Here is a 144,179-nt window from a genome sequence, read left to right on the forward strand (position 1 = left end):
CATTGTCCATTGAAGAAACTTTTGCGGTTATCAAATCTACCAGCCAAATGATTGTAATTTCTATTGTCATCCATTCTTGAACCAAATTGAGAAGATTTTACCTGTGGCTGGTTGTAGCTTTTGTTCACCCTTAAGACGGATTGCCCCTGATAGTCTTTGTTTGCAATTCGTCCCTGCTTTACCTGATGGTCTCCATTGTGCTTTTGCTCATTTCTTCTCGCTGCATCAAGATAACTTTTTGAGGTGGATCCTTGAGAAGTTTCTCCATTATAGCCCATACCTGTCTTGTTTAGTGGAGACCGCTGCACATTGATAATCTCATCCAAAGTTTCAGACCCTTAGACAAACTTAAGATTAATAGCTTTTGTTTTCTCAATCTCTTTTCTAAGACCAACAATTTCACCTTCTAATTTTTCAAGATGTTTTTCCTTTTCATCAATTTGAAATTGTAGAGTATCAATGATCATATTCTTTTCTTCTATACATCTCTTGAGTCTAGTAATTTCTTCATAAAGGTTATCCACATCTATAGCATCCATATAATCATCATCTTCAAATGCCATTAACAATTTATATTCATTACCTCGTTCACCTTCATCACTGTTTGATAGACCATCACTATCTTCATGAGTGTAGTAGCTTTTCTTATTTGCACTCTGTTTCTTGTTCCATCTAGCAGGTTCCTTTCCTTTATCCTTATAAGGACATTTTGCAGCATAGTGACCTACTCTTCCACAAGCAAAGCATTTAAAAGGTAACTTACCTCTGAACCTTCCAGAACCGCTTTGAAGATTTCTGACAAAATTTGATTCTTCTTCTTCTTCTTCTGGTACGTGACTTGCTTCATAATAATCTCCTTTGCCTGACGCCTTGAAAGCAGCTTCTCTTCTATCTGATGGACCTCCCTTTCTCATTTCATAAGCAGTTAGAATTCCATGTAGCTGAGACATAGTAAGAATTCGTAGATTTTCATTTTCTTCTATTGCAGATACTTTAGATTCAAACTTGGGGGACAGTGATCTTAGAACCTTTTCAACCACAATCGCCTCTTTTATTTCTTCACCCAAATTTTTCATGCAATTAACAATCTCATCTACCCGAATAAAATAGTTAGCCACACTTTCATCATTATACATCCTGAGATTCTCATACTGAATCCTGAGAGTTTGAAGTTTAGCACGCTTTACCTGTTCATCTCCTTCGTAGCTCAAGACAATCTTGTCCCATATTTCTTTTGCGGATTTATATTGCATAACCTTTACAAATTCTGTTTGAGATAAGCATCCCAGCAAAGTATTGACTGCTTTAGCATTTGTTTCATATTTCTTCTTTTCGGCCGCATCTGTAGGAGTAGTTGAAGGAAAAGTGTAGCCTATATCTATGATATCCCAAACTTCTGTACCAAGAGATTGAAGATAGGCAGTAACTCTTACCTTCCAATAATTGAAATTTGTCCCATCAAAAATTGGTGGCCTGATTGATTCTTCCCTCTCGTAGTTGCTCATGATGAATGATCTTCCTTCAAGCGATCAAGCTTCTCCGAAGGACCTGCTCTGATACCAATTGTTGGAAATAATACTGAGAGGGGGGGTGAATCAGTATTATCAAATTCTTTTAATAAATCTTCCTTATTTGTTCTTTGAATTAGTTTTGCATGTCAGTACCATAAAATAATGAGCATGAACAAAGAAAACAGATAGTCACACCAAAGAACACAAGATGTAAGGTGGAAACCCAATGTGGGTGAAAACCACCTGCTGCAATATGTCTCTATCTTCTTTCAAATTAGAAACTCCTTTTACAATGGTTTTGTACTGGTGCAGTCCTTTACCAGTACACAGGCTGCAACCTACAGAGAGCTACAACTCTCTCTCGTTTTCTAGTCTCTCCTGGAAGGGAGCTACAACCCCCTATTTCTTTTCTTACAAGGACCACTTTTCATAAATTTTCAAACTGGATCCATAAACATCAAATGATCATCAAGTATGAGAAAATCACCCAGTCAACTGTAGTAACCAGATCAACAATAATAGAACTAAACCCAGAACACCTTATCAACAGAAAAATACAGCCAAACAAAATGTCTTAAGACAGATACGCAGTTTTTCTTTCTCTGGTCTGCGTGCGTATGCACTTCACCTTCTGCTTCCCTGCGTATACCCGCAGAGACCCTTCTGCCGCACTGCATGTCCACGCACTGTTTCTTCAACCGCACTGCGTACTGTTACTGCAGGTACGCACCCAGAGACACTATCGCGCCGCGTACTGTTACTGCAGGTACGCACCCAGAGATACTATCGCGCCGCGTACTTTTACTGTGCGTACGCACCTGAACCTTTGTCGCTCTGCGTACCCACGCAGTTCTCCTTCTTCTGCTCTGCGTACCCACGCAGCTCGCCTGTTTCTGCTTTGCGTACCCACGCAGATCTCCTGTTTCTGCTCTGTGTACCCACGCAGCTCTCCTGTTTAAACACCTGCGTACTTCTGATTAGGGCCGAATTGGCAGTCCACCAGAGTGGCACAGTTCCTCAGATCTGATCATGCGCTCAAGAGATCACCCTTCACAGGTTTGCTATCAACTTCTCTTACATATAGATCAAGCTTTTAAGACCATAACCCAATATTTCAGATCTTAAGATATTCAATTGCAAAAGATACTTAGCCAAGTGATCTCCTTTGCTTTATATAGGAAAGCTCCTCCTAAAATCATGGATCAATACCACGAGCCAAAACCATAATAAACAAATGCCGTCGGCTAAATAAGGGTTAAACATAAGAAAGCCCACGTGTGCTTTTCTCTGCCTTGAAATGAGTGCACTGGGGGTACGCACCTCCTGAACGGCTGACCTGCGTGACTGGCCGCGGTCCCTTCACGGTGTACCTGCGGGTACGCACCTTCTGAACTGATCTCCTGCGTACTTCTTAATTTTCAACATATTGAGAGCCTTGCCACGGGTGTTGCCATCAAGTACAACATCTGTAACATATAGCCATACCAGAAACATAATGCCAACATTCTCAAGCTACAAGGTATCTTTGCTCGTGCACACAATTTCTCATACAATTCTCATTATGATGAAGGTACATTTCCATCAAGTTTATTATGGCATGCTAGATTTGGAAACTTGAACTATGACAACCTTCGCTTGTTGAATAAAAATGGTGTTATTGGTTTGCCTACAATTCCTAGGAAACTTAAGCAATGTGATGCTTGCATTCTAGGAAAGCATAACAATCAGTCTTTTCATGATTCACATTCCAGAGCACATAGAAAACTTAAACTCATTCATTCAGATTTATGTGGTCCAATGTTTGTTCCTTCTGCAAATGGAAATAAATATATGATGACAGTTATTAATGATTACACCAGAATGTGCTTTTCATACATATAATAATTTTCATATATGGATTGAAAATGATGCACAATCTCATATTGGCTCTATTCGCACATATAATGGAAAATAATACACTTCAAATGAATTTAAAACTATCTTCACGAACATGGGATCAAACATCAAACAATTGTGCCTTATAATCCCCAACAGAACGGAGTAGATGAAAGAATGAATAGGACAATCTTAAATATGGTCTGCTCCATGATGTTTTTCAAGAATGTAAAATTGATGTTTTGGGCTAATGCAGTTCTATGTGATGTATATGTAAAGAATAGGTGTCCACCTAATGCTATTAGAAGAAAGACTCCTTATGAAATGTGGTATGGCCACATACCTTCGGTAAATCATCTCAGGGTCTTTGGTTCCACTTGTTATGCCTTGATACCAAAAGTACATAGAAACAAACTTGGTGCAAGGAGTCGTAAGTGTAACTTCTTGGGGTATTCAAATGCCTCCAACACATACCTTCTCTATGATGAAGTTAATAAAAAGTTCTTTGTATCTAGAGATGTAATATTTCTTGAATCTTCCAAAGCCGACAATGTTGTTGAGAAGCAACTTGATTGCTTGGATAGATTCTCAAATGGAAAATCATTTCAAGAATTTGATAATCAAATTCCACATCTTGAAGGGGGGATTCCTATACTAGATCAACCTGTGGAATCTTCTTCTAAAGCACTCTCTCCCTCGCATAAAACTCCAACCATTGATGATACTTCGAGTGATGTGATTGATAGAATTGGGAGACTCAATCTTGATTCAGTCCCAACTCAATCAATTGAGAAACCTGGACCATCTCAGAAAGGTCCCCCAAAGTGGCTGACAAAGAAACTTGAAATTTTTCATTCTGATGAGGTTGGAAAGACATGAACAAGAAATTCAACCAGGCAAGATGGAGGTGATGTAGATGACTCGGATTCACCTATTGATATGGATGTTTCTTATGATTGTGAATAGAATTTGTCTACACATTTTGAACTAACTTCCTTCAAATAAGTTGCTTCCCCTAATGAATGGAAAGAAGCGATGCAAAAGGAGTAGGATGCCTTGATAATAATGGCACTTGGAAGCTAGTCGATCCTCCATTTGGAGCCAAACCAATTGGATGCAAGTGGATCTACAAGAATAAGTATAAAGTTGATGGCTCACTTAACAAGCACAAAGCTAGGATTGTAGCAAAAGGTTTTTCACAAAAGGAAGGGGTCGATTATGAGGATACTTTTTCCCCCACAGCAAAATGGGCTATCATCCGGACACTCTTTGTCCTAACAGCTCAAAACAGTTGGAAATTCCATCAAATGGATGTAAAAAATGATTTCTTGAATGGAGATCTAAAAGAGAATGTTTTTATGTCTCAGCCTGAAGGATTTTTTGTGGAAGGACATGAACACAAAGTATGCAAACTTTTGAAATCCTTGTATGGCCTCAAGCAAGTACTACGAGCCTGGTATGAAAAGTTAACTAAGCATCTTCTGAAACTCGATTTCAAACATTATGATCTTGATGATGCAACTTTGTTTGTCAAGAAAGTTGGCAAAACAGTTGTATATCTTATGGTATATTTAGATGATCTTTTGATGAGAGGGAACAATACGATCTACATTGCATCCATAAAGAAGGAATTGAGGAAAGGTTTTGAAATGACTGATTTGGGCTATGTTCATTACTATCTGGGTATTGAAGTAACTCAACATCCGAAATCTATATTCATTTCTCAAAAGAAGTACATTGGAGATCTGTTGAATAGGTTTAGCATGGCTGAGTGAAATCCTCTAACCACTCCAATGGAACAAAATTTAAAGTTCACATCCATTGAAGGAAAATAATTTGAGGATGCAACAAAGTATAGACAGCTTCTAGGAAGTCTCAACTACATGACTACTACTAGACCAAACATTTCATTTGATGTTGGAATCCTCTCTGAATTTATGCAAAAGCCTTGTGAGGGACATTGGTTTGCTGCAAAAAGAGTTCTAAGGTACTTGAAGGGAACTCAAGACTTTGGACTCAAGTATACACAGGTGGGAAACTCCAACTTGATTGAATACTCTGATTTAGACTTCAATGGAGACAAAAAAACTAGGGTATCTACTTCTGGTTATGCTATGAGTCTTGGATTAGGAGTTGTCTCCTGGAGATCACACAAACAATCAGTTCCAGTAGATTCCACAACAAAGGCAGAATATGTGGTAGCAGCCGAGGCAACAAAAGAAATAGTGTGGCTCAAGAAAATTTTGGAATATTTGTAGGTAAAACAAGTACATTTGACTCCACTCGTGATTGACAACACATCTGCAATAAAGGTTTCCAAGAACCAAAAGTTCCATGATCGAACGAAGCACATCAATACAAAATACTATCTGATTTGACATCATGTTGAGGCTAAGACAATCCATCTATGCCATTGTTCCACTAATGAGCAGATTGCAGACATCTTCACCAAAGCGCTTGGAAGAGAAAAGCTTGAAAGATTCAGAACGATGCTTAGACTGATCAACATCCCTTTAGATTAAGGGGGGAATTTTGACACCTAATCATGTGGATAGGGTGAAAAATTGTAAATAATGTAAATAATAAATAATGGAAAAGTAAGAGTCATCGGGAGATGAAACTCAATATTCACTCCCTCATGTATATAACTATGAACAATCTAAATGAATAAACACAATTTCATTTTAGGAGTTACCTCCTAGCCTAACAAACATGTAGTTAGTAGCATCTTAAGAGATTTTTATACATATTCCTTTTTTACAGTATCATTGAAAAATCAAATATACAGAAGGAATATGTTGTATGTCTTCAAATATATCAGTGATTGTTGTTTTGATAACTTGTTTTTACACTTAAAATACCATGACCGTATTTGTACTTGAAAAGCTACTGCCAGTGTGTTGAAATTGACCTATAATTTCTTGTATGTCTTCAATTATATCAATATATGTTTTGGATAAAATGTTTTATGCGTTATAGGAGGAATTTCAACTAAACAAAGTGATATTTTTGGTTAAGATGTTGATCTGGTTTAGTTCTTTTTTATAAATTGTTACTTGACTTAAATTGTTTAGCCTCATGTTTATCAATATTATTTAGTTTCATGACAATCAATAGAAGCTCTATAGGAAATGGTTATGAGTTTTTCAACATTGTTGTTATTCATATAGATAACACTCTTCATACATGAAGGAAGATCTAGGAGGAATTTCAACTAAAAAAAGTGACACGCGGTTCCTTTTCTGGTTAAGATGTTGATCTAGTAGTTACTGTTGTTTGAATTAATTTATTTAGCCTCATGTTTGTCATTATTGTTATTCATAATCATCACAATATCCAGGCATGGAGGAATTTGTAGGCTTGCCTTGCTAAAGGAAATTAGCAACTCAATAGAAGCTCTAGACTTGCCTTAGTAATGGTTAGTGATTCTCCTATTGTGGGAATGGTTCTAAGTTTGTCAAATTTATTGTGGGAATGGTTACGAGTTTGTCAACTTTATTGTCAGAATGGTTCTGAGTTTGTCAATACTGGTATTCCTATAGATAAGATGTTGATTTGGTCTAGTTACTATTGTTTTTCATTAAATTGTTTAGCCTCATGTTTGTCAATATTGTTATTGTTAATCATCACAACCTCCAGGCATGGAGGAAGTTGTAGACACCCTCCCTTCCACGTTGGCAATCGACATGGACTCCACATATTCAACCGTATGACACCTGTCCTTTGTACGCTGCCACTTATCACGGTTGGTGTGAGTTATAAATTTTTTTATTAAATGAGGGTTTAGGGTTTCTTCCTGTCCATTTTGAATGATTTCTTTACCACACTATGTTATCTTGTTCGGGCCCGGTGTGTGGGCATTTCGCTATTGTGGGAATGGTTATGAGTTTGTCAAATTTATTGTGGGAATGGTTCTAAGTTTGTCAATACTCTTATTCCTCTAGATAACACTCTTCATGCATGAAGGAAGCTCTAGGAGGAATTTCAACTAAAAATGTGACACTTGGTTCCTTTTTTGGTTAAGATGTTGATCTGGTCTAGTTAATGTTGTTTGAATTAAATTAAATCCTTAAATATTGAAAACTGTAAAGTTTCCATTTAAAGTCTGACAAGGTTGGAGACACTAACATACATCCTAGGTTTGGATTGGGAAGACATGGTAATTTTGCAAGTTGTTTGGATACTGGGGGTAGCCTTGGCTGTGTTCTTGGACCTAGTTATAAAGTGCATTTCCTTACTGTTGTTTTAATTAAATTAAATCCTTAAATCTTGAAAGTTGTAAAGTCTCCATTTAAATTCTAACAAGGTTGGAGACATTCACAGACATCCTAGGTTTGGATTGGGAAGACATGGTAATTTTGCAAGTTTTTTGGCTGTTGAGGGTAGCCTTCGTTGTGTTCTTGGACCTGGTTATAAAGTGCACTACCTTGCATTTGTTTGAATTAAATTAAATCCTTAAATATTGAAAATTGTAAAGTCTCCTTTTAAAGTCTAACAAGGTTGGAGACACTCACAGACATCCTAGGTTTGGATTGGGAAGACATGGTAATTTTGCAAGTTGTTTGGTTACTGAGGGTAGCCTTAGTTGTGTTCTTGGACCTAGTTATAAAGTGAACTTCCTTACTATTGTTTGAATTAAATTAAATCCTTAAATCTTGAAAACTGTAAAGTCTCATTTTAAACTCTGACAAGGTTGGAGACACTCACAGACATCCTAGGTTTGGGTTGGGAAGACATGGTAATTTTTCAAGTTTTTTGGCTGCTTAGGGTAGCCTTAGTTGTGTTCTTGGACCTAGTTATAAAGTGCACTGCCTAGAAAAAGAAGTTTTTGTTGTAATCTAGTTAATTTTGTTATACAATGGCCCTTTATATGGATTTGGAGCACTAAGTCATAGGCCTGCAATAGAATTAAGATATGATTTGTTACAAGGTTCAAATATATCACATTTAAATCCTATGGCATTTAATACTATGATAAAGGCCTACTTTTAAGCCATAGGTCTATGATGTTATGCATATGTTCAAACTTACAGAGAATTGAGTTGGTCCTTCATATCATTTCCTAGATGATTTAGTGAAACCCAACTACACTTATATCTATAAAAAAACCCTTGCATACATATATGGATGTGAGAAAAATACTTACAAAAAATTTTACTTCCAATAATATTATACATGCTCTATGAATAGATGGTAGCCAAAAAGAATTAGTAAGGAAAATTTGCCAAAATTTTTCACTCCCATTAGACTTGATCTCTCATCAATGGGTTGTAAAAAAAGACATAATGGTTAGTTCAATATTTTGATGTTAATTTGCTTGTTGATGTTTTTGAAGAGCATCACAGTGACAAACTTATTGTACTTTATTTCCATTTGAAGATGTCACAATTGATGAAGGGAAGGATAATGTGGGTTTAAGAAAATCTAAAAGACAGATGAAGTATCTTGAGCATTTGAATGCTAAGTAGGTAAGTAGGTTATAAAGAAACATAGTGATTATGAAAATGTTACAAGGGAAAACAATTGATAGAGATTTCCTCTTCAAATGTGACTGAGAGAAATGACAAAGATCACTATAAACGACAATGATATTCATCTTATTCACTAGAAATTTAATCTAAATTTCATCTAGATTGGTTTCATGTCTCAACAAATATGACAAGTATTGGAAGAAAGGGAAGCATAAAGGAGTTTCTATGTCTATTTTTTCCATTCCAAGTTTGTCACTGATAGCTAGTTGAGCAAGGAATTGTTGTCATTTATCACTAAATTCTTTGCCACTATTTATTTCCACATGTCATCAATTTATGCTAAAGCCTAGACAACCTTTTGAAAAAAAATTGTGGAGTCTCTTTGTTAATTCAAGTGGTCATCTAGTTGTTCTTAAATTGTAGCTAGGAGGCTCATTTTCCAATTAATTATGATTGAGGAACTAGTTTTTATGACATTGTTTTGGCTTTTGGATGAATTTGTAGAATTTTAGATGAAGTCCTTCTTGCTTTGAATTTGTACTATAGAAAAGGATTGATGTTAAACTATAAACGAGTTCTATTATTTTTCATCTGTAGCTAGCCATATTGGCCAATACTCTGCATTATGGTTGTATCATAATTTTCAATCAACTTGAAAATGATCCAGAATATAGAAAAGTAGAAAAAATAATATTTTTCATGAAAATTAAACTGAAATAAAAATTGTGAGAAATAAAAATAAAATTGTAAGAAAATTGTGATGTGATTGAAATAAGTAACCTGAATATACTGTGAAATGTTCTATGATGGTTTATCTCCAAGGTCGGTGAATAGTTTGAATGTTAAACATGCAACTTCAACTGTGGTTGAACCTATTTTCTAGTTTTTGCACTTGAATTTAATTGGTGGCAAGGATAGACATGGATTGCAATGGCTTCATTTTGAATATGTGATCTGGATTGATTTGGATGTGATCCAATGGCTGGGAATTTGTTTTTGTTGATCCATGTGCTTTGATATATTTTAATGGGAAATAGAATGGGTTGGGTGTCATTTATTGAAGTAATTGGGTTGAGTGTCATTTATTGAACACAGTGGGTTCAAATGTTGAATAACACAGCAGTTATGGTTGACATACATTAACTTTTATTATGTGTAGATATGGATATGCATTTGGGATACATAGCCTTAGTTATAATCAGTGGGGGTTGAAGTGACTACTACTTTGTACTTCTGGAATAGACCATTTTGGAAGGATTTATGGTTTTATTTGTTTTCTAGTTGGGACAATATGATTTGTACTCTTAATACTTAAGAGACTATTTATGGATAGTTGTGGGCCAGTCAATATTTTGGGAAATTTGGGACATAAATTAAAAGATATTTGCACTTAATGGTATTTGTTTTTGTTTAAATATTGGTTGCACATCTCTCAATTTATGGTGGCTTGGTGGGACCAGTACTATAACAATTACTAGTCCCTGCACAACATTAGACATCTCTCCCCTAATTCAAACAATGATAATATTTAAATTGAAACCATCATTAAAGTGTATGTCTATGGCATGACAAGTTTTTTATTATTTATTGAAACATAATACAAACTCTTTTACTCATTCATATATATATATATATATATATATAATATATATATATATATATATATATATATATATATATATATATATATATATATATATATATATATATATATATATAAAGGTTTAGTTTAACTTATAAACGAAATAGCTTGTTTCACAGAAATCCAACAATACAATTTCAAACAAGAATGTGAATTTTTGTTGCCTAAAATACATTTTTGAATGAATAAATAGATTCATCACCTTGAAAAACCCCAGAGTCACTCAAATTCTATAAATTAAACAACTTAAACTCAAGTTTTTAAAAATCTCTCCTGGATTTTAGTTAAAATTAACCAAAATAATGTCATGAAAAAAGTTGTTTCATCTATAAATTAGATTACACCTATTTTAAATTGATTGGAACATATTTTACTAATTTCAACATTTATCAAAAAAATTATATTATCATATATAATAATATTTTTAAGTTTTATATTAATATTATTAATAGTTTTAATTTCATATTCTTTAATTTTCTTTAATTCATAATTAATTGATTTCAATCATTGATTATGTTAAATAATTATAGTGTGCATGCATGTGATCCATTCTTTCATTTTCCAATCTATTTAATGTCATAGTTTACTAATCAACACCTTTGATATTATTAGAGTCCAAGAAGACCCAGAAATTGAATCAATGATTTCTTTATGCATTTATATGTACACATTGTACATCATTATTTGAGACAATCATTAATATACAATTGATTTTGATTTCCAATTTTGTTGTCTAATAGTAGTATCAGAGTAAGTAGTTCATATGCCCTATTGATTTAAGTGAGCCACTAGTTTTGTGACCAGACAGAAGGAATTTGGATAGATGGCAAGGAGATGAGACGTTGTCACAATTTTTTTGCCTTAAGAAAGTCTATGCGTTGAAGGAAGGGGATCGACAGTGGCATGAAGCAGATGTTATTGGTAAGGTGTATTGGAAAAATAGTATGACTCCAAGATTGAGTGAGTTTGACTGTGGATTCTAACTAGTATGAGCAGACTGTCCATTTGTTAGTTTTGATTTTAGACGATGATGGCAGTTGACAGGTAATGTCAATGATGTAGGATCATTGACTACGTTTTGGTATAATGATTGTAATTCACAATTGGGTAACATTCAGGCATCTGGAAATTTTATGTGCTAAACTACTACTGTTTGTTTTCTTTTCTTTTATTTAACTGAAAAATTGAGCAATCTCTTAGGCATATACACTAGGGTTATTCAAAGTCAAATGAAAAAATAAAATAAAAAAAATGAGCTACTATTTCTTTTAATTGAAGTATTCCTATATTAAAGAACTACTACGTTGTTGACCTTTTCAAGGAACACTTGTTGTTCTTGATAAAAATTGTTTTGAAGCCTCTTCTCAATCGTAAATCCAACGCTAAGTACGTCATCCAAGAAAATATAGTTTCATTATAGTGTAGTGCCATATCAAAATATTATAACAAAAGAATGACTTTATAAAATTCAGATTGGTTATGAGCCTATCTATGGGGTTTTCAAATTTTTTTATTACATTTGTACTATGTGGGACAAGTGGACGTTTAGACAACCCCCACAATATCCTGATTAAACTGAAAGCCTGGAGGTTTGGTGTAGACCATGAAAAATTGCATATGTTGTCTCAAGTCCCAAAACCTAGGCACAAGGAATGACCAAGCTTTCTTTTCAGATTATTGAATATTAAAATAAGTGAGGAGCAACTATCACATGCAAAGATAAGGACAAACATTAGTGTTGGCATTATGATACAGATATGATTCAGGTGTTGTCCTTGATGGCAACTCACTCAGATGACAGATCATAGTACAACTAGTAAATAGCAAAGAATTAATGATTAGAGAGGTATACGTTGGTGTGCTATGACAAAGAAACATATACACGTGGGTGCACCATATACCAAGTCGTGTATACGTACACACGCATGTTTACCGAAGGAAAGGTGCGTACATGTTGGGAATCTAAGTTTTGGTCCGTGGTATTTGGGTATTGGTCCATGGTATTTGATCCGAAGTATTGACCCCAGGTATTGGGTCCCAAGTATTGGTTCTAAGTGGTTTTGGACCATGGTATTGAGTAAGGCCTAAGACTATATAAGGAGAAGATCATTAGGCCAAGAGGAGGAAGAGTGCAAGTGATGAATATCTGATGAAGTGTGAGATCTAGTATGTTGATTATGGGTTTGTGATGCTTTGCTCGATCTTAACCAAGGAGGCACCTATGCGGTTGATAAAAGTTGATGGATCGGGATCATGAAGACTAAAATGCATTATCATTATATGGTATGATCATGAATAGATCTAAATACTGACGCATGTCTTATCCTTTATATCTTATGTTCTAGGTATATCTAAAGTTGAAAATTGCAGCTAAGGTATAAGTAATTATTTTCAGATCTGTACGCAGGGTCTCTCTGGTGAAAGGGTGTATACACATTGGTTCGACACAGTCAAGTAGCGTATACATTATGAGATTTGATATTTCAGGTTGTTGTTGGTTCTAGTGGTTGTTGCAAAGTTCTAGGCTCTGGTCTTTGTTCTGGTGACTGTGTTTTTCAGTGATTTAGTTGTTGGGTGATTGAATGTTAATGATTGTATTGCAATGGTGATTGTTTTATATTTATGGATCCAGTCTGAAAATTTATGAAAAATGGCCCCAAGAAGAAAAGAGAAGGTTGTAGCCTTCTGTAGGTTAGCACCTACGTACTAGTACATCAACTAGTACAAGAGCTAAGGGGGTTGTAACTCCCTTCCAGGAGAAGCTGGAGAACGAGAGAAGGTTGTAGCCTTTTGCAGGTAGAAGCCTGCGTACTGGTATAAGACTGCACCAGTACAAAAATATTGTAAAAAGAAGTTTCTTATTAAAGGAAGATAAAGACAAATTGCAGCAGGTGGTTTTCACCCACATTGGGTTTCCACCTTATGTCATGGTGTTCATGTGTGATTCTTATGTGTGATGATCTGTTCTGTTTTACTGCACCTGTTTACTGTTCATATGGTTAATAATGTTCTGATGCACTCATTGAAGATCAACTAAGTGAATCATAAGTTTATTGGATATACACTAGTTTCATTAAACATAGTTGCGTATACACGCAGGTATCCTTAATTGAAGTAGCGTATATGAATCTGATAATGGAAATAAAAATATTATTGATTTGCTAATACTGATTCACCCCCCCTCTCAGTATTATTTCCAACAATTGGTATCAGAGCCAAGTTCTTTAGAAGAAGCTTGATCGCTTGAAGGAAGATCCATCAGGATGAGTAATCAAGAAAGAGAGGGATCCATCAGACCACCAATCTTTGATGGGAGCAATTTTATCTACTAGAAGATAAGAACCACAACATATCTACAATCGCTTGGAACAAATGTTTGGGGAATCGTGGAAGGAGGATATACATATCCATCAACAACTCCTACAGATACGACAAGTAGAAAGCAATATGAACTCAATGCCAAAGCTGTTACTATCTTATTGGGAAGTTTGTCACAATCAGAATTTGTCAAGTTCATGCAGTTCAAATCAGCCAAAGAAATATGGGATAAAATCATTCTAAGCTATGAAGGAGATGATCAGGTAAAACGTGCTAAGCTTCAAACTCTCAGAATATGGTATGAAACTCTTAAGATGCATAGTAATGAAAGCATAGCTAATTACCTCCTGTGTATAGTTGATATTGTCAATTGTATGAGGAATCTGGGTGAAGAAATTAAGGAAGTTGTCTTAGTTGGGAAAGTTTTGAGATCCTTGTCTACTGAATTTGAATATAAAGTGTCTGCCATAGAAGAAAAGGAGGATCTGCAGAAAATCACTATGACGCAGCTTCACGGAATCTTAACTTCTTTTGAGATGAGAAAAGAAGGACCATCAGATATGAGAGAAGCTGCATTTAAAGTATCAGCAAATGGAAAAGAAAAACTCAGTGAATTAGGATACATTTCAGAAGAAGAATGTGAGGTAAATTTTGTCCAGAATCTTGAATGGGGATCTAGAAGGTTCAAAGGTAAGCTACCTTTCAAATGCTTTTCTTGTGGTAGAGTTGGTCACTATGCTACTAGATGCCCTCATAACAAAGGAAAGATGTATGAAGAAGGTAATAGAAGTTATTATACTCATGATAAAAGTAATGACTCATCCAATGGTGATGAAGACATTAGACTTCTCATGGCATATGAAAATAAGGACGTAGAAACAAAAGAAGTTACTAGCTTAAAAGAACAGTTGGAGACAGTAACCAGAGTAAGGGAGCAGCTGCAGGATGTAGTAAAAGATCAGAGCATAACAATTCAGAGACTTGAATCTAAGATCCTCTCTCTAAAATAAGATCTTAAAGAATCAGAGAAGCAGAATAAAGAAGCTCTTGAAGTACAAGAACATGAAGTTCTCGAATTAAGGCAACAAGTGGAAGAAGGAAGAAAAGCTAAAGAAAACATAAGGAAGCAATATCTGGAAAAGGGAGAACAACATCAGGTTGAGGTAAATATCTTAAAATATAAATTAGAAGAAAAGGATAAACTGTTACAATTTCAAGACAGTACTAAGATTTTGGATGATATTCTTAGTAGTCAAAGATCCCCTGCTATCAAAACTGGTCTTGGTTTTTATGAAAATGTCGAAGGTGAATCTAGCTCACAGGGTGAGGAAAGGAATTCTAATGAAAAATCTGAAATGATCAACGAAGAGATAATTGGTCAACCCCAACAACAACCAAGGAAAGAAATTCTTCAAAGAAGATCTTTTCCTCCTAACTATGGAAGTGATAGTTGGTTATTTCCTCAAATGAATAATGTTGAATGTTATGTATGTCATAACTTTGGACATATTGCAGCTAGATGCAGAAGAAAAATGGGTCAAGACCATCACACAGAAAGATCATCACGCTCCAGGTACTTCAAGGGATATTGTTTTGCTTGCAATATGTTTGGTCACAAAGCCATTGACTGCTATAGGAGGAATATGAAACATGTAAGATGTTATGCATGTAACAAGTTTGGACATAAAGTAAGGGAATGCAAGAGCAAAATTTGAACTCCAAAGAAAGAGGATCATACATCATCACAATTCCAGGTATTGAAGAAGATAGAATTAGAGACAGAAAGATGTGGCATAACTTAGTTAGCTGACATAACAGACACAGGGGAAACTGAAAGTGTAGACCTTCAGTATTCCAATTTGCATATGCATATATTATGAAGATAAGTCATGTATATACGTGAGTTAGAGGCTGCAGAGTCATGTATATGGAGCTCTAAAGAAAAAGCAACAGAACAGACTCAGGAAATGGTTCGGTCATGGTATATGATGGTTGGCACAGGCTCAGGGGGAGCATATGCTTCGAATAATGCATTGTTGGCATTATGGTTAGAAGTCTTTGGTGATGATGCTTATTGACACATCTTGCTACTGATTGTTGATTGGCCAAGAGAATGGATTGCAGGTTACAGGTTTGGATGCTAGTGACAGATGCTTATAGTGCAGATCATATGGTGTATGATAGTTATTGATGACTATCATGGTCTTGTTTAGACTCGGCATGTGCTTAGGGGGAGCATGGACGGATTGGTACATATTGGCATGTACAAAGGGGAGCTCAATCAGAGATTTCAGCATGCACTCAGGGGGAGTATGGACAACAGAATGCATATCAAGGGAGAGAATATCTTGGGTCGCCCTTTGCCCTTAATGTCAAAGGGGGAGAGTGACTTGGAGTTGTGGTTGCCATCAAGTCCAAAGGGGGAGATTGTTGGCATTATGATACAGATATGATACAGGTGTTGTCCTTGATGGCAACTCACTTAGATGACAGATCATAGTACAACTAGTAAATAGCAAAGAATTAATTATCAGAGAGGTATACACAGGTGTGATATGACAAAGAAGCATATACACATGGGTGCACCATATACCAAGTCGCGTATATGTACACACGCATGTTTACAGAAGGAAAGGCGCATACATGTTGGGAATCTAAGTTTTGGTCCGTGGTATTTGGGTATTGGTCCATGGTATTTGATCCGAAGTATTGACCCCAAGTATTGGGTCCCAGGTATTGGTTCTAAGTTGTTTTGGACCATGGTATTGAGTAAGGCCTAAGACTATATAAGGAGAATATCATTAGGCCAAGAGGAGGAAGAATGCAAGTGATGAATATATGATGAAGTGTGAGATCTAGTATGTTGATTATGGGTTTGTGATGCTTTGCTCGATCTGAACCAAGGAGGCACCTATGCGGTTGATGGACCAGGATCATGAAGACTAAAATGCATTATCATTATATGGTATGATCATGAATAGATTTTAATACTGATGCATGTCTTATCCTTTATATCTTATGTTCTGGGTATATCTGAAGTTGAAAATTGCAGCGAAGGTATAAGTAATTATTTTCAGATCTGTATGCAGGTTCTCTCTAGTGAAAGGGAGTATACATGTTGTTTCGACACAGTCAAGTAGCGTATACATTATGAGATTTGATATTTCAGGTTGCTATTGGTTCTAGTGGTTGTTGCAGAGTTCTGGGCTCTGGTCTTTGTTCTGGTGATTGTTTTTTTCAGTGATTCAGTTGTTGGGTGATTTAGAGTTAATGATTGTATTGCAGTGGTGATTGTTTTGTATCTATGGATCTAGTGTAAAAATTTATGAAACATGGTCCCTAGAAGAAAAGAGAAGGTTGTAGCCTTCTATAGGTCAGCACCTACGTACTAGTACATTAGCTAGTACAAGAGCTAAGGGGGTTGTAGTTCCCTTCCAGGAGAAGCTAGAGAATGAGAGAAGGTTGTAGCCTTCTGCAGGTAGAAGCTTGTGTACTGGTATAAAACTACACCAGTACAGAAATATTGTAAAAATAAGTTTCTTATTAAAGGAAGATAGAGACGAATTGCGGTAGGTAGTTTTCAACCACATTGGGTTTCCACCTTATATCATGGTGTTCATGTGTGCTTCTTATGTGTGATGATGTGTTCTGTTTTACTGCACCTGTTTACTATTCATATGGTTAATAATGTTCTGATGCCATCATTGAAGATCAACTAACTGAATCATAAGTTTACTGGATATATGCTAGTTGCATTAAACATAGTTGTGTACACACGCGGGTATCCTTAACTGAAGTAGCGTATATGAATCTGATAATGGAAATAAAAATATTATAGATTTGCTAATATTAATTCAACCCCCCCCCCCCCCCCCCCACTCTCTTAGTATTATTTCCAAAAATTAGTTATGCCCTCATGTAATCCATCATCACAGATGACATTCCAGTCAATTGTTGGCTCAGAAAACTTAAAGTTACAAAGCATCATGTTAGACATTTAAATTGGAAATCTCTAAATGTGTAACCCTGTGAGTTTAGTCTTAACATGTGACTGACATGTGAAGAAATTACTGTGACAACAAAAGAGGATTCAAGGAAAGTGAAGGTGTCCTTAGCGATAAAGATCGTGGTGCTTTATTAGATCATAGGCACATCATCAATGGAAGTAGCATTCGAAATAGGAATAAGTAAAGTCAATCGTTGAGTTACTTAAATTCTGTTTAAATTCTTCTTTGAATATCTTATAAAGATGTGAAATTATTGTTTGTGAGATAAGAGCATTCTCCACATGGTGGCTTGTGTGTGGCAAAGCCATATGTGGATGGCGTAGTGTTTGAATTTTTTATTTTGTTTGAGAACGTGATGCTAAACCAAATCAACTGTCATTGGATTGTTAAAGGCCATGTGAACTAATAATGTACTCAGAAGATGGTATTTTGACTATTTTGGAATATGTATTTTAAGGCCTTTGGAAAGCTCGCATTAGACATATCTATGACTGTGTAAGAGAGGATGGCTACTGAGATAGAATGATCAAGTCTAGATTTGGTTTATGTTGAAGGATTTTGAAGCAGCATTTTACTGGATAACATATCGGTAACTTGATTCTTCCACGTCATTTCCTACAAATGGTGAGAAATGTTATAATGTGATGTACTTCTACTTCTTTCTTTTTGATCGTATGTGATGATTTGATTGGCATATTTGTCATAAATCTCTATTTTAAGTCAATCATGTTTATATTAACTATGATTTTGGTGGTAATGTTGGTCGAGTAATGTACTGCCTTCATTCAAACCAAGCTATGTAAAAAAAAAAAAAAATTGTTGATTTTAACCATGATTTGAAGTTCATTTGAAGTTGAGGTTCGTTCTAAATGAAACACAATCAAGGAGGAATACATTGTTTGGTCAAGGAAGAATATATTTTTTACTGGTGAGATTACTTTGATTTGAATAAAAGGAGAAAGAAGGAATTGTGGTTAGAAAAGATAACTTGGTATATTAAATATTAAAAGGTGACAAGTTCAAATTCTTATAAGATCATTTTGGCCAAATTTTTAAAGTTGTCTATATTTTTACCAATCAAATTAGTTTGTAAAACAGGTGCATTTTCCGTTGAACTCGACACCCAAGATTGACTAAAATGGATCAAATTAAGAATGTATTAGAAATCTTAAACAATTTCATTAATTCCAATGCTGATGAAACTATAAATATCAGCAAAGTAAGTCTTGTTGATATTAGAGTCCATTTACATGATGCATTGGAGATAGCTGAATTTCTCCAAATTGAGTCTCAATTACAGTGAGACGATCCTAATTCCAAATGACATTCAAAAAGCAATGAAGCCATTTCAGGAAAAAAATTGGATGCAGTTAAAAGTTGTGATGTGAAACCTGTTATAAGACCTTGGGAAAAAATTACACATAACAAAAACAAAACTAGTGTTGGATATGATAAAGATGTTTCTTTTTATGTGTCTAATTTTTCTAAACCTATACAATTTCGTAGGGTTGGATTTTTGGATGGTGTTGTTTCAAAACAAATTGAATGGTGCCAACATTGTGACAAAGTTGGACATGTGAAAGATCGATGTTTTGATCTTCACCCGTGTGAGCATTGTGGAAATCACAATCACCATTCAAATAGATGTTCCAGAAAGAAGGCTACTACAAGAGAGAAACTAAATTTTGGATGGATTGCTTCTTGGGATTGTTGTAAAGTAGCCAAGAATATTTACAGGTCATACCGAAGGACATGTTTATGAGTATTGACCAGCCTTGCAGTTATGAAGAATACTTCATCTTCTCACCCTATATCTGACAAAGGGGGAATTGATAGAGTTGTGATGGTCTGCTACATGTTCAAAGATTTGTCAAGCGAGTCTGAGTTAGAGATCCACAAGTGAGCTTGAACCACAGTCTATACCAGTTAGATCTAGAGTTGTAGTCAGAGATATAGCCAGAGAGACTTCATTTTTTGCCCAATGAGTTGTTTGTGAACGAGCACTTCGAGATTTAGAATTGTTCAAGGAACTACATTGATGGCTCCAGAGTAGAATATTTTTATTGATTTGAGAACTGTTATGAAGGTTCCAAATGTGGGTATCATTTGTGGTTTTCTCTTAAAAACCACCATCCTTGGTTTGTGGTCATCCTTAAAAACTATTTCTGAGAGACATTAAGCTCTTGGCTGAGATGAATTTTTGCATTTTGAGCTCTCATTCTTGAACTTTAATACATCCCTTCATATTAGGGGGGGAATGTTAGACAGCTAATCCTCGGGATTAGTTCTGTGTTAGGGTGAGTGGTTATTAGAGTTCAAGTAGACCTGGAAACTAAATCAATGGTTTCTTTATGTATTGATATGTACACATTATACATCATTCTTTGAGACAATCATTAATATACAATTGAGTTTGGTTTCCAATTTTGTTGTCTAACATATATTAATGATGATGATAAAAATTAGTAACCATTGAATTAGTAATTGATTTATAGCATTAAAAAAAGGGGTAAGAGACTACTCACATTCCTTTAAAATCCTACTTTTGTATTAAAAAATAATTAAGAGAATAGTTCCAAAATTATCATATTTTTTATTACATAAGAGGTTAGAATGTCAGTATTGTAACAAATATTTTGAAATTGAGTTCTAATATGAATGTATGTGGGGCACTCTAGAGAAAAATTTTCCATGCAAAGACCACCATCATAGCCATGATGTTGTGGGTTTTTCCACTTGTTGTTTAGGTTCCTGATGGCTATGGGTTGGAACAAACACTATTGAAGCTCTAGAACAACTTGGGTTGATTTACTAGCTCCCGGAGCCATTGGTTGGGATAAACGCTCTGGAGCCATTGGTTGGGAAAAATGCTCTATAGCCCTTGGTGGGTTGAGTTAATGGTCCCTAGAGTCGTAGTTGGAACTAACGCTCTGGAACCCTAGAATGTTGTGGGTTGAGTTACTAGTTCGTGGAGCCTTTGCCAGCTTGGGTAGAGACCGATCTAATTAATGTTAGTGATTTCCAGACTGTGGAGGTAGAATCACTTTGGTTGAGGGTTGAGGTGGTTTGGCCTCCGGAATCCCTAGTTGGTTTTGTTTTGATTTATTCCATGAGATCCCACATTCATGCTTGGAATATGGCGCGAGGTTGATTGGTTGAAAGAGAGATTTGGTTCAACCCATTCTATGGTCGGGTGGTATGTGGAAGTCCCAAACTTGGCTGGTTTTTTCATATGTTAATAAGAGATATTTTCCTACTATGATTTATGAATATTTGTAGTGATTATGTTTGTGACATTATGACTAATTTTCCATGGTTTATATGCTCATTATTTTTTGGTTATATGATGTATGTTATCTATGGCTCTTGTCATGATTTGTTTAGTTATCAAATGGTTGATGAATATATGGACTAACAAGTGTTGTTGCAACTAGCTAGAGAGGGTATAGGGCCTTCTCAATGATTCTCAGATGAAGAATATTAATTTATGATCAGATATGCATTCATGACCTGTAACTTACATGTTTACCATATGCTTGAAAAAATGTCTATTATGGATTAGGTAGTCTAGGTCAATATCTTGCTTTGATTTTGAATGTTTGGCATTGTGATTACGTAAATTATGATTCTGGAAAGTTTCAGGAAATTATGGGTAGTGGTTTGGAGGTTCCTGAAAAGGTGGCACAAATATCAGGAACGCATGGTCATAATAAAAGGATTTAGGCCATAACTACATGGAATCAGGCATATGCACGTGTTTGGAGGCTTATAACTGCACCATTGACTTGTTATGCGACGTGTGGCTAGGGTGTGAGGCTAGAGAAAAAGGGTTCCAACTCAGGGATTAATCACTTGGGGTGGTTGTTCAGCTCTTGAGTGATCTATAGTACATGTAGGATGTCAGTATGTGTTCAGTTTGTAGGCCCCACTTCCTTAACTATAACTTGGAGGTTAGGTCATGTCATAGTGACTCTTGTCTCATGTTTACCCTAGCGAGCTGGTGATATTGGGTAAATGTGGGAGGGGCAATTACGAGGCGTGTAGAATTTTCCCACATTCTCCTTAGAACACTTGCTCCAATGTGAGAAAGTTGCTAATGTAACTTTGCCTAAATATAACTTAGAAATAGAACATATTAATAGTTGGCTTATTGAGCTAAAATAAACTTAGGAAAAGTAAATTGATTTACCTTAGTGAGTAAGTTTTAATCTTAGTTGTTGATCTCAAGCAAGGTCAAATCTAGCCTCGACCATCAATCACTTTGGGATTAGGGTTAGGGTTAGGGATTTAATTCGATGTAAAATTATAAAATCAATGTTAGGGAGAGCGAGAAGACACACCATACAATGACACTAGACATAGGAGGGGAGGAGGAGTGTGATACTCCAGTGTGCTGGGTCTAAGGAAGGTGTAAGGAGTAGCTAAGAAGATAGAACTATATCAGCCAAGGAAGATCAAAGGATAGATGTAGGGCTTGATCAAGTTGATAACACTAGGTTAATTGTTTATATGCAATTCCTCAGTTGGTCCATTATTCCAGGGTGGGAGCCCAAGTAGATTCAGATTAATTTATTAATGAAAAAGATTGATTGGGAAGAAATATATGTGTCACATGTGATTGAGATTGGTTATGTAATTATGTTTCTACTGAATATTTAGTTAAGAACATAGTTGTTCTTTTATTCAGTAATCTTCTAGGAATTAAACTAACAGTTATCAATGGCCTACCATGTTGTTTCATGAGTTGTAGGGTCATTTTTCAACTTCTAAATATCATGGAGATTCAGTAAAGCAATAAATGGAAGGTTACGTGTAAGCATGGCCATAACTATGTAACATGTAATGAACTTCCTAGAAAAATGGCACCAAGGATGGAAGAGCCTAGCAAAGCTAGATCAAGTGGTGATCTTTCAGGGGAAGTTCAAGTAGGTGAAACTACAGGACTTAGCACTCCTACCAAAGGTGGGAGACCTTGAAGGTTTTTAGAGTGACAGGGTGTTAAATGATCCCTTATGTTACTTAAGGATATGTATGAATAATGAAGGGGATATTAAGTATGCAAAAATATGTATCAATATATAAAGAAGGGCAAAAAAAAATGTTTTAATTACCTTTAGTGTTGTATTAACATTTGAAACAATCCAATTTTTTTAGGGTTTTGCACATGAAATCCTAAAATATGTAACATCCTTCCACTCAAAAGTCACAAGACCTTTTGTAAGCTTTATGAAATTTGGGTCGTAAGCTATCAAAAGAAAACTAGTGAAGGCATGAAAGGAGGGTATAATGAGGTGTGTTGGGCCATGTCTTGAAGAAACTAGCAACATTTCCAGTAGTCATTCAAAATTGCCTCCAGGTGTAAGTGCTCCCACAATGACCACCTTTGTTAAGATGCCCTAATTTTTGGCCACTAAGCTACTTCCATCTAGTGCGGGTGAGAGAATATCAACTTCTAGGTATCAACTACATATCTGGAGCCCCTATTAAGAGTCGGGAGACTCAAGGAGGCTTGCAATAATCTTTGGTCTAAGCCTTACCCCTTCACAAATTTCTTCTCACCACTAGCATTGTGACACTAGATTATGTTTCAAATGAGAATGAACAAGGGGGCTTATTTAGATGCCTACCACCAAGGTCCTAAATTAGAATATCATTTCTTTTGTGAGCCCATAATTGGGGAAATTAATGTATTTAACTTAGGTTTCTTTTAAGAGGCTATGAGTTTGGGATGATGACCCAAAACTCATGTGACTTAGAGTGTGAAAAATGGTGAAGTTCAAATAGTCCACATTTGATGTTTTGATTCCCCCAAATCACTTTGGGCATAAGGGGAAGAGCATACTAATCAAGTACGAACTAAGTAAAATTCTTGTGTGTGGCGTGTAGTGGGTGTGAAGTGTCAAGTGAAAATCACAATTTTTTATCATATTGTAGAGATATGGATATCATGGGATCCATTACGTTCCAATCTGATAATACTATGTGTTTTGTACCTTTCAAGAAAGAAAATGCATGCACATAGTGGGATGCTTTCTTTCCTCCTATTACACTATGTGGTTTAACCTCTAATACTAAAGGGAGATGAAAATGGACTTCAAAATTTTCCTAATTTGGGAAGATCATACTCAACAAGAAAGTGAGCCACTTCTTGTATCTATTCTACAATTGTATGAGTAAGAAAGTAAAGGCAATCCATGTGGAAAAAGAAACTAAAATTTTCTACTGTAGTGGTTAATTAAATTAAAAATAACCTAATTTATTAAAATTTGCAAGAGTGGGGGGGAATTATTAGTCATTATCACCCAACTCAAAAAGAAGGATAAAATTATAATGGTTTGAAGCTATCTAAATCCACATAGAAATTTTGCTGACAATCATGGGGAAATCACTGGAACCTTTTTTTTATATCCATGTGAACCGGCCTATAAAACAAATAGAGTTGATTTTCAACACACATATGCTAAGAGGAGGCTTAAAATGAAGGTAACAAATTATTACAGAGATGTAAAATAAAATTGAAATAAGGAGAGAACCTTCAAACAACAAGAATGAGTAAGAAAAGAAAGTGGAGTCGCCAATTTTTTATGTGGATTTTGGAGAAAGGATGTCCCAAAAGCCACTCTATTGCAAGGTTGTTTTTACTTGCATAGAATCGAAAATAAAATGGTTAGAAAGAAAAACACACAAACAAATAAACAAACAAACTATATATACACAAGATCATGAGTTACAATGTTAGAACAAAGAAAATAAAAATGGAGGCAGGGAATCAAGAAATATTTTTTATTGCTTGATGAAAAGACATACAATATTATCCTAGAGAAACTAAAGAGAATTAATAGGGAAATTGACCCTATAATATTCCTAAAGGAAGGTCCCTTTTCTCCCTCACTTTGTAAGAATTATCTTCCTCCATAAGTTCTTTGAGAGCTCTAATGGTGAACTCTATGAGCACAAAGTTATCCCAATTGTAAGACAAGTATAACATTGCTTTGAAATTCCTTCTCCTAATGGTCCCAAATGTAGTGATATTTATAGGCCCAATCTCATACATTAACTCCCCTTGACCCATTAATGATATTTCATCTTAGAATTTTATTTGCTCTCTTTTATTTAAGCATTGAGGAGATTTTACAATACAACATATTGGATATAATATCCTTATCATGATCTCAAGCTCACTATGATTAGCCTCATGTTTACAAGAAAAGCAATCTAAGATTATCAAATGCAATGGAAGTCTGTTAAATTATGGTATGTTCTATGCTTAGAGAAATTTACTTCAATTCTTCTTATTACCCCAATGTAAATTCTCAGTATATCAATCACATTAACATATAAGTAAAACGCTGATAGAATATAAATAAAATCGACAGAAGACAAGCCAATACAAGAGACACAAGATGTGGTGGCTAGCCAGGGACAAACCCTAATGCAGGGAAACCCTTTGATCAATTCTTTTATATTCTTCAATAATTCGGTAAAGAGAGTACAATATCACAAATTTGTGATTTACAACAACATCAATATAATTCGAATCAGAAAGGTCAAATCTGGTCAAACAACTCACCAATGACCTTAAGATATCCTAGGAGAACTCGGCTTCCAACAAAAAGTATGTGCAGCCCAAAACAGTCCAAGTAAGAGGGAAAAATCAACAAAGGATGCTACAACAACCTGCAGCCTACCCTAACCAGTCAACGTTGTCCCAAATTAACTCTCCAAAAGTCAACTCATGTTGTCCAGCACTTTGTCTAGCCTAGGAGACGTTGCCCATGCAAAGTTGTAGTCAAAGAAGGTAAGACGCTGGTCAAACTAGCCCTAAATCACCCAAAACAAGATGGTTGTACCCTCCTACGTCCTCGCTTCCCTAATCTGCATCCTCACAATGATGCCCTAGAGATTTGCATCCTTCTTCAAAGCTTCCCAAGAGATCTTCGTCCTCCTTCCTTTTGTATACCCAAGAGACAAGGAAGAGATGATAAGATGAGAGTGAGTGAAATGAGACACAATGTCTCCTTATTTTATATGAAACGTTGAGGTTACCTGGGGGTGTGCAACACAACTTAACTTGTAGGCTAACCTTGACAAATTTTCAAGAAATACAAATAAATTCATATCTCCATGAATACATGTCGGAATCGGATGATCGTTAGATCAATCCTACACCTCTCGATGAGAGGAATCCAAGAAAAATATCATATGACATAAATAAGATGACACACATGGAGTTTGGCCCTAGTTTCCAATTTTAACACTCCCTCTCAACTAGGGAGAACTCCATCTGCTAATCCTTATGTTTGTCAGTATTATCTCTGCCATCAAATGCACTTCGCTGCACTAATCGGCTCTACTCTGCTGAACTATGAAGAAGAAGAAATGATTGATAAAATATCATACCATCCTCTACTGACCTGAAGTCAGTCCCAATGAAGAGAGTGTGTCATACCACTCTTACTGATCCCAGATGAGTTCCTAAAGAGAGTGAGTTATATCACTCTTATTGACTCGAAGTTAGTTCCAATTGATCCCAGATCAATTTCATCCTATCATATGGAGTATGGTAAATACACGATGTGTCCATCCATACTACTATGGTCCCTATCCTCATTTCCCTACTCATTGGCCAGATGAGAGGCACTTCCCATGAGTCCCAAAATGCATGGGTAGGATGTCTCTATAGGAGAAGGATGAACCACTCATCCTGCCTACATGTCGCCACGAGGTATCACAGGGGAAGGTTGAATCATTCACCGTGTACATATCACACCACTAGGGGAGGGTGAGTCACCCTATGGTCGCTTGTCACTCTAAGAAGTACCCCAAGCCCCCCGGAGCTCCCAAAGCTCAATGTATGCATCATACAAGACCCTCATAAGAGGGTCTCTCAATTACTCCTAATCGTTCTCGGAAAGTCAAGAATTTGACCTTTCCTAGGGGCTTCATCAGAATTTCAATGACCTTCTCGTCTGTCCCAATATGATGGAACCTTATTGCTCCTCATTGTACCATATCCCTGATAAAGTGGTACCTAATATTGATGTGCTTGGAGCGATCATGAAATACAAGGTTCTCTAATAAATGAATCCCACTTTGGTTGTCGCAGAGGATCACGGTAGTATCCAGCATGTGTCGAAACAACTCACTGAAGAGATTCCTCAACCAGATAGCCTCACAGGAGGCCGTACTCGTAACAATATACTCTGCCTCAATGGTGCTCAAAGCCACCGGCTTCTACTTCCTGCTCATATAGGAGATCGAGGCAAAACCTAAAGAGAAACAACACCTGGAAGTGATCTTTCGGTCCACCACACTGCCTACCCAATCAGAATCGGAATATCCATGTAGCCTCACATCTCCGACAATGTAACTCAACCCATGAGTGATTGTTCCCCAAAGATATCTTAGAAGATTCTTGGAACCACTCCAATGTGAGTGATGAGGCTCAACCATATATTGGCTCAACGTGTTGAATGAAAAACATATATCCAGACGAGAGTTCACCAAGAACATCAATGCTCCTATGAGTTGATGATACTCAGAAGCATTTCCCAAATAGGTCCAACATCACTACTGCATAACTTCTTGAAGTTAAGCTCCATCGTGGTAGTCACAGGCTTGCAGTCCACCGTACCAAATCTCTCCGAAATCTTCACCACGTATTTTCTTATATATAGGAAAATTTCTCCTGGATTTTACCAAACTTCCAGCCCTAGGAAATAGTGCATCAGTCCTAGGTCCTTCATCTCAAACTTGGAAGCTAACTCCCTCTTACATTTGTGAATGAGAGGGTCTACACCTATTAGAAAGAGGTCATCAACATACAACACTAGTATTAGAGGCTTATCATCTTCAACCTTAAAGTAAAGGTTTGGATCAGCTTCACTCCTAGTGAATCCCAGCTTCATGAAGTAGCTATCGATCCTCTCATACCAAGCTTGGGGTGCTTGCTACAACCCATAGAGAGCTTTCTTCAACCTGCATACATGAGATTCCCGATTGTGAATCTCAAACCCCTCAGGTTGTTCCACATAGACTTCCTCTTTAATTGAACCATGCAAGAACGTGATCTTGACATCCATCTGATGTAGGTTCCATCCTTATGAAGCAGCAAGGGCTATGATCGAGTAGATGGTGGTGTATCGGGCAATAGGTGCACATATCTCATCATAATCTACACCTTCCTTTTGAGAGAAGCCTCAAGCAACAAAGCAAGCCTTGTATTTTTCAGCACTCCCATCAACTCCATGCTTGATTTTGTAAAGCCATTTTGAGGTGACAACTATTTTGTCCTAGGGTCTAGGGACCACATCCTAGACATCATTCTTCATGATGGAATCGTATTCCTCATTCATAAAATCCCTCCATACTTGATGCTTCACGACTTCTTCGAACGATGAAGGCTTGTTTTGAATGATGGTGCACATAATAGTCAAGTATCCCTGATACATGGTCAAATTATTACTTTAATGGAAAGTCCCCATTAGTGCAATATGTCTCTCAGAATCTTCAAGAGTCCCCTAAGCCATGAGGGACTCTTACTAGAAGAGGAAGGCTCTTGCGGAGGGGGATCAATAGGATCCATAGGTTCTTCCACATCGGACATCATCTCATCTTCCTTCTCATCCAGCTTCCTGGTATCAGCTTCTTTATCTTTCCTTAGAATAGGAAGATTGTCAACCTTGCTAAGAGCCATATCTTTGTCAAAGGTGACATCATGACTTATCTTGACTTCCTTTTAACGAGCCACATATATTCTATAGACCTTAGAATTTTCTCTACAACCCACGAAGATTCCCTTCTTTCCAGATGCACCCAATTTGCTTCTTTTCTCTTTTGGCACATGAAAATATACGAGGCTTCCAAAAATTACAAAATGAGACACATCAAGTTTCTCACTAGTGAACATCTCTTCAAGAGTCTTGGAATCCAATGCTTGATGAGGACATTGGTTTTGAACATATACACGGGTATTCACAGCTTCGTCTCGTAGAAACTTCGAAATCCTTTGATCATGGAGTATGGCACGAACAACGTCCATAATAATACGATTCTTCCTTTCTGCCACACCATTCTGCTCAGGAGTGTATGGTGTTGGGGTCTCCCTCTTAATTCGGCCTCTTTGCAAAAGTAATGGAACTCATTGGATTCATACTCAATCCCATTATCAGCCCTCAAGATCTTGATCCTCTTCTCGATTTGATTCTTGATTAAGGCTTTGAAGTGATGGAACCGGGAGAAAACTTCATCCTTATTTTTCAAGAAGTATATCCAATTCTTGCGAGAATAGTCATCTGTAAAAGTGAGATAATATAAATATCCTCCCAAAGAGTTCACAGGCATCATACCAGATATGTCGGAGTGAACCAATTGCAAAATGTCGGAGGTACTACTATGGCTTGAGTGGAATGGTCCCCTTTTGAGCTTTCCTTCGGCACATCCCAGACATACACCTTCATGCTCTATTTTGAACTCAAGCATCCCTATCACCATTTGTCTCACATTGGGTAGAGCCTTATAATGAAGGTGGGAAAACCTCTGATGCCATTGTTCAGACTGAAGAGATGTGTCACAAGACATGACTCCCAACGAACTTCCTCCAACTTGATATAAAGAGTCAACTCGAAACCCAAGAGTGAAAGCATATTTAAAATTCTTTTTCCACACACATACCTTGCCATAGATGAAGGCCAACTTGTAGCCTTTGTTTTCCATTGTTGAAATGGACACCAGGTTCTTCTTGAGATTAGGTACATATAGGACTTCTTGCAAATGAATTGTGTTACCCTGGTTTAATTGAATATTAACATTCCCTACACCCTTTACGAAATAGGTGGAATTGTCTCCAAGAATAATCTCCAAGTTTGTCTCCTTCTCTATCATATTAGAGAGAGCTTCCTTGTAACCAGTGAAGTGCCTCGAGGCACCACTATCAGTAATCCAATTGCCCAATGAGTCCAGAGGATAGGTAGTGGAGAGGGCCAATATCAAATAATACTCATCTTTCTTATTGTTAACAACATTTGATTCATACCTGGAGTTCCTTTCTTTCTTGGAGGGTTGACCATTTCCTTGATTTCCTGAATTTCTCTTTCCTTTGCGATTGAACCTCCCATTCCTTTTATTGTGATTGGAGTTGCCCCAGGAGTGATTTTGATCATCGTCAGGTGATGAGTCCTTTCTATTTGGACACTCCCTCGCATAGTGGCCAAATTTATTGAAAACGAAGAATCTTCCCTTCCTTCCACCTTTTGATCTGGTCTTTCCTTTTAAGTGACCTTTAGACCCAGAATTATTTCTCCTTTTGGCATGAGAGGAGAATGCAGTGGGATTTACTTTGCTTGAAGGCATTTCTTGCTCCACCATCCTTGTCTCTTCTTGAATGCATCTTGCCATCAATTCCTCAAATACTAAAATTCGATCGTTGTTGAGAAGAGTGGTTCTAAATACATACCATTCAGATGGGAGCCCTCCAAGAGTAGTGATAATTAGTTCCCTATCAACAATGACTTCTTCAATCGATAGGAGATCATTCTTGATCTTAGTGATTCTTAAGAAGTAGGATTGAATATCCTCGTCCTTACCCTTCTTAATAACCTTCAACTTCTTTTTGAGGAACAAAACTTGATTTGCATCACTAACTTTAAACAAGCTTACCAGTCTATCGTAGATCTCCTTGGAGGTGTTCAGCTCAGAAACATAGGCCACCAGAAGCTTGTCAATAGAGTCCTGAATGATCTTCTTTTCTTTGAATTCACCTTTAGTGTACTTGTTCCTTGTAGTAGCTAGTGCATTTGATGGAGGCTCTGTAATTCTGCCTCTCACATAGTCCAACACTTCCTGCTCTTACAATGTCAGATCAAGAGACATCTTCCATCCATGATAGTCAGACTTCTCACAGAGCTTGTCTTCGATGGGGAAGTGTGATGAGGAACCCATGAAGCCTTTTGACTTTTTCCAATTGTCTTCGATGATTTCTCTTGCTCTTGCTTGGGCTTTGTCTTCACCTTAACTCTAACACCATGTTAAATTATGGTATGTTCTATGCTTAGAGAAATTTATTTCAATTCTTCTTATTAGCCCAATGTCAATTCTCAGCATAGAAATCACATTAACATATAAGTAAAATGATGATAGAACATAAATAAAATCGATAGAAGACAAGCCAAGACAAGAGACACAAGATGTGGCCGCTAGCCAGGGACAAACCCCAATGCAGGGAAACACTTTGATCAATTCTTCTATATTCTTCAACAATTCAGCAGAGAGAGAGATAGTACAATATCACAAATCTATGATTTACAATAGTAGTAGTATAATTCAAATCAGCAAGGTCAAAGATGGTCAAACATCTCACCAATGACCTTAAGATATATTAGGAGAACTCGGCCTCCAATAGCAAGTATGTGAAGCCCAAAACAATCCAAGTAAGAGGGACAAATAAGAAATGAATGCTACAGAAACCTACATCTTGCCCTAACCAGTCAACGTTGTCCTAAATCAACTCTCCTAAAGTCAACATAGGATGTCTAGCACTTCGTCTAGACTAGGAGAGGCTGCCCATGAAAAGCCGCAGTTAAAGAAGGTAATATGTTGGTAAAAGAAGCCCTAAATCACCCCAAACAAGATGGTTGTACCCTTATGCGTCCTCTCTACCCTAATTTGCATCCTCACAATGATGCCCTAGAGATTTGTGTCCTTCTTCAAAGTTTCCCAAGAGATTTGCGTCCTCCTTCCTTTTCTATACCCAAGAGACAAGGAAGAGATGAGAGGATGAGAGTGAGTGAAATGCGACAAAATGGCTCCTTATTTTATATGCAATGTTGAGGTTAGCTGGGGATGTGCAACACAACTTAACTTGTTTGCCAACCTTGACAAATTGTCAAGAAATACAAATAAATTCATATATCCATGAATACATGTCAAAATCGAATGATCGTTAGATCAATCCTACACCTCTCATTGAGAGGAATCCAAGAAAAATATCCGCTACCATAAATAAGATGACCCACATGGAGTTTGGCCCTAGTTTCCAATTTTAACAAAGTCATTACATCTCAATATTATTACTAAAACTATTTTTATCACATCTGAGGAGAAAAATGGTGGAGGAATATATTGAGAGGTGGAAGAATATTCTCATACATATGTAGATATGAGTTGTTAGAATTTACCACATAAAATATTTCCTTTAGGCACATATAAATGATGAGGAGTTCTAATTGTAACACTTGGTAAGGGAGTATTTCTCTAGTTAACACTATTTATTTCTTTCCACATCATAACCCTGCTCATGCTCCTAATAGGCCATCCGCATGACCTTTTATTGATTATTTTAATTTTTTGAATCACATATCATGATTGATGGACCTCCAAATTAGACATGAATTAAGGCCCATCGAACATTTCTTAGGTACATAAAGCGTATATTAAATCTCTCCTTCTACACTTAGTAATTTTTTTTAGCTTTATTATGTTCTTAGGAAGGTTTAGAGATAATTGCATATTATGTGCCTAATATTATTTAGTTTTGCAGAATATTGAGTAAATTTTGAATGAGATAATATAGGGACTTGCTCCATACTATAAGATGGACCAAGATTGGATAATAAATTAATAAGATATGAAATTCTTGAACAAATTATGTAGCTCCGCTCATTGAGAAAATCTACGAAGGCATTCCCTGTCATTAAATGAATATTCCTAGTGTTCAAAACCAAATCCAATTTTTTAGGGATTTTGGAGTAGTAATTTTCTACTATTTTTTTGCACATGTTAAAAATGGAGTCTCAAGACATCCTAACTAATAAACAAATTCACCCCGTCTCATTTACATTCGATTTTCTTGGTCATTCAGTGAGATAAATTGCAGGATAAACTAGCTAGCAAATTGGGTATTTAGTCTTTTCAAGTATAAAAACCATAATATTTTTGTGGTGTACAGGTGCTATTGTTGATTTTCAAGGTTATCATTATCATTTAAATTTTAAACTCCTTATTATACCACCAATTCCTTCTTTATAGCTCAACAACTCCTCTAAGACATTGTTCATTGAGAGTACATTTCTGGTTTGTTCAAGGCCACCATGGGCATTATTTTTGTGCAATATGGGCTCCTGAAGGGTATCGATCTTGGAAAAGGAAACACACAACCTTCGCCTACCTTCCCCTACCCTATCCCACCTCTAGCACACCTTTTCTGCCCTCGGGATGCTCTTGGATTCATTCTTGTAGCAAAACAGGGCAATCTTGTAGTAATCCTAAGTATCCTATGGCGATGTCTAAACTCGACTAGATTTGCCTTGAAACCTTGATTTTTTCATTTTTGGATTGAATAATGACCTCCAACATTTGAATCCATGATTTAGGAAGACCAAAGACCACTTAGGACTTCCCTTTTTACCACTGCAACACATTCCAACAATTAAGGGTTAGTAGATAGGTTCATGAATTGAATGACATAGTGATGATTTTCATGATTACTTTATGAAGCACCTAATGAACTCTATTACAAGGTCTAATCTCTTTTGAATGAAATGATTGATATTTGGTTCATGCTCTTTACTTTATGCAATTAGAATAGGTTTGCTTTCCTTGTCTTTTGTTTCCTGCAATAGGTTAAGGTTTCCATTTCAAGCATTTCCATTTCTGCAATTAGTTTAGGTTAGATTTCATGATATTCACTTCATTGCATCAGATCAACAAAAGAAGGACACATTGCATGCTACACATATAGTGCTGACACCTCTTTAAGTTTGTATGAACCTCGATTTGATAATTGAAGTTGGTAGCCTTGGGAGTTGCAACATTCTTGTTGCAATACTGAGGCTCATCACTTTTTGGCGTCATTGCCAGGGAGGTGTCAAAGTATGAATTGTACTCTTCCCTAGTTGATTCATTTCTTTTATTTTTTGCAAAAACAAAAAAATTTCATTAGACATATTTCATTTCAAAAAAGAAAATTTGCATTAGCATTCTTATTCAAAAAAAATTTAAAAAACAAAAACAAAAAACTTCTCCAACACCAACTCCCCACTTAATCACATGGTGCAGTAAGAACCACATCACCATCCACTTTTGAAGTTAGAAGAAGAAGAGGTGGCAGAGAAGGTAGAATAAATGGAAGGAGATGATGACAGTGAGGAAGATCCACTTGAATTTCCCATTCAAGACACTAATTTCAATGTTCATATGAAGAACATCCCTCCATTTTTCCTTCCCAACTCCTATGGTATGAGGTCAGAGGTTCTAGAAACCTTTCTCTTTGAATTTGAAATCCTTGTAGATCTTATGGTTACTTATTAAACCAATAAAAATTGAGATTGTTTCTGGCAACATTGAAGGATAAAGCTCTTAAATGGTTCACGAGTTTAGGGATTTGTTCAATAAGATCATGGAATGATATGAAAAAGATATTTCTAGAAAAATATAAAGGTCATGATCTTAAAGAAGAAATATTTAGAATGACTCGAACAGAAGATGAGAGCCTTGAGAATCTAATAGAGAGATTCATGTATAATATTAAGAGGCCAAAATTACATCATTTAGGATTTTACATGCTAAAAATTGTCTTACTTAGAATAGTTAGGGATGAGTGGATTGATCTCCTTCATCTCATGATTTTAAGTGATGTATACCAATTATCATTTGAATAAATTTGTGAAATATGAAAGTGCATATCAAGAGGAAGGGAAAGAGTAAGTAAATCAACATCAAGATCGGTAAGTCAAGCTAAACTTGGCAATTTGATTGATAACTTTAAAACATAATTTTTTAGCAATCTAAGTGAACATGTAGAAACGTTAAGAATGCAAGATGAGAAAAAAAGAAGATTTTCATATTCATGTTGTCCATTCAAAATCACATGCTATTAAATATTTCCCATCATTACCGAGGTTCAAGGAAGTTTACTAAGAGGACAATGGAGTGAGTCAATCACCAAAGACGATATGTTATGTAGCTTCAAGAAGACCATGGAAACCTAGTCAACCTGGTGTGATGGAAGAAACTAATTCACAATTTCAAGGTTATGCACATCCATCTCAAAATGTAATGCCCTCGTCCCACATCTATCCAAGTAACTGCCAATTAAGGTAAACATGTGACGAGAAATTACTATGGTATTATTCGACCTCCTAAGTCACCTTAAGGAAGTGGAATTGATGGAAACACACCATACATACCTTCCACATCAGCAACAAGAATCCTAGGAACCATCCACACCTCTTAAGTAATTAGCCCCTGGGTCCCAGTAAGTTTTTAAACCATTGAATGCCCAGGTGCTCCCTTGATATGGGCATGCATGCATCCAGAGAGATCTAGACGCTCCCACAACATGATATGTCAGAGTCTAGGGACTTTTCTACCCAGTACTATGCCTGAATCCGTGGGATTTAAGACACTTTTTCAGGCCCATATCCCAGGTCGCTTCCCATAACTCAATGACATCTTCATAATCCATAATTTACATAATAACAAGACTTACAAATCAAAAACTAACTCTAGGACTAGGCCTAACCATCCCCAACGAGACTGACATTTTGTCAAACACTTGGCATCAATGAAATCTACAGGAAATGAATACAAGAAAGAGCATGAAGGATTGATAACTCATGTTGAACTTGACAAGAAGGATCATCACCCTTTTCCCTTAACTGTTTTGACATCAATTAGGTCTTGCATCCATTATCCTTTCAGTTACAAGTAAATGCATGGAATAACCATGACAATAACTAGTCATTTAACCATGCTTATAAACAACATTAAACCATGAAAATAATAATGAGATAACAACCATTAAAGCCACATATTAACAAATATAAAGCAATAAAACTTACTTTTTATTAAACATAGGCAAAGCCAACCAGCTTTGGGACTTCCATGTACCACCCAACTGTAGACATGGCTAAACCAAATCTTTCTTTTAGCCAATCACCCCCATGCCATATTCCAAGCATGAATGTGGGATCTCATGGATAAACCAATCCAAAAACAACCAAGGGAATCCAAAGGTTAAACCACCTCCACCCTCACCAAACCGTGATCTCACCAAAACCAACACCAAGATCACAAAACCAAATTGAGCTTGGAATGCCTTTGGACTCCATCACTATCCTTGAGTAATTTTTCGTCTCCTTGTCTCTCAGGCTTTACCGCAATCCACACTGAATCACTAGGCCCTAAACCAAGACACCAGTCTCTCAGGATTTACCGCAATCCACACCGGATCACTAGGCCCTAAACTGAGACTCCACCCTCAGGCTTTACCGTGTATCCCACCAAAACCGGTCAAGGGATTCCTAGGCCTTTGGGATTTTCCTGAGACCACCTCCGCCCCAGATTCCGAAACCATCTAGCAATTCCAAATCTCAAAACCGAGAAAACAATCCCATCACACCATGGCTATCCAAAAAAAGGTAAGGATAGGCTAAAAACCACTGTCATAACCCAACAAAACCATGCCACTGACAACATGAGAACCATACACCAACATGCAAAGCCATGCATGTCAAAACCAACTAGGAAATCACAAATGCAATATGTTACTTCCAAGTATTCCTACTAAAGCTTCTTGATCCTGCTCCTCCTTGCTTGATCTTTGCTTTGCTTTCCTTTTCTTGTCCTTCCTTTGCTTGTTTTCCCTTCCTTGCTCTAAAGCTGAGAAAAATCTTAACACTAACAAAATCTTGACAACTGATCCTCAGAAGCCTTTTTATCAATAAGGCCTCTTTTTTCTTCAATTTCCATTATTTTCCTACAATTTCCTCCTCACATGCAACTTTTGACCTTTCACTTTCCTTTGCTCCTATTTTCCTTTATTTTCATAAATAAATGCGCCAAAATACATTCAACTTGGAATAAGTGTCCCTTAACCGTGGTCTTATTTTTCCTTTATTAACGTTTATTACATGAAATTTTAACCAGGGGTTGTTACACAAAGTAATTGGAACACACCATTTCCTTGGCAATCTTGGCCATACCAACCCCAAAACCAACTGTGGAAACAAGGTTGACAAAGACCTTATTGGATGAATCCACAATATTCTCAATATTTTCCTCAATATCCTCCATAACTATGTCCATGTTATCCCTACCATCAACCTCCACCACAACCAAAGCCTCAACCACATCCATCTCAAAGATCCACTCCCACTCAACTACCTGTACCACCATTTCAAAACCCAAACAAGGAAGTAGCTCAACCCACTTACAATGATGAACTACAATACTTCCAAACAACTTCTCTTGATTTGAATGGTATTCATTTTATCTCATGAAGAATATTGCAAAAAAGAGATTCTCTTGATGTCATTGAAGGACAACGTCCAAATGAGGAGACCAAAGAATCACGGGCTGCACTTGATGGAGAGCATACCTTAGAATTAGAGATTGACAAATTTCTATCATGTTTACCATCAGATCCTCTATGTGTTTAAGAAAATAATCAACAAAAAAAGAAGATATGAATGTCATGGTACAAGAGGACATAAATGTGCAAATGAACCAAGGGAATCACAAAAATATTGAAATTTGGTTCCAGACAATCATTAAGATGCAACAACACACTCTTCTTCAACAATTTATGATCTCATCTCAGTCAAAATAATTGGTTTCTCATATTCAGGTACATGTCAAATCATATCTTTCGATCCTGCACACAATTTTATTTGTCATCTTCATGTGCACATGGCTCCATTGGAAGTATTCCTATACTTGAAAGAGATTTTGTTTTTTTAAGGAATGTAGGATAGAAGCAAAAAAAAGGAAGAAGATGAAATAAAAATAAGAGAAAAAAATAAAATCTTAGGTGAAAACCTCTTTTGAGACACCTAAGATTGGCCCACTGATGGGAAACCTCCATAAGGCGATTAGTGAGTTAGAAAAAAAAAAGAAAAAAAGAAAAATTAATAATATATTAGGTGAAAACCTCTTCTGAGGCTCCTAGGTAGACCTACTAGTTAAAAACCTCATTGAGGCAACTAGTAGGCCTAGAAAAAAAAATGAAAAAAAATATTATTTTCCCTAGGTATCTCTCTTTGGTGAATGCAAGTGCTCTCCAACCTCTATAAGCAACAAGAACAAGCTAACACCAAATGAAAATGTTGATTAAAAATATAGTCAAGGAAAGTCAAATTAATCTTTCACTTCCTTTGCCCAAAAATGCTCCAATAGGACCAAGGACGTGTCAATCCATAAATCTAATCCATTTCCAACATCCACCCATCATTCTCAAGCCTTTCCCATTCATTTTCCTAGCTATCCTGAAGTGTTACAAGATAGTTTTTGTTTTGCTATAGGATTTCCAAAATACACAAAGAAGAAATTATTTTTACCATTTCTCGAAAACCATGCATCCATTGGCCAAGTTGTTTCATGGGGAGATGCATAGGGATGATGGTAAAATGCCCAAGAAAATTTAGCTAATTCCAGTGCATGTATTTTGAGAAATCGATCGCTGTCACCTACAACCATTTTTTTTTTTAGATTTGTGCATCCTTTGGCCAATATTTTTTACGGGGATATGAATAATGATGATGGAAACATGCTCAAAAAAATTCAAGTTAATCTAATCTACCATTTGAGAGATATGGTTTAAACGAGTCTACTACAGGATTGTCCTATAGTGCTACATGATTGACCAAAATTGCTATAGTATTGTGATCAGTATGGAGAAAAGGTTCAGATATTATGTTTTCCTCGGGAGGATGAAAAAATAATTCCACAACACTTTCATCATCCATACTGCACACCATTTAGCCACTTCTCCATCCAAAAATCCATCTATGTCCATGAAAAAAATCCATTTTCACCCCTTCTTCCACAATTTTCACCACAACCAAAGTTTCCAGTCCCTATCCATGAGCTCACTATGAATTATTTGAGCTTCTGAATGCAATTCATGAAGTTTATTTTTATTTTGGATGGGCCTATGTGACTACTACAAGAATGAACCTAATCATGTAGCAATTTGCAAAAATCCTACAAGACCACAATTGAAAGCACTAGAATGAAGAACCAATAATCATGAAGACATTGAAGAGTCATTTCCTTAATTTTGGATAGCTACGAGATCACTTCTCATCTCCAAAAACAACATCTGATCCATGGTGGCACCTATATTTTGATCACATGAATCATGGAACTTCAATCAATAATGAAAATATTCCAGCCAATGAAAAAGATTAATGAAAATGACATTTTGTACCTCAGAGATAATTCCAACAGCTTCATCAATGTTCCAACAACCTCATGCAAGAATCAACAAGTCAATCATCAACTAAAACACTCACATCATGAGCATCTCAATTGCAATATTTTAGCCAGGGATGTGAAGCAACAACAACAACAACAAAACCTAGAAGTCCTCCAGAAACAAGGCTATCAGCAATAAGACCTCCAACAAATTATCACATGCAACTTCAGGATCATCAAAGGTGGCCTCCACAACTACATCAACATCCCACACAAGAAAAACACACATGGTAAGGCACATGCATGCATGTCTTTAACTTCACCCTTCAAACCTATTCTAGCTTGAGAAACCATTAAAAGTGTGAGAAGGAAATGTTTTTTTATAACCAAACATAGTAGCAGAGTAGCCTCGGCCTTATCTGGCAGATAACTTCACTTTTCCAAAGGACACCTACACGTGTGGGTTATAAATAAGATAAAAGTGAAAAAAACTTAAGAAGGTCGGATGATATCACGGAGTACAAAAAGTAGGTGGGGGTTAGCTCAATTAACTCAAAGCACCCGAAGTTTGTTTTCCATGCAACAAAAAAAAGAGGAAAAAATTGAAAAAGAAAGTAAAAAATTAAAAGGTGGACCCACCAACTCTTGGCATGCAAATATTAGTTGCAATAGGATTCGGGTTGTGTGCTACAGGATCATAGCACGTTGCTACAAGATCAGAGTAGATTGCTACAGGATTGAGACAATTTTCTACAAGAAGCTAACAAAGTGCTACAATAAGGCAAATTTCTCCCAAAACAACCACTAGAGCCTTTTGAAGAAAGGTAATATCCAAAGGAAATGGAAAGGGTGCAAACAAAGATGCTATAGAAGAAAATAAAGCTGCTACAGGAAGGAACATAGCTATTACAAGAAAGAATAGAGTTGCTACATGATGAAGAAAAAGTGCTACAAGAAAGTCATAGGTTGCTACAAGAAGCTTGATAGTGGACAAAATTTCCCTCAAACCTTAAGAAGGAGGAAATAATCATAAGAGAAAGGGTAAGTACATATTTTCCTTCACTACATATGGACAAGAACACTGCAAAACTCTTTAATTCTTCAATAATACATCTTGTAGCAAATTTTTGGTAAAAGTTGGGAATACAAAATGAAGTATGGGTGTTTCTTTGAGCATGATGAGAAGGGGAATTTAAATTTTTTTTGAGTTGTTCATTCTATCTCCGTCTTAAAAAAACTAAGTGCACAACAAACTACAAAATTTATTGCAGCAAAGGCAAAATTCATTGTTTCATAGTGATAAAAGTTTATTGAAGCCATGGAAGGAGGACTTAGCAAAAGAAGAAGTTGAGATTGGGAGGGAAGAAATCAAAGAAAGGATCGGAAAAAATGACAGAAAAAAAGAGCAGAAATAAAAATTAAGCCAAAGCAAAAGGAAGAAATTAAAGAGCATGCAGGGTTCCATTTAATAGAGGAAGCTACATCCACATCAATGTGGGACATTAGAAAAGTCATTTGAAGCATAAAAGAAAAACAATAGTGCAAGAGGATGGGTAGGTTGCTAAGAGGATGAGCAACAATTTCAATAAGGGGGCATGACGGACCTCCAAATTAGACACAAATTAAGGCCCATATAACCTTTCTTAGGAACATAAAGGCTATATTAAATCTCTCATTCTACGCTTAATAATAATTTTTTAGATTTAATATGTTCTTAGGAAGGTTTAGAGATAACTGCACATTATGTGCCTAATATTATTTATTTTGCAGAATATTGAGAGAATATTGAGTAAACTCCGAATGAGATAATACAGGGACTTGCTCCGTGCTACAAGATGGACCAAAATTAGATAAGAAATGAATAAGATATTATGAAATTATTGAATAAATTCTCAAGCTCCAATGATTGAGAAATCTAGAAATGTGTTCCCTATCATTAAATGAAGATTCATAGTGTTTGGAACCAAATCCATTTTTTGAGGGATTTTGGAGGGGAAAGTTTCTTCCTTTAAAGGATGATGCTTCTTTATTTGTATAAGTACCAATTCGAATTTTCCTCTAGGAGCATGTATTTCTTAGTCTTCTTGTGGAAAAAACTTGTTATTTAGCAACTCCACTTTCATTTCTAGAAGGGATGTAGTTGGATTGATTCAAAGATTGAAGTTTGATGTCATTTTTAGCTTCTAAAGTTTGGTTCTTTTCATAGGAATTTGAGTATCCTTGGGCTTGGTCATCCCAAGAGCCTCATAGCCCTCTTGTATAATTTATTTATTTCCTTTGAATGTCTTTTTCACTTGCATCTCTTATTTCTACATTTATTATTCATGCTTCTTTTGTTGTAGGTCATATTGGTTAAATAATTGAAGTGAGTTTCTTTGCAGGTTATTTACAGAGTCAAAAACATGATTCATCTTTAGAACATCTTTGAAAATTCATATTCATCATTGAGCTACTTGGATTGGTTTACTAGTTCACAAATCTAGAATTTCTAGAAGTCTCTTGTAGCAAAATAGTAGTAATTTTCTGCTAACTTTTAGAATGTGTTAGTGAGCTCCTTTTGAGTTGAATCCAATTGGATTAATTCATAAAAACATTCAAGTTAATAACAAAATTTATCCCATAGCATTTGTGCTTGATTAGGTTAGGCATTTGGTAAGTTAACCAGCTCACTAATTCTTGAATTCTAGTAATTTGGAGTAGTAATTTTCTACTATTTTTTTGCACATGTTAAAAGGGCATTTTTGAGTGATTCCACTTGGATTGGAGTCTTAGGAAATCCTAATTAATAATAAAATTTACGCCATATCATTTGATTTGATTTGCTTGGCCATTCAATGAGATAAATAGGAGGAAAAATTAGCTACCAAATTGGGTATTTAGTCTTTTCAAGTATAAAAATCATAATCTTTTTGTGGTGTGTAGGTGCTACTGTTGATTTTCAGGGTTAGCATTACCATTTACACTCCTTATTCTACCACCATATCCTTCTTTCTACCTCAACAAATCCTCCAAAACACTGTTCACTGAGAGTACATTTCTGGTTTGTTGAAGACTATTATGTGTATTGTTCCTTGTGTAAGATGGGCTCCTGAAGGGTACTAAGCTTGGCAAGGGAAACACACAACCTTCTCTTACATTCCACTACCTTATCCCATCTATAACAAATCTTTTTTTCCCTCGGGATTCCCTCAGATTCAATCTTGTAGCAAAGCAAGGAAATCCTGTAGCATCCCATAGTAGTCTTGTAACAGTCCTAAGTATCCTGTAGCACTGTCTAAACTTAACCATATTTTCCTTAAAACCTTGTTTTTTGCATTTTGGGATTGAATAATGACCTCCAGACTTTGAATCCATGATTGAGGAAGACCAAAGACCACTTAGGACTTCCCCTTTTCCATTGCTACACATTCCAACAATTAAGGGTTAGTAAACATGTTCATGAATTTAATGACATAATGATGATTTTCATGATTATTTTACGAAGCACCTAATGAACTCTATTACACGGTCTAATCTCTTTTGAATGCAATGATTGAGATTTGGTTCATGCTCTTTACTTTATGCAATTAGAATAGGTTTGCTTTCCTTGTCTTTTGTTTCCTACAATAGGTTAAGGTTTCCATTTCAAACATTTCCATTTCTACAATTAGTTCATGTTAGATTTCATGATATTCACTTCGTTGCATCAAATCAACAAAAGAAGGACACATTGCATGCTGCACATCTGATGTCGACACCTCTTAAGTTTGTACAAACCCCGGGTTGATAATTTAAGTTGGTAGCCTTAGGAGTTGTAGCATTCTTGTTGCAATACTAAGGCTCATCAATGACTTGAGTATTCACATTAACTTATTTAATCATTTTTAAGTGTTTAAATCACACATCATCATCACATTACCATGTCATATTTAGAAAACATGAAATAAGTCTAAATTCCTAACATTATTTATTAAAGCCTTAAGCTTATTACAACACTAAGATATATATATATAATGCAATCCAAAACATGTTGCATGAAAATTCTATATCAAACACATAACCGAAACATTAACTATTATATTAATTTCACACTTACTAAATTTGCATTGACCCTTTAAAATTTAAATGAACTTTAAAAACACAAACCTTTTGCCACATAAACACCTAACTCTTTAATCAAGAGATTGATTACCATCCATGTCCATCTACCACTGCCCAAAGGGAGGTAATATAAATTCTCTATTTATTACCCATAGAACATACACGAAAATCTAAAAAACTAGATCTCCATATGGAAACTTTCTAACGGTTTTAGAGCTCACTATGTCCATCTACCAACATCCAAAGGGAGGGTTTTAGGACTCACTATGTCCATCTACCAACATCCAAAGGAAGGAAATAGATGTTGGCTATTTATTATATTATAGATGGGATATAAAGGGCAATTTGAAAAACTAAATCAATTTATGGAAACCTTCTAAAAGGTCTTTAGCATTCGCTAGGTAAAGACCATTCACTAGGTAAAGGGAGGTGAGGGGAAACATGAATTACAATGATATTGTCCTCCTTTATGATACTGAAAGGAAGATATTTTGGAGATTTATATTATTTCAATGTCATTATTTGATATTACTTGATTTGGGACCATAATAGTTATAAAATTATTTAACTGGTCAAATATAGGAAACACTCTATATTAAGTAAAGAAATAATTATATATTATTATTACAATCTCTAATATAATTAAATATCAAACAATTATATATTTTTTAAACATACAAAAATATAAAATAAATTAAAAAATATAATTTTTTTATTATTATTTATTATATATTAAATTAAATTTAAATAGCTTTGTTTTTTGTTTTTGTTTTATTTGTTTTGTTTTTTGTTTTTTTTTCATTTGAATTTCAAATTTAATAAAATCTAATACAAACCAATCCATTTACATTTTATAAATAGAAATATAAATACTTTAAGTAGAAATATAAATACTTTGAAGTGCCAGTCGGCCAGATATAAATTTTAATATGGATTCTTAACCCAACCAACATTAAGGACATCTCGATGAGACCAGGAGAATTTGCAGACTTGTCATTGAGACCTGAATCAAGTTAATAGGACTGTCCCTAAGACTACCAGTAGAGTCATCAAGTCAATGAGACTGTTACTGTTATTATACCCTGAGCTTAACACAACTACTCACGACATTGTTAAACCAGTAAGCCGAATTTCGACCCTAAACGAACCTTATATTGGTGGGCAAACGGCTATGATGTAAGACGTCCACTGTTCAGCCTAACCCGATGGGCTATGGCTGTCATAGTTGAAACATGGATTTGTACTTTAAATATGGGCGGGATTATTCATTGCAATTGCCACTCCCTGTTGGGATTGATTCCCTAACAATCACGTGGATTTGCTAGACTGGTTGGGATGATGTTAGTATGCTTATCTCTGTTCAGTGAATGTCGATTCGGATGTGTTGGGTAGGGTTGGATTTGAATAGGTTTGAATTCCAGGAACCCCATACATAGCTTTGAAGTGGAACTCATGAGTGGCTTCTGTAAGCAGGCGCGATGGAAGGACGCATCCATCATTCTGCATTCGATAGACCATGGAAACACTCAGGAAAACTGCAAGGTGTTCTCCCGTCTCTTACAGGATTGTGTCAATACCAAAGATGTTGAACAAGGAAAGCGAGTCCATGCACATGTAACAAAAGCAGGGCTCGGCACATTTTCCTTTCTTAATACCCATCTTGTAAACATGTACGCAAAATGCGGCAAACCGGAATCTGCACGCCAAGTGTTTGATAAAATGCATGACCGAAGTGTCGTATCATGGACTTCTGTTATAGCAGGATACGTGCAAAATGGGTGTTGTCAGGAAGCTCTCGATATTTTTCCTAAAATGCAGAGGGATTCCGTAAGACCAGATGAGTTCACCTTTCCTTGTGTTTTCAAGGCTTGTGCTGGACTTGAAGCTCTGTGGACTGGGAAACAGGTACATTCCCACATTCTTAAAATTGGATTTGATTCAGATGTGTTTGTGAATAGCTCCCTCTTAGATATGTATGCAAAATGTGGGAGCAGTGAGGATGCATGGAAACTGTTTGACAAAATGCCTGAACGGAATATTGTTTCGTGGAGTGCAATGATTGCAGGATGTGTTGTGAATGGTCGTGCTGAGGAAGGTCTTCGGATATTTGAGGAGATGAGGCGGACGAATGTGGAGGGAAATTATGTTCTTTTCTCCAGCGTACTCAATGCGTGTGTGAACATCCCAGCACTAGAGCAGGGTAAGCAGGTACATGCCCATGTTATTAAAAGTGGACTTGATATATATATGTCTGTGGGGAATGCTCTTGTGGACTTGTATGGGAAATGTGGTTGTGTTGAGGACTCACGCATTGCTTTTGATAAGATAGATGCGCGAAATGTGGTTTCCTGGGGTGCATTGATTGCTGGGCATGTGCAAAATGGGTACAACGAAGCTGCAATGGATATCTATGGGCAAATGCGGCAGGAAGGAATAGAGGCAAGTGAATACATATTTTCTAGTGTTCTGAAGGCATGTGCCAGCCTCGCAGGACTGGAAAAGGGCAGGCAGATTCATTCACATGTCATCAAAACTATGTTTGACTCAGACGTGTATGTAGGGAGTGCCCTTGTTGATATGTATGGAAAGAGTGGGACTGTAGGTGATGCATGCCAAATGTTTGACAAAATGCCTCAGAGAAACGTTGTGTCATGGAATGCAATGATTGCAAGTTGTGCACAGCATGGTCATGGAAAGAAGGCTCTCAATTGTTTTGAAAAAATGCAATTTGATGGCTTTAAGCCCAACTACATTACATTTGTTTGTTTGCTGACTGCTTGCAGCCATGCTGGCCTAGTGGAAAAAGGTATGTGTTACTTCAATTCCATGACTCAAGATTATGGGATTGCGCCAGGAGCAGAACATTATGCATGCATTGTTGATCTCCTTGGCCGTGCTGGCCTTCTGGGTGAGGCGGAGAAGTTCATGAAAAGTATTCCATTAAAACCTACTGCTTCTATGTGGGGGGCATTGCTTGGTGCTTGCAGAGTCCATGGAAACACGGAGTTAGGAAGACGAGCTGCAGAATGTCTGTTTGAATTGGATCCACAAAACTCCGGAACGCATGTTTTGCTATCCAATATCTATGCCGCTGCCAGCAGGTGGGATGATGTAGCAAAGGTGAGGAGTGTGATGAAAGACATAGGGATGAAAAAGGAACCAGGTCGCAGCTGGATTGGGGTGAAAAATAAAGAACACTCATTCTATGCAAATGACAAAACACACCCTTTGACAAAGGAGATTTATGCGTTATTGGAGAATTGGAGTGAGCAAATGAAGAAAGTAGGCTATGCGTCAGATACCTATGTGCTCCTTAATGTTGAGGAGAAGCAGAAGGACGACTTTCTCTATTATCATAGTGAGAAGCTGGCTCTTGCTTTTGGGTTTCTCAGCATTCCACCTGGGATACCAATCCGAATAATGAAAAACCTGCGAATGTGCGGTGATTGTCACACTTACATCAAATTTATCTCTGGAATTGTTGGACAGGAAATTGTTGTGAGGGATACCAACCGCTTCCATCATTTCAGGGGTAATACGTGTTCTTGTGGGGATTACTGGTAAACGCAAATGAATAGACACATTATTTGGCTAGCCCTGGTGGGACCATCCATTTTTTAAAGTGACAGTTAAACACAATCGGAGATTCAGGGCAGAAACCATTGTATGTCGCAAAGTTATCAAGCATGTATCCACTTATAGACAACATCTTGTACATGTTTGTGTCAAGTTCATCGTCACTGGGCCATTCATTGTTGTTCCCATAAACTTAACAAATACCAAACAATAATAATAGAGATTCTCCCAGTGCAGGGTTTTTCCTTGACAACTGTTCACGGCCTGCAAAATGAAGTTTTTAAGATGAGGAAATCATTGTTTGGGTTTAGTCGATTCTTTATAAGAGTTTGGCATTATATTCAATCTGTCCGCTTTTCAACACCAGATATACAGCTAGCTGGAAAATGGATTAAAACTTTTATAAGACTGAGCAGCAGGTTGTATCATCATAATTTCCTCCTTGTGAACATAACTGGTCTGTCGTTAACAACTCAATTGTGAAATTATGCAGGCAGGCACTTCGGAGATGCACCTTTTTTTAATATCCCTGAAGTTTATTTTTGCTACTTTATCCCTATGGCCTTGTTCCTTTTGCATGAGACGGAATGCCTGTTTTGGCATTTGTATTGATATGAGATTAAGCATAATATATGGTGACCACTTTGTTCATTTCAGTACATGGTAGGCAGATTTGCACTGAAAATAAAACCCTAATAGCTAGGAAACTGAAAATTGCGTAAATTCCTATTAAAAGAATGAAACTCAGCTAGCTAGATTTACTAACACACAAGTCTGAAAATCAGAACAGCAAGCTGATTAGATTTAAAATATCAGATGAATAATCCTAGATATGCATAACACGGAGTTCTGGATATAGAACAGCTTAAGGAAGTTGCAGCACAGAATCACATATCTCTGTATTAACTGAATAGAAGAATTACACAGCAAAACTTTCTCATAAATTCCTGCAAATTCAGATCTGTAATGAAGCTCCCTCTCTCTCTTTATAGAGCCAGAGAAGATCAGGTTTATAATGAACATGGACAAAAACAGTGGTGTACCTTGGTTGAAGAGAAGAATCCCTAACTCGATTGTAACTAGAAGAAAGTGTTCTTGTGTATGGCTAAGCAAGCCCGGGATAGAACCCTCCATTGAAGAAAGCTGAATTAATGCACGCATGCACCTCCTTGAGAACCATGCCTTCCAGAAATAAACCAAGTCATGCGTGCATAACTGTGCCTTTCTAAAGAAAACACATATAAAGATGGCACATGCAAGCTGCAATATTGCATGTGCCTCAACCACTGATTTCCTTCCTAACTAGTGCACCTTCGTCCAGCAACAAAGCAGTATACTTGATGGTTTCATGGTTGTAGTCAATCTATTGCCTATGTCAATGTAGAGAGTGAATACTTCAGAGCAATAATTCAGAGTAGAATACTTCAGAGTTTCATGGTCGTAGTCAATCTATTGTCAATGTAGAGAGTAGAATATTTCAGAGCAATGAGTAATTTGAACACTCCCTTTTTGCAAGGAAAGCATTCTCCACCAGACTAAATCTCTCCCTCAACATCTCAAACATCCCCCTAGGTAGGGGTCTGTCGAGATTTCTACCACCTTTAAATCTGATGGAACACACTCAAGAACCATTTTCCCCCTTTGAACTGACTTTGAGAAAATGGTACCAAATGTTGATGTGCTTGGAGCAATCATGGAAACCTGGATTTTGATAGAGCCTACTATTAACTTGTGAAACAAAATGGAACAAAAACTAGAAGTGCTCTTCCTAGCACTAGTATGTGCTACCCAAACCATTCAACAACAACTCCCCATCTCCCACATACCTCATACCATAATTGAATGTGCATTTCAAGTATCCAAGCACATGCTTGGCAATCATTCTAGCCACAAGTGTAAGCTCAATTGGTAGATGCTACTCTTGTGCAAAAGTTCATAGAGGTCTTGGAATCAAATCCCAGTCGGTCCCTTGCTGTTACCAAGCGTATTTCCCTTGGCACTTACTATAATCCTCCATCCAGAAGACTAAGGAAGAGAGGGGAAATCAATGGTGCACTAGCAAGGTTCCAATGTCCTGGCTTGGAACAGTTCATGGATAGGTGAGTGAGGGACTATATTTGTCCCAAAAAATGCTTGTGAGTGATCCAATGAATATGTTGAGGTTTCCACCATGAGCTGGCTCATAAACATAGAAAGATACCACCAATTATGATTATGAAACATCAAATAGTTTCAGGTTTGGCACCACATGAAAGACCAAGGGGGTTTGCAATCCAGCCTATGAGATTGCATTAGAATCTTTATTGTGTACTCCCCTTTCCCAAGTAATCTCACTTGCACCCTACCAAACCTCGAAACCCAAAAAGTAATGCATAAAGATGATGTTCTTCATATTAAATTCATCTGTCAACTTCTCCTTCCACCATAAAATGAGCTTCTCATAACTACATGTAAGAATCAAGTCATCTACATGCATAATCATGACAAGCATATCAAATCTATTATGTACGTAATAACGGTTAGGATCTACAATAGTCTTGGTGAAGCCCAAAATTAGTAAGTACCCTTCAATTTTGAGTACCATGCACATTGTGCCTACTTCAGCCCATAAATGGAATTTTTTCAATCGATACACATAGATATCTCATCCATGCACCTCAAAACCCTTCGATGGATTAATGCACACATTCTCCTCAATTAGACCATTCAAAAAAACAATCTTTACATCCATGTAACGTAAAGGGCAACCAAAATTGATGCAGTAGACATAACGATTTTGATAGAAGTATACCTCACAATTGGAGAAGAGGTCTCATCATCATCGACTCCCTCTTTTTGAGAGAACCATCTAGCTACAAATTTGGCCTTGTAGTTTCTCTATGCTTCCATCAACGGTAAGCTTGATCTTGTACAACCACCTAGAATCTATCATTGATTTCCTCACTAATCTGAACACAATCTTTCATACATCATTCTTCATAATGAAGTTATATTCCTTAATCACGACATCCAATGATACATTCTTTGCATTTGCCTCCTCAAACATGAAAGGCTCTGTATCAATAAGAGAAGACACCAATGCAACATAAGTAGAAAACTTCTTAAGGTGATGACTCACCTGAAAAATTTATTTTGGTGCGTCTACTTGATTTTCTACCTCTTGTAAAGTCAAAGTAAGCCATATTGACTCCCTAGTTGAACTAGACGGTAAAGAGGCCTTCACTACTTCACTAAAACCTTATTGATCTAGATATGATATCTCTTATTCTATTTTATTAGGAGGCATTGGGACAACAAGCTTTTCCCCCTCCATTTTGAAGGAGGTTCCTTATAATTGGAGGACCATGCATCCTCTTCAAATTTAACATTTGTTCTTACCATATATTGTCTTCCATTGTGCTAGAATATGGCTTTGGTGAGATTTGGAGGTTCAAATACACTGAAGTGTTTAAACTTGCCCCCATCTTGTTAGACACATGAATATATATAGGACAACCAAATACATGAATGTGATACAAAAGGCTTCTCACCTATAAAGGCTCTTTTGGTGTCTTGTCTTTCATTATCTAGTGAGAATATCCAAATTATAGAAAATAGTATTGCATGTATCTACCCAAAGACTCGTGGGAAAATCCATGTCATGGATGATTGCTTTTGTTGTCTTTATGATTGATTGGTTTTTCCTCTCTGTAACACCAATCTATTATTGGCTATAATGCACAACCCATAACACCGTCCACCCTTGCATTTAGATTTTTCAAAGACCTAAGGAAGGCTCCATCTAACATAATCTATGATTAAATGTAGTGGTATCTCTCTCCTTTCCATTAACAAGGAATTATACTTTATACCTATATATGAGTTTGAACACCATGTAAACTTAAAGTGCTTAGATGGTGGTCCCAATTGGCATGTGTCATTTACAAATGGTCATGTTATCACAAATTCTAACACCTTAGTGCGAACCCTTCACAACGTGCTAAGACTCACTGGAACATCAGAGGCGCTGCCATTGCCATCTTAACAATAACTCCCCTCATTTTAGTGAAGGATAAATCAAACACAAGAGAGGCTTCCATAGTAGGACTTAGGACTCTGAAGGAAAAACACCAAGAAATTTTTTAAGGATGGAAAATTATCTTAAAGTTTAGAAACTTTGGTGAATCTTGCTAGTCCCTAATAAGCAAACAATAAATGTTTGGTGATATTTTGTAAAATTATTCAAATTTATAATGATTTTATATAGTTTTCCGTAAAAGTTTTGTGATTTTTAAGGTAAAATAATTTTATCCTATAAAATTTGGGCAAATCAATTTTCGAAAAAATTGAGATTGGCGAATCTTCTTTTTTGGAAAAAGCATTGAAAATTACCCCATTTGCACATATTAGCCCCTAAAATTTTCCTTGAAAAACAGAATCAACTCTAATGTCTCCCAAGTATCTACCCAAATCACCACCAAAGAGATGTATCAATTACATCTACTCTAAGTAAATTCCAAATTTGGTTTAAATTGTTATTATTATTATTATTATCATCATCGAATTTTAAGGTCATGACCAAGCCAGACACCACATTGGTGTATGAGGCCCCCTTGTTTGTGGGACAAGGGACCCACCTCCACGCAATGATTTGACTGCTAAGTCTACGAAGGCATACATACTCTACCCTCATCTGGATATGAACCCATGACCTCTTAGGAGGAAACACATGCTCTTAACCATTAGACCCACTCAAGTTGTATTCTTAAAGAGTTTAAAAAGCAATAATTTCATACAAAAAATTCTCCAAACCATTCAAATGCGAAAATCACCAATGGTTCTAAAAAGTTCATTAAAGATATAAAATTGCAGCTAGAAATGAGTTATAACAACAATACTATTTATCCTCAAGATGAATTATAAACTCGCAAAAAATACAACTAAAACAATGAACAAATCTAGGATTTGATTAACTTCTAAAATCTAAAAATTACAAGGCATATAACAACCGACCAAAACAAGATGTCTAGCCCTAATTATGCAACAATATCAACTAAGAAAATGTCATGCAATAAAATGATTTTAGGTAGAGCTTGCAACAAAACCCTAATTTTTTAGATTAAGAATATGAAAAAATTCCTATATTTTTGGGTAAAAAACATGCATGAAAAAACTAGACGTTTATGATTTTTTATGGTTGAAAATTAGACATAAGCTAAACAAAACCCTAAACTTACCCTAAAACATGAAATAGAATTTGATTTCGCAAAATTTCACTGATTATAAGGGAGAAGACTAGTGTCTACCATATTTTTGGGAGCATATGGGGTTAATTAACGACTCACTTGAAGCGATGTAAGTAGATGTGAGGTTTTCTACTACAAATTGTAAAAAATCCATCCAGTGTTTTACTGAAAAATTCAAGATGGTTCAAGGGAAGGTAATCCACTCGTAACCTTCCAAAAGTTTTGAAAAGAAGGGCTTGTTCAAGAAAAAATCAAGAGAATGTGCTATCACCACTAGAGAAACAATTACACTTATATCCATTCATAAACAAAACCACAAGACTCAAGATATATTTCATCCATCAAAACCCTAGTAATGAGCATCCGTGAAGAGTAAAGCCATCTACCAAAAAATCCTCAAAAAGTTGCTTTAATTGGCCATCCATATCCATTTTTACAGAAAAGATAAGAATACTAGACAAGTAGTAATGTTTTTCCACTAGCAACAGTTATCTACAAATGAGAAATGTATTTATATGAGATATGTAGCAACCTTCTCATTATAATAATAATAATTTCCTAACTTTTATGCTTAAAAAAATATGAAAATACATTTATCTATCTACAAACCCTAGAGATAAGGTAAAAATATATAAATTTTGAGGTGGTTATGCAACCTATACAATAATATCCATGATGCATGAGTGAATAAGTAAAAAAGACTCCAAAATTGTTCTCAGTTAAACTCTCCCTAAATCACAAGTCATATTCAACATTTGGAATGACCTCCAAAATGATGAAATGACATCCTCAAAGCCTCAATGACCTCCTCAAAATGTTCCACAAGTGGTCAAAATTCTGCGATAATCTTCTCATGGCAGAGTTTAAAAGTGTAATAATTATGTCAAGTTTTTCTTGAATTTCTATTATGATGACATTTTTGAAATACCATAGAATTTTTGTAGTTAATGATGTTGATCTATCATCCATATTGGAGCATTATATTATTTTTCATCTGTTTTAATGCTTTCAGGGTGGAAAAATTAGAAGAATCAACTCATAGGGAGATTTTTTTATTGATGGGTTCCAGTTTGGTGAATTGAGAATTAAAACCTTCTAAACGTAGTTTGAGGCATAGAACGAATTTTTTTTGGGCTAAAAACTTTCTACTTAAGTGTCACACCCGTTAGTGCTATTCTACACTCATATAACATTCAAGTGGTGCAAGAAAGATTTGCAAGGGAGTCAAAATACAAAAGTTATGCCACCTGGAAGTAGACCTTTCTGTTTTGACTACCATTATTCGAGAGGATGGCAAATCAACCCCCATTATTGATGGGAAATAAGCTAACCACATGATCATGATGAATAAGACTCTAGAAGAGTCAATATTATACCTTTAAGATTTGAAGGAGTCAAACTTAACCACTAGTAGGCTATCCAGTTGTGTTATAATCAAGCCACTAGGAGGAAAAGGGGTTCTGTTCTATTCGAGTGCATTTTGTTCCATAGATGAGCATAGTAGTTGAGAGTAGATAGAGAGAGAAACCAGAGAGGGTTTGTGCATTGTAGCATCCCATGGGCCATAGTTCTCACTCCGTATTTGCATCTGTTTCCATCCAGAGAGAGAGAGAGAGAGAGAGAGAGAGAGAGCATAACAATCTCACCTTCTAGTTGAGTTTTCTCTCATAAGGGTTTCCAAGATCATATCATGTTCAATTTGTGAGTTTTATTTTTTTGTTCTCTATTTTCCATAACTTATCTATTACATACAAAGCATAACACATTATTTAATGAATCCATAAATCTAAGGAGAAATTAACCCTCATAGTGTAGGATTTGGATTTTTCAAATATATTTTAGTAGGTCTATTGTGACAAACCATCCAATAGAATATCCACAATATTTTGCATATCATATTGGTATCAGAGTAGGTTTCTTTGGGTATATTGTCTGGAGTTGCAGAGGAACCATATTGGTTAAGTTGAAAATAATAAAATCCCAACCATGGCAAAAAAATCTATTAATAACCCTCGATATTCTGTATAGGAGAGGTTTGTGCAGCTAGAAGCACAAGTCAAAAATATAAACTATATTGTGGGCCCCCTCGTGGTGGCTCTAACCAATAAGCTAGGGCTAGTTAGAGAATATGAAGGTTCTAACGTAGAGGTCAAATCAAAGAAGAGATTAAGGGATTGGGAAGAACCAACAACGGTGCCTAAGAAAGAACCTAAAAAGGAACAACTCAGTTCAAGTGCCATGGACCATTCAAAATCGACCCTCTTCAATATGGAAGTGAAGGTTGACATCAATCCATAATAAGGTGATATTGATTCTTTAAAATTCAATCGCTAGCTACAACAATTAGAGGTTTATTTTAGTCTTCACCACATAGAGGAAGAACAAAAAAAATTATTTGCACATCTAAAATTACAGGGCCATGCCCTCGCCTAGTGGGAAAAACACATGGAAGGCCTGATACTAGAGGGAGACACTCCAGTGACTAAGAGGGAGGATTTTGAAACTCCAATAAACTTTCAATTCTACCCTATCAAGTATTTAGAGAACCTCCCACTTGCAGAGGTATATGTACTTTCCTAGGAAGCAAGAAGAGGTAGATAAGTTCATAAGAGGATGCATAATTTGTTGTACCAACAAGCCTAGTAACAAGAAATAAGGTCTATATAATCTCTTGCTTGTAGCCACTCATCCTTGGGAAAGCATTTCTATGGACTTTGTAGGATGTTTACCAAAAATCAAGAAGGGAGATAACTCCATGTTTGTGGTAGTTGACAAGTTCAAAAATATGTGTTTTCTAATGCTCCATAAAAAGACCATTAGTGGACAAGAAGTAACGAAATTTTTCTTTAGATAGGTCCATGTGCAGTTTGGGATACCAAGGAGCATCGTTTTAGGTAGGGACACAAGATTTATCAGTGCATTTTGGACTACATTGTGCAGGAAGATGGATATGAAGTTGAATAGGTATACAACATTCCATCCATAGAAAGATGGGAAAAAAGATGTAGTCAAAAAGAATTTGGTGCAACTTTTGATGGGTTACAGTCAAAATCATCTGAACACTTTGGATGAAAATACATTATATATACAACACTAGTATAATAGAGCAGTGCACACTTCCACTAGTAAGTCTTCATTTGAAACCTATTTTGGATATTTTCCACCTTCACATTTGGATATTTCATGTGGGAAACAAGGAAGGGTGGGGGAGGATCTCATCAAGGATGCCTTAAGTGGAGAAATTTAAAATGTTGAGAATATTACACAAATCCATATATAGGTACAAGATACATTGCAGAAGTCACAGAAAAAATATGAGGCGAAGCATGATCAACATAGAACATAAAAGTCATTTAAGGTGGGAGATAGAGTATAGTTACAATTGAACAAGGAGAGGCTACAAGGTCTTTGTAAGAAAATCAAGAATCTACCATATGGTCCCTTTGAAATACTGAAAAAGGTGGGAAATAATGCCTATAGACTTAGACTACCCCCATACATACACATTTATTCAATGGTGAATGTAGAAAAATTTAAACTCTATGATACTTCCATGCCAGATTAGGAAGTGGAATAGGTCCTACCTTTTGTAGAGGATTTGGAAGCAAAATCTCAGGTAGAGTTGATATATGATACAAATTTGTAGAAGAGGTATATAACTATAAGATAGGGGCAACATGACCTTTGACATATTGGATTCAAAGGACAACTTCCATGCAAGGCTAAATGGTACTCCAAGGATAAGGTAGAGGAAAAACTTCCTCATCTCATTCAATAAAAGTTTTTGGATAAATCCTCCCAAAATTGGGAGCTATGATATGGATTGAATCATTACATTATTTTCCATCCATCTTGATGATTTGAGAATAGAAAAATTGGAGGAATAAACTCACAAGACCATTTTTTCCAATGGTCCCAGTCTGGCAAATTGGGGACTAAAACCTTCCAGAAGAAGTTTTAGGCATGAAATGGAGCTGTTTGGGTGGTAAAACTATTTTTCCTTAAGCGTTGCACCCCATAAAACTATTCCACATTTAAATACCTTTCCAATGGTGCAAGAAAGACCTCAAACAAAGTATGTATGCAAAATTATGCTACCTAGAAGTTTACCTTCCTATTTTGACCACCATGGTTGGAGAAGATGCCACATCATCCCCCATTATTCATGGGAAATGGGATATACATGTGATCATAATGAAGAGGACTCTAGATGATTTAATATTTTAACTATAGTTAAGAGTTAAAGGAGTCAAAATTAAGCATTGGTAGGCTATTGGATTGTGTTATAATTGGCCACTAGGAGGAAAAGGGATGCATTATATTTGAATGCATTTTGTTCCATAGATGAGCAAAGTAGCTAAGAGTAGATAGAGAGAGAGAAAATAGAGGGTTTGTGCACTATAATAGCCCATGGGCATTAGGTATCACTCCTTTGTACTTGCATCCATTTCCATTTAGAAAATGTGAGAGAAGAGTAGCCTTACCCTCCAACTAGGTTTTCTCTCGTAAAGGTTTCCCATATCATATATTTTGTTCATTATGGTTTCTGAGTTTTATTTCTTTGTTCTCTATTTCCCATATTTTATTTATGGCATGCATAAGCATAACACAATAATTAACAAATTCAAAAATTAAGGAGAAATTAACCCTCATAGTGTAGGTTTCAGTTTTTTAAATATATTTTACTAGATCTATTGTGACGAACTATCCAATAGAATGTACACAAAAATTTATGGTTCAATCTAGCATAATTATGGGTATTATGTCAAAAGATAATGCAACTCTTGAAGTTGGTCACCCCTAAAAATATCATGTTAAAGAGTATGAAATGACCTCAAAAGTGAAAAGTTTGCTCCAAAGGGTGCAATGTTTCATCTAAAAGGGTGAAATGACCTCATAATAGGGGTGACATGTCATCTCTAATGGATGCTAGGACTTCTAATCACATGTGTTGAAACATCATATGTCTCAATCCAGTCCAAAAAGCATGAAATGAGGAGCTCCAACCATCGAAACAAATTAATGCAACATAGTATGTGTGTCATGTCTAATGTAAAAGTTGTTTTCTAGATCACATTAGGTGTCATCTTCAAAATTCAAACGAGGTCATGATTTTATGAAAATTTCCAAGACTAGTTATGGGAGGATCAACATTAACTCCTATTAGGTGTGTTACTACCTAAGAGGAAGAATATTTCCCAAGAAACCCATTATGTGTAACGACTTATGATATGGTTCGGGTTTTAGTTCATAGGTGGTGTTATTGACATGCAAGGATACATAAGATATTTATCCACATGATTTCCTTTGTAGAGGGAGCACTTATGTGTTGAGATATCCTTTCCTTGAAACTATGTTGTACTACTTGTTTCTTGATTTGTTCTTGTATTTTTTTTTTTTTTTACTTCCAGTTGCAAAGAGAGCTTTCTTGAATATGCATTTCATTGCTTTGGAGTTTGGGATTATTTAATTCAGTCCTTTTTATTTATGTCATTTCATAGGACTTGCGTAAATGGCCTCATAAAGAAGGGTAGAACTCAAGATTTACTTTGGATTTTGCTTCAGCATAATATACCTCATTTCTTTTTACATTTTGAAATTTATAATTTGGTCTTTTTCTTTTACAAACATGCATCATTCTTGGGCATCTAAGCCCCTTCTTCTCATGGGATTATGAAGGATGAAATTTTTTAGGAGACGTGTAGCAACCAATTCAAAAGAAAGGACAAAAAAGTATGGATATATGGAGCACATTATGTATAGTGAGGACCATGATAGCTCCACATCAACAAATTGATTACATTTTTCTCATGAATATATGGATCTTAAACTTCAAAACTTGTTTTGAGGTCCTAAGCAACATTTTTTTATGTTGAAAATTTTAAGGACCTATATGTGTCTCCATGATAGATATGCATTTTTTCTTAAATGAAAGAGCTCAACAAGATATTTCCAATGAAATACTCTAAGTTAAAAATGGAGTTAGTATGTGAAATTTTCACTTGAAATAGTTAGAAGGTAAATAAAGCATACATTTGCTTCCAAGAGGATAACTCCCTATTCATAACTTAGAGTGGGGCATGAGAGCAATCATTAGAAATATCTTAGATAGAGCAACCTAAAAACAGGCTCATAATTGGAATATGGGACTCCAAATCGTTAAGGAAATAGAAAAGAATGCATGTAGCATTATAGGGGCGAATTAGGTAGATTGACCAAACTTCGAAAGGCCATAAATCTCAACTCAAAACTTGAAATGTGGCATATGAATAGTCGTTGAAAAAAAATTGAAGAGAATAATATATCCATCCACCTAAAATTCTTAAATGGACAATATAAATTCTCAAAAAACAAGGTTATTAGAGACCTTAAGGAATAGAAAATATGTCTCCCTAACTTGCTAAATTATGTATCTAACAAAATTGTTTCCCATATATTTTGCATACTCATGAGGACAATAAACTTGAAATATTCATATGGAACTCACATACATGAGGATGAAGGGAGTGTCATGAATGTCAACATGGAAAATGAAAAAAACAAATTCCAATAGGCATAAGAGAAAAGTAGAGAGAACTGAGATGATAGAAACCATGAAGAGTCTGAGAATTGGGGTGAAAAACTATAGGGATAATCAAATCTTGGGATAAGGTAAATTACATAAATATCACATCATTATGTGTCTAAACCAGTTGTAAAGAAAAGTTAAAATGGGACAAAGTTCAAGGCATGAAGAAAAAGGAAAATTTCATGTAATAAAAAGAATTATAGAGAAACAAGATATTCAAGGAGTGTTAGTAGGACTCAAAAGCCACTTAAATCATTTAATTACTCAATCAAAAGAGAACATTTATTGAAATAATCTCAAAGTAGTCTAGATATATCTCATGTCAAATATCAAAAGAGAAGGCATGATTTTGAAAATTTGCAAGAGGAACTCAAGAAGCTCAAGCCACTAGTATTTTATGGAAAGTAAGAAAGGAGAAGTTGAAGATGGTTAATTGGAAACAAAATTCTAATTGAAATACATAACAACTCCTTCAACTTGGATTCTAGGATTGAAATCTATCATTTGCAAGGGAAGTCTTCTAAGTGGTGGGATATACTAAGACAAGTCAAACATCTAGATGAGAAGAATATTACTTGGAAGTAGTTCAAGAAGTATTTTTAGATGAAATATTTATCCAAGAACTATTATGACAATGATCAAAGAGTTCTTTGAACGCAATGTGGGAAACATGACTATGGATCAATATGAAAGAAATTTGTAAGATTTGTTGACATGCTTTTGTTTTAAGGAATTTAGACTTCTGTGATCCATAACATTGTTTAGATAATCTTCGGCAAAATCACATAACCAATCTTTTGTCGACGCGTTTCGAACCAACCAGTGTGGTTCATCGTCAGGACAAGTTGAAGAACCAATCTGGCCTAGCTTGCTTAAATAGAGGTGCAGAGACTCCAGGGTTAAAAATACCAACGGCTAATTTTGACCAATGACCCTAGTCAAATTAGTTAAATTAATATTTACCTATTTTTTGTAACTTTTTATAAAGGCGTTAATTAAAAATATAAATAATAAATCAGTCTAATATTAATTAATTAATTAATATTAGACTGATTTATTATTTATATTTTTAATTAACGCCTTTATAAAAAGTTACAAAAAATAGGTAAATATTAATTTAACTAATTTGACTAGGGTCATTGGTCAAAATTAGCCGTTGGTATTTTTAACCCTGGAGTCTCTGCACCTCTATTTAAGCAAGCTAGGCCAGATTGGTTCTTCAACTTGTCCTGACGATGAACCACACTGGTTGGTTCGAAACGCGTCGACAAAAGATTGGTTATGTGATTTTGCCGAAGATTATCTAAACAATGTTTTTGTTTTGTTAAGATGAAAAGTAAAAATTTAGTGATTCTGGTGGGATCTACTAAGACAATTCAAACATCTAGATGAGAAGAAGATTACTTGGAAGTAGTTCAAGAAGTATTTTCAGATGAAATATTTATCCAAGAACTATTATGATAATGATAAAAGAGTTCTTTGAAGTTAAACTGGGAAACATGACTATGGATGAATATGAAAGAAATTTTTTGTTGACATGTTTTTGTTTCATTAAGATGAAAAGTAAAAATTCAGAAATTCTGGAGTATATTAATTACCTTCTATAAGGAGAAGATACAATTTTATGAGCCCAATACTTTGAAAGAGGTTATAAAGAAGGCCAAGTACTTGTGTGAATAAATAAAAAGAAAAGTAACATTTTAGAATTTTTGGAAGGAAAAGAAGAGCGAAAAAATGGAGCAAAGGAAAAAAGATTTCAAACCAAATTCATCATTTAGGAACCATCCTAATATATATCATACAAGCCAAGTAACTCAAAGTGAGTCCAAAATGGCATAATTTTCAAGGAAGTGGACAATACCATCAATAAGATGTTTGGGTTCTAAAGGAGAGAATTTGTTCAAGGATTTCCCTCATAAAGAACACAAAATTAGAATTGTCCAAAATTTCAATAAGACACTACAGTTGAGGACATGGGGAGAAACATCCTAAGGATATATGCAACCTTGAAAGATCAACAACTTGAGCATCAATCACACATGATTGATGTGCGAGGTAATATTTAAAATAATCTTGTTCTAATTTTAATTGATTTAGGGACAAATCATGATTATGTTGATCCAAAGATAGTGGATATATTTCTTTTCAAAAGATGTAAGCTTGAAAGTTCATGGTTGGTTCAACTACCAATTGTAATCAAAAGGAACATTAATGAAATTATTGGGATTTTTCTCATAGATTTGAATAGAGTTGAGATCATTGCTGATTTTGAATATTATTCCACTAGGTTAATATGACGTCCTAATTAGGATGGATGGTTTGGACAAGCATCATGTTTAACTATATTATTGTAAAAAATGATTCACTTATATTGATGAGGAAGGGTAGTTTTGTCAGTGTTGGAAATACGTCAACCAAGGGGTCTCCCCAATGTGAAGTCCCAATTAGGCCTCACATCATTTGGAATAGGATCCCCATCCAGAGTATTGGCCTGGTTTCCATGTATTCTTACAAATTTTCCTTGGCTCTAACTATCAGCAAGAGAGAGGAGTGCAAATGTGCCTTCGAAAAGAAAGGGGGTGTGCCTGGTGAGTGTTCGGTCATATGTGTGTCAAAGTTCTTTTATTGCGGAGGGGGAAGAGAAGTGATCCTCTAAGAGAGAGGTAATAGTACCACCCTAGTAGAGACACACATAAAAAAAGAAGAATCTGTTCAACATCCAGTAGAATAGTCCATAAAGATATGACAGTAATTGCAAGAAATACAACAAGAAAGATTTGTCTAATATCCAGCAGAATAGTGCATGAGAATGTGACAATGATAATAACCATTAAAACACATTCTCAATATGATAAGTACAAAAATAACCAAAGTTGTTCAATTAATTTAGCACATAGGATAGAAAACATGAATTACAAACATTCACAAAACAATATTACAAACATTCATAAGCCACACATGTAGAACATGTTGGCCATAAGTCTTTTGATATTAAGTAAAATTTCCAAGACACATGTATACAATGAACATCACTAGCTCCAATAGTGGAGCATTGGAGCCACTCCTTGCTCCTCAAAAGAACTAGCTATTCTCTCCAATGCCTTGCAGGAGGAGCCAAGGTGAAAAATCCTTTGCTCATACAATGAGGGTGTATATATAACCAATGAGGTGATGCTTCACCTTACTTGTGACTATTTGACTACCCTCATGATTGTTTGACTTCCTATGACTTTTCAACTTTTACATGACTCTTCATATTCTAAATGTGTCCTTTGGACTTCCACTTTACAATACATTTTGAATAGATAATTACATGATCCACAATAATGATGTGGCATATGATGACTCATGACCAGACATGATGTGACACTGATGACATGGAATACATGATGATGTTGCAGTGCTAAGCTTTCCTTTTGCTGCTTCTTTCTTTCTATCTTCAATAAGAGATGTATCCAATGCTTCATCTTCATGAGAGATTTGCTTTATTCTTCATATCTACCCTCTAAATGGTTGTGAAATGGATAAAGTCTTCATGCGGTCCTAATCTTTGGTATTCTATTGTAATCCATTGTTCCTTCATCTTCTCGTCTGATGATCATCTTATCTTTTTAGCTCCATATGTGTCTTCTAGCATGTTCTTATTTTCCATTTCTTTCTTCATCATATTTCCATAGCATGATAGAGTTCCTGCATATGCAATCCACTCATGATAAGACGACATCAGTTTGATAAACCCCTATCTAAGATGTTGCATGATGATCCACTAACTGAGCTAGAACTGGGTGGTAGGCTGAGGGAGAGACTCAGTGACTGCGCAATTGCACAACTCAGGGAGTCAAGGGTCAGGCTTGAGCCTTGAGACTGCGCAATGCACAGTTTAGGCTTGGAATGAGTAAAACAATTATGTAGTTGGGGAGCTTAGGGAGCTAGGCTAAGGGTTTGAACATTGATTTTTCCCATTGCTTAGTTCTGGTAGACAAAGGAGCCCAAGTGATTTCACAATTACATATTTTACGAGCTCAAGGTTGAGGCTTGAGCCTTGAGACTGCAAAATGCACAATCCAGGCTGAATTGTGCAGGCAGATTGCACAATTTTGAGGCTCAGTGAGTCAGATTGTATGGTTTTGCACTGTTTCAATCAACTGCATAGTTTTGGGAGGAAAAGAAGACCCATTGATTGTGAAGTTTCACAATACAAGAGCTCAGGGTTTGGGCTTAATCTTAGAGACTGCGCAATGTGCAGTTGGGGCTAGGCTAGAGGGTTGGATTGTGAATTTCTGTGGGCCAATGTCTGGGATTTAGCATTGGAACTACGTAGTTCAAAGCCCTGGGAGGCAGGAACTACACATTGCACAGTGTTACGGGACAAGGTTGTAGCTTGAGGGTTGGAACTGTGCAATGCGTAGTTGAGGAAGGCCAGATGAGGCTAGGTTGCAGGGAAGTTAATGAAAAATGGCTAAGTGTGGGATCAATGAGACTGATGTGAACAATTATATGACTTGACTGTGATCAAATACTTAGGACACTTGATGACATAACAACATAGGTCATCCAAAACAAGTTAACAACATATTTACCTCAATGAAACAATTTTGTAATTACTTTACGATAAGAACACATCAAAATATAGATATAAGCATAAACACAAAGATGCATCAGAAATAAAACTTCATTTCATTAATATCAAAGAACTGAAATATGCTTACTTACAGAATGGAAATAAATTAGCTCGAGCGATGGTAGCTTATCTCTGAGAAGAGATGTGGAGGGTACATGCCTCTACACTGTCTTACAATGAGGCTCAAGGGCATTTTTATTATTAAACAAAAAGGAAAACCCTAAATGAACAAAACCCTAATCCCAGGAGATGAAACACCAACAGTTTGTGGGCCCTGTTGGGGTTAGTTGGGTAACTGACTTACACTACAACAAAACAAGCAATTTGTGCCAAATTTAGCACCATATTTTAGTACATTTTTTTTCTCAATTGGGATGAGCAACCTGGTGCTAAATCTGGCTCTATTGTACAATTTTTAAAGCATCCATTTTTGCGCCAAATTTTGCATCTTTTTTACGCCAAATTTTACATCCTTTTTTGCATCATATTTTGCACCAAGAATTTCTTTTGGTTTTACAACAGGTTTTGCTTCTAGTTTTATGCCATTTTTTGCTTCCTATTTGTGCCATTCTTTGCTTCTATTTTTGTGTCATAATTTGCATCGCGTTTTACACCATCTTTTGCATCTGATTTAGTGGATTTTTTGCATCTAGTTTGTGCCAATTTTTGCATCTAGTCTTATGCCATTTTTTTCATCTAATTTTGTACCTAATTTTACATCTATTTTTGCGCCGTTTTTTCTGCCTTTTTTTGCACCATTTTTTGCATCCTATTTTACACCATATGTTGAATCTAATTTAGTGCCAAATTTTGGATCCATTTTTGCATATTTTTTGCATCCACTTGTGCGTTTTATTTGGCTCCCTTTTTTGCATCCTATTTTGCACCATATTTTGCATCTTATTTTGCGTCATTTGTTTCATCCAATTTAGCATCATTTTTAACACCATTTCTTGCATCCAATATTGCATCCTTTTGAGCATCTAAATTTGCATCTTATTTTGCACCATATTTTGCATCATTTGTTTCATCCAATTTAGCATCATTTTTAACACCATTTCTTGCATCCAATTTTGCATCCTTTTGAGCATCTAAATTTGCATCCAATGTTAAACCATGTGTTGCGTCCACCTTTGTATCCCATTTTGTGTCTAATGTAATGTTTAGTTTTGAGCCATTTTTTATGTCTACTTTTGCATTTGTTTCTACACCAAGTTATGAATCATTTGTTGCACCTCATTTTGCATCTAGTGTTGCTTCTAAATTTGCATCCACATTTGAGCCATTTTTATTCCCATTTTTGCCCCATTTTTTCTACTTTTGTGTCCAATTTTTCACTATTTTTTATGTCCAATTTCGCATCCTTTTTGGTGTCTAATTTTGCATCCTTTTTGGCATCCAAATTTGCATCCTTTTTTTTGCCACATTTTGTGTCCACATTTGCATCTCATTTTTCACCTATATTTTAGTTTGAATTTTCATCTAGTTATGAATAATTTTTGGCATCCTTGGTTTCACCCATTTTTAGTCCCATTTTGCATATTGTTTTGTCTTTTCTTACATCCTTTTTGCACCCAATTTTGCATCCTAATTTTACACCATTGTTTGCATCCTCATTTTGGTGTCTATTTTTACATCCTTGTTTGCGCCCTTTTGTATGCCCTATTTTGTTCCCTTTTTTGTGTCTAGTGTTGCACTATTTTTTAATTATACTTTAAAACCGTTTTTGTGTCATTGTTTGCATCTTGTTTTGATGGCTAATTTAACATCCAATTCTAATCCCAATTTTTCATCCATGGTTACATCCACTTTTGGCTTCCTGTTTGGAGTTTTACTTTTATTTACATTTACGACCCCCTTTATGGGTTCATTTTACTAATTTCAATTACATAGTGAAATATATTATAGTTTCTAAATATCATTTTGCTGTAGGATTTAATGCATGGTTAGATGAACGTAAAACCCTCTTAGTTTATCCTAGAAACCTAGGATAGACCGAGTAAGAGAAAGTTTGTCCTAAGGCTCAAGATTCTTAGTAGATCAAGATGTAGAGTAGAGATTAAGAAGAAGAGAAGGAATTCCTGTGAGTCCTCGCATTCAAGTCTTGTTTGAGTTTTCAGTGTAGTTGGGAAGTGCTCCTAACTAGCTCCAAATCTTGGTCCTACACATAAGAGAGAGAACAAAGCAACATTCACAACATAATATCTTGATAATTGAAACTATGAGAAACATATAAATATTACTGAATAAATAAATATATACCAAAATCCCATACATTCATTAGTTAAATAGAATAATTAAAGAATTAATAGCAACATATGGAAGGAAGAAAAACCAATCTATATTAATAAAGGAGTTGGAGGAAAGTTGCAACCATTAGATGCAGTTGCAACAACTCCTCCCCCAACTCCTAGCTCCAAAACTCTCCCTCTCAAGATAGATCTCAACAGCATGTCAATACAATAATTCCTATTATTTTCTCAATGGCCAAGCTTCCAATATATAGGAAAGTGAAGGCTATAAATATTTCCCAAATTCCTCATTACTTCAATTTGGGAAAAATATTTTGGGTGAATAATGTTTCCTCATATAAAAATGGATTTTTCCACTTTTTAGATGCTATTGTTCTTAGGAAAAATCTCCCCAATGATTTATGGCTCTTTCCTGCTTTTGTATGCTTTTATTTTTTAGGAAAAATATAAATATGAGGAAAAGGATATCACATTCCACCATATGCATTTCCGAAAGTGAACAAGAGTGTCAAATTCTAGTTAACTCGAGCTTTTTTCCTCGTGACTAAGTTAGAATTTTGGTAAGAAAAGTTAAATGAAGGGGACAACTTGTTATATATTAGGATAATGTGGTCCTCATGGTACATAACTTGTATTATAGTCTTATATATTCTAGGAGAAAGGGGTATTTAAAAAAAAACATAGTATTCTCCTCCAAGCTGATAAAGAGGTATTTTCATGTATAACACATTTAAGAAGATATCACAATATAAATTGATTACTTAATATTTGTAAACAAATTTAAGGGTAATTGACAACATTCATAAAAAATATAGCAACATCCTCATATATAACAATTCTCCATCAAAATATCATTAACAATTTTCAATATGCATATATGACTACTAAATCAACACTTATTGCAGATATCATTATTCGAAGGTAAATTCACAACATCACATCCAAAAATAGTATTAAGATCATACATAATGATTATCCATAAAAAATAATTAACATTTTTCAACACATATAAAGTAACAATATAATACTAGTAATAGCCTCATCATCTTTAATCAAATGAACTAAGATTCAAATGTGTGATTATCAGATCAAAATATTTAGTGAACACTGTTATTCTAAGGTAAATTGACAACATCCATCAAAATATAGTAATATCATCATACATATTAATTCTCCATCAAAATAATGCTGATAATTTTCAATATATACATAAAATAACCAGATAAAAATGATAATATCATCATCATATTTAATCAAATCAACTAAAAGTCAATGTATGATTACCATATTAATACATCCCAACTAAATATAAAAAATAATGCATGGTTAGCTAGCACCACGAAAATCATACTCATGATCATCCTCGTGATCATTTCCATGATCATCATCCTGACCATCCTGATAATCTCATCCACATAATCATCACCAACGCCATCGCCATCCTCATCATCATTGTCTCTGATATATGATGTAATCTAAAATTAGTCTGTATCATCATCTTCGCGGTCATTACCTGTAGCGTTCTGGAAAAAAAATCAATATTACATGTTAGTACTAATCCTATAGCACAATGCATATTTTTATTACAATGCTAACCATAAAATGAGGTAGGACATAATAACATTTAATAGTACTAAAAAGTAAAATTAAAATATGGTTTAAGATATATTGGAGATCCAACTAAGATTATGATTGTAGTTCACATTAAGTAGTAGAAGAATTTTTTAATGCATATGAAGTAGGTACCCATTTGTTCTTCATATTATATTGTGAATGTTCCTTACGATGTCCATGCACAATTAGTAAATTAAGAGTTACTGGAAGCTTTATTTCAAATTACAACTGTAATTCAGATTAAAAATAGAAGAAATTTTAACAAAAAAGAATGTCATGTGAAAAAGTAAATTGTTTTTAATGAAAAATAAGTCGCCTGCAAGATGAATGTCACATGAAATATTGAGTTCTTTTTAATGCATGTACTTTTCTCTATGATAAAATGGATCCTAATGTTTTTTCAAGAACAAATGCTCATAGATAATTACTTCATTTTATCCATTATCACACTAAATCCATTATACCTAGTGACGACAATGATTCCATTCAAATTGTTTTGAACTCCCTAAATATAATGTAAAAGCAAAAACTCCACAACCACGACCACAACCCCCTCCCTTGCCTCGTCCACCATCAGAGATAATGAACTTGGAGTTATGACCATGATAGCAACCCCTCCCTTGCCTCATGTACACCATCAGAGGCATTGAATTCAAAATTAAGAGTGCTCGTGTTTCTTTGCTTTAATTAATCTCCAAGGAATCAAACCTTGATCAATATATCAAGGACTCCATCAAATAATAGATATATCATAGGCAAAGCTCAATAGGCTTTTATCTTTGTTTTATGAAATAACTTGAGTGAGTGGAATGAATGATTGGAAACACTTACCAAGGAAAGGAAGGTTTTTGGTCCATCCTTATTTCTATTATTATTTTTGCTTCTTAGAATGGAGGGAAGTGTTTAAAAAAATTCCAAAAATGATTTTTAATTAAAAAAAATAATATTTGTTTATGTTTATGTTTTTTCTTTTTTTAATATATAATTAATTTTAGTATTTTTTTTTTTATTTTCTAAAAAAAATAAAATTAGCTTTTGGTATTTTTTTTTATAACAAAAATTATATTTTGTTTTTATAAAAATTGATTTTAAACATTCCATTCATGCTAAATTTGTGATTTTATGATAGAAGTTTAAAGTATATATAAAAAAGTAACTTAATGCCATGTGTTGTGTCATTGAGATGGGTATTATGCATATCTTCCTTGCTAAGTTATAAAATGTGCTTGGGTTTTCTTAATGCAATAAAATTAATTATGCTCTTCATTATGTTGGGCATGGAATTCCCCCACAGCATGTTTTGGGGCTCAAAGCCCAAGTTTTGGTCAAATATGTTGTAAGACTCCGTGAATTGTGGGCGCGGAGCGCGAAATGTATATTGAGTCATAGGGTTGTTTGCCCTAAGTATTGTAATGTAATGTAATGTCATGTCGGCCTACCCATGGTCCGCAGACCATGGGATTGTATAAATAGAGTGAGGCTCTAAGTTGTAAATATAACAAGAGATGGATTAATGTAATGATCTAGTAGCAGATAGAGAAGAAGTCTAAGTGTATTGGGTCATAGTAGTAGGAAGAGGCACAGAGGCCTAGTAGAGTCTGCAGTTGAGTGCGCGGACCCCTGCAGCTGAGTGCGTAGGGCGAAATTGAGTCTGTAACCCAAGAAGAAGAATAATAAAGAGAAGTTTGATTCCAAATATTGTGTATCTGCTTTTGTTTATCACGCGCACTTATATGAATATTGAACACTGTTAAGTATAATTGGGCTCATACAGATAAATTAAGTAATCAATAATATCATGTTAATAGTAAGGAACTTTGGTAATAACACAGATCATGCCTCGAACAGAGCTAGAACCAGGTTTCCACACCCTACAGATGTCTGATGGTTTTTGGGGTGGTCCGTGGTTTGAGGCTGCGTGCACATCGCTACGCGCACCTATCAGTACCTTGCAGCCTGCAATGCTGCCTTTGCACAGCTCTATTTGAGGTGCGATCTATGTTATTACCCAAGTTCCTTACTATTAAACTAATATCATTGATTACTTAACTTATCTGTATGATCCCAATTATACTTAACAATGTTCAGTATTCATATAAGTGTGCGCGATAAATAAAACAGTATAAATGCATAGAAGTAATACAAAAGCAGATACACAATATTTGGAATCAAACTTCTCTTTATTATTATTCTTCTTGGGTTACAGACTCAACTTTTCCCTGTGCACTCAGCTGCAAGGGTCCGCGCACTCAGCTGCGAATTCTACTAGGCCTCTGCGCACTCAGCTGCAGAGCCTCTTCCTACTATTACAACCCAATACACTTAGACTTCTTCTCTATCCACTTCTAGATCATTACATTAATCCATCTCTTGTTATCTTTACAACTTAAAGCCTCGCTCTATTTATATAATCCCATGGTCCCTAGACTATGGGTAGGCCGACATGACATTACATTACATTACAATACTTAGGGCAGACAACCCTATGACTCAATATATGTTTCATGCTCCGCGCTCGCAATTCACGGAGTCTTACAAAATATTTGACCAAAACTTGGGCTTTGAGCCCCAAAACATGATGTGGGGGAATTCCATGACCAACACATTATATCTTGAGATGCTCAACTTGCACCTAATAAAACAATGAAGTTAAAATAGGTTTTCCTTTGTCCTTTGTAGATCTTGTCACACAGAATTTGTCAAGGGTGCGGACACGACTGACCTTCCTAGAAGTCTAAGACATTCTAATGACAAACAAGACAAAATGGAGTGATCTTTCTCTAAATACACCTTTTACAACATGAAAACTACAAGTGTTTAGGCTTACCTTATTCCAAAACGCTGTTGTTGAAGTCCGTTCTTGACGATCCGGATGAGCTCCTCCTTCAAGTCAATTCCTGCAACCACAAACAATCAAACAATTACCAAGCACTTGCATTTCATATAATAAAACATATATTCAACATGCAGACCAAGGAACACATGAAATAACTCATTAACACAAGCTATTGAGAAAAATAAACCAGTTTGTATTAATAACGAAACAAAGAAACTCTTACAACCTGGCCTTGGTGTTGTGCAAGTTCCTCCCAGGGTCCATCAAGGGTTTTCCTCTACTTTGACAAAGCTCACCCTCTCCCAAGTAGAATCAAGTGAAGACAATCTCTCCTCACAAAGGCTCTAATGGAAGACCTAAATCCTGCAGCATTTACCCAAAGAAAATGTATAGCTCCAACCTCCTCTCCTTCTGGCTCAATGCCTTTATTTATAGTGCTGTAAAGAGGTTATTCAGGTCCACTATCAATGGGATCATCCCCCTCTTTGGGTGGGATAGCTCCCTTATTGATGGGATAAGTTCCCCCTTAATAGAGATACATGAACCAACTGGAGGCGCATCCATTTCATCAAACCGACCTCTAGAATGTTCTAGAAGTAACCACAAGTAACTTTTTCAAGATAAAACTCGCGCATTTTGCCTTTTACAGAGGGACGCACCTGTCCCTTAACATACAGAGCGTCCATGGACGCAGATTTTGTGAACATGGTCAGCGTCCCCGCAGGTAAGGCTAGAGAGAACCTGCGACCCCAGAGATAAACATAGTTTTTACAAGACTTTCTCTCTTCTTTGAGTTTGAGATGGATAACAGAGGCATGAGACTTGCCTAAGAGGGTAGCATGACTGTTGATTTGAGCCATACTAACTGTAAGTAGTCAAGGTGACATTTTTTAGTGTAACAGATTGCCCCCTAAAGTGCGAAGCCTGGAATAGAATAGGGTTTTGTAATTCTAGGAAGGGTGAAGCGCTTTATCATTTCAAGGATTGTCTTGTGGATGGCCTGGTTGGAACCTGCAATTTTCAACACAAAATACATGGATAAGATTATATCATCACTGAGGTAGGCATTCCCATACTCAGATTCAAAACTTTAACTAATGGACTAACTATTCTGATACAGGAATGATCTTGCAGTACATCATTTTAATAGACTTTTGTAGACACAGTATGGACGCAGCCATCTGTTTATGATTAGTCTACATAGATAATGAATACAAAACTCCTCGCAGCCTGGATGGTAGAAACTAGATCCAGGGTCTTCACTTCTACTTCCCGAATTGGTACGATTCTAGCCATGTGATTAAATGATTCGATGTCGAACATGATAGAAACCACTTGATTACCAGTCAATGATGTAAACTGTTAACAAGCGTGAGAGAAACCACCAGTAATGTCAATGGTTCTCAAAGTACCAAGCACAACCCGTGAAATGTGAATAGATGTTTTGATGTCGAACACTTCACGGAATCCTTTGATCGAAAGTCAATGATGTAAACTGACGTCAAAGGCGAGAAACCTGCCATTGATGCATGCAGACTTCAAGGTACTGTCGATTCCTAAGTCATCTTTCTAGATAATGTGTCGATGTCGATAGAAAGCGACCCGTTGCAGGCAAGCCCGCAACACGAAATCATTGTTCAAGTTGAAGAAATGTTGCTGTAAGGACTGACTCAGGGATGGTCAAATGGATGACAAGTATTTTGCAGATGAAAGTTTTGCTTGCAGACCTCTTGAACACATAACGACACAACAGATGGCTTGGTGACGAATAACTCAAAGTTAATCCCCGAAACCCGGTTAAAGACTTTCAAAGTGATTTGGTCAACTGTGAGGTAAAAGATTTCCCAACCCAGGTGAATGAAAAGTGTCGTGTTCAAGAGTGGTAATAAAGTTTCTTCTGAGACAAAAGGTGACAAACAGGTTCATTCTTCTCTCTTTTCCCCCACCATTTCTGGCAAGTACCTCTTTATTTTTAACAAGCTTGAGGAGGATAACATATGCTTGATTATAAGCTCATCCTTCGGACGAGTCCAACCTAGTTTAAATTCGAACCCTAGGAAGGAGTGGTTCGTTCCTGTTTGTAATTGAACAGGTCCTCTACTGTAAAAGTTTAACGAGCCCAGTATAGGAGAAACTCGGCGTTTTTCAATTTTAGAGAGTCTGAAAAAACTAAATAAGACTCCACGTTGAACTTTTTTGTATATTTGTGTCCCTCAAGCCCGAAAAAGTATAAAATAATACCTGGGGGAACCGCTTGATCTTGCGACCAAGGAGTACTTTCATAATAGTGTCGTTACCCTGAAAAGTAAAAAGCGATCAAGGACATGTCGTTTTATTTCCTTATCGAGTTTGAAACGACAAAAACCCGGCAATCTTTTCCTGATTTTGCGGTCAGAAAAGAGCTAAAAGGGGACCGTCTTTTAATTCCGTTTTAACGAGTGAAAAAGAAACACTCGGCGATCTTTTCATGTTTTAGGAGTCAGAAAAGGGCTTAAAAGATGACTCTGATATTTTTGTTTGTGAAAAATTACAATTTCCCTCGAAATCCCTTTGTCCTGCACAAAAGCAACACATTACTCATACCTGTTTAAAATAGGCAAAAATACATTCAAAAACATCTTTTCATGGTAAAAAATGAACTAATTCATCCAAAAAACCTATAAAAAGACCTTTTACCATGTCATTTTTACCGTTTCACTGTTGAGGTTGAAAAAGGAGCTTTTGACAAGAAACTTCCCGTGGTCGCTGCGGAAAATCTGACCGTCGGAATCGAACGCCGTCTCATCCAGGTATTTTACACATCCTACTCTGCATTTCTATCCGTTTAGAATCAATTTTTAGGTTTTAGTTTCATTTTTTGGGGGGGTTTTGGTTTTGGAATGCGCCTCTCGGCGGACGCAGGTGCCCTTCGGGTGACCTGCGTCCCCCGACTTTTTCTCATACGGGAAAACGGTCGGAAGACGCAGCCCGCCTTCAGGCCAGCTGCGTCCGGGCGCCCTGTGCTACAAAGCCGGGGTGCGTCCTCCGAGAAACGCGCATTTCAAAACCCCAACTCTCTCAAAAAACCACCAAAAATTCCCAAATCAATTTCTAATTGCTATTTTTGATATGCAGGGCATTAATCATGTTAGACTGGAGAGAAAGAGAGCATGTAGAGGAAGATGAAGCTGCAATAAATCATCAACCTTCCCTGGATGCCCTAAGAGCATGCGGATTATACAAATATTGGACCATACCGGGCATGAGGGGCCAGGTAAGATTCTTGGAATGGCTGGTTGAGCGATGGAACGTACAAGAACAATGCTTTTACATAGGAGGGCACCAGCTCGAGATAGAGCCCTCGGATGTATACTTTCTCACTGGCTTGCCAAACAGAGGTGAGCAACTCAGTCTTGCGGGGACTAGGCCGGGTGGCCAATCCCTTGATAGTCTCCGCGAGGATTGGTGCACACGTGGGGCTCACCATTCAAAAGGCATAGAGATAAAACACATCACTCTACCGGAACTCAAAGTCATAGCGTTCACGGTTACCAGAATTTGCGGCGCGGCCGCTTTACACATTGCTTCCGGATCCCAAATGCGGATGGCAATTGACTGTTACCAAGGCACCATTTTCAACTGGTGTGAAGCTGTGTCGGCTCATATGAAGAGCCAACTGACCAAGGCAAAGAACGGACGACTAAAGACTTTTGGATATGGGCCTATAGTCGTGAGCTTTGCCTTGGAGAGAATTCCAATGCTGATCCCTCAGCAACTCACTGTTGATATCTTGGGTCCCCAGCAGCCAAAGCTGATACGATGGGTTGCGGTGATGGCCCGGCATCCTGACGAGGGCGCGACAGTAGTTCGATTCTCAGATAGTTATTTTGACTGGTTAGAGGGCCAGCTTTTTGTGATACAGGACTTTCCGTATGCCGGAATGGATTTCAGAGGTGATCCGGACATGGTTCTTCCACAGGGAGAACAATGGGACGACAGAGGTACTTTTTATTTTCACAAGTTTTCTAGTTATGTATTTTTTGTATTTTTTATATATATCGTCTCAAAATAATAGTAAATTTTTTCAAAATGCAGATGTTGGTCCACAGCGTCCAGCCAACCTCCGGCCTTATGATAGACTACATCCAGCTGCACCGGTACCGGCCCCACAGGATGCGACAGCAGAAGTACTAGCTGAGTTGGAGCATGATCTAGAGCGTCTCACGGCAGATATACCTGAGACTACTATGGACGACATTCCTATCAGGCTTCAGCGCTTCGTAGTCGCGGTCCCTGGACCGTTTAGGAGATTTTTGCGTAAGGTAGCCCGCGCAGTGGTGTCGTACAGAGAGCACCACCAGTGATTGACTAGTCACTTTTGTAGTCACATGTGACATTTTTGACTTTTTGTACTATCATTTTGCCGATCATAAGGTGTTTTAAACCTATGATCGAAGACGATGTATATATTTTTTGACACACTTCTATCTATATATATCACTATTACCGGCTTATCTTGTTTAACATATGTGATGAAATGTTTTTAAATTTACTTGCATGATTATCGTAAATGTCTGTCCAACATTCGAGAAGCAATTGCATCTGCTAATGTATTCAAAGACCTTGGAATATGTTGATATTCAATGTAATCAAATTCACGTTCCAAGAGACGCACTCTCAAAAACAACCTTAATAACACAGGATTTCTAATGGCATAAACTCTATTAAGCTGTAATACAACAAGTTCAGAATCTAACCTCACTATCAAACGTCGAATTCCAAATGAAATAGATTCGGATAATAATTCAACCACTGCACTGTATTCTGCAATGTTATTCGTTGTTTGACCGAGGCTTACCCCATGCATAGAAACTAACTCGTCAGAGGGCGAATAGATAACCCAAGCTGCGGAAGAGATATTCCGTGTATTACGACAAGCACCATCAGCAAATCCAATGTATGTTTGGAGAGGCGTCGACATCTACAATATCAAGAGTAAAACCAAGATAAGCCAGAATAATGACGAAAAACCACACTCGCTAAGCTAAGCACACTGACTAAACTAACACACTTGCTAGCTAGAAAGGAAATCTAACCTATCTAAAAATTTCTCCATACCCATCATTTTAAGCATAATACCTCTTTAGGTAAAGTCCATTTCTGGGTTTACCCAAAGAGTCCCCATCAAAATCAACTAACTCATAAGCCCCTTTTGCTAGCTTTCGCTTTACAATGTAGGGCCCATGCCACATGGGAACGAATTTTCCGGCACCTAGCTTATCGTTAGCTTGATCATATAATAGTACTAGGTCTCCTTCCGAAAAACTTCGAGGGGTTACATTTTTATCGTACTGAGCTTTCATTCGTTTCGCGTGAGTCTCGATAGCTAAAGTAGCGTCACGTCGAGTCTCATCTAATTTAGCCAAGTATAATAACCGTTTCTCCTCTTCGGAAGTAGCTGGAAGTAATTCGACAGCCATTTGAAGTGATGGGATTTCGCATTCAATAGGTAACACAGCTTCTAAGCCATAAACTAGCTGGAAAGGGGTGAAACCTGTTGAATTTTTCACTGAAGTTCGATATGCCCATAGCGCCGAAAATAACATGTTATGCCAATTCGTTCGATGGATACCAATGATCCGTCGAATCATGATGACTAGAACTTTGTTGATTGACTCAACCAAACCGTTGGCTTGCGGATAATAAGGAGTAGAGCTATCGTGGCGCAAACCAAGCTGGCTTGTAAGCTCAGTCATCATGACGTTTCGAAAATGGCTCCCATGGTCAGTAATGATTGCTTGTGGGACACCAAACCTAGTTATGATATGATTGAATACGAAAACTGCAGCTGTCTTGCCGCTTGCGTCGAATGTAGGCATCGCCTCGGCCCATTTTGTAAAATAATCAACCGCGAGGATGATATACGCATGCCCCCCGGCCGAGTGAGGGTTACAAGTAATAAAGTCAATGCCCCATTTGGCGAATGGACCAGCGGCAATTATAGGGTGGAGAGGAGCAGGTGGAGCGCGCATCTTTCGATCAAACACTTGACAGTTGTGGCATGTTCTGACAGCAAGGATACAATCTTTAAACATAGACGGCCAGAAATAGCCAGCGCGCAACACCTTCTGAGCTGTGGCATACCCAGACATATGACCGCCACATGCTCCAGAGTGACAATCATTCAAAACTCTCTCAGCCTCTTCGTGAGTTAAACAACGTCGAAAAACTAAGTCTGCCCCCCGGCGATAAAGTGTATCTCCAATAATTCTGTATTGCTGGGATCGAAACCGAATTTTTCGACGGTCTTCCTTGGAAGCTTCAGGCCGAAAGGTTTGGGTTTGGAGATAGATGATTATATCCCCATACCACGGATCTAAAGTGCTAATAAGAAACAAAGATTCGTCCGCAATGGACTCCTCTGCCACAGTCTCTGTGTCAGCACTCGGGAAATCACACATCAATTCCGCAAAAACTAAAGATTTCTTAGACTTGGACTTCTCGAACTCCAAGTCGAACTCTTGCAGGATAACAATCCATTTAGAGTACTTGCCCCCTAGCAGTTGTTTTGTCAAAATATAAATCATAGGGTTGCAATCCGAAATAACTGTAGTCTTGCGGAGAAGAATGTAGTGACGAAAACGCTGGACAGCTTGAACGGCTGCCAGGGCCAATTTCTCCACATGCGAATATTTTAACTCAGTGGGATTTAAGGTTCTACTAAGATAATATATCACATGCTCTGCTTTGAATTCATCTTCTTGAACTAACACCATTCCAATGGTGGAATGCGAAGCTGCGAGGTATAAGAAGTAGTCCTGGTTGTAGTTGGGAGGATGCAATAACGGTGCATGGGTCAACGCGTGTTTTAATGCATCAAAAGATTGTTGGGCAATCTCGTCCCAAAAGAATTGTGCGTTCTGTTTCAACAACCGTGTAAAACCTTTAGTGACCTCGGCGTAGTTTGGGATGAATCGGCGTAAAAAGTTCGCTTTCCCTTGCAAACTTTGGAGTTGGCGCAAACTCGAAGGAGGAGGCAATTTGATGATAGCCTCGACTTTCGAGGGATCGACGCGAATGCCGGCTTTTGAAACAACAAATCCCAGCAATCGACCTGTTTCTATACAGAAAACACACTTGTGGGGATTCAACCGAATTCGATAATGCCTACACCTCATAAAGATTGCTCGTAGGTGGACAAGGTGATCAGCTCGTTGTAAAGAATGAGCAGGCAAATCATCGAGATAGGGTTGCACAATGTGCTTGATGTCATGAAATGCATAAGACATCGCCCGTTGAAAAGTGGCCCCGGCATTCTTAAGTCCAAAAGGTAATTTGCAATAAGCAAATGTCCCCCATGGACAAATGAATGCCGTTTTTGGTTGGTCGGCAGGTAGAATATTGATTTGATTATAGCCTGAGAAACCATCCATGAAGGAAAACATCTCACTTCCGGCACAATCATCAATAATTTGATCGATATAAGGCGTAGGATAGTTGTCTTTTGGACAAGCTCGATTGATATCCCTATAGTCGATACAGATTCTTATTGTTCCTTGTTTTTTATTGACGGGAACAATATTCGATACCCAATCCGTTAACGGGATCGGATAAATGAAACCTGCTTTCAACAGCTTTTCGACTTCTGCTTTAATCGCAGCCGCTTTTCGAGGGTGAATCTGACGCAACCGTTGCCGAATGGGTTTAGCATCCGGGTAGGTTTTGATTTCATGAACAACAATGGCAGGATCAATTCCCGGCATTTCCTCGTAAGACCAGGCAAACACGTCGCGGAATTCTTGGAATAGGGCCTTGTAAGTTTGGATTTCTTCTTCAGTACATGCGGCACCTATATGAATGTTCTCCTCGATTCCGGGCTTCACTGAAATATCAATGGGAATAGTACGAGAAATATTCCCTAAATTCAGCTCTGAATCAGAATGTTTCGTTGGATCCTGAGCGTCTTTGACATATTCAGCGGTAAAGATAGATGAAAAATCATTTTCAAATGCATCATCCTTAGGTAAAAACGAAGATCTGTGATGGAGATCTTCCCATGGTAGATCATCTACACTTAGGATTTCGCGAAGTTGTTCGTCAGATGACACTTCTTCGGGAAACGTTATCCGTTCTAAGGGTGAGGTGAAAAGTGACTCTTCACTGACCACATTCATTTGGTCGGTTTCGGTTGAATGGAAATCGGTAAAAGACATAAGAGCTTCATAAGCAATCTCATACGGACTCAACGGCATAACATCACCGAGTGAGTCTAGCTCAGAGTCAGATGGAACATACCAAGGATCATCATAAATAATGTTTTCTGACGTGATCATATGAATTGTTGCAAACGAAGGGTCTGCATTGAGTGGAGGGAGAGGAAAAGTTCCCAGTAAACCGGAATCCTTAACTAAACCTACACCAATGTCCCTATAAGGGATTGTCGTTTTACCAACATGCTGGATAGTTTCTGAAGAGGTTGGGTCGGATGAAAAGTATGTCAGCTGATCAATAGTCACGATCTTACCGTTATGTGGAAACTTAATGACTCTGAAGACCGATGAAACGACCGCTGTCATAGCATATGACCAACTTCGACCCAAAAGAAGGTTGTAGTCTAGAGGGGCATCAACCACTTCCACATCCAGACTAACGGTTTTACCTTCGACCCCTATAGGCAATTCTTGTAGAATACCAAACGGACGGAACCCACGGCCATCAAAGGCCTTAAGGATGGTGGGGGATTGGTTCAACGAAGGAGAACCAAGCGATCTCCAACATTGAATCGACATAATACACGTAGAAGCTCCCTCATCAATCACAGTCCGATGAATAGGCCTGTTTTTGACTATCACTGGAATTTGGAAAGCCATTTGATGGGGGAGACGCGGTGTACTACTTTCTAGATCAAAGATCATTAGGTTCGGGTCCTGAACATCGACAGCTCCAATAGCCGACAAAAGCAATTTTCGTTGCGCTGGACATGATTGCAGCACTTCGAGTGCCGACATTGCTGAAGGTGAAACAGCTAAGTCTTCAACAATGTTGTAATTCTGGGCTGCTCTCGCATGTGGATTGAAAGCAGACCTTCGAAGTACACCCTTGGCGGGCGGCTTAATCACTAAGTCTGGGTTAGGTTTTTCGATCTGTAGTGGATCGGAACCAGGAGCTGAGGTTGATGGGTTAGAGTGAGAAGATTCTGCTTCTTTACCATCAACAGGAGCCTTACTACCATAATCTTGCGATCGAGTCGCAATCCTGACATGAGACATCATCAAAATGGGTTCTTCACTGGCATTCGAAGAAGAACCTATCATCTTATTCTCCTGCTCTGGAAATGGATTTTTTAACACAGCAGGAGTGGGAGAACCTTTGACTATTTTCACTACCTCGGCCCGATGAGGGCAGTCTCTCGTAAAATGATCTTCTTCACAAATAAGACAAGGATATCGAGGTTTGCGTTTTTCGTCATTGGTTTCCGACTTTTCCGTTTTCTCCTTTGGAGCCTTGTCTGCTTTGCCTTCTTCTTTCCTTTCTTCTTTCCACCGTTTTTTGATTTGGCCGTAGATGACTCTACAGCGTGAATGTCGGCGGTAAGTTCAGGAGGAGAAGACTCTCCTGTCGGAGAATCAGGCAAAGTGATAATTGGAGTATTGGAGGTCTTGGAAGACTTCTTCTTACTCTTCGTAGTCACGATACCGATCATACCATCAGCGGCATGAGATCCCGAAGGAGCAGCAGCGATTTGGTTTGACTTTGGAAGATCCGGAATTTTCTCGTGTAACGTACCCGACTGAGTGTAAACTAAGTCAAGGTATTGTGCCTGAGCAATGACTTGCTCCTCAGTAACTACTCCGGCCTTAGCTACATCTTCAGTAATTCTTGGTAATAATGATTTGACAAACCATTCAGCTAAGATTTGGTCCGGGATAAAAACTTTCACTAATCTTCTTCGACGTCTCCACTCATGAATGTGATCAGAAATGTACGTGGATGTCGATTGTTTTAGCGAAGTTAATAATTCTGTACCATTATCGTATCTGACTGGTAACTGAAAATGAGTTAAGAACGAGGTAGCTAACTGGCTAAAGTTGTAAAAAGAGGCCCGTGGTAACTCAATGTACCACTTGGCTGCGAGACCAATGAGTGTACGCTGGAAAAGACGTAAGCGGATGGAATCATCTGAGATGGAATTTGATGCACACCAGAGGTGGTAAGTCATCACGTGATTAGACGGATCCTCTCCAGACTTACCTTCGAACTTGGGTATATCGCTGGGCAACTTATTTGGCATTGGCGGCCAGAACTGAAGATATTGAATTGGATCGTTCGTTAGGCGCGTCAAGTCGGGTAAATCTAAAGTCGCAATAAACGGTAACTGCCGGTTAGGATCTCTAAAACTCTGAGTCACAATACCAGCCCCAGGAGGAGGATATCCAGGATAACTAGGAACAGGAGTCGCATTTGGGATATTATATCCTCCTGGAAAACCAGGATTAACCGGACCGTACTGGGGTTGCTGAGGTGGTTGATAAGTGTACCCAGGATACGGTTGATACTGGTAAACCGGTTGTTGGGCAGCTTGCCCAGGTTGATACTGTCCCTGGTACGGAGGTTGAACAAATTGAGGTTGAGTAGTAACAACCGTACTTGTACCAGGTTGGCCTGCAGGCATCTGGACTGTGGTTTGAACCGTGGGTCCAGACAACGGTACAGATGTCTGAGGAGTGGTTACAGGGACAGTAGAAACCGGAGCTGCCGATACTCCAGAAGTAAGCATGGTAGATGAAGCGGTAGTTGCTGCAGCCGTGTGAGGTGGAGTACCAGGTGCAATTGGCGGCTGAGTAACTACAAAGTTACAGGGGTCTGAACACTTGACTGGACAGGTTGCGGTTGCTGGGGTGGACCAGGAACTGCAGGTTGTCCTGCTTGAGGTACCGACTGTATACTTGGTTGCGACATCTGTTGACCCTGTGACGGATCCCATGTTAACATTCCAGGGTATTGACTCGTAACAGGTTGAGGATACTGAGATCCATAGCCGTATTGAGGATAGGGTTGATAATTGTAAGGTGCAGTCCCATATGATTGCCCTTGAGGTGGTTGATAACCTTGACCAGGGTATTGACCCGTAGGTTGATAACCTTGAGGTAAATACGAATACTGGGGTTGACCTTGACCTTGAGGTTGGTATCCTTGAGGTTGATACCCTTGGGGTTGATACCCTTGGGGTTGCCATCCTTGAGGTTGCCATCCTTGAGGTTGATATTGATACTGAGGTTGACTTTGGGGTACATATTGAGGCTGGGGTTGATACCCTTGGGGTTGATACCCTTGAGGTTGCCCCCCAGTCACGAATGAAGTACCTTGAGGTTGCCCCCCAGGCGGTAATTGGCCACCTTGAGGTTGGTTAATGGGAGTTGAACCTGACATCATATAAACGTCACCTATACTCAATGGTACATTACCACTGTTTCCAACTAATAACCCATGATCAACGGGTTGAGGAGATGCTCCCGCAAAGGTACCAGAAAGTGATTGATACCCAGTAGGAACAGAAGGACCGCCATGTAAAAATGATTCAGGACTTTGTGAAAACACAGATGACTGACCAGACATATTTACAGGAGAATGAATTCCTCTAGGTGGAACCGGAGTACGAGGTGTAGAAAAACCTACTGAGTTGTCTAAAAAATTGGTTAATGCAAGGTACCAAGATTCACTTCTAGGAGGACTGTAAAAGATGGATTCACGCTCCCTTAGATCAAGGGTAATTAGATCTTCAGAATCAGAAACGCCTATTTCTTCCTCTGGAACAAGTTCTTCTATAGCAATTAATCCAACAGGAAGATTTTCGGTGATAATTCTTTCTATTCTTGGTGAATCAGGAACACTAGGAGTTGGAGTAACAGGTTCGGAAATTTCAGGTTCTTCGCCTGTTTCACTGGCAGATGAAAAACTACCAGCAAGCTCGGAAACTGTAACAGCTTCGGGATTGTAACCTGTTTCTAAACTTTGGTAATCTGGATGGACTACCAAGGAAAACTCTCCTTCTTCAGGTGATCCTACTCTACTGCCACTAGGAGGAGTTACAAGGACCTTTAACCCTTCTAAATGACCCGGAATGTCTTCAGGAGATTCACCCCGCGATTTACGGAGTTTTCTTAACAAATCTATTCCGGTAACAATCTCAGGAGACTTGCCCCGAAGTCTACGGGACTGTCTCGGTAATTCCGCCACAATTAAAGATTTTAACTACAACACACGAAAACAAAGTAAAAATTTCAAATCAAACCACCTAAAGTCTTCTAAAGAAGCAAACAAATTTGAAGCACACGCCTAAATAATCTAGAGCGTCAAACCACACACAAACAGTAGTCTTCCGGACCAAAAGCGCTAGTTGGTGATTAGGCCCAACCTCGCAGGATTCAGTACAGAAATGGTGGGTGGAACAGTTACCCCGGCAACCTGCTTAATGAATAGACTGGACCAAGTTCCTCCACTTTAACCGTCTCGAAGTGAAGCGAACCCCCCAAAAAATCCAAGTGAGTATAACCGACGTCTGCTCCAGGTACAGTGGGACCTTCCCTCCACCGTCACCTTGGGTAGAATCCTAGATATTATGGCCACTAAGGTTACCAATCACAACAATTACACCTGGGGGAACAGTCTAAACTCCGACAGCACGCAAGGGCAGAGTAGCAAGCTCCAATCCCCTTACCGGCTCCTTGACAACAATCCAAGGTTTACCGATAAGTGACCCCTGGCTCCTCGACAATGGTTAATCCGAGGTTTACCGTTTGTAATACGTACTGCCTGGCGTCGTTCCCAACGAGGGAGGAATGATCCCCTCACTGGTTCGGACACGAGCTCGTGCTTCTCCTTTAAGAGGAGCTTTCCCAGAATGTAACTGAAACAATTGGATTTGTTCTACTCAAGATAGACTATCTGTTTGGTTTTGTAGTCTTGGAGAGTTAAGTACTCACCTACTCCAAGACCCTAGCCTAAGCTATGTTGGTGCTTCAGAGCCCTAGAAAAATAAAGATTACTAGATTGATTTTAATTTAAGCGTTACTTTTAAGGTTGTTTCTTAAGTCAAAAGGTGATGGAAGTGAAACCAGTGGTGTGTTGACTCGACTCGAAACCACTACAAAATGCACCTAGAATGATTTATCCACTACTTTACTTTTTCGATGAATTGCTTAACTAAAAAGTTGAGAGAATGCAATCTTTATAAAAGCAACTTCTTAATTGAAGACAATCAAAGAAACAATTCGTTTGTCTTTTCCAAGCATAAAAACATAACCTCTCTTTACATGCACGAAAAAACTCTTTTCTTCTTTCGAAAACAAAAAGCTACTTGAAACAAGACTTTTTAAGAAGATGTTTTTGTATTTTTCTTTTAATAAAGCAAGTAAATCTAATGTAACCAAAAATCAATCTTAACAACTCTTAAAATCTATGAAAATGCACTCATAAGCAAACTAAAGGCAAATTTATTCTAAGCAATCTTAACGAGGCCAAAACTAACAATGATTATTTCTAAGGTGTTTTACTTGATCACAATCAAATCAAGGACTAGCTTATTGCAGAATCAAAAACTAGCCAAAACAAAACTCTAATCTTTTTGTTCTTTTTGTAAAATGGAAATCAATACTTTATAAACAAGCAATTCGAAATTTGACCCAAAACAACTCAAATGGCAAGTTGCTCACAAAAGGAGACTTTACGACAGGCCCGACTTCTAAGAAGGTTGACTAACCAGAGAGATCTAAGGCTGGACAACTTTCTACTATCAAAGTCACTACAAAGCCTTTCCAAAAATCAAACCCTAGGTCTAAACTTCGTTGAAAACCACTAAAACACTCAAAGCTCACAAAACTAGTTCAGGTGAAAATTCTTGACAGGGTACTAAAGGATCTGGGCAGAAAAAACTAAGGAAAAACAAAATCTAAAAGCAATTTAAAGCAAAAATGGAATTTTCTTAAGTTTTACAGGAAGACGCAGGCAACCCGTTGTCACAGGTGCGGCCCCGCTCTGTGCAGACGGCAACAGCGCGTCCAAAGACGCACTGTGCAGTACTCAGAGGGTGCGTCCTTCTGGAAAAATGAAGAAAAACCAAATCTAACTAAATCTAAAGCTAAGCCACCCAAATACTAATTCTCACAGTCAAAAACCAGAAAATAAAAATGATTTTCTCAAAGCAAAGTTCATATAAAGGAAAAGACTCTCTCATTAATGGATTCCCCAGCGGAGTCGCCAATTTGTCACACGGAATTTGTCAAGGGTGCGGACACGACTGACCTTCCTAGAAGTCTAAGACATTCTAATGACAAACAAGACAAAATGGAGTGATCTTTCTCTAAATACACCTTTTACAACATGAAAACTACAAGTGTTTAGGCTTACCTTATTCCAAAACGCTGTTGTTGAAGTCCGTTCTTGACGATCCGGATGAGCTCCTCCTTCAAGTCAATTCCTGCAACCACAAACAATCAAACAATTACCAAGCACTTGCATTTCATATAATAAAACATATATTCAACATGCAGACCAAGGAACACATGAAATAACTCATTAACACAAGCTATTGAGAAAAATAAACCAGTTTGTATTAATAACGAAACAAAGAAACTCTTACAACCTGGCCTTGGTGTTGTGCAAGTTCCTCCCAGGGTCCATCAAGGGTTTTCCTCTACTTTGACAAAGCTCACCCTCTCCCAAGTAGAATCAAGTGAAGACAATCTCTCCTCACAAAGGCTCTAATGGAAGACCTAAATCCTGCAGCATTTACCCAAAGAAAATGTATAGCTCCAACCTCCTCTCCTTCTGGCTCAATGCCTTTATTTATAGTGCTGTAAAGAGGTTATTCAGGTCCACTATCAATGGGATCATCCCCCTCTTTGGGTGGGATAGCTCCCTTATTGATGGGATAAGTTCCCCCTTAATAGAGATACATGAACCAACTGGAGGCGCATCCATTTCATCAAACCGACCTCTAGAATGTTCTAGAAGTAACCACAAGTAACTTTTTCAAGATAAAACTCGCGCATTTTGCCTTTTACAGAGGGACGCACCTGTCCCTTAACATACAGAGCGTCCATGGACGCAGATTTTGTGAACATGGTCAGCGTCCCCGCAGGTAAGGCTAGAGAGAACCTGCGACCCCAGAGATAAACATAGTTTTTACAAGACTTTCTCTCTTCTTTGAGTTTGAGATGGATAACAGAGGCATGAGACTTGCCTAAGAGGGTAGCATGACTGTTGATTTGAGCCATACTAACTGTAAGTAGTCAAGGTGACATTTTTTAGTGTAACAGATCTTTGTCCCCATTAATCTTAGTGTTAATAGATTAATTGTCTTATGCTGGCCTTGAGTGGTCACTCCCATTAGTTGCACGCTTTTTAGTTTTTTTTTAGTGACATTTCTTAGGCTTGATAACATGTTATTTAATTTATGAAAACGTTTTATTGTCCATATTATTGTTAAATATTAATATTAAATATGTTGGTTTTAAGCACGGTTTAGAAAAAAGTTCCAAAAGCTTTATAGATTGTATTTTATAATGTAATGATTCATTGATTGATGAAATTGTTTTGGATATTTTTTTTAATGATTCATTGGTTGATGAAATTGTTATAGATATTTTTTTTAGTATATTAACTTGTATGTGATAAAGTCAAAAGTCACCTCTTTTTGATATTTTCAATGCTCAATTTCTCTTAAGGTCATCAAGTTCACCATTCGGTCCCCGGTTAAGGAAATATAGAAGTCATGAAGTGGCATTGTCCAAGTACTTAAATATTGAAACATGTTTTTTTTAGTCACGTTATGCTTCCTTTCTGTGTAAATTCTCCATGAAAATAGTCTCATGGAACATGAGGGGCCTCCATAGTAAAGGTAAATAAAGACTCCTAAAAGAAAAATGGTACGCAAAAAAGCCATCAATAATGTTTATATAAGAAACTAAAATATTAAGTGAGGTTCTACATCATATAATTAGAAAATGGGGGAGGAATTTCCAAGTAGTGGTTGATGCTTAGAGATACTTGGGTAGAATGGATCTTATTTAGAATGATCAAGACATCATGATTACCAATATGTTTACCTCTTTTCGCATTATGACAATACAATTTTAGTTAATTGACATCGAGGACTACCATGTATCCAATGTCTATGGCTCCAATATTGCAAATGGAAAACCTCTATTTCTCAATTCTATTTCCAGTACAAGTAATTTATACTCCCCATCTCCATGGATTATTGGGAGTGACTTCAATATTATCAAGTGTCTCGAGGAAAATAAAGGATGAATCACAATGTTTACCAAGATATTTTGTAAGCTATACCATCAAATCCCTAAAGTAGTCTCCATTAAAGTTCTCAAGCAATGAGTCTCCAATCCACACATGTGGATCAATGAGATGTAATACATGTGTGTGTGGAGACTAAATACATTTTTCTAATAACTACACAAACTGAAGTATTTCACTCCATCACATAAATTGAGCATAGTGTAACATAAGTAAACCAAGAGTAGACATGAAACCCGTAGGCAACAAACATTCCCTAGATCCTCAATTAGGTGCTTAAATGATGAAGTGAAAATGAAAGGGGAAAAGAGGACTTCATGATTTAACCATCACAAACATGTGATCAAATGTGACTAGGAGTGTATATATTCATATGTTTGCCAAAGAGGGAGTGAATAAATGAGTTACCATTCACTGGGCCTTATTTTTCTTTATTTTTCTTTTTCTTATATATAGGACTTAGGGAATGAGGTTTTCATAAGTTTGACACAACTCATCGATATAACATTTACATGAATTTTCACTTCAACCTTAGAGTTTAGACTTAGATAAATCATTCTAGTGTATCTTTAATGATTTTGGCCTTCACTTTTTGATTTTATTTCATCACAAATGAAAAAAGGGGAAATATTTTGCCACAAGGCTATGATTGCTTAATCATAAAGGTGTCATGTGATGAGAATGAATTAATTATGTTATTGTCTATGAAAATGATGAGTATTCTTGAGAAATGCTTATGCTTGTGGATGTCTCTTCCCTGGTTAAGAGGGAGTGAGGGTGGACACCATATTATCCATGTGTCATGTATTATGGTCAGCACTAATAGTCGTAAACCTAGTAAAGACATTGGTGGGGAGAATGGTGGATTGGATAAACATCTGGGACCAATATTCTTTGAGAATTTGTACTTTGACTAGGACTAACCAATATAAGTCAAGTACATTAATCCAAGATAAGAATAGTCATGAGGATCGACATTTACTAGTGTCAAATATTATGATAGTGGATTGGGAAATGATCATCTGAGGACATACCTGGTGAACATCCTGGTGGGGTAAGTGCCTAGAGAGGAAATAGTGTCGAAATTTATGCCTCCCAACATTGTGCTCTGATCTAATGAAGAGATAGAACTTGTTAGTCAAGGCCTTGCTATTTTGACAATGTTGGCTATGATGATGTAAATCATCATTGATTCTTATCAATCCATATCCATTCTTATATGAATATTTCAACTTGAGAGTACTTTTTTATCTCATTATGAGTACCTTCGTAGTTTAGAGGGAGTGTTGAAAAATGTAACTAGTGTTGGTCTTCATAATGAAATAAAATGTAATTCATTAATATTTATTATTATATTCATTATTATTATTTCATTTTGGTCAAAGCATGTTCTTCATGCTTATAGAGTCAAAAATAAATTATTTTGAGTCAAGAGAAATGTATTTGAGTCAAGTCCCATTTGGACTTTTGAAAGAAAAAGAAAAGGAATTTTTATTTTGAGTCAAAGAATCAACACAAGACCAAGTCATCCCTCCTTGAATAGGTCGGCCTGAGAGGCAGATATTCAAGCCTCTTGGATAGGTATATATATCAGTCAAATCGATCACTTGGAATACCAATCTCTTGTCATCACAAAACATTGTTTCTTGTGCCAAAAAAGAATAAAATACAAGGATAGATAAACTATGATTTTTTTCATCCTGTTTCTGCACACGTGTGAATATTTTGTGGCTTCTCTATGAAAATTACAGATCTGAACTCCATCCTTCACTATAGGTCAAAAAATTATGTTATTTGACCTTATTTTAGAGTTTTTAATCAACACTGAATTTCATTGACTTTGACTTGGTTAGAGAAGACTTGGAGTAGGGTTGACTTAGATATTTGTGGAAATATTAGTCTTGGTCTTGGTCTTCGGTCTTGTATATCTCATTTTGATCTAATTTTATAAGAGAAGTATTTTTTGGGTTTTCCCTCTATGGGGTTTTTCCTTGGATCAGAGCCTAATTCTTGGTGTTATTTGTTTCCTTCTGATCTTTATGTTTTTCATTTTTGTGTAACTACTTGATGAAGAAGACAATATAAGTAATAAGTAGCCAAAAAGAATTCACAAGTAATTATCAAGTTAAGATAAATCAATCATTTTCTTGTAGCACTTGGTTTCTAAACATGAAGTAGGGTAATAGGTCCTATGACATCCAACCTGCAATCTATGATGGGAAATCCTCAATAGTCTCTCTGAAGAAAGATGTCCTATTGAGGGGGTCAAGAAGAGGTATGAGGCATCACCAATTTTATAGTTGAAGAAGTTTAAATCTTGGTTTGTCAATTTTGGCCCTATGTAGGAAAGAAAACATGGAAGGAGGTGATCCCCTTGGAAGATTTGAAAAGGGGAAGGCCACATAAGGCCTTATATAAATATCTAAATCCAAGGACCTCCCTCATAAATAGAGTTAGACATGTATTGAAAGAGAGTAAAAAATGATCCTTCCAAATCTTGATAAAGACAATAAAACATCCCTTGAATCTCATAATAAATGGGGCATCTACAGATGAGGTGACCCTCTAACTCTATCTCATGTATATGGAAAAGCTAATAGATATTATTGAGAAGAGGAAAATATCCCAAGAGAAATAGAAAATGTAAAAAGTCTGATAGTAATACGTATGTAGAAGATGATCTTGAAACTAGTAAGTTCATGAATCCATGACTGTAAGGTCATTGGCATCATCATAATCATTGTCATCATCTTCATTATCATCATCATCACCACCGCCACCATCATCATTATTGTCATCATTGAATTATCATCATAATCACCATTCATGTCATCGTCATCATCATCATGATTATGGACATTGTTGTCAATTGTTCATAATTATATGTGTTGTAACAAATATCATCAACCCAAAAAATGTTACAAGTGCTAGAAAAGGGTTGTTAGGACACATGATATATGCAAGAGAAATAACAAATCTATTTTTGAGAGATGATCGATGATCATCATCATCACTACCATTATCATCGTCATTATAATTTTCATCATCCCCATCATCATAATTAATGAAATTTCTATCATCATTGTTGTCATCGTTGTCATGGACATCATCATCATCATTCATGCCATTATTATTGTTTATGATGACCAAAATGAAAATAATAATGATGATGATTAGATGGTGATGACTTGGAAGATGATGCCAAAGATAATGATTATGATTATGACCATGACAACTTTTAAAATTTGGGAATATTGGCCAAGGTCATTAGCATCGTCATCATCATTGTCATTGTAACCCCCATCATCTTTATCATCATTTTCATTATCATCATAATCACAATTCACATCATCATCATCATCTTCATTATCATCATTGTCATAATTATTGACATTGTCATTAGTTCATAATTGTGAATGTCATAAGAAATACCATCAATGCAAAAAATATGATGAGTGTTGGAAAAGGGATGCAAAAGTGAACAAAAAAAGGGGCAACAATAGACATAAAATTGGATGAAGAGTGGATACATCATAAGTAGATGCAAAACAAGACAGAAAAAATTAACACAAAAGTGGATGAAAAAATAGATGCAAACTTGGACACAAAATAGGATTCAAACATGGATGAAAAAGTGGAAGAAAACATGGGTGCAATAGTAGGCATAAAACTTACCATGAATTGTGGTGAAACAAATGTGGATGCAACAACAAACTCAAAAAGGGACACAAAATTGGATGCAAAAAGGAGGCAAAATTGTATGAAAAAAAGGATGTAAACATTGAACAAACATGGGTGTAATAATGTACACAAAATTAGATGAAAAATTGGATGCATCCGAAGTGGATGTAAAAGTATATGCAAAATGGGATGCAAAAAAAAATAAAAAAATTGATGCAAACATGGACACAAAAAAGGATGCAAATGTGGGTGCAAAATTGGAAAAAAATGTGCGTTGCAATGGTAGGCACAAGATATGGCACAAATTGTGGCACAACAAAAAAATGCAAACTTAGATGCAAGACAAGATGCAATAAGGGATGTAAAAGTGGATGCAAACATGGGTGCAATAAGAGAAACAAAATTCGATGAAAAATATGGATGAAATGGAAGTAGATGTAAAAGAAGATACAAAATGAGATGCAAAACCCAACACAAAAGTGGATGCAAAAATAGATTCAATATTTGATGCAAAAGAGGATGCGAAGATGGATGCAAAATTGGCAGCAAACATGGGTACAATTGATCCAGGAGGATCTCGTCAGATCAGTTACACAGGTTCAGTTTCGTCCTCAACATTCAGTGTCCAGTATCTTTAGTCATCATCAGTGGTTCAAGTTGTCCAGTGTGATGTGGTCTTCATGGTCATCATGACCTTCTTCAAGTTCTTCTAACATGGTGATGGTTTCTGGTTTTACAACATTGTAATAAACCTATTCTAAATGTTGAGTCCTAAACCTAAACCCTAGAATCTATGTCTAAAGATCTAAGACCTAACACATTAACCTAAGACCTAAGACATAATGCATTAAACCTAAGTATAAAACATTCCAGCCATGGTGTTACAATTGAATACATTGTAAAATTTTCAAATAAACCCATAGTCTCTAACCGTCGGTATTAAACCGCAGTGGGACCACGACAATGAGCACATGTGAGCAAGAAAAAAGTTTACCGTCAGAGTAACCACCGCATCAGCATAGCTCCAAACCTTAACCGTAGTTGTGTCGATGTGACGAGATGAAAAAAGTGATAGGTTATTGTAACCGCCAAGGAAGACTTGTTTCCGAAGCCACTGGAAGGAAGCCATGTTCACATGGCATGTGGCTGACTGTTAGCCGGAACCTTCGGGGATCAATGAGGAGGTGGCAGCTTGCGGTTAGATCATGACAGTCACATGCTGGCTATCTCCCCTCTGCCTGATTAGCAAATACTTAACGGTGTTTGAATTAATATAAAGTTTATTTTGGGTTTTGTTAGTTAAGTTTTGGATATTTTAATACACCTAAGGTGCCTAATGTCACAAAATGACATAATATCCTCAAATAAACCCTAAATTTAACCCCTAAAGTCAACAATTCATTCCTAAACTTGGAGGAAGAAGTTCGAATACATCTAGGAGGTTATAAAAGGTAGTTTTTTTCATTGAAGAGGGGATACGAGTGATTTTTGAGTTTTGTATGTAGATTATGGAGGATATAGGCTATTTTGTTTTCAGTGTAACAAGAGCATTGGGAGTCAGAATTGAGAACCATGATAGGCGTTGGAAAGCTAGTTCAGAGAGATTTCTTATGACAAGGACAAAAAGTTCTTGTGTGCACATTCATTTTGGTCAATTTTTTGGTGTAATCAACCTCTTCATAATCAATCCTAATAAAGCAATCGCCCTTCTTGAAAGCGGACCCGGATACGTAGTCCATCAAGGACAAACTCCATAATCAATATTGCTATTTGGTATTGCTGTGTATTTGTTGTTTTCACTTCTGTTTTGCATCTTACTTATGTTTTATCAACTGTCATAAAGTCTTTCTTCTCAAGAAGTTCTCACAGTTTCAGCACTTTAAGTTAACAATTATTTCACAGTTGGCATAATCAATTCTACTTCAGTTCTAACATATGATCATATAATTTGGTATCAGAGAAGGTTGTGTTTGTAGAATTTGTCAGTGAATGTTAACCAGGTCAAAGTCGCAACGTGGAGAAGGAATCCTCGAGGAGATTAATCCAGAGATTGGAAAGCAAAGAGTAGTTCATAAGTCGACCATGACAAGATCTGATGCAGGTGAAAATCTAGAAACTAAGATGAGTGATGAGCAATTTCAGCAAGCATTCTTGAATGTGCAGCAGATGTTGGGAGAACTCTACGAAGACATGAAGGTGAGAGATGCAACTTCTTCTTCAAAGACATTGAAGAAGGATAAAGGTAAAGGCAAGGCTGATAAACCTCCTTCACCTCCATCATCTCCATCATCATCATCATCATCATCATCATCATCATCATCATCATCATCATCATCATCATCTTCTTCTTCTAGTGTAGAATCTGAAATAGAAAAGAGACCTAAGAAAACATCGCTTTTGAAACTTGATGTAAAATTTGAATTACCTATTTATGATGGTGAAGTGAATCCTGAAAAGTTAGATAACTGGATTAAGAAGTTAGAAGTGTATTGTCATATTCAGAACATCTCTGACGATAAAATGAAAATTCAGTTAGCTACACTTAGAATGGGGGGAACAACTTTAATCTGGTGGGAAAGTAAAACTCAGATATATGTAAAGCAAAAAGGAAAAGTCATCTCTTCATGGTCTAAGTTTTTAAAAGCTCTCAGAAAACAATTCTATCCTTTAGGATACATGCAGCAAGCTATTATATATTGGCAGTGTTTGAGGCAAGGTAAAGGGTAGAGTGTTCAGGAGTTTACTCAGGAGTTTAGAAAGAAAGCATTGACGCTTGGTATTTCTTGGATGCATGTGAAAATTTATTAAAATACATCAATATTTTACATTCATATTTTCATCATACATTATTGATGTTTAATCCTGATGATTTTGATGAAGTGTGTGTTCAAGCCATACATATTGAATAAGGTGGCAGACCATTCAAGTTTTCACCGTAATCATCTACTAGGTGTGGGATCCCCCAAGGGTAGTTTTGGGGCTTAGAGCCCAGATTTTGGTCCTATTTTGTAATTCCAATGTAAAGACTCCGCATTTTGTGGGCATGGAGCGTGTAGTTGTTAAAGAGTCATAGGGTTGTCCGCCCATATTTTTATAATGTAATGTCAGCTGTAGAAGATCTACCCATGGTCCACAGACCATGGGATTGTATAAATAGAGCAAAGCTCCAAGTAGTCAAAGGGATCTAATATAACATAATATAGATCGAATAATGAAGATATGATGAATGCAAGATAGCTCTGAAGTGTAAGTCTAAGTTTTGGGTCGTAGCATAGGTAGAGGCTTTGCAGCTGAGTGCGCAGACCCCTGCAGTTGAGTGCGCAGGGCAAGTCGAGTCTCTAATCATATGGAAGTATTAATAAATAGAAGTTTCTATCATTTCTACATCTTTATTTCCTGTTTATGCATCTGTTATATTAGGTATGAATTTCACTTCTAATGCTTATATGATGCACGAATGTGTATAACTATATTGGTTAAGTGAACACAAGTAAGAAAATTTGTGTACGTGAAGATAATTAATATCTATCAATAACATAAGTAAAATACCTAGCCGAGTTTTGGAAATAGTGCAGTTCGCTACCCTAGCAGCGCAAAAGGACTTCAGCCCCTAGTTAGGGCTGCATGAAAGTCGATTGTAACAAATTGCAAAGGTACTAAAAGATAGACCAGATCGCGAAGGTACTGAAGGTAGGCATAGTTGGAATAAACTGAGATCACAACCATCTCAAGGGTGCGGAAACTTGGTTCCTGCATCCCCCCATACTGCTTCGGGTGAGACTTTAGTTCGCGCTCCATGGGCTGATGCCAAAAGGGCCAGTAGTGTAGGGATTTGTTTGGCTAACTAACACTAAACCTCGGTTAGGCCCCCTTCAAGCCAACAAATGGTTCCATTAACGAGATAGGAATCTACATAAGAGATGTGTGATGTCATATCATTGGAATCCAACTAAGAAAGAAATTGAAGGCTAATTGGATAGAAGAATTCACGAGTTTGCAGCACAGGAAAGCAGAAACCCCCGACTGTCAAAAAAACTGTGGTTAGATAATTACCTGTATACGGAGATACATGAAATCTTTTTCACGTCCTTCCCTACTGAGCTATACGAGTGGATCTCAAAGCTAGCAAATAGCCAAGGAAGGTGGAAACTTGACAGTCCTATTGTGTGGACCCCAGAGATAGTGTGAAGGTTGGAAGCATTGGAGGATAAGATTGCGCACATCGTCGATTATTTGCTCAATTGTATTATATGAGGATTTTTTACTGAGTTCGCGGTTGACATCTCAGTCAGCTACAACAAGGCAAAGTGACGCTTTCTCAAAGGACTGCGAGGTATGTACGTAAAGTCTTTGAATACTTGGATTAAAATTCTTTTGTGCGAAAAGTAGGTTATGTATTTACCTTGATGTTTGGGGCTACATGAAGTGGAAAGGTTTACAGGAACAAAGGACATAAGGATCCAGAAAATAGCCCCTTGATTTCACCTCCGTGAAGGGATGAGGAAAAGCTCGCGAAGGTCTCTCTGTGAAGTGCTATTCATCTGATAAGACAAAGAATCCCGCGAATCCCACCTCCGCCCACACCACCACTGGCTTCACCTCCATCACTTCCATGTTCACCCGTACCACCTCCAACACCACCGCAATTTAGTATGGCGAGCACAATGAAGTTTGATGTGTTGAAATGCTTGGGAAATGAGGATCCGAACTAATTTTGGTTCATAGTGAAGGCTGTATGGGAAACTCAAGGTTTCATAGATGACCATATAAAGAAAGCAACACTTGTTAGTGCCTTGCAGGATCACACACTGACCTGGTATATTAATTACTCCAACGATAACCCGAATGCGAGAGTAGCAGACTTCGAAGCAGCACTAAATATGGAATTTAGCAGGCCTAAATGTGAAGCACAATCGATTATTGGATTCAAAGAAATCACAGTGCTACTAGGCGAGATGCCCTAGGAACTAGATCATAGGTTGAAATGTACGATTCGGGAAGCAAATATGAATCTGATAGATGGACATCATTGAGAGTGGTTTGTAGCTTCGCTACTACCACACTTGAAGAGTGTGCTGTCGTAGCAGAAGATAAGAACTCAGGAAGTGACCCTAAATATTGCCATGAGACTACATGAGACCCCGATGCAAGATCCTAATCTGGGAGTTCAGTAGATTCACGTGTAGCTGAAGAATCTGTGCCTTGAAATGCAAACCTTGAAGCGGGATAAGACAGTTCAACTAGAAGTGCATCAAGAAGTATGGTGCGTGAAATGCAAGAGTCATGGTCATGACAAAGACCACTACCCATTATTCACAAATTACCTTGCAGGAGGAGGACCAACGCCTCTAAGGCTAGAAGCTCAAGAAGGACCTAGCGCGGTGCCTTCTTTGTGGTGTGCTATCTGTCAAGTAGCTGGAAAGCATGCCACATATAACTACCACTTGTTATAGAAGTATACGCAAAATCTGCAACAGTTGTTTTGTAGCTTTTGAGGTCGGTGGGACATGACGAGCATACTTGTAGGAGCTATGAATTGATGGTGGATAGAAATCTTGCCTATAAAATTCAGGCCAAAACATGACCTCTTGACAAGAATGAAAGAATGGCGCGGACAGGATTTCAGGGGCGCGGAAGAGGCCGAGGCAGAGGAGGACCTGGTAGAGGTCACAGACAATTGATTTTCTACAATTGCAGAGAGCTAGGACACTATGCTCGTGATTGCACTAATCCAACGCACCCATCATGCAAGTACTGCACGCTGTTTGATCATGAGACAGAAGATTGTCCTACATTGATAGCTAGGATTCATGACAAAGGAGCACTACCCCCTCCCCTGACTTAGAACCTGCAGATGATGAGGTCTGAGCCGCGCTAGGAAGATCTGAGCATAAATATTGTGCTTCGAAGTGGAATCGCGATGGGAGATGACAAAGAGAATGTTGGGCATGGAATCCCCCCACGACATGCTTTGGGGCTCAAAGCCCAAGTTTTAGTCAAATAATGTTGTAAGACTCTGTGAACTGCATGCGTGGAGCGCAAAATGTATGTTGAGTCATAGGGTTGTCTGCCCTAATTTTTGTAATGTATTGTCGGCCTACCCATGGTCTACGAACCATGGGATTGTATAAATAGAGTGAGGCTCTAAGTTGTAAAGATAATGGAGGAGAGAAGGAAGAAAAGGAATAGAGTCTAGAATATAGAGAGCATAGAGGAAAGGTCTAAGTGTCTTGGGTTGTAGGACCATGGGACTGTATAAATAGAGCGAAGCTCTAAGTAGTCAAAGGGATCTAATCTAACATAAGATAGATCGAATAATGAAGATATGATGTGTGCGAGATAACTCTGAAGTGTAATTCTAAGTTTTGGGTCATAGCGTAGGTAGAGGCTCTATAGCTAAGTGCGCAGAGGCCTAGTAGTCTGTAGCTGAGTGCACAAGGTGAGTCGAGTATGTAATCATCTGGAAGTATTAATAAAGAGAAGTTTCTATGATTTCTGCGTCTTTATTTCCTATTTATGCATCTGTTATATTGGGTATGAATTTCAATTCTAATGCTTATATGATGCGTGAATGTGTATAACTGTATTAGTTGAGTGAATGCAAGTAAGACCATTTTTTTACGCGAAGATAATTAAAATCTATCAATAAGATAAGTAAGATACTTAGCCGAGTTTGGGAAATAGTGTAGTTCATTGCCCTAGCATCGTGAAAGGACTTCAGCCCCTGGTTAGGGCTGAGTGAAAGCTGATTGTAACAGATTGTGAAGGTATTGAAGGATAGATCAGCGGATGAAGCACCCTGCATGAAGGCAAGTATAGTTGGAATAAACTGACATCACAACCATCTCAAGGGTGCGGAAACTTGGTTCCAGTATCTCCCCATACTGGTTCAGGTGAGACTTCATCCCGTGCTCCACGGGCTAATGCCAAAAGGGCCAGTAGTGTAGGGATTTGTTTGGCTGATTAATGTTGAACCTAGGTTAGGCCCCCTTCAAGCCAACATCATCAAAAGAGTTGGAAATCAAGGATTCCACTGACAGTAAAGGGAAGAACAATTCGGAGAGAAAGAAATCAACTATAGCTCAGAAGGAAATACCTACTTGTCCTCATTTCCAGAGAATTGGTCATGATGAATCTAAGTGTTGGAAACTTCATCCAAAACTTAAGCCCAAAAAGTTCCTTAAGGAGAAGGATGAAAAGAAGGTAATTTCAGGAGTCCAACAAGATCTAGGTTCTGATTCAGGGGATGAAAGGAGGATAACCGCCATAGTTTTGACAGGTAAAACTTTTGACACTGGTTCAAGTTCAAATACTATTGCATCTTCATCAAACATAAATCCTTCAAATGAGGATAAAAGAGTTGAATTATTTAACAAAAGGATAATTTCTAAACACACAAAGATAGATACAATGTTTGATAGTGGATCATAGGTAAATTTAATATCTGAATATTTAGTTAAGAATTTGGGTTTAGAGACATGGAATCATCCAAGACCTTATCCATTAGGATGGCTAAATAAATCAACTCAGATAAAATTCACAAAACAATGTCGATTAAGATTTGTCAGTACAACTAATTACATTAATGAAGTGGAATTAGATGTGGTTATAGTAGACATATGTGGAGTTGTCTTAGGAAGTCATTATCTTTATGATCGTGATGCAGTATTTTATAGAAGAGAGCATAAATATCACCTTAAGAAAGATGGGGTTGAATTTATTTTCAGGGCACATCAAAACAAAAATCACTTGAATTTAGTTGTTGCTAATTAGATGAAGCGATTAATAAGTTCAAATAAGAGATTTGTAATCATGTGTGTAAAGGAACAACATAAGAATCAACATGATGTTTGTTCAAGTTATGGGTCCCAATTTAAAGATAGTTTGATCAAAGAGGTAGAAGCTTTTCTAGTTCTATTTAAAGAAACCAAACATCTTACTCATAAGCAGGGAATACAACATGAATTACAGTTGATGCCTAAATCTCCTCTTCCTAATGTCAGAATGAATCAATTTAGTCCAAGTTTGGAAAATATCAGTTACAGGGATGCAGGTTAGTATTGGGGAAAGTTAGTGTTCAATTTCTCTTGTATTGTGTCACCATTTTATGTTTCAAACAGTTTGGAAGCCTCTTTTCAAGTGGAGAGGAAGCCTATTTTTTTTCATATCAAAGCCTTTTCTGAAGCAGTGTCAAAGTATTCAATACATCTAAGGGAAACTTATGCATCAAGGGAAAGTGCTAATCAATGGAAACATCAATTAATGAATGAAGAAAAAACGATTCAAACAAATAAAAAGCCACTTCAATACTTTCAAAATCAAACTAAGTTGCAGCAATTTTCACATTACAGTTTGAAGGGTTTATTGCATCAAGTTCGCTTAGTAATCAGGAATCAAGAAAGTATGTTAAGACAAATAGTTGGTTTGATGTAAAAAATGTCCTTGATTGTCTATGTCATTTCACAATATAGATTGTTAATACATGTCAATAGTATTGAACAATATCCTTTAGAGACTATTTTCAAAGATGATTATGAATCACTAGCTCATGGTATTTCGTGGAAAGAAGTTAATTGCCATGTTCATAACAGGTTGTTTAACCATCTTCACAAGTTGTACATACTGTAGATGGATGGAACAGGTCACCGATTCAGAATGTGCCATGGTCAACATCATTAGGGTCATCACTGTTGTAGGGAAAAGTATCCGACTCGGATGACCCTATCCCACTCTAAGGGTGATAGTACCCCAGCAACAACTGTAAAGAAAACTACTTAAGGTTTACTTCTTTATGAAAGCAAGAGAGAATGAAGAAATGCACTAACCGTTGCCTTGCGCTTAATGTCGAATCCAAACTCTTCTATTTGCTGCTTGCTCCCAGCTCCTTGCTCTTTTGCTGACCCAGCTACAATGAGATCCTGCAAAATAACAAAGAAGGAAACTACAAGAAGCATGCAATCATAACTGATTCAAGGATTAGCATAAATCAAATATACAATTATCACAATAGATCATTGAAACAAGTGCATATAGAAGAACCTCAATAGCTTTTATTAATGGAAGAAGTAAAGTTCTGAGAGTGTTACAACCATTGAAGGCCCCAATCCAGCAACACCTCCCAGCAGAAAGAATTTCTCCTCTTCACCTCCTTCAAGCAATCACCCAATAGTTCTATAGTGAAACCAACAGCATATCATTACTTTGCACAAAATTCCAGCCTCCTGAGCTCATAGGAGAGAGCTCAATATATAGATGAATTGAGAAAGGATGAGTCAGCTTGCAACTGATGTGTAGCTGCCTTGTGTCCTCTCTCTCTTCAGTTGATCTTCAGTTCTTGAGTCCACTTGGAGAACCTTGCTTCCACTTGGAGAAACAGAGCCTCTGACTCATCACAAGGCGAAATCCCTGATCCAAGTGTCATTTTTGGAAGATTCCAGAGCAATGACTCAGTGTGCCACTTGTCCGATCTCGCTCAGCGCAGGTGGCCTTTGTTCTACCTGCTTTGCAACGCAGGTACACCATGGAGGAGTTGAGTTTCAGCGCAGAAGCCTAGTGGAGCACCTGCTTTGATTTCAGGATTGCTTGTTTTAGAGTGTTTTCAGGTGGAGAACTGATCTGAGAGCTGTTGGTTTGCTGACCTTGTTCCTCTAGGGGTAGGAACATCATGTTTAGGGACTTTGGATCCCTTGGATTATTGACAATTCATGCCTGATGCTGCAAGGCACAAAATTGTCTATAACAGATGCCCCCTAAAGTATGAGGTCGTTTATCGGGTGAAATGCTTTATTAGGAGGATCCGAAGTTCATTCAATCTGCTGAGAAGTGTCCTGTAATAAGATACAATACAATACATTATTTTTCATACTTTTTCATGATCTAGCTGAGGCGGGCATTCCCATGCTCAGCTTTATAAATTCATTTTGGTACATAGAACAGACGATCGTCTGATGGTAGACTGATAATTCCCTGCTGAAATTATCATCCTTTGAGAAGGATGATCATCTGCTGCAATGATGTACACATCAAATGTCTTTATATCCTGAATATATATCGCATCCCGGATGGATGAAACTAGATACGGGGTCTTCAATCTCTTCTGATCTTCACTCGATGTACAAGTCGATCTATGTGAGAATTTCTTGAAGTTGAACATGGAAAGACATCGCTTGATTACCGGTCAATGATGTAAACCGTTAACAAGCGCGAGAGGAATCACCGATAAGGATGATGACCCTCAAGGTACAGCAGTACAATTCACATGGTGGGAATAAAGGACTTGGCGTCGACCACCACGCAAAATCTTCTGGTCGAAGGTCATTGATGTATACCTGTCGCCGGAAGTGAGAAACTTGCCATTGAGGCATGCAAGCTTCAAAGTACTGAAGGGGTTGTTCCTAGATCAACTCCTTGGATAATGAGCTGATGTCGACAAGGAGCGATCCGTCAAAGGAGGTCCTTAATGAATCCCACATCAGTGACACGGAACGGAGCTAGTGATTGTGATGAGGTGAAAACAAACTGTGATGTATGATTCAGGGTGGCGGTCATGAAATGGATGAAGGACAATGTATGGCAGTGGATGGGACACGGTTGACTCTTTGCAGAACAACATCTCTTGAACATATAACGACACTGATGTGATGGATCGGTAGCATTACCCCAAATGTGGATGGTGTGGCGAGGACCATGGTGATGAGACCGGTGAATGAAACAACCCAACCCGATGTGATACGGAGGACAAAGTGTCATGTTCAAGAGCGACTTGCTACCATTAAAGCTGTGAGGTTCTCCCAATTTTTCCCCAGTCATTGCTGACCAGTACCTCTTTATTTTTGTCAAGCTTGAGGAGGATAACATATGCTTGTTCTATAACCTGCCCTTCGGGCAAGCCCATCGCTATGTTTTAACGAGCCTAGCGATAGGGAAACTCGTTCTCGTCTAAAGACAAGTTTGTCGCTATTTAATGAATTTAACGAGTCTAACGACAAGGATAACTCGGTCCTTTTCATTTTTAGAGAGTCTGAAAAGGTACATAAAGTCAACTCCAGAATTCCTTTTTCGTCATCTAATCCCTTAAGTCTGAAAAAGTATAAAACAATACAGAAGGGATGAATTTTCGATTGCTTTAACGAGCCAAACAAAACAAGCGCTCGATCTTTTTGTGCAATAATCCCTCAGGTCCAAAAAGATTAAAATCTAGAGGAGGGATAGCTCTTCCAGTTGTTTAACGAGCTGGAAGGCCAAAACTCGGCAAACTTTTCATATTTTACGAGTCAGGAGAAAAGAGCTCAAAGAAGACTCGTCTTTTGAGGAACGAGTGATAAACAGGGATAGCTGCAGATTCCAGGTACAGGTTGGAATTTTCCAATCACGGCAGTGTCACAAGGATGGCTAAGTGAAATCACTCTTCGTAGCTGTTCCTCAAAATGGGTAAACAAACATATGGAGATGAACGATTGGCCAAATGAACGGATGGAGGTGAGACTGCAAGAACACGACCAAGGGCTTTAATATGGCTGTCAAAGGTTACATTTACCAAGGTTATTTACCGGTTCATTTTTCTGGGTGAGCTTGAACTCTAGGGGAAGATTGCTCACAACTTATGTTTATTTTTTAACGAGCATGAACTATGTGCTAAAACTGCTCGGATCTTGCGTTTATTTTTTAACGAGCATGAACTGTGTGCTAAAACTGCTCGATGATGGATGCCCCCAGCATAATAATGCAGACGAGGCATATGTCCCCTAATCCTTAAGGGAACATTTCATTTTTTAATGAGGTTGACATCGTAAAGAACTATCCTCTTGACTCCTTATTTCATTTTTTAACGAGGTTGACATGATATAAGAACTATCCTCGTAGCTTTAGATCCATTAAAAATAGAAGGCTTCATATTCCACTGCGCCCATTTCCGCCAGATTACTTGGCGGTGGTGGGGCAACAGTGCCCATTAAAGAAGGGCCTTTTAGGAAAATTACTCCGATAATTTGGAGAGGATGATTGCCTCCATGGATCGTTGGAATGCTTCTTGTATTGGATGGCGGCACAACTTCTGTCGAAGTTGTTGTCAAACTGCCTGATCGACCTTTTCTCTCGCCATTCAACAACTGTGAATTTCCATAGCTTTTGTTTAATGTTGAAATTAAAGCATCATCTTGGCGCTTAAAACTTGACAACATCATAACTTGTGATGGGGAAGCATTTCCACTATCAACCAGATTCTGACTTGGATCAGGAAACGGATCAGTTAATACAGCTGGGGTTTGTGAATTCTTTATGAATCTTTTAAACTCAGCTTTGAACGGACAATCTGTTGTCCAGTGATCCTCTTCACATATTCGACACCCAAAAGATGGTTTCCCTATTCCAAGAGAAGTTCTTCGAGGAGATGTCTCTCCTTGTTTTTTCTTCTTCCTTTGATTTTGCTTCTTCTTGCTTCCTGGTTGATTGGTTTCTTTGCCCTTATCTATCGATACGGCATTTACTTCCGAAGCAAGAATTTCTTCATGCGCATTTTGATTCGAATCCTTACGGGCCTTCTTTTGATTGGTCCTTTTCGGATTCGTGTTTGCCGTGCCAATCACGCCATCGCCGGCATGAGAGTCACTATTTGATTTAGGAAGAGGAGGGATTGAAAACTCTGGTCTAGGGGCGTCTGGTATTTTGTCATAGAGCGTGCCGGACTGAGTATATACTAAGTCCAAATATTGTGCACGAGCAATAACCTGCTCTTCTGTTACGACTCCCCCCTTTGCCACATCTTCCGTTATGGCCGGAAGTAACGACTTTATAAACCACTCAGCTAAAAGCTGATCAGGAACGTATGTTTTAACCATTCTTCGTTGACGTCGCCACTCATGTATATGATCTGATATATGAGTTGCGGTTGTCTGTTTCAAGTTAGTCAATATCTCTGTTCTCGTTTCATACCTTATCGGTAATTGAAAGTGGGTTAAAAATGTCGTGGCAAGGGAGCTAAAATTGTCGAACGAAGCTCTTGGCAATTCTATATACCATTTCGCCGCTGGACCTGTCAATGTCCTCTGAAAGAGGCGAAGCCTTATCGAATCATCATTTAAAGTGTTCGACGAACACCATAGATGAAATGTCATCACATGATTCGACGGGTCTTCACCTGGATTTCCATTGAATTTAGGAATGTCGGATGGGAGTTTGTGCGGGATCACTGGCCACCATGGGGCGTAAGCAATTGGATCATTGGTTAACCGATGTAAATCAGGCAACTCTAAAGTCGCCACGAATGGTAACTGTTGATTCAAGTTAGGGGAAGCGTATCCAGGGTACGATGGAATCGCCTGAACAGTTGGTCTTTGCATACCAGCATAATGGAGTTGATGTTGGTATGACTGATACGGTTGATGGACTTGACCACTATAAAGTGGTTGATTTTGACCATTTTGGATATATGGTTGTCCAGTATTCGCAAAGATTTGCTGTTCAGAACCTTGGTACACTTGTTGGAATTGTGGCTGTTGGTATTGCACTATCCACGGTTGCGATACCATGGGTTGTTGTGCTATACTAACCATTGGACCAAGATGTGGGGTGATTGTACCCGATTGTACTTGTGTCGCCCCACCAGTAGGCGATTGTGGTTGGGTCGCAGGGTCAAGGGGCTGTTGCATGAGAACCTGAGAAATCTGAGGTTGACATACAACAGGCATCGTTTGAACTTGCGACACGGTTACAATAGCCGGTGTAGTTGGGATGTTCGTCACAGGTACACACTGTTGCATAGAATATACAACTCTTGGTGGCTGGGATAGCATAGGTACCCAACTACTCGTTGCAATTCCACCATAACTTGAATAAGGTTGAGAACTCCCGTATGGGTACCCTCCCGGAGGGGGTAATGAAAGGGCGTACTGCCCCCCATACGGTGGTAATCCAGAACTCAAGGCAATTGATTGTCCTGGAGGACTGGATGGCCTAAATTGATTCCCAAAAGGGTCAATTTGTTGAGTCTCACCATAAGAGTTACCAGACATTACTCCGGAACAAACAGGAACAGACCATACTGCCGAGATAGTCCCTTGGTGGACTCCTTCTAGCACTGAGAGCTAGTTGGGACAGATGGTATGCCGGCGAACATTGTTGGATTTGCAGTAGGTAATTCTGCCGTTGCCGTGTCATTTGACACAGTCCTAGATGTCGACGGTTGTTCAGACATTTTGAGTCTATCCAATTGATTGCCTAGTGATTCTACAGGAACTTCCACTGGTGATGGACAAACTTCTGTTGTAGCAGGAAATAGAGTGACCCCTACTCCAAAATGAGTTGGAGTGGATACTTGCGGTTCCTCTATAATTTCCTCTATCGCAATCAGACCAGGTGGAAGAGGAAGACCGTCAGGTCCGTAATAGATTTTCGGTGCCGAAGAAGGGGTTGTATCAACAGCGACAGATGTTTGAGGAACAAAACTCTCTGGACCAGTTACAGATGGAACTGGTTCAGTTATACAAGTATTTGCCCCCAGACTAGGATCAGTATTACTGTCCTTCTGCGGCGGTTGAACTTCTTCTATAGAGGCAGGGTTTCTGGAAATGTTTGGAGTAACCAGAATCTCAGATGTTGTTGGAACACTTGTTCTAACTTTTAAAGGAGATTTTGAACTGCTTCGACGAGCTCGCTTTGTCCGGACTGTTTTCGATTTCGGAGACAAAGACGGTTGACTCGCAAGCCTCCGAGAACGACGGATATTCAATTGACTTTCTTCCACGATTGCGGATTACTCGATCAACTAAAATATAAAGGGGAAAATTTGTGTTTCCGATTTGAATGAATTTTATTAGACGCTTTTAAACATAACTTTGCTTTTTCATGTTTTAAGAGTCGAGAAAAAGCTAAAGATGACTCTAGTCTCCTTCGATGTATTAACGAGCCCGAAGTGACAAATGCTCGGTTGGACCTTTTCAGTTATAGAGTTTGAAAAGGGCCAAAAGAAACTGCTCTGGAGATCTAGGCAGAGGGTGTGCCAAACCTTTCGCGAAACCACAGAATACGTTTTACGGTACGGGTGGTCGATCTTCGTGAATGCTGTGTTCACTGCATCGCGATCAGTAGGGCGGCCGACACGGCTTCCTAAGGATAAAGGATAAATGCCTATAGGGGTCTCCCAATATATACGCGACGGTACGTGGGAGCACAAGTCCGTATTAGTGCTATCGTCCCTCAGGAGGAATCACCCACCTTCGTAGAGATCGACAGTCACTACGTTTAACGACGCCGGAACACGTCTCTAGCTTAGACCTCTATGTGTTTGCGTTATGTTTCAATGCGTTGTTAGGTTCATTCAGTATATTTTAAGTTGATCTTTTTAAAGTTTGCCTTTCAAGGTTCACCACGAGATGTATATGAAAAATTCCTAAATGCAGCCTAAGATGAGAAGCAAGCTTTTTCAAATCTTTTTGACTGATGAAAATCTTAACTACTGAGGGAGAAGAAAGGCAAATCTTTTCACACAGTTCATACAGCACAAACTAATGCACTTTCTCCTAAATCATCATGCAAACTTTTCAAATGCAAAATGCACAATGCAAGTATTTCTTTTCCCTTTCTTAATGTTGATGCACTACAGAAAGAAAGCTGTTATATAATTTTGATTTCAATTTCAAGCGAAAAACAAACAAGTTCGTCCAAAATCAAAAGACACCTTAAGATTTACTTGTTTAATCACTGGAAATACATGAAATCAAACCATAATGACGAAAGTAAAAAGACTAATCAGCTATGGACAACAAACAAGCTAACTCTTTAGACCAGCAAAATGCCTAACACAGGTTCAGATCTAAGAGGCCAAAGCAAGACTAGTTCACTTTCGTTATGGGAAATTGTAAATGATGTAAGAAATACAAAAGAACAAGTACAATTTCGTTATATAATAGAGGCAAAATGATGGCAAGTAAGGTTGGTTTCAGAACAGGTACAAGACTGGTAACTGGCTGCAAAATCTATAGTGAAAACAGGCAAGAAAAAGGGAGGAAACCCCAAATGCACAAGGCAAAATTGGGCCAACGCAGGTGCTGCACAGCCAGTCTGGCTCTCAGCGCAGGTAGCCCCTTCGGGACCTGCGTTGCAAAGTAGGTAGCCTGTGTACTACCTGCTTTGGAAAACGAAAGTTGCGTTTTCTCAGTTTCCAGGTCACAATTTTCTCAAAAATTCACAGTTTTTGCTCAAATCAGAAGCTATCAGTCAAGCACACACTAAGGGGTGACAAGGAAGATGAAAAGCTATCACTAAGAGCTTACAAGTATCCTTGTAGATCAGCTCTTCAAATCATGAACATGCTCAGAAATGAGCTAGAGTAGCTGCCCTCTACTTCGCTTTTGATATAGTCAAAAGCTTTTCGATTTGGTACTCTTTTGTTACAGGAAATGAATAGCAAAATACTACAAACAATCAAATAGATACGATCCCCAGTATGGTCGCCAGTTTGTTGTAGGGAAAATTATCCGACTCGGATGACCCTATCCCACTCTAAGGGTGATAGTACCTCAGCAACAACCGTAAATAAAACTACTTAAGGTTTACTTCTTTATGAAAGCAAGAGAGAATGAAGAAATGCACTAACCGTTGCCTTGCGCTTAATGTCGAACCCAAACTCTTCTCTTTGCTGCTTGCTCCCATCTCCTTGCTCTTTTGCTGACCCAGCTACAATGAGATCCTGCAAAATAACAAAGAAGGAAACTACAAGAAGCATGCAATCATAACTGATTCAAGGATTAGCATAAATCAAATATACAATTATCACAATACATCATTGAAACAAGTGCATATAGAAGAACCTCAATAGTTTTTATTAATGGAAGAAGTAAAGTTCTGAGAGTGTTACAACCATTGAAGGCCCCAATCCAGCAACACCTCCCAGCAGAAAGAATTTCTCCTCTTCACCTCCTTCAACAATCACCCAATAGTTCTATAGTGAAACCAACAACATATCATTACTTTGCACAAAATTCCAGCCTCCTGAGCTCATAGGAGAGAGCTCAATATATAGATGAATTGAGAAAGGATGAGTCAGCTTGCAACTGATGTGTAGCTGCCTTGTGTCCTCTCTCTCTTCAGTTGATCTTCAGTTCTTGAGTCCACTTGGAGAACCTTGCTTCCACTTGGAGAAACAGAGCCTCTGACTCATCACAAGGCGAAATCCCTGATCCAAGTGTCATTTTTGGAAGATTCCAGAGCAATGACTCAGTGTGCCACTTGTCCCATCTCGCTCAGTGCAAGTGGCCTTTGTTCTACCTGCTTTGCAACGCAGGTACACCATGGAGGAGTTGAGTTTCAGCGCAGAAGCCTAGTGGAGCACCTGTTTTGATTTCAGGATTGCTTGTTTTAGAGTGTTTTCAGGTGGAGAACTGATCTGAGAGCTGTTGGTTTGCTGACCTTGTTCCTCTAGGGGTAGGAACATCATGTTTAGGGACTTTGGATCCCTTGGATTATTGACAATTCATGCCTGATGCTGCAAGGCACAAAATTGTCTATAACAATCACCTTTAGGTGGTTGATTGAATGTATTGGTACATCATCAGGGGAAGGTGGAGAGTGAGGGAGATCTACCCTCACCTGCTATCTGTCTAGTCAAACTTTTGTGGTGCAAAAGCTTTCAGGTGGAGAGGATTGATCCAAGAGGATCTCGTCAGATCAGTTACACAGGTTCAGTTTCGTCTTCAGCATTTAGTGTCCTGTATCTTCAGTCATTGTCAGTGGTTTAGGTTGTCCAGCGTTGATTTTCAGTTCCACCGATGTTGTCAATGGTTGAGGTGGTCTTCATGGTCATCATGACCTTCTTCAAGTTCTTTTGACATGGTGATGGTTTCTATTTTTACAACATTGTAATAAACCTATTCTAAATGTTGAGTCCTAAACCTAAACCATAGAACCTATGTCTAAAGATATAAGACCTAACACATTAACCTAACACCTAAGACATAATGCATTAAACCTAACTCTAAAACATTCAAGCCATGGTGTTACAATTGAATAAATTATAAAACATTTAAATAAACCCATAGTCCCTAACCGTTGGTATTAAACCACAACAGGACTGCGGCAATGAGGACATGTGAGCAGGCAAACAGTTGACCAACAGAGTAATCACCACATCATCATAGCTCCAAACCTTAACCATAGTCGTGTCCATGTGATGGGGCAAAAAACAATAAGAAGTTATTGGAACTACCCAGGAAGAATCATTGCCGAAACCGTCAGGAGGAAGCCACGTTCACATGGCATGTGGCTGACTGTTAGCCGGAACCATCAGGGATCAATGTGGAGGTGCCAGCCTGCTGTTAGACCATGACAGTAACACACTGGCTCTCTCCCCTCCACCCGGTTAACAAATAGATAACAGTCTTCGAATTAACATAAAGTTTATTTTGGGTTTTGTTAATTAAGTTTTGGATATTTTAATGCACCTAAGGTGCCTAATTTCACAAAATGACAACTAAACCCTAAATTTAACCCCTAAAGTCACCAGTTCATTCCTAAACCTGAAGGAAGAAGTTTGAATGCATATAGGAGGTTATAAAAGGTAGTTTTGTTCATTGAAGAGGGGATAGGAGTGATTTTTCATTTTTGTATGCAGATTCTAGAGGATATAGGCTGTTTTGTTTTCAGTGTAACAGAAGCACCAGAAGTCGGAATTGAGAACAGCGACAGGCGTTGGAAATATGGTTCAGATAGCTTTCTTATGATAGTGACCATAAGTGCCTGCATGCACATTCATTTTGTTTAATTTGTTGTGTAATCAACCTCTTCGGAATCAATCCTAACTAAGCAGTCACCCATCTTGAAAGCGAACTCGGAGACGTAGTCCATGAGGGATAAACTCTATAATAAATCTTTTTGTTTGGTATCGTTGTGTATTTGATGTTTTCACTTCTGTTTTGCATATTACTTATGTTTTATCAACTTTCGTAAAGTATTTCTTCTCATGTAGTTCTCACGGTTTCAACCCTTTAAGTTAACAATTATTTCACAGTTGGAATAATCAATTCTACTTCAGTTTTAACATATGATCATTTCAGATCAACAACAGTAAGTGAAAAACATGGCACAAATTATGTAACAACAAAGGTGGATGTAATGATAGATGAAAAAAAAGAAGAAAATGAAGATGCAAAAAGGGATGAAAAAGTGGATGTAAACATGGGTGCAACAATGGATGCAAAAGTTACCCTGATCGGGGTGCGACGGACTATGCAGGTTAGAGGTGAGAGAGGACCATCAGAGGTCAAGGTTGGCCGAGGATGAAGAAGCCGGCTAGATGGCACGTTGGGCAGAGGGAAGAGAGGTAGGTCAAGGGCCACAAGAGCCAACAAAGGGAAGTGGAGGAATGAGCAACTCAGGGAAGGAACAACTGTTAAGGTGGGAAGAGGAAAGAGAAGCCGACCAGATGGCATGATGGGTAGAGGGAAGAAGACATGGACAGTTGGCATGAGAGCTGACAAGTGGCAAGGGATAAGCATGCAACTCATGGCAAGAGCATCTAGTGGTAGGCAAGGACTAATGATCAACATTAGTGGGAAAATTAGTGGACTACCATCTCGAGATCCTCACGCGAGAGGAATGATGGCTGACAACTGTTAAATTGGAAACTAGGGCCAAACTCCATGTGGGTCGGCTTATTTATGGAAGCTAATATTTTTATTGGATCCCTCTCGTCGAGAGGTGTAGGATTGATCCAAAGATCATCCGATTCCGATAAGTATTTATGGAGATATGAATTTATTTTGTTTATGTAATTATTATCAAGCTGACTAGCTCTTATGTAGGCTCTAGAAGCCCAACCGTCGTGTCTATTCATCACCCTCATTTTAGTATAAATATAAGAGGATTTGATGTCATTTAGACACACTCTTTAGGTGATCTCCTCTCCACGTCTGGGTTTTTGGAGAAGGAGAAAACGCTAAGAGTATTTGCTATGATGCCCTAAGATAATCCAACGTAGATCAATAAGATTAATACGCTGTTCATAGTGGATACGCTGTGGAAGTTACACACTGCTCATGAAGTTGTTCATGGTTATATATATATATATACGCTGGTCAAGAAAACACATATGCAGTTAAAAGTGCCAAAGTCATCAAGCCGAAGCGATGAAGAGCCGCAGTAAGGGTAGGAACTTATATGCTGTAATGGAGTACATACGCACAGCATGAAGACAAGACAATGAACATGATGACATCTGAATTCAACGCAGTCAATATATATACACGCACAACTTTCACACTCAGGTATACACGCAGTCACTCAGGCAATCTACGCAGCAGATATATGCAGGTAAATATGGACACCTTACCCACAATGAATGAAGACATATATACGCAGATCAGCCGCAGTGCAAACATACATATATACGTAGGTAATAGTGCCCTAATACGCAAATCAGTATGCTGGTAATAGAGAAACCTTACGCAGTTAGACATCCACGCAGTATACGTTGTCATACGCTGAGCAGGCAATGTAGATATCTACGCTGTTCATATATCTTGTTCTTTACATAGGGCTGAAAGATTCATACGGTGTCATGGTGACACTTACAATGTTGTTCATATATGCTGACACATATACGCTGTTCATAAGCAGAGCATAGAATCATGAATCCACTGAGATGTATTCATCTACAAATTGAACCCTAACACGTTGATAAGTTGATATATTTATGATACGCTGATATACTTATGGTATGCTAATGTTGTAAACCCTAACACGCGAAATGAACGCAATCAAGGCTCACAAGTAATGAAGGCAATATACAAGTGAACGCAGTCACATATATATATGGAACGCAGTCATCTATTGAAGACTATACATATGAACATAGTCAAGGTAATGAAGGTTGTACATATGAATGCAGTCCAGGCACTCTGTAATGAAGACAGTATATATATACACAGGACAACAATATATATATATATATATATATATATATATATATATATATATATGTAGCCCCTGGATCTGGTAGCATGGGCAGCACAGTGATGTATGAGAGCATGAGCAGCATAAGGATCATGAGCAATGATGGTTACAGTATCAACATAATGAGAATGATAAGAATGATATGTCTCCGATCATGATGGGCATGGGCAACAAGATGATGCTAAGAGTAGATGAGAGCAGCTTAGTCATAGGGCTGCATGATGATAGAGGATGCAACATAAAAGGCAGCAAGATAATTAATAAGATCATGGACATGGGAAACATGATGATAATCATGATTAGTGTAGCATGGTGTAGTATGCAGTGGTGTAGATGCAGCATGATGATAGGTGAAGGAGTCACCTTGGAGGATCAGTTGAAGCAGAATGTCTTCAACTGATCTCATCGTTATAGGAGATGATCTATGCTCAGATCTAGACAAGTCAAAGTGTTGACTTCTGTTGTAAATGTACTCTCTCTCTCTCTACTGAACTTTGAAGATTAAAGAAGATTTGATCAAAGGGTTTCCCCACACATTGTGGGGTTTGTCCCTGGCTTGCGCCATATCTTGTGTCCTCTTGCCTTGGCTTGTCTTCTGTGATTTATATTCATGTTCTATCTGCAGTTTACTTTATGCTGATGTGATTGCTAATATGGAAAAGAAATTAAATAAATTGCTCCAGCATAGAACATACCTAAATTAACATGGTATCAGAGCTGAGGTGAAGACAACGCCCAAGCAAGAGTGAAAGAGCAATCACCAAATACAGTCGGGACAAGAAAAAAGGATCAATGGGTTCCTCATAATTCACCTAGGGTGAAGTTGAAGCAGAGAATATTATTAGAATGGCGCAACAAAACTTATGATGGCATCACTTCATTGGGAAGTTCAGATCTAAGGGTAGGAAGGAAAGGTAGATGTCTTGGTTATGATTTCGGCCCTTATGCGAAGGAGTGCCCGAATGACAGAGATGCGGGTCATCAAAGACAATGGTCGACTCTTCCATGAAAGCAAGGAACCCCAAAATCTCTTTTATGTACCTGATCGAACCTGGTGTCCATCTCGGAAATGGAAGTCAAAGGTTACAGGGTGGCACTTATCGACGGAAAGGTACGTGTTTGAAAATAGATCTTTTAAAGATGTTTTTCATGGTTGTATCAAGTTGCAGGAAGTCCACTGGGGACCATGTCCATTGACTCAACTCCGGAGGTCTGTGAGTCAGATGGTGACTAGGATGCCTGAATTCAAAAACAAGCATGAAGGTACATGTCTGAAATGTACCGAAGGAAAATATTATAAGGGGACCATTCCCCTCATGCAGCAGGTTCACAGGTTTGGAACAACCCGAGGAGTTTGAGAATCATGATCAAGGAATCTCATGTGTACAGGTGGAAGAAAGCCCTCTATGGCTTGAAGAAAAACACCTCGGGCATAGTATGAGAGGATTGATAGCTATCTAATGTAGCTGAGATTCACTAGGAGTGAAACCGATCCAAACCATTACTCGAAGGTTGTGGATGATAAACCTCTCGTACCGACACCTATGTCTGACAGGTGCAGACCCTCTCATTTATAGAGACAGAGGGAGTTGGATTCTGAATGTGGGAAGATAAGTTGCAAGCTCGTGACTGCCTCAAGGACCTTAACTTTCAGAAGTTATATGGTGATGATGTCGGACCAGATTTGGGAAATGCCTCTGAGTTTCATAAACTCATTCGCATTGATGTTATTGGAGAACCTCCATTCGAACATATGTGTTGCAGTTAGCATGGTGAGCTCATATTTGGTTGAGCCTCACTGGATTGGTACCAAGAATCTTCTGAGATATCTTCAGGGGCACAATCTCTCATGGATTGAGATACACTGCCGAAAATATGAAACCACATGATTATTCGAATGATGAGTGGGCATGCAGTGTGGAGGATCACTAGAGCACTCTTCAGTGTTGGTTCTCTTTGGATTCTGCTTCGATGCAGGAAGCAGAAGTCGGTCACTATAAGCACCGCCAAGACCGAATACATGGCTACGAGTATGATCTTGTATGAAGCTGCATGGTTGCGGAATTTCTTAGCTGTTTTCGATTATTGAGGAATCCTGTATTCGACAATTGCTCCAGCGGACAGACATCAGATACTGCCTTATCTGGGATATGGAAAGTCGATGAGAAAGGAGGCTCCATCGCACTGAGATGATATACAGGTCGCTAAAGCCCCGGGGGAAAGATCAAATTTGTGATTTTCCCGAATGACTTGGAGTCATCAAGAGACCTTTGTAAAAGGGTCCTGCATGTTGCATACATTGAGCTCTGGGAGCTCTGTGGGGCTTACAGAATCTACTGGAGCAACATACGACCACAGGGTGACTCACCCTCCCCTAGTGGTGCGCACTAGAACAAGATGATTCGCTCTCTTGTGGGACAAGATGATTCACTCTCTTGTGTAGCAGGATGATTGGTTCTCCTGTGAGGCCTGGATTGATGTGTTCTCCATGGCGATTGTAGCAGGATTGATGTGTTCTCCTGTGAGGCCTAGATTGATGTGTTCTCCATGGCGATTGTAGCAGGATTGATGTGTTCTCCTGTGAGGCCTGGATTGATGTGTTCTCCATGGCAGCCTGGATTGATGTGTTCTCCATGGCGATTGTAGCAGGATTGATGTGTTCTCCTGTGAGGACAGGATTGATTAAGTTCTCCTGTCGAGGCATCCTACCCATGCAGTCTGGGACTCATGGGAAGTACCTCTCATCTGATCAATGAGCAAGGAAATGAAGTTAGGGACCATAGTAGTACCGATGGACGCATCGTTGTATCTACCGTACTCCCTATGCTAGGATGTCCTCCATTGATCTGGGATCAATAGTACTAGTCTGGGACCAGTGGTAGGAGTTGTACATACTATGACGCTGACTTCGGGTCGGCTGAGACTGGTCTGGGACCAGTGGTACATACTCCGAGACTGACTTCGTGTCAGTGCGGGACTGGTCTGGAACCAGTGAGAGTGGTACATACTATGACGCTGACTTCGGGTCGGTTGAGACTGGTCTGGGACCAGTGGTACACTCTCTGAGACTGCGATACTGGTCTGGGACTAGTGGTAGGAGTGGTACTTACTATGAAGCTGACTTCGGGTCAGTTGAGACTGGTCTAGGACTAGTGGTATGCACTCTGAGACTGACTTCAGGTCAGTGGAGAATGATATGACTCATTCTCGATCAATTCTTCTTCTTCATAGTTCAACGGAGATGAGCAGAGCAGAGCAGAGCCAGCAGAGCAAAGCTAGCAGAGCTGAGCTGAGCAGAGCAGAGCCAGTAGAGCTAAGCAGAGCAGAGCCAACAGAGCCAGCAGCGCTGAGCAGAGCAGAGCTAGCAGAGCCAGCAGCGCTGAGCAGAGTAGAGTCGAGCCAGCAGAGCTGAGCAGAGCATAGCAATGCCAGCAGAGCTGAGTAGAGCCAACAGAGCTAGGCAGAGTAGTGCAAGGCACTAATGGCAGAGATAGTATAGTCGTACATATGATCAGTGGATGGAGTTCTCCCTAGTTGAGAGGGAGTGTTAAATTGGCAACTAGGGCCAAACTCCATGTGGGTCGGCTTATTTATGGCTCTCGTCAAGAGGTGTAGGATTGATCCAAAGATCATCCGATTCTGATAAGTATTTATGGAGATATGAATTTATTTTGTTTATGTAATTATTATCAAGACAACCAGCTCTTATGTAGGCTCTAGAAGCCCAACCGTCGTGTCTATTCATCACCCTCATTTTAGTATAAATATAAGAGGATTTGATGTCATTTAGACACACTCTTTAGGTGATCTCCTCTCCACGTCTAGGTTTTTGGAGAAGGAGAAAACGTTAAGAGTATTTGCTATGATGCCCTAAGATAATCCAACGTAGATCAATAAGATTAATACGCTGTTCATAGTGGATACGCTGTGGAAGTTACACACTGGTCATGAAGTTGTTCATGGTTATATATATATACGCTGGTCAAGAAAACACATACGCAGTTAAGAGTGCCAAAGTCATCAAGCCGAAGTGATGAAGAGCCGCAGTAAGGGTAGGAACTTATATGCTGTAATGGAGTACATACGCACAACATGAAGACAAGACAATGAACGTGATGACATCCGAATTCAACGCAGTCAATATATATACACGCACAGCTTTCACACTCAGGTATACACGCAGTCACTCAGGCAATCTACGCAGCAGATATATGCAGGTAAATATGGACACCTTACCCACAGTGAATGAAGACATATATACGCTGATAATACGCAGATCAGCCGCAGTGCAAACATACATATATACGCAGGTAATAGTGCCCTAATACGCAAATCAGTATGCTGGTAATAGAGAAACCTTACGCAGTTAGACATCCACGCAGTATACGTTGTCATACGCTGAGCAGGCAATGTAGATATCTACGCTGTTCATATATCTTGTTCTTTACATAGGGCTGAAAGATTCATACGTTGTCATGGTGACACTTACAATGCTGTTCATATATGCTGACACATATACGCTGTTCATAAGCAGAGCACAGAATCATGAATCCGCTGAGATGTATTCATCTACGAATTGAACCCTAACACGTTGATATGTTGATATATTTATGATACGCTGATATACTTATGGTACGCTAATGTTGTAAACCCTAACACGCGAAATGAACGCAGTCAAGGCTCACAAGTAATGAAGGCAATATACATGTGAACGCAGTCACATATATATATGGAACGCAGTCATCTATTGAAGACTATACATATGAACATAGTCAAGGTAATGAAGGCTGTACATATGAATGCAGTCCAGGCACTCTGTAATGAAGACAGTATATATATACATAGGACAACAATATATATATATATATATATATATATATATATATATATATGCAGGCCCTAGATCTGGTAGCATGGGAAGCACAGTGATGTATGAGAGCATGAGCAGCATAAGGATCATGAGCAATGATGGTTACAGTATCAACATAATTAGAATGATAAGAATGATATGTCTTCGATCATGATGGGCATGGGAAACAAGATGATGCTAAGAGTAGATGAGAGCAGCTTAGTCATAGGGCTGCATGATGATAGAGGATGCAACATAAAAGGTAGCAAGATAATTAATAAGATCATGGACATGGGAAACATGATGATAATCATGATTAGTGCAGCATGGTGTAGTATGCAGTGGTGCAGATGCAGCACGATGATAGGTGAAGGAGTCACCTTGGAGGATCAGTTGAAGCAGAATGTCTTCAACTGATCTCATCATTATAGGAGATGATCTATGCTCAGATCTAGACAAGTCAAAGTGTTGACTTCTGTTGTAAATGTACTCTCTCTCTCTCTTTCTCTGCTGAACTTTGAAGATTAAAGAAGATTTGATCAAAGGGTTTCCCCACACATTGTGGGGTTTGTCCCTGGCTTGCGCCATATCTTGTGTCCTCTTTCCTTGGATTGTCTTCTGTGATTTATATTCATGTTCTATCTGCAGTTTACTTTATGCTGATGTGACTGCTAATATGGAAGAGAAATTAAATAAATTGCTCTAGCATAGAACATGTTATCACCAAAATAGGATCCTGATAGGCTGCTGATCAGACTATCTCAGTGTAACTATTTCAAACCAATCTTTTAGCTAAGGCTTAGCCTCCTTAGCCTGAGAGGGCTCTCTCAAAGGGTTAATGATATTGATTAAAGATATGGATAGATGGCTAACTCTATGGTTTGGATTTTATATGTTTGTAGATTGGAAGATGGAGACTTGCTACCATTGGGCTATGGAGTCAGTGACAGAGATAAAGACAACAAATAGCTCTTCTTATAAAACTGAGGCTTGTATATACTTCAATGAAAGAGTGACACATTCAATATAACAATGAACTCAACCTTACATGGAAGTCAGGGCATTCAGCATTTAAACATTCAGAACATAAACTCATAGGGGACCACACAGTTTATAAATGTATACAGGAAGTCAGAGCACATTCAGTGAATTCTGAGTGATTATACATCCATACCACTGTAAGAATTAAGGAAAGGACAACATCACATATTCTGAACATAAAAAATCCTTCATGAATCCTGAGAAGTAAAGTCAAGCATGTATTACTGAACTCAATTCACCATAGTTTAACACTTAAAGGAAGTCAGAGCATGTTCCTCCATGAATTCTGAGTAATAAGCATTAAGACTATGGAAGTAAAGCATTTCAAAGATAAAAGATGAAGCTCACTGAAGTACACTAAGAATCTCAGCTTCAGAAAAGTCCAACTGCTTCTGTATATATCAATCCCTGCATAGCATTTACAAAAGTAGTCTTTTTCTCTAACATTTTCCAACCCTTTGTACATCAGCTCTTCTGCTATATATAGAGCTCTTTACATAACTGAGATTCCTCCTCCAGCATGAGGGGAATTCGAATTCATCCTACTATGACACCTATTGATACATAAAACTAATTATTAAATGCAAATGACACCTAACTAGCAGTCCTAGAGACCTAATACAACTAGGAGTGTAACTCCTTATCATGATTCAACAACCTTATCCAAGCATTTAAAGCATTATTTGACAACTTGCAACCTCAAGAAGTCGAATTTGATGAAGCCTCCCACGTGGTCATCTGACTGCTGAAGACAAACCCTAGAAATTAGGGAACATGTTTCCCTGTTTTTAGGTTTAGATCCTTGAAAATTGGCACGTGGGACAGAGCCTTTATCTCTTCATCCATAACACATTTTACGAAACTGAAGGAGGTTTTTGTAGCCCATGTTGTCCAAAACAAAAACCTCTCCTGGTTTTTTAAAACATTCCTCCAGCTGTCCAGAAACTGTCCTTGAAAAACACGTGTTAAACAGGAAAAATCCGTTTTCTGAAATTAGGGTTTCAATGAAAGCTTAGTATCTCCCAACTGAAAACACATATGAATAAAGTGAGATAGGTTATTGTAGCTGGAGAGTTTATGAAGATAAACCTCCCTCAGAATTCCAAAATACATCTTCCTGTAACCAGAAACTGATCTTGAAAAAGAGGTGTCAAACAGAGAAATATGCCTGTGGAAAACTTGCACCTACAGCAGTTTCGTAGCGCAAGTTTGATAACAACCATTGCCACTGTGTTGCTGTCTGCAATTGTATGAAGTTGATCTAGATTGATTTTCCAACCCCTTTCTGGAACTAAATCATGATGCCTTGCTTCCTTTTTCTTGCATTGCCAATATGATGGTAAGTGAAGATGACATGAGATATAAGCTTCTATTCTGGCTGAAAAATAGGGCTTGGGACAGAGCTCATAACTTCTCACAAAAAACGTATTTGAAAAAACGGAAGGAGGCTTTTGTGAAAAAATCCATGCTGAACAAAAACATATCTTGGTTTTTGGAAACACCTTCCCTACCGCCCAGAATGTGTCTTTGAAAAATAGGTGTAAAACAGGAGATGAAAAACTGCACCTACAGCAGTTTCGTAGCACAAGTTTGATCATTCATTTCTCTCACCTCAGAATGGATTTGAAGAAACGGAAAGAGGTTTTTGTAGTTCAGAATGTTAGGAAGAAAAGCCTCTTTCAGTTTGCAAAATTAAGTTCTCAGCTGCTCAGGAAAGCTTTTGGAAATTGACTAGTAAAAGCAGAAAACAGAGTTTTTTATGCTGAAACAGGCTGCTACAGGGGTTTCGTAGCGCGCTACGAAAACGCCTAGTTCAGTGATTTCGTAGCTACTTTCAAAATTTCTCCAAAATGATGTGAGATATGACTTATAAACACCTGGTAAGACTTCTAAAACATGGAATGAGGCTGTCAAACATTATTTGGAAAAGAGATATGATCTTAAAAGACTTCTAACCTTATGACCTAACCCTAAAACATAAAAATGACTTGACCATGACTTGACCATGACTGATACAAGAATTGAGAAACCATGTAAGTTGTCCAAACTTTTTAAGGAAGTTTTACAGTGATAACATAACATACCTAAATTAACAACAACGGAGTTGATCACATGGTGGGCTTATTAGAAGGGATGTTGGGTAGGTGGATGAGAAAACAAATGGAAAGGTGGTAAGGAGGAGAAGCAATTTCGTGTAGAAAGAAAAGACAAGACGTGCATCTAGGGGTGGTAAGAGAAAAGTGTCGTGGGACGTCGAGCAACATTCAACTTTCGACTGTATAACCTAGTATGTGCTCCCTGCCCTCTCTTCCATTGGTTCGGAAAAAATGAATTGGATCCTGCGAAGAATTCAGATAGAAAGAGGCACTGTAATGAATCTGGAAGATGAACACTGGGTAATAATTATGGTGCTCCCTGTCGATTTAAAAGCTAAGGCCTCCCAGTATTCTTGGGTAATTGGCCTATCAACCTGGGGTGGGATTGATTAGTTCATCATCTGGGGAGGGGGGTTGGGATATCATAGGTTAGCCACAGGTTCGATAGGTTTGGGGGAAAAAGAAGAATGTTGAGGCAAATTGATGCCAGCAGCGTCATCCTAAGCGATTTTAAGTGCGTATGTAGGAAAAATTTCTCTAATTGATTAAGGATGGGTATGAGTATTGAGAGGGAAGGCTTCAAGGAAATTTGCGATAGGCCGGAAGCATCATCTGACCTTGGTACCTCCCTCAGCCCATCGATCGGGCTATAATTCCTTAGTCCAGTGTCGATTTACGACCTGGAAAAGGCAGGCAGAAGAAGGTGTAGTAACTGGGCCCGAAACTGGGGAATGGAGAATGTCCAAATTGGGCTTTGGCTCAGTTCCTTCAAGGGGGTCCAATGGAAAAGGGTAGGTCTTTCGTGGGCCAGGAATAGAACTATGGTCTAAGGGGGAAGTGAGAAGCATTGCCTGGGCCTCTAGGGTGGAAAAACATAGGACAGAAAGAAACCTAGGAAACTGGGAGGCAGGGTCAGGAGTATAGAATGTTGGAGGTGGAAGGTGTCCTTATGGGAGCCAGACAGAGGAGCTACTCATTTTCTCATGGGGAGCACCCTGGAAGACGGTGCTGTTACTATCCTACAAAACCTTGAGAGGAGGGTGTGGAACCTAGGGATATATGGTGGTCAAAATAGTCATCAGGGTATAGAGCAGATGAAAGAGCTTGCTCTGGAGAAGTTTCATCCGGATTGGGGGAAGTATGTGGGGAATCCTGAAAGGATGGAGACCAATTCTCAGGATGAGTATCAAAACAAGAACATAAGTTATGATGTCGATTTCAAGACCAACTTACAAAGAATAAATGTTAAGTTATGGTATGTTCTATGCTTATAATAGTTTACTTCTTTTTCTTATTATATTCCACATATTAGCAATCACATATACATAAAGTAAAGTGCAGATAGAACATTAAATGATCGACAGAAAACAAGCCAAGACAAGAGACACAAGATGTGGCAGCTAGCCAGGGACAAACCCCACATTGTGTGGGGAAACCCTTTGATCAAATCTTCTTTTATCTTCAATAATTCAGCAGAGAGAAATAGTACAATAAATCTGATTCATATCAGTAGTAGAAAACCCTAGATCAGCAGCATCAGCTTTAGTGGCTTCATTATCAAACTAGGGCAGATGATATCTCACAAACCAACCGTTATATTGACTTCATTCCACCACCAAAAGTTTCGGCTTCTAGAGGAGGTTCAGATGAACCTACAGTGTAGTTCAGATGAGGAGATCTTGCAGGCCATGCAAGTCAATCTTTACTTTTGCAGTTGCAGCTTCAGTTTCAGCAGTTTCCGGCTTCAAACTAGGGAAGTCGATATCTTGCAAACCGTTCATCAGATTGACTTCATTCCACCACCAAAAGTTACGGATTTTAGAGGAGGTTTAGATGAGCCTACAACATAGTTTAGATGAGGAGATCTTCTAGGCCACGCAATTCAATCTTTACTTCCGCAGTTGCAGCTTCAGTTTCAGCAGTTCTAGCTTCAAACTAGGGCAGTCGATATCTTGCAAACCGTTCGTCGGATTGACTTCATTCCACCACCAAAAGTTGCGGCTTTCAGAGGAGGTTCAGATGAACCTACAGTGTAGTTCCACAGAGGAGATATTCTAGGCCACGCAAGTCAATCTTTACTTCTGCAGTTGCAGCTTCAAATTCAACAGTTTCCGGCTTCACATGTGTAAGAGAGAGACCCATTTCAGCGCAGTAGAGAAGAGACTCATTTCTGCGCAGTAGAGAGAGAGAGATGTGATGAGATGAGTGAGTGAAAATGAGGAAAATTCCTTTTATATTTATACACAACGTTGATGTTTGAATAGATGTGACTATTGGGTTTCTGAGCCTACATGAGTTGTAGGTCGGCTTGATAATAATTCCATAATCAAAATAAATTCATATCTCCATGAATACTTATTGGAATTGGATGATCTTTATATCAATCCTACACCTCTCGACGAGAGGAATCTAATAAAAATATTATCAGCCATGAATAAGATGACCCACATGAAGTTTTTCCTTGGTTGCCAATTTTAACAATAAATTATGATGAGTTCACTTTGGTAAATTTGCTGACGGCTCATAATGCTTTATTTCTGGTTTCTGTTATATGTAGCTTAAAAACCAAGGTGCAGAGGACCCTGACGGTTTGGAACTTGAACCAAGCCAGTGAGTACCAAGCCTTGGTCCAGCTGAGCTGATTAGATAGGAAACGAAAAAGAAGAAAGGAGAGTTGGATGGCAAAGGAAGGCAACCAACAGGGAAGGAAAGGAAACAGAAGACCAGGAAAGATAAAGAAAAGGATGAAAGGCTTGGAACCGACCTTAAGCAAAGGGCTGAGAAAAAGAGGTAGAAAAACAGGGAAGGAGAGTATGCAAAACCTTATCAACGAATACTACGTAGGCACCCTAGCTAAGGTGAAAGATGTCATCTCGGTGTGGGAAAGAGAACTAAATGCAAACATTGAAAATGAAGAGATTCAGGCAGAGGAATGAGAGACAATTGTCAAAGATCCATGTAATACCAGAGGTTGCCAAACTTTGTTTCCGCAGAAAATCTAACAGTATTGGGTCATGAAAAACATCGTAGCCTGTTGTATGTCAACCTATAAGGAAAGAGAAGACCTGGAAGAGGATAGATCAGATGAGCCAAGCCTGAAGGGCCTGTAGAGGGAGATCCAATCTGTCCAAATGCGGCTATATCAAAACAATCTCTTCCTGAACAAGGTTGAACAGAGGCTCCAGAATATGATGCGAAGTGAAGTCTCGGGATCAAGTGCGAAAGCCCCAGCCCTAATTGATTCTTCAGATGAATGAAGCAGCCCTGCTAGTTTATTTTTTTCTTGATGACGGGTAGCATTTACTTTTTTAGCAAGAACTATATAGTAGATAAAGTTACAAATGTAGCTTGGATGATTAGAAAAACTTTGTTTTAATTTTGGACAACGTTTGATGCAGACCGGCGGCCAACAGACCTGGTTTCTTGTGAGCAGGTTGAGACCACCTACAGTTTTGTTCAAATTTGACTTATTTTTATGAAATGTTAATAGAAAAAGGGAACTACCAAGCTTACAAAAAAAAAATGGATACAAAAGTTGATGCAACAAAATTTGATGCAAAAGTAGATGCAATATGAGACACAAAACCTTATGCAAATCTTTACGCAAAAGTGGATACAAAAAGAGATGAAAAAATAGATGTAAAAGTCGATGAAAACCTAGATATATATGAGGATGCAATCGTGGATGCAAAATGAGAAGCAAAAATGGGTGCAAACTATGGCACAAGAAAATTGGATTCAATAGTGGACACAATAACAGATGAAAAAGAGGATGTAAATATGGATGCAAAACAAGATGCAAAAGTGGATGCAACAAAATTAGATGCAAAAGTAGATGCAAAACTAGACACAAACCTCGATGCAAAACTTGGTGCAAAGGGGATGCAAAAAATGATGCAAACATGGATGCAAAAAATGATTCAAAAAATGAGGCAAAAGAAGATGCAAGAGTTGATGCAAAATTTGATTCAAGTGTAGGTGAAAAAAGTGGATACAATAGAGGATGAAAAAGTTGGTGAAACAAAATTAGGTGCAAAACTTGATGCAAAACATGGTGCAAAGGATGGCACAAAACTTGGCATAAAACCTGGCGCAAAACCTAGTTTAAAACCTGGTGCAAAACCTATTACAATACCTGGTGCTAAGCTTGGTGTCAGATTTGGTGAAAAACTCGATGCAAAATTTGCATCAAGTTTTGCACCATATTTGATAAATGGACACAAATAGTGCCAAAAATGGGCTCTAGACACATAAAAGGAAGCAAAAAGGGACACTAATCACAGGGTTTTGTTGTAGTGTTACTGGGGTCATAACTTGATCATATGATCTCTATATGGCACATACGATACCTAATTGGAAATATATCTTTGAGTACTACAAGATTTTTTGTAGGAAGATAGTTGTAGCCCATTTTGGACCTCAAAAAATGTTGTTTAGGGGGTCAAAACAGCTCTGGAAGTTCAGGACCCGAAAACTGCTAAAAATAGTAAATGTTGCTATAATCAAGGAAATATATGAAACTGACTAGAGGTATAGGTGGAATAGGTGGGTGGCCACCAATATCCACCTGGATCAATCATCTTCCTTAGGAAGCAATGGTCGCTATTGCGTGCAGAGCTTCCATGAGGCGAGGAAATTTTTGTTGAACTTGGTCCCTAGTGAACCACTTGTCCTGGTTAAGGAGTTGGCCTGATTTGACAACTCGATATAGTTGGATCCCTTGATGGTGAGTTTTCTTGATCTATGTGTCCATGATCCTGTTAGTTATGGCCTACTCGATGCAGCTTGGGTTGAGCTCAGTTAGTGTCAGCTTCTCAGCAATGTTGTATTTATCTAGTAATAGAGGAAAGTGGTCGCAGTCGGTCCACATTGAATAATGGGTGCAATCCAAGTAATGGTCGAATGTTGAGATCGAAGGCATTGTCCCTTACAACCTTGGTGATGGTGTACATCCTGTATCAGAGTGGGTGAAGTTTGCGGTGGGGCCCAACAAGGCACTCTTTTTGCAAATGTAACCAAACTTTATCGCCCACTTGGAACTTGTGTGACACTTGATGCTGATCACGACGTTTCTTGTACTTAGCATTGAATCTATCCAATATATCATGGACCTACTGGAATATGTGCTAAATGCGCTCAATGAAGCTGTTAGTCCAATCGGCTTCAGACTGGACATGAGCCAAATCTGCTTGATTAGTTTCAAGTGGTATGGCCACATCAATGAGACATATTGGCTGAAATCCCAACCCCATCTGAAAGGGGTTATAGCCAGTTGATCTATGGAGAGATCTATTGTAGTTGTGCTGGACATAGGAGAGGATTTCATCCCATGTGCGTGGATGCTTCAAGTTGTACATGTGCAAAATGTGCATGATCATTATGTTGACGACCTCTGTTTGGCCATCAATTTGGGGGTGGAAGGTCATGGAATTAGTGAGCTTGGTATCCAACATTGACCAGAGGCTTGACCAAAATGTACTGAGGATCCTTCTGTCCCAAAATGTATGAGAATCGACTGTAGTGCACCTCTGGCACGCTTGCTTGTAGGAACACAAAGGTATCCCATGTGGCATAACAATGCACCATGGAGGTGGAAATCGGGAAATTTCTTTCCTTCTAGGAGCATCTGGTATGTTCTACTAAACTCAGGATCACTCTTTTAAAGATGTGGCCACCCCAAAGTCTTGTTTCCATAAGATTTGAACACAATGGTCAGCGCCATAACTAGTGGTCGACTGAGATAGTATGTAACATTATTGGTGTTTCCCTTCTTGTACTTGATGTTCAAATGAAACTGTTGCAAATATGTGGACCATTTTGGATGGTGATCGTTCTGCAAATTCCCTTGTGTCTGTATGAACTGTAGGGGTTTGTGGTCTATGTGGATGACTGTTTCCTCCCCAAAATGTAATGCTTCCATTGTCAGTAGGTTTGCACAACAAAATAAATTTATTTTTCATAAAAGGGATACTTTCAGACTTTATCTAAAAGTGTCTCACTGTGATATGCCACCAGATGCCCCTACTGGGTAAGAACTGCACCAATAACATAGTTAGATGTTTCTATCTCAATTTCAAATGGTTGTTGTAGGTTTGGTAATGTGAGAACTCATATAGAGAAGAGGTAATGCTTCATCTTGATAAACGCCTTTTGTTGGGATTCATGCGAAAATAAATTTGTTTTTCTCTGCCCTTGGTGACTTGAATCAAAGGCCAAGTGATATGAGAGAATCCCAACACGAACATGTGATAGAAATTGGCAAGATCCAGAAAGTTGAGGAGCTTTGTTAGAGTGGTTGGGGATGGCCAATCTCAAATATCTTGTATCTCGGTTGGGTCCATGTGCACACCCCACTCATTAATATTATACCTTAGATATTGAACCTGGGTCATACCAAAAGTTCATTTCTTCAAATTGGCACACAATTTGATCTTTCACAGGGTTTGAAGGACTTGTTGGATAGGGTATATGTGCTCTTCCCAACTTCGACTAAAGATCAGGATGTCATCCAGGTACACTACCACGAACAAGTTGGTAAAGGGCCACAAGATGTCGTCCATCAGTCGCATGAAGGTTGTGGGGGAATTCGTCAACCCAAAAGGCATGACCAGCCATTCGGAAAGGACCTTCTTGGATTTTAAGACAGGCTTCCACACATCGAAGGGTTCAATTGGTACCTAGTGATAACCAGAGTTTAGGTCAATCTTGCTAAAATATTTGGCTCCCTTGAGATGGTCCAGAAGGTCATCAATATGTGGGATTAGATAACTATTCCGAAAAGTTATCTTATTCAACACCCAATAGTCAATACAGAGTCTCTAGGTGCCATATTTCTTCTGTACCAACACGATCGGGCTCCCATAGGGTGATGAAATTGGCCTGATGTGACCTTTCTACAAAAACCCCTGAATCTACCTCTTAAGTTCATCGTTATCCAGAACAAAGCATTGGTAGATCGGTTCATTGGGTAGCGAAGCGCCCGAGATCAGATCAATGGAGTGCTTGACCTAGCAGTGTAGGGGTACCCCTGTGGGTGAGGTAAAGATGTCCATATACTCTTCCATGACCTTTTCCATCTGTTGTTGTTGTGTAGATGAGCCTTTTCTGGAGGTTGTGGATGTGGCCACAATCTTCTTCTTGCCCTAAGGGTGAATCATAAGGAAGGAAAATTTCTCAGTTTGGGAAATGATCTTACTGCATTGCTTCATAGAGATCAAAGAGATGGCAATAGGTGGTGCTACCTCCAGTATCCTGTATAACTTATTTCCCAAAGAAATAATGATAGTGCGAGGCCTAGAATCATACACAACATGCCACTTCCACAAGTATGGTTGGCCTAATAATACATTACAAACTTCAATAGGAGAAACATAACACAACACCTCATTTGTGAAGGGCTTGATGCTATATGGAATGTGATACTGTTGGCCGACGAGAAGATCTCACCCTTGGTGAAGCCACTCGATGGTGTATGACTATAAGTGTGGTGTAGTCAGTAGGCCCAACCGCTTAATGACATTTTCTGAAATGAGGTTCTTTTGGTTTTCTTTGTCGACAATGAACTATAACAGAGAACCATTTACCTGCATATGTGAGTGGAAGAGACGCTCCCCATCCTCTAGATCTTCGGGCTCAATATTATGTATCTTGGTGGTGGAAATAGTGGCACTAGGCTTCGCATCAATAATCGGCCTCCCTTTTTCATTCCCCTTGTCGGTTTCTGACTTAGACTCAAAACATGCATCTTATTCAGAAGCCTTCTGCTCAACCACCAGTAACTGCTTGGATCGACACTCACTTGTGTTGTGAGTGGGGATCTTATGGAACTCACACGATTTCCTTGTGTCCTTATTTGTCTTCGTGGTGTTGTTCTTTGCTTGTGTTTTCGGTGGGTTGTCCTAGGTCACCCTTCTCGGGCTTTGTCTTTTGTTCTGCGGTTTGGGGGTGCCTTTCCCTTGCTTTGGATTTGCAGATCCAAAGTCTCACTTCTTCTGTTTAAATTTCTGCTCAATCTTAACAATGCATTAATAGGTGGTGCCAAGCAAGGAGATGTCTAGGAACTCCATCTCATCCTAGATGTACTTTTGTAGACAGTAGAGGTACTTGAGTACCAAATTCTGCTCAAAATCCTTGATACCTAGATTTGTGCGAAGGGTATGAAAAATATTTTTGAACTCTGACACATCTTGGTCCCTTCCCTGCCACAACATGGCCCACTTTATGTATTTATCTTCATATCTATTGACAGGCTAATATTGTTCCTTGATGGCATCTCAGAAATAATTCCAAGGGGGTGTGGCTGAAAATAATGAGGATTCCCTCTTTTTCTTTTTTTCATAGTGGGTTTTCCACCAGTCCTTGGCACGGGGTGTAGCTTTAAGGAGTCTAAAAGTGATCTTTTCCCGATTGGAAAAGTCATGAATCGAAAAATATCCTTCCAAAAACTTTAACCATCTATATATGGCATCGACATCTCGCTGGCCTTTAAATATGGGAATGTAAAAATTAACTTGTACCTTAAAAGGAGTGGCACCTCCAGAGTGGCTATTGGATGAAGATGCGTCGCCTGTGGGTAGCCGCTGAAGGATCTGGGAAAATTTATCCATCATTTCGTTCCTCTGTCACTCAAGGGCTTCATCGAGAAATATTTTGAAAGAATATCTTACTCCCTCTTCTTTCTCTTCTTCCGCCATGGGAGGCCATCATATTTTGCGAGGCTGGTCTTGCAAAGGTTCAACTAGTTCTAGCCCTAACTCCTTATACCTTGACCTCATTGGGGACATGCAAAGAAAAAGAAATAAAACAGATCGTTTTGATACCATTGATCTAGACTTATGCAGGAACTCAACAAAATAAATATATAAACATAAACACATATATGCAGTAGAAATAAAACTTCATATAGTTAATATCAAAGAACTGAAATATGCTTACATACAAAATGGAAATAAACTAGCTCGAGCAATGGTATCTTATCTCTAAAAAGAGATGTGGCAGCTAAATGCCTTTTAACTGTGTTACAATGAGGCTTAAGGAAATTTTTATTATTGAACAACAAAGGAAAACCCGAAACAACCAAAACCCTAACCCAAGAGATTAAACACAAATATTTGTGGGCCCCGTTGGGGTTAGTTGGACAACCAACTTCCTGGGGTCATAACTTGGCCATATGATCTCTGTATGGCGTGTACGATACCTTGTTGGAAAGATATATTTGAGTAATACAGGATTTGTCACAAGCCCATAATATTAGCTTGTTGCAGACCTCAAAAAATGTTGTTTAGGTGGTCAAAACAACTCTAGAAGTTGAAGACCCGAAAAAATACTAAAAATAGTAAATGTTGCTATAATCAAGTAAATGGAAGAAACTGACTGGAGGTCCAGGTAGAATAGGTAGGTGGCCACTAATATCCACCTGGATCAAAATTCTCTATTTGTTGAAAGCGGATCAAAGTTGTTGGAAGAAGGGACCACTAAGTTAATTTCTAACCCTAGACAAGGAAGCAAAGCGAGCGAAGTTGTTGGTAGACCTTGGAAGGCTAAATTTCACTCACACATGTGGATGCAGTAGTAGTTACTAGGGGCCAAAAATTTCATACCTGTAGTAGAGGTCAAAATTATGAAGCTAGGGGTAGAAGTTGTGTTGCTTAAAGAGATTTGATTGGGTTTGACTTGGACAAAGGAATGACATCATTAAGAGAGGTTAGACTTGGTCTTGGAAGGGTATTAGTCTTGGTCTAGAGGTCTTGGAATTCATCAATTGAAGAATGTATAATAAGAGAAGAGATTTACTGGTTTTACTTTCGAGTGGAGAGGTTTTGGCCCTGGCTTGCAACCTATATCCTATGTACTTGTGTACTATTGTTCTTCTTATTCTTGGTATATTTTTAATGATAGAAAAACATAATAATAAGAGAATAAGTTAATAAGTAAGAAAAAGTAAAAATGCATCACAAGCATCTATCATAGAAAGAGAAATCATCCTAACTACTTCCCTATAGATTTATCATCATGGTATCAGAGGTAAGGTTGGCTAAGGGCATGTTGAAGATCTCTACTACACTGAAGAAGTTCCTAAAGAAGTGTACGAAGGTGGCAAGTCAACTCAAGAAGGGAATCAAATAAGTATGGGATATCCCATTTTCTTCTGAGAAGAAAGTGACCAAGTCATCTACAAAGGATGAAGGACTATTCTCAATACTCACAAGCACATTTCAAGATGAGAATATTTGGGTGATCGATAATGGAGCATCAAGACATATGAATGGTAAACACAAGAAATTAAAGACATTATCAAAAGGAAAGTCCTCTTATTCCATAGATGTTGGTGACGATAAAAGATACCCTATGAGAGGAATTGGATCATCTTAACTTGAGCTAGAGAATGGAGGAAACATTCATCTCAACAATATGTTATTTGTTCTAAGTTTGCGAAATAATTTACTTTCCATTTCATGTCTATAAGACAAGGGTGATAGAGTTTCTTTCATTGATGGAAAGGTGGTTAATATGGGGTAAAAACTCAAGAATATAAGATGTAAGAATGATTGGGATCGTGAAGGAAGACTTTACAGATTGTTAACTCCCCTCCCTCAAGCTTTGGTTCACATTGAACTTAGCCCTTGTGAAATTTAGCATAGAAGATTTGGCCATCTTCACTACAAAATATTACCAACCCTAAATTCAATAGTGAATGGAATCTCCAAACTAAAATAAGACCATGAAGGAGTATGCAAGGGATGTGCATTGGATAAGAACACCAAGAGACCATTTGGAAGTAGTACTTCAAGGTCAAAAGAAATATTGGATCTTATTCCTTCCGATGTCTGTGGTCCTATGACTCCAAAGTCACTAGGAGGTCATTTATATTACTTCACATTCATATATGACCATTCAAGGAAAACTTAGGTTTACTTAATGAAATCCAAGGATGAAGTATTTATCAAATTTCAAGAATTCAAAGCTAAAGTAGAGAACCTTACGAAAAGGAGAATCAAGATATTAATGTTTGCTAATGGAGGAGAATACACATACAAGGAAATTATAGCCTTCTATAAGGAGTCTAGGATTAAGAGGGAGTTGATAGTCCCATATAATATTGAGTAAAATGGATATGCAGAATGAAAGAGTCAATCCATTGAAGAAAGTGTAAAAGTTATGCTACATGATCAAGATTTGCCAAAATTTTTGTGGAGTGAAGCTATGAAGACAACTATATACATACAAAATCAAGGTCCCCACAGGTCACTAGATAACATGACCTTAAATAAGAATTCACTGGGAGGAAACCAAGCATGGATCATCTCTGAATTTTTAGCTTTCATGTATATATTCATATACCAAAGGACATGAGAAATAAGTTGGATCCATCATGCATGAAGGGAATATTTGTTGTCTACAATAATTCTTCTAAGGCCTATAGGATCTACATAAAAGGAGGACACCGAATGGAAGTCAATCGAGATGTGATATTTGAAAAAAATATTGCATTCAAGAAATGAAAGGATCTCCCTATGGACTATGACGATGAAGAATCTATGGTATTTGAAGTGGAAGTTACTAGGGAGGAAGAGGAATCAAATAATGAAGATGAAGGTCCCAATGAACCTATATAACCTATGGTAATCCCTGAGACTAGAAAGAGACCTAACTGGTTGAAATCCACTCTATTAGATGAGGAGGGTCATGAAGAAGCTAGAGACACATTTAGAGAAAGCAATAATCCCAAATTATATTCAGGGTATGCATCATATGTGACAAAGTTAATAGAAGTAAAAACATTCACTTTTGAAGAAGTTTTTATCATCGAGAATGGAAAGATTCCATGAAATCGATAATGAAGAATGGGGTATGGGAGATCATACCTAGGCTTGAAGACAAGTATGCCGTAACTTCCAAGTGGATTTAGAAGATTAAACATGCAGAAGATGGAAGTATTGACAAGTATAAGGAAATATTTGTGGCTAGAGGATTCTCTCAACAAGAAGGGATCAATTATGAAGAGACATTTGCTCCAATGAAAAGGTATACAACTATACACTCACTAGTCTCTTTGGTAGCACCGATGGGATGAAATATATATCAAATGGATGTTAAGACTGCATTCCTAAATGGAAAAATTGATGAGGAAGTTTATATAGAGAAACCCTTGGTATTTTAAGTCAAAGATAGAGAGGATTCTGTTTGCAAGTTGAAGAAGGCATTATATGGTATTAAGCAAGCACCAAGGGCATGGTATGTTAGGATGGATGCGTACCCACAAATATTTGGCTTCACATAGGGTTTTGTTGATCTGTATCTCTTCATCAAGGTTGTGAAAGATGAACATGTGATTTTTCTTCTATATGTGGATGAATTCTCTTGACAAGTGTGGAAGGTTGAATCCAATAATGCAAGCAGAAGCTAGCAACAAAATTTGATATGAAGGATTTGGGTTGATGCATTACTATTTGGGACTACAAGTTTGGCAAGGACCTTATGAGATCTATCTAGGTCAAGGTAAGTATGTGATTGAGATGTTGAAGAGGTTTGACATGATGGATTGCAAACCAATAACGACCTCGATGATCATAAACTTGAAAATCCTAAGTATTTTTGAATCAATCCCAGTGGATCTGACCAGGTATAGACAACTAATTGGCTCACTGATGTACTCGGAGAATACTCGACCAAACATATGTTTTTTATTAAACGTCCTCAATCAGTTCCAAGTTGAGTTGAAGCATGATCAATGGATAGAAACTAAGCAAATTCTTAGATATATGCAAGGTACAATCCACTATTTCCTGAAATATGAAAGGAGGAGTGATGTCCACTTGATTGGATATACAGATTTTGACTAAGGAGGTAGTGAGTAGGATGGAAGGAGAACTATATGAGGATGTTTTAGTTTTGGATCCTCCATAATCTCATGGATGAGTAGAAAGTAAGAATGAGTTTCTTTAAGTAGTGCTGAGGATAAATATATTCCAGCCTGTGAAGTAAGTAGAGAAGTGTTCTAGTTGAGGAAGTTGTTGTCTGACTTGTTTGAAGGACCAATGGACCTTACAGTGATACATTGTGATAACACCAATTGTATAATATTTTCTAAAGACCCAATGTTTCATGGAAAGACAAAGCATATAAACAACAAGTATCACTACATTGGGAATCTAGTAAAAGATGGTGTGTTATAACTACAATATATCTCCACCGATGAGAAGGTAGCTAACATATTGACAAAATATCTTCCTAATAAGAAGCTTTTATATTTAAGAGACAAGTTTTGTCTGGTTGATATATCCTCCCTAAGTGATAGGGCGAAATAGACACATCATTCTTCTCTTCACTTGGGAATATAGAATGGAGGATTGTGTAAACATATGGCATCTGATACTCTTTGAGGATGTTGTAGGACATCCAAGGTAAGAGTAGTCGAGGACCAATATTATTTGAGGACTAGCTATCCAAGATAAGAATAGTCCAAGAAGGACATACTTTGTGAACATCTAGGTGGGGTATGCGCCTTGAGAGACAATGATGATGGTGTCTATAAATCATTGGTCTTGCCAACATTGTGCTCTAATATTGTGGAGAGATAGAATTTTTAGTCAAGATCGTGCTATATTTAAATGATGGTTGTTATGATACTAAATAGATGGGTTACCAATTCGACTCTTCTTATGAGATCTCTTAAGGTTGAGAATGTCCATGTACCATTTATGAATACCTCCCTAGTTAAGAGGGAGTGATGAAAAATGTGTAACTAGGTTCGGTCTTCATAAATATGAAATTTACTTTTGATTCTTGTATTTTTTAAGATGAAAGAAAAATTATTATTGTTATTTTTGGGGTAGGGGTTTCATGCTCAAGGTCTTTTATTTTAGATGTCAAGCACCCTTTGAGTGCTTCTATGGTTTGTCCTAGGTCAAGAAGTCAAAATAGTCATTTTCATAAGTTGAATACCCCATCGGGCACATTGTAACTAGTAAAGAAAATTATTTTTGTATTTGAAAGAGTCAAAATACCCTTCAAGACAAAGTTGGCCTAGAAATTGAGAAGTCATCCTATTTTGATGAGCCATGTCCACCTTAAGAGGCCTATATAAAGGAGGGAACTCAACCTCCTTTAGACACATTCACTTCACATCTAATTCAAGCGAAGGAGGAGTAGAAAAAGGCTAGCGAAGAAGGAAGAGAATGAAGGAAGAAGTTTCTAGGCTAATTATATCTCACATGTGTGAAGAAGGAAAGCTAGGGTTTGTTGCTTCAATGTTAAAATTATATATTTGCTGAAAGAGGATCAAAGTTGCTAGAAGAAGGGCCCACTAGGTCACCTTCTAGCCCTAGACAAGGAAGAAAAGAAAGTGAAGCTGTCAAGAGGCCTTGGAAGGATAAATTTCACTCACATGTGTGGACACAGTAGTAGTTGTTAGGGGCCAAAAATTTTAGACTTGCTGTAGAGGCCAAAATTCTGAAGCTAGGGGTTAAAGTTGTGCTACTGGAAGAGATTTGACTGGGTTTGACTTGGACAAAGGAAGAACATCATTAGGAGAGGTTGGACTTGGTCTTAGAAGGGTATTTCGCTTGTTCTAGAGGTCTTGGAATTCGTCAATTAAAGAACCTGTTAGGTTCCTATACCAATAGGTTTCATTTTTCATGATTGACCATGGAAGTGCTAAATATGTTCATCCTTTCATGCTGCAAAGGTTCCATATTTTGTATACAGATAAAGAAAATTAAAAAATGTAAAGAGGGTATGCCCTAAAAGAAAAATCAAAGGGCAAAAAGAGTAAATTGGTCAGAAAAAATGATAGAAATGAACCCCAAACCAAAAGACCAGGAAAGTGGCCAGTCAAAATGCCACTGCTATCTTATTTGCAAGTTCACAATGTGCAAATATTGTTGTTTATCACACTTGATGGATGGCCCAACAGTTCAATCTGGACCATGCCATGTTTGAATTTCCTGTTGTAGAATAGAGAATGAAGGTCTGTCCAAACAGTTCAAGCTTGGCAGATGAGTAGACAGGTAGAGAAACAAAGAAGCCCAACTGCTTAATCTGGGCCCTTGGAAGAGATAAGGGTAGATTTAGATAGGAGGGCAGTCGAAAGAAAAGATGAACTTCAAGGTTTGCTAGTTCAAATGCACCCAATCCAAAGGAAGAAAAAACGCTAGGTGTATTAGGCTGGGTAGGCAGTTTTGAGGTTGCAGAAGCAAGTTTATGATTACTTTTTGTCTTGTCAAGAAAGACTCATATCATCAGTGACACAAGTACTAAGGCAATTTTTTGGTTGCAGAACAGTGGAAACATGACTAATTCGCCCCATCATTCCCCCATAAATCATTTGCTAACATCCCCTCAGGGACCTTGGGATCTGCCCAATAGTCCAGTTTCACTTCATTTTATGAGAAATGCTAAGTTGAACTCTGAGTTTACTTAGTTTAAAGAAGCCACATTTATTGTGTAAAAATGATCATTCCATATTCCTTTCATTTCCTTATGCCTAAGTTTTCACTTTATAAACTTAGCATTTGTTCATGCAGTCTCATTCCATAAAGTCATATTAACATCTAACTTTATTATTTAGCTCCCTAAATCATTTTCCCACCCCTATTTTTACAAAAACTATATAAAACCCAAAAAATCTAAATATCCCTACCCATTGGCAATTATAGCCATACAATATAGTTTTTGGGGAATATTAAGTCCATTTGGGACCTTAGTATTAACCCTTCCGCGTATAGACCTTGGGGTTTATTTAACGCCAGGTTAAATAAACAACCGTGCTAACCGTCCCACATAAACCATACCTTATTACCCTCCGCGCTTGTATATATTGGGTTTCATTGGATATTTGGTTAAACGAATAACCATAACCACCTGTGCCAAATACATATAAACCCACAACCCAAAGTTTTATACCCCTGGCACGGTATTAAACATTCAAATATGCGCGGGCCCCCCTCATTTCCAAAACCCCGCAGCTTTTAACACCCGTCCGTCGTCTGATCCAGCGCCTGCGATCCAATGGATGGCGGCAATATCGCATGCCTTGATCTGCCGAAGGTTAGCATCCGGGGGATGGGAGGTATTGCTGCCATACCCCTGCCATGCATCAATTTCCTGGCGTGATCGGAGCCCCCCTTGCAAAACCACCCCGGGCCAAAGGCGGTGCAGGGAAAACCGCTTATCGCCCGCTACCTGCCCCTTGACGTTATGCCCACGTGACCGATGATGTCGCGTCTGCGTCGGCCCCCCACTCCTCTACAATACTGCCACATCATCAGCTAACATCAACACCCCGCCACCGTGTCATGCACCACGTCACCATACACGTCAGCTACCATGTCATCAACTGTACCCGCTACGTGCCAAAATTACGTCAGGATGACATCATCAATAAAAAGCGCCAAAAGCGCTAAAATGTCCAAAATTCACTAAAAAGTCGTGAAAACGACTATTTTGTTTATTTTCTATTATGCGCTAGTGGAGTCGCTTGCATGTGATTTTACGATCAATCAGCCACCAACCTGCACAGTCCATCACCCTGCGAATTTGGCTCCATAGCTCGACCCTGCAGCTCGAGTTGTACCTGCTAATTGCCCTCTGCGCCATCAAAAACATGTATTTACCCATTGTTGACCCATAAACCCTGTTTTTTCGAAATTTCGCCATTAAAATTGACTGAGGAGCTAGAATTCACAGAAAATTACACTCCTACCTGTGCATCACCACCTATTAATGTACTATGTGAGCCATTGTTCAAAAATAAACCAGCAAATGTGCCCTCCTCTGCAAACTGGCCATTAAAACGGACTTTGAGCCCATTTCCGCTAGTAGATTCTCCAAACTGCCCATGCATTGAGTCCCTTTGTCAAAATCCTCTGCAAAATTTCACCCATTTGGCTACAAAATCAATCCCATTCCCTCTACAGTTTACTCACAGAGCCTATGAATCCAGTGAATCCATTCAAAAAACCTGTCTAAATTCTGCAAAATTTTCTCTTTTACCATAAAATTTACACAGTGAGGCCATATCTATATCAAAGTCTAGTCTGCCAGCTCCCTGACAAAGCTTCAGAGGAAATTTTACATGTCTAGTTGTTGAACAAATCCAAATTTCAAATTACAAACACAGAGAAGTTGAAGATGGCCACTCTAGCAGCCTTGAACATCACTCCTCTCAATGCACCTCACAAGGAACTTGAAGCATTACCTTTGGCTGATAGGGACCACTTAATTCAAGATTTGGTTGGTGACATAAACCACTTGCAGACCTTCTGTCAGCTGAGGAATAGTTATTTGAATGGGTTGACATTTATGGTATTTGGGAATCAAACTTGCCCATCTACTTCCTCCCTTCTGTCAATCTCTTCCCTGAAATTATTCGCCTCTGCTGTGAAAACTATGACCCAACTCAAAGAGCAGTCAAGTCTCCATCTGGCAGCACCCTCTTCCAAATAACTCCTGATTCAATCAACAAAATGCTAAACTTCAAGCAAACTCAGCTTCTGGGCCCTTTTTCTATGAAATTCCTGCTTGATGAAGGTCCCAAACTCTCTAGCTCAGAGATAGCCCGAATTGCTAAAGTATTCATGAGAGAAGACTGCCAGCCTACAGGGCCACCTCCTTTTCTCTATGTTCATTTCAATGAAGTGGGCAAATGACTAGTGGAGATGATATCTTATGTGCTGGGTTTCAAAACAAGTGAACATATTGATCATACTATATTGGTCTTGTTGTCTGCATTTACCCCAGGACAACCCCCTGCTATCAAATACAACTCCAAATTTGTTGCCAATAAGATACATGACCAACTGTTGAAACCAGATAGGGAGGGAGTCTTCAAATACTCATCTTACATCTATCATCTATTCATGTATTATTAGCCATACTACTTGCAATGCCCCATCAAAAGATTGGACTCTAAAGGAGAAAATAGGTCTGTGATTTTCTGGACCTCAGTCTTTCATGAAGTCCACAATTCCCCCTACTCTTACTGTGAGTTCATTGACCTGTTTGTCTATCTAGTCTCTTGTCTCCTAATGAGAACTCCTCCTGCTAGGCTATCCTATGACATGCAGAAAATATTGCAGCTTTGAAAGAACTACAAAATAGGTGACTAGTACTTTTACTAGAATCACACTGTCATTAGGATATATGGCTGTGAGCTCTGTCCCTACAGGCTGCCAAGATATGTGCCAACGAGACTGTTTGCCTTGGAATATTACAGGCAACTCATCAATTCAGATTTAACTCACTTTCATAGTGCCAAGAAAAAGGCTCGGTTGAAATTCAAAGACCAACTAGGCCCCTTTGTCATGAACAAAAAGGAAGGGTGGCAAGATGCTGACCAAATATTGGGGGAGAAACTCAAGTTAAAGAGGAGTTTTTGGTGGGTCCCTTATGACCCAGATGGCTTTATCAATGCCAAAAAAATAAAATATAGGCTGTCAGCCTATGAACATTGTAAAATCCCACAGATTGAACAATTTGCTAATCAAGATGAGTGGGTGCAAGGTACACTAGTTGAAGAATTCACCCAAGAAGAAATAATGGAGCAGAATGTCAAAGATTTGGAAAAAGCTCTTGACTTGGATTCTTTTGAGCAGGTAACATTCAAACTGCCACAACAAGTCGGAGAAGGCACATCAACTGCTGTAGCTTCACAAGCTGCCCAAGAAAGATCTACACCAACAACAGGTACAGATAAAGGCAAGGAGGTAATGGATGCAGAGCAAGAAACAGTAATAGAACAACCAACCACGTCAAAGGAGCAGAGTCAAGGGCAGGTTCCCCCACAACAGATTGAGGCACTACAGGTGCCAGCTTTACAGACTCCCCTTAATGAGGAAAGAGGCAAAAAGCGGGATAGGGAAGAAACTACACCTGCTAGTGTGTCAATACAGTAACCAGAAGCCAAAAGACAGAGAGTTGATCCTCAAGCTGAGGAAGAAATTACTAAAGAAGTCATAGAGAGTCCGAGGAGGGAGAGAGAAACTAGCCAACAAACACCTACTAGCTCATTCCAGAAAGAGCAAGAGAGGCAGCATGGTATGGAGGTGTCTTCGTCAAGGCAACAAAGCAAGCAACCGCCTGGTATTAAAGGAACTTTCATGGAAATCAAGGCTCAAAATGAATTGTTAAGAGTACAGTTGTATGATTAATTCCTCAAGACAACACCCTCCAAACAACAGAGATTAATGGCAGCTTATGACTTTAAGGAGGAAAAGATGATTCTGAGTCATTTCAAGCCTAAGATACCACAGTCACAGACAGTTGCAGATTATATAAAGACCAACTTAGAGGTCCTCTCCAAGGACATACACCCGATGGACCAAATTGAGCTACACAAGCAAACGGGTGAAATGGTGTATGCCACTCTAGCAGACAAGACTACGTTGGCCCATCAACTGAAGGAACCATTGAAAAATACAAACACTCAATTGGATTTGGAGAGAATGTCTTCCTCGGCCAAAGATAACAGAGTAAAGACATTGGAGGAAATCATTGTGGAACTAGGGCATGATCCTAAGAAGGATGCCAAAGGCATCCAGGCCCTCATAAAAAAAAAAGAAGAAGATATTGTTGCGCTGAGAAAGCAATTGAGGCTACCTGCAACTATGCACCCTCAAACAACAGAATTTGTACAAGAAAGGGAAGGTGAAGATATGATGGATCTGCTGATGAAGATGAACCAAAGGATAATTCAGATGGAGCAAGAACTAGAGAAAGCATTGCAAGGCAAGCAGGGAGAGTCGACCTCCCAGCCACCTCAAACAGCTCCAACTGTTGCCACTGTTCCTCCCACACAAGCAGCAGCAATCCATCCTGTTATCCCAGCATCCACAACAACTACATCAATCACAGATGCTTCAGCAGCAGCAACAACAACATCACCAGAATCTAGCATGAGTATGGAAGAAATGATGAAAGAAGTCAAAGAGCTAGAAGTTCAGGTGACAGAGGTGAAAGAGGCCAAAGAAAAGTTGGCCAAGCTGGAGGCAAGCTATGACAAGTCCAAGATGACAGTGGCTGAGAAACAAAGGGAGATAAAAGCCTTTGAAAACAAAATAAAAGCCTTAGAGAAGGAGCTTACATTAGACAAAACTCTAGCTGAAATCAAGAAGATTTTGTGGGCCAAAATTGGCCAATCAATCACTGACCAATGGCAATCAATTTAGACCATACATGAACAAATAGAATTGATAGGCTTAGCTCAATTTGAGACTCAAAGGGCCAGAGCATCATTGGGAAATATGCCTGAGCAAGCCAATAGAATGATTCAGTTCCTGAACACTCATACCAAAGAGCAGTTGGCAACATTATATATCAGCAGCAGGACAGATACTATTCTGACAGTGACAAAGGTGCTGACCCTGAGAAATTGTGTGCAAACTCTAGAAAGAAAGTGCCAGGAAATGCAAGCATAAAAAATGACTTCAAACTAAAGGTTGCAGCATTGCAGAGTAGAGGGTTGCCCAGCCTATTGACTAGTAGTGGCAGACTGCTGACCCGTGAACAATATACTACCAGGATGAATAACTATGTCTCAAATCAGATTACAGCATCCTCAAGTACCTCAGAAGAAACAGGGCCTCCCTTTGGACAGAGTCTTATAACAAGTTAGAAAATCTTTTCTACATTGAACATGAGATAAATCACCTGTTTGAGGTTCAGCCCAACTTTTACAGATACACTGAGGCTAATGAAACACTGATTAAAATACAAAGACATTAGCTGCCTACAGAGGATTGGTGGCAAGCAATGCTGGAAATGCTACCTAGGTGATTTGATTTCTGTCCCATTTTGAGTCAGCTATAGGTCAGCAACTCCACATATTCAGACCACTTGCCAAAGTGTAAAGACAGCAGAAAGAGGAAGTCATATTGAAACTGCAGCTTATTAAAGACAAGACCGAGCACCGAGGACAACAAAATAGCAAGACAACAAACATAGGAACGCATAGTAAAGACGCAGCTCCAGCCATCTCACTCAGCTTAAAAAGTCAAAAATCTCTGACAGACTAAACTGCCAGCACACCAACAATTACTGCAGTATTTATTTCTCTTATTTACTTCTTTTTGAAGAGTTGGTGAAGAAAGTTATTGCATGAAGACTTATCTACAAGATATTTTGTATATCATTTTTGTATAAATACCTCCCCATAGAATGTATTTGGTGTTGGTGATTTTCTCTTTGAGCTATGCTATAAATTCTGAGACTGTTTTAATACAAAAGCTGTTGAAGTTCACTGTTGCTGACCATCTGGATGTGGATTTGATGTTCTGGGACATGCCACAAAATTCCTGTGTCAGTCTATGGATCAATAAGTTATTCTAAACTGTGTTTTATGTTTTCTGTGTTTGCAAATTTCGTATATGTTCCATAATCTTGGTAACAGAGAAGAAGAATAGCCCATGATTTGTTTAAATTCACCCTGTGTTCAATCTCTGCTATTAATTATGTTTTCTTCAGAATTAGTCATAAATATGATTTCTTAGTTGCTCATGTTTGCACTGATTCTTTCACTTTGAATATTACCCAGGAATTCTTTATTTCTCCTTGATAATATTCACGCACTTTCCCTCTGCCAGCATAATGAAAGATTCTTGATTGCTTTTCATTCCCTGACTTCATTCCATCAATTTTAGATTTGAAAATTGTTCCAAAACTGCCTATCTTGCTCTGTAGCATTGCCTTTACCAAAGAAACACCTTCAGCAGTACACCATTATTGACTCCATTTCCTAATAGTCTAAACTGATCTTGACTTGCAACCTAGTCCTATTTTGATATCACCAACCAACAAATCAAAAACCAAACTCTGTGCATCATAACTAGCCTAAAATACTCGAAAACAAAGCTAAATTACAAAGAGAGAGCCCTCTCTGGTTGCAGGTATGCTAGAACCTGTGGCCAAAAGATTGGTCAGTGGTTACCTCGGCCGTATTCCCTTCAGGAGGTAGGGAACAACCTGAGTGATAACATCATTGGCGACTCCACTGGGGAACTGAATGATTGTTTATTACTGCTGTCTATTTTCTAAAGCTACAGATGGAGCCTGAAGTGAGCCAGGTAGCCTTTGAAACTGTCTTTGCTCTGCATTTACATGAGTAAATAAAATATTCTTCAGTCCATCTCCAGTATAGTTTTAGGCCTTAAACAACTGTTCCAAATATTTGATCAGTTTCCATATTTTAACATATTCAAAGGAAAGCCCAAAGTCTCCCATATTTCAAACAATTTCCTGTAGAATATTGTGAAAAGCTGTGATCTTAAAACATTTCCAGAAAATACCAAAACATATTTAGAAGCTGGCTACAAAGAAGAAAACTCGTTATACCAGGTCAAATCCTGACCCAGATCCTCCAGCTGTTTTTGAAAATCCCAACTTGATCTCTAAGACCCTTAGGAAACAAGAAGAACTAGAAAAATCTGCTGATTTAAACCTTCAAACAGTTCAACAGAACTATATCCCAACTCCTTCTAAAGCGTCAGTCCGTCCTCACATTACTATTGCTTCTCCTAGTTCTTCATCCACCTCTCAAAGCACCTTCTCCACACCGCCATCCACTGCACATATTTCTATCGTTGTCCCTGCTACTCCAACTGTCCCATTTCTCCCTGTTGCCCCATTTATCCCTGTAAATATGGCAAACCATTATGCTCCTCTATAGTTGCCTGGAAATCCAGGGGCTATGCCTCAGGATTATCAGAGTAAAATCACATATTTTGATGGTACTGGCTCTTATACAGCCCAACGACACACTAATAAAATGAAAGATTATTTTGAGAATTATGAAATAGATGATGATGATGTGAGAATGAAGATTTTTGTCCAATGTCTAACTGGTGATGTAAGGGTTTGGTTTAGAGCACTTGTTGCAAACTCTATAGCTGATTCAGAAGCTCTTTATCAATCCTTCTTAAACAGATGGGAAAAGAAGAAATACCCTTTACACATCTTAACAGAATATGACAATTTGAAAAGAGGCCCACAAGAAACTGTCCAAGACTATTGTGCTAGGTTCAACAATGTTTATAATGCTATTCCTCAAAACCTTAGACCTCCACCTGATTTAGCTTTGATCAAATTCCCTGATGGATTTGATTCTGACATGGCATACCAACTGAGGGAAAGAGCCCCTCCAAGCTTAGCAGACATGCAGAATATAGCTGTTAGTGTGGAGGCAAACCTAATTGCTAAGCGAAATCGGGCAAGAGCTGAAAGAAGAACAACTTTCAAAGAAGAGCCTTCAGCATTTGAACAAAAACTTGATGCAATCATCAAAGGCATGGATAGACTTGGGGATAGGGTGGAAACTATTGAAAGGAAATCATCATGGGAAGGTCAACCAAGTAACACTGCAAGAAACCCAAACTTTAGAAAAAATCAAAATCCAAATGTTGGAAGGGCTGGCCCTGACCAGAACATTAGACCTCCATTTCAAGAGAACTATGCCGAAGCCTCAACCTCTAGTGAGCCAATAAAGGACACCCAAATCAACTTAATGGGTTTAAACAGTGAGCAACAAATATTTCTAACCCAAGAAGACCAAGAAGCCCATAATATCAATCAATTTCAAACCAAGTCTGGAGAGTCATTTGATTTTAGGGAAGGCTATGATGCAGCAGTCTATGAGGTTCATAAACAGTACAAATTAAGAAGCAGAACCATAGATATTCCTGAACTTGCCAAACTAAAGGGTACCAAGCAGCCAAAGAAAACAAAGGATAAAGATGTCCTGATAGAACCATCCACTAAAACAGACCCAGACCCAAAGGAAGTCACTGTGGAAGATATATCAGACTTACAGCCCTCAAGGAACCAGTCATTCACATCTCATTCTTCAAAAGAAAATTTGGATCACCCTCGTGAAAATAATTTCAAATCAGATGTACCTCAGAACAACACCTATGATCAAGAGAAGGTCAATGAAAATTCAGCTGAAAAGGAAAAGTCTGCTGTCCATAATGCAAAAATTCAGATAGAGAAACCTTTTAACTTAGAAACAGAAATAGGCAAGCTGAAAATAGCTATTCCTCTCTCTGAATTGGCTAAACATGAAGTTTACAGACAGAAAATCAATAGGTCACTACAAATACCAGAGAATAGGGATGCGGTCAATGGTCTAGATGATCAACCAGAACTGAAGTTTGGTCCTAAAGTCAATGGTAAAACAGTAGATGGAGGATTTCCTCCATTCTATGTGATCTTAAACATTCATGACAAGGTGCTGCATAATGCTATGTTTGATTCGGGAGCTTCCCACAACCTAATGCCTAAATCTGTGATGGAAAGACTGGACCTAGACATCACAAGGCCCTACAAAGACTTGTTCTCATTTGATTCCAGTCAGGTCAGGTGTCTAGGCCTAATCAAAGACCTTTGTGTATCTTTGGTCCAATATCTAGCCAAGACAATCTTGATGGATGTGGTGGTAGCTGATATTCCACCTAAGTATGATATGCTTTTGTCAAGATCTTGGGGTGCAAAGCTCCAAGGATCTTTGCAGCTAGACATGTCCTATGCCACTATTTTAGTCTTTGTCCAGCCAAAGAGAATATACTGGGAAACACTAATGAAATATGTGGTTAGCAGTCAACAAAAACCCCAAAACTTCCCCATCTATTATATGCATTTCGATATGGATTCATTCATCTTATATAATGCTGGGATGTGTCCCAAGACTGATGTCAAACTCCTAGAAATAACACAAACAGAAAGCATGAATGAACAATCTAGTGCCCAAGATCATAAAATTGTTGATGTGATTAATACAATAAAGGAAAATGACATATCATATGAGTTACAAGAGCCAAATCTGCCCACCGAACAAGCTTCCAAAACTCTTAAGACTAGTCATAACCAAGAAATCTTATGGTACTTGGAGTTTGATGGCTCTGTGAACAAATTAGGAGTAGGGGCAGGGGTTTGGATACACAACATGCAAAATGACCATGCTGAAGGTCATGCATATAGGTTAAATTTCAGATGCACAAACAATATGGCCGAGTATGAAGCCCTGTTGTTAGGACTCAAACTGATCAGAGGTCTAGGGGCAACCAAGGTTTCAATTCTAGGGGATTCAGATCTGATTATACAACAGATGAAGGGAAACTTTGTTACAAATGATCTTAGGTTGAGGGCTTACAAAGGGGCAGCCATTGAAATACTTAACACTTTCTCAGAATCTCAACTCACCAAAATTCCTAGAAAGCACAATTTACATGCACATAGCTTGGCAACTTTTGCCAGCACTTGCAAGCTACCACTTGAACCCAACCACCATTTCACTGCTGAAATCAAACACAGACCTGTTGTCCCAGATAATATCAAAAATTGGCAAGTCTTTGAAAGTGATACACAGATAAATAACTTCCTGACTTTGAAAGAGGAATTCTCAATTATAAACATTGATACTAGCACCATTGATGAACTACAACAAATAGACAAAAGTGAGCAAAGCATATCAGCTGAAACAACAAATCTAATTTTGCATCCAAC

The 144,179-nt window shown here is 38.0% G+C and overlaps 1 protein-coding gene across 1 annotated transcript; it reads left to right on the forward strand.

Moving 5' to 3' along the window:
* The first annotated feature begins 44,012 nt into the window (after positions 1-44,012).
* Positions 44,013-46,766, forward strand: LOC149194036 (pentatricopeptide repeat-containing protein At4g14850-like). Its single transcript, XM_089404995.1, has 2 exons — positions 44,013-45,296; positions 45,426-46,766. Exons 1-2 carry the CDS (start codon positions 44,549-44,551, stop codon positions 46,658-46,660), a joined length of 1,983 nt encoding a protein of 660 aa, XP_089261121.1. The 5' UTR covers positions 44,013-44,548; the 3' UTR covers positions 46,661-46,766.
* The last annotated feature ends 97,413 nt before the right edge of the window (positions 46,767-144,179 follow it).

Source organism: Pinus tabuliformis, chromosome 2_2 (assembly GCF_031772625.1).
Source record: "Pinus tabuliformis cultivar Carrire ecotype Pingquan chromosome 2_2, CPIR1, whole genome shotgun sequence".
NCBI classification, from domain to species: Eukaryota; Viridiplantae; Streptophyta; class Pinopsida; order Pinales; family Pinaceae; genus Pinus; species Pinus tabuliformis.

Coding starts and splice junctions, on each gene's coding strand:
- LOC149194036 (XM_089404995.1), top strand. CDS start 44,549: ATGAGTGGCTTCTGTAAGCAGGCGCGATGGAAGGACGCATCCATCATT. Junction 45,297..45,425: donor CATCCCAGCACTAGAGCAGG/GTAAGCAGGTAC, acceptor TTGATAAGATAG/ATGCGCGAAATGTGGTTTCC.